This window comes from Paralichthys olivaceus, chromosome 14, assembly GCF_024713975.1.
Source record: "Paralichthys olivaceus isolate ysfri-2021 chromosome 14, ASM2471397v2, whole genome shotgun sequence".
Classification (NCBI taxonomy): Eukaryota; Metazoa; Chordata; class Actinopteri; order Pleuronectiformes; family Paralichthyidae; genus Paralichthys; species Paralichthys olivaceus.
In genome coordinates this window covers 9,805,408-9,948,095 of record NC_091106.1, presented here as the reverse complement: position 1 = coordinate 9,948,095, position 142,688 = coordinate 9,805,408, and the positions used below count along the sequence as shown (strand labels likewise).

The 142,688-nt window shown below is 42.1% G+C and overlaps 8 protein-coding genes across 32 annotated transcripts; 2 read left to right on the top strand and 6 right to left on the bottom strand.

Annotated features, from left to right (window-relative positions):
* Positions 1 to 44,649: 44,649 nt before the first annotated feature.
* ly6pge (lymphocyte antigen 6 family member pge) lies at positions 44,650 to 49,192 on the bottom strand. Of its 2 annotated transcripts, none has more exons than XM_069538807.1 (3): positions 48,636 to 49,192; positions 46,598 to 46,732; positions 44,650 to 46,113 (listed from the first exon to the last, which is right to left on the bottom strand). In XM_069538807.1, exons 1-3 carry the CDS (start codon positions 48,694 to 48,696, stop codon positions 45,920 to 45,922), a joined length of 390 nt encoding a protein of 129 aa, XP_069394908.1. In that variant the 5' UTR covers positions 48,697 to 49,192; the 3' UTR covers positions 44,650 to 45,919. The 2 variants fall into 2 exon arrangements, with proteins under 2 accessions (XP_069394908.1, XP_019946877.1); XM_020091318.2 differs by having other exon boundaries at positions 46,616 to 46,732; positions 48,636 to 48,946.
* Positions 49,193 to 49,846: 654 nt separating this feature from the next.
* Positions 49,847 to 99,578, bottom strand: tacc2 (transforming, acidic coiled-coil containing protein 2). Of its 17 annotated transcripts, XM_069538785.1 has the most exons (25): positions 98,087 to 98,237; positions 95,781 to 95,883; positions 94,995 to 95,063; positions 90,417 to 90,655; positions 89,093 to 89,194; positions 81,546 to 87,656; positions 79,724 to 80,299; positions 75,373 to 75,660; positions 64,044 to 64,150; positions 62,154 to 63,576; positions 60,917 to 60,958; positions 60,664 to 60,721; positions 60,379 to 60,583; positions 59,847 to 59,896; positions 59,652 to 59,761; positions 59,181 to 59,334; positions 58,680 to 58,826; positions 58,314 to 58,406; positions 54,905 to 55,048; positions 54,739 to 54,815; positions 53,745 to 53,788; positions 51,734 to 51,894; positions 51,520 to 51,626; positions 51,168 to 51,288; positions 49,847 to 50,778 (listed from the first exon to the last, which is right to left on the bottom strand). In XM_069538785.1, the coding sequence occupies exons 2-25, from the start codon at positions 95,811 to 95,813 to the stop codon at positions 50,713 to 50,715; spliced, it is 10,527 nt and encodes a 3,508-aa protein (XP_069394886.1). In that variant the 5' UTR covers positions 95,814 to 95,883; positions 98,087 to 98,237; the 3' UTR covers positions 49,847 to 50,712. The 17 variants fall into 17 exon arrangements, with proteins under 17 accessions (XP_069394886.1, XP_069394890.1, XP_069394883.1 ...); XM_069538789.1 differs by lacking the exon at positions 94,995 to 95,063; XM_069538782.1 differs by lacking the exons at positions 94,995 to 95,063; positions 95,781 to 95,883; positions 98,087 to 98,237 and adding an exon at positions 99,226 to 99,577 and having other exon boundaries at positions 62,154 to 63,573.
* Positions 53,906 to 132,808, top strand: mrpl14 (mitochondrial ribosomal protein L14). 3 transcript variants are annotated; one of them, XM_069538806.1, is made up of 3 exons: positions 53,906 to 53,910; positions 131,676 to 131,776; positions 132,301 to 132,808. In XM_069538806.1, exons 2-3 carry the CDS (start codon positions 131,697 to 131,699, stop codon positions 132,665 to 132,667), a joined length of 447 nt encoding a protein of 148 aa, XP_069394907.1. In that variant the 5' UTR covers positions 53,906 to 53,910; positions 131,676 to 131,696; the 3' UTR covers positions 132,668 to 132,808. The 3 variants fall into 3 exon arrangements, with proteins under 3 accessions (XP_069394907.1, XP_019947122.1, XP_019947129.1); XM_020091563.2 differs by lacking the exon at positions 53,906 to 53,910 and adding an exon at positions 131,304 to 131,460 and having other exon boundaries at positions 131,677 to 131,776; XM_020091570.2 differs by lacking the exon at positions 53,906 to 53,910 and adding an exon at positions 131,467 to 131,486 and having other exon boundaries at positions 131,677 to 131,776.
* Positions 100,831 to 105,324, bottom strand: nsmce4a (NSE4 homolog A, SMC5-SMC6 complex component). Of its 2 annotated transcripts, none has more exons than XM_020087991.2 (11): positions 105,246 to 105,324; positions 104,222 to 104,532; positions 104,057 to 104,137; positions 103,110 to 103,240; positions 102,366 to 102,514; positions 101,901 to 102,000; positions 101,696 to 101,786; positions 101,518 to 101,612; positions 101,380 to 101,425; positions 101,200 to 101,285; positions 100,831 to 101,109 (listed from the first exon to the last, which is right to left on the bottom strand). In XM_020087991.2, exons 2-11 carry the CDS (start codon positions 104,430 to 104,432, stop codon positions 101,050 to 101,052), a joined length of 1,050 nt encoding a protein of 349 aa, XP_019943550.2. In that variant the 5' UTR covers positions 104,433 to 104,532; positions 105,246 to 105,324; the 3' UTR covers positions 100,831 to 101,049. The 2 variants fall into 2 exon arrangements, with proteins under 2 accessions (XP_019943550.2, XP_019943558.2); XM_020087999.2 differs by having other exon boundaries at positions 104,222 to 104,550; positions 105,246 to 105,314.
* On the top strand, positions 105,228 to 109,087 carry LOC109631805 (coiled-coil domain-containing protein 177-like). Of its 2 annotated transcripts, none has more exons than XM_069538804.1 (2): positions 105,228 to 105,333; positions 106,439 to 109,087. In XM_069538804.1, exon 2 carries the CDS (start codon positions 106,572 to 106,574, stop codon positions 108,258 to 108,260), a length of 1,689 nt encoding a protein of 562 aa, XP_069394905.1. In that variant the 5' UTR covers positions 105,228 to 105,333; positions 106,439 to 106,571; the 3' UTR covers positions 108,261 to 109,087. The 2 variants fall into 2 exon arrangements, with proteins under 2 accessions (XP_069394905.1, XP_019946352.2); XM_020090793.2 differs by lacking the exon at positions 105,228 to 105,333 and adding an exon at positions 105,492 to 106,138.
* LOC109631257 (zinc transporter ZIP9) lies at positions 109,265 to 112,440 on the bottom strand. Its single transcript, XM_020089890.2, has 7 exons — positions 112,175 to 112,440; positions 111,909 to 112,014; positions 111,513 to 111,674; positions 111,358 to 111,426; positions 110,562 to 110,647; positions 110,338 to 110,472; positions 109,265 to 110,244 (listed from the first exon to the last, which is right to left on the bottom strand). Exons 1-7 carry the CDS (start codon positions 112,268 to 112,270, stop codon positions 109,975 to 109,977), a joined length of 924 nt encoding a protein of 307 aa, XP_019945449.1. The 5' UTR covers positions 112,271 to 112,440; the 3' UTR covers positions 109,265 to 109,974.
* On the bottom strand, positions 113,093 to 131,170 carry LOC109632298 (CSC1-like protein 2). 4 transcript variants are annotated; one of them, XM_069538800.1, is made up of 25 exons: positions 130,727 to 131,168; positions 125,550 to 125,768; positions 125,168 to 125,247; positions 123,628 to 123,669; positions 123,283 to 123,345; positions 122,414 to 122,504; positions 122,268 to 122,305; positions 122,002 to 122,144; positions 121,496 to 121,547; positions 121,292 to 121,400; positions 121,138 to 121,208; positions 120,490 to 120,570; positions 120,271 to 120,394; positions 119,540 to 119,673; positions 119,294 to 119,431; positions 118,392 to 118,545; positions 118,090 to 118,196; positions 117,889 to 117,975; positions 117,707 to 117,772; positions 116,891 to 117,053; positions 116,227 to 116,332; positions 115,892 to 116,059; positions 115,654 to 115,769; positions 115,469 to 115,540; positions 113,093 to 114,937 (listed from the first exon to the last, which is right to left on the bottom strand). In XM_069538800.1, the coding sequence occupies exons 2-25, from the start codon at positions 125,718 to 125,720 to the stop codon at positions 114,758 to 114,760; spliced, it is 2,556 nt and encodes an 851-aa protein (XP_069394901.1). In that variant the 5' UTR covers positions 125,721 to 125,768; positions 130,727 to 131,168; the 3' UTR covers positions 113,093 to 114,757. The 4 variants fall into 4 exon arrangements, with proteins under 4 accessions (XP_069394901.1, XP_019947074.1, XP_069394902.1 ...); XM_020091515.2 differs by lacking the exon at positions 123,283 to 123,345 and having other exon boundaries at positions 130,727 to 131,170; XM_069538801.1 differs by lacking the exon at positions 123,628 to 123,669.
* A 198-nt stretch (positions 132,809 to 133,006) lies between the features above and the next one.
* capn1a (calpain 1, (mu/I) large subunit a) lies at positions 133,007 to 142,460 on the bottom strand. The gene is made up of 22 exons (XM_020091540.2): positions 142,304 to 142,460; positions 139,929 to 140,175; positions 139,378 to 139,447; positions 139,178 to 139,296; positions 138,317 to 138,450; positions 138,028 to 138,196; positions 137,491 to 137,574; positions 137,316 to 137,401; positions 137,143 to 137,217; positions 136,543 to 136,703; positions 136,201 to 136,370; positions 136,090 to 136,101; positions 135,683 to 135,894; positions 135,544 to 135,583; positions 135,373 to 135,438; positions 135,056 to 135,113; positions 134,816 to 134,880; positions 134,615 to 134,683; positions 134,454 to 134,532; positions 134,235 to 134,348; positions 134,051 to 134,109; positions 133,007 to 133,970 (listed from the first exon to the last, which is right to left on the bottom strand). The coding sequence occupies exons 2-22, from the start codon at positions 140,172 to 140,174 to the stop codon at positions 133,944 to 133,946; spliced, it is 2,115 nt and encodes a 704-aa protein (XP_019947099.2). The 5' UTR covers position 140,175; positions 142,304 to 142,460; the 3' UTR covers positions 133,007 to 133,943.
* Positions 142,461 to 142,688: the final 228 nt, after the last annotated feature.

The following is a 142,688-nucleotide window of genomic DNA, read 5'->3' as shown; positions in this document are numbered from 1 at the left end:
ATTTATTTACTTTTAAGAGACAAGACCAAAACAATACACCCACTAATTCCACTTCACAGTTTAATGTAGCTTAATTCTCTGTGCTATTTATCTGTATTTTTGTTTTGTCCAAAAATATATCATCACATCATTTTGACTCCACTCAATCATAAACTACCCTGCTGCTGTGAATACTTACTAGTGTTTTAATCCATGGCAGAAAATAATCCCCCCCAAAATGGACCATTTACTCCTGTTTGACTAACAAAAAACAAAACCACAGCACCCAGCTGTTTTCAGAAATTACAAAGCCTTTTATTTATATACAGTATTTAATTTTTTTTTAAAGTTTAGGTCTCAGTAGGAACGAATCAACTCGGGGGCTGAGACTCACAGAAGTCGTAAAATTTTGAGAAAACCAACAACGCTGGATGGGTTTTCATTTTCAAATGGAAACAGCAAGAGAATTGAACTGCTGCTGTCTCAGAGAAATGTATTCTGCCTTCAGGTGTCGTAAATTATTTTAATCACTGTTAAACATTTAAAGGTAACAAACTGCAGGTCTGACTGAATTATGTCAATAAAATGAAACAAAGAGCTGGTTGAGTTTTACAGAATCACTCATGGGTTAGAGATGAAACTGATGACAGCCCCAAGCCTCCTTCCAGAAGGAGAGAGAGACAGTGGCAGAAGTGCGAATTGGCTCAGTGACTTGCAGCCTTCCATAGGCAGAGAAAGAATAGAACTGCCAAGTGACAAGTCCAGGGAAGTACAGAGGTACAAACAAAGCGCACCTGTTCTGCATAGAGAGCACAAATGAGACTTCACAATCATAAATCATGCACCAATAGCAGACAGGTACCTGCTCATATTCAGGCTCTGGGGGCAGACGCAGGCGTGGAATCATGGGAAGACTGCTGTTTGTGGAATAAGCCTCCATACGTTGGTAACAGACTGAAACTCACAACATGCCTCTGACAATTAAGATAGAAAAGAAATAAATGAAACACTGAACAGCAAAGAGAAGCAGAGTAGCCTTTGAGGCTGGCACCCGGCCCTAAGAGCAGCTTGAAACCTCCTTGAAGTAGTGTCATACTGCATCATACCCTGCAATATTAAACCACTCTTCAAGAACCATAGGATCCAGTCTTTCAGGGATCGAACCAACCTCACACACTGCACCTCAAAAATACCAATGGCGTTTGGATCTTTTAAATTAAAAGACGTGTGATGTCTTCCTGGTTTTCGCGGAACCACTTTTTAATTTATTTAGCTCTGTGCAACGTGGCGTTTTCATCTTGGTATATGAGAGCATCAGCAGGGAACAGCATTTGCACCACAGGGTGCACTTGGTTCTGTAAAATAGCTTCATATTCAGTGGCTGTTATGCAATCATGCAGAGCAATCATCAGACCTAATGATCCCCAGTAGATGGCGGTCCCTGCTATTACAGCTCTGCTGCCATGTTTAACAGTCGGCAACAGACATTGTGGGTTGAAAGCATCGTTTATCTTTCCTCAGGATTTAAAGAGGGTGAAAGATGACTCATTAGATGATATTGCTTCTAGCTATAGCACAGGGTCCAAGTTACAGCAGGTTATGTACAGTGTTGGGAGGATGACTTTTAAAATGTATTTCAACACAGATAACAGATCCACTTAAAAGGAGACGTATATTGCTTATTCAGTTTGTCTTTCCTCCAGTGTGTTATACAGTGTTTGATGAGCGTCCCCCTAACAAAGCCAGGTGAGGCGGGAGCAGAGGCCAACATTTTCACAATATATGGAAGGGGTTGGTCCATTACAACAGAGAGGGCCAACTGACCAATCAGAGCAGACTGGGCTGAATCAGGATGGGGTCTGAAACCAAGTGTAGACTGAACCCAGGGGTCAATCTGATGGTGATGTTTATTGTTTAGTGCAGTGGTGTCAAACTCAATCACAGAGAGCGCCAAGATTAAAAACTGGGACTACGCCGAGGGCCAAACAGGGACAACATTTATTTAACAGGATAGACAGGATATTGGATAAAGTGCAAAAAGAAAACATATTTAGGTCAACTACATTTTTCTTTTATCTCCGTGTACCAGAGCCAGATGTCTGGCATCCTTTCTTCGCTCAGTTCATTAATGTTTGGGGTTAGGTTTTTTGCTGTGGAAACTCTCAAGATGGAGTGAAGGTGTGCATCAGTGAGGCGACTCCTGTGTGGGTTTTTGTTCATCTTCATCACAGAGAAAAGCGTGTGAGTGAACTTGAAGGGGCAGGCACTGGGATCTCTGGAACACTGGGAAAATAAATTAATAACACCAAATACTCAGCAGGTGAGGAGGGGCTCTCGTTCAGTGTGTGTCTAGCGGGGCATTGCGCACCGTGGCTCGGCCTATAGAGCCTGTGCATGCCGCCTGGCTCCCACTCGGGAATTGGAGAATAAGGCTTGCTCACTCCGTGTGCTTCTAGCCGGGCACTGCGCACCAGCGCGCCAGTTGGGATAGACACATGATATTTTGACGCGGGCCAGATATAATTGTACCACTGGCAAGAAGTGGCCTGCAGGCCTTGAGTTTGACATCTCTGGTTTAGTGTGTCAAAAGGATGAAGACACAATTTTTCCATGACTATTTATTTTTCAGAAAAGAGACATGATGAAATACAAAATTAACAGCTCCATATAAAAGATTGTTTTCACAGAGAGGGAAGTTTTTAACTTCTCTTTTTCTCCACAGCCTCAAATGAGTGAAAAGATTTTAAATAACTATGACAGTTTTATTAGCGTTTAGGAAGTATGTGTGAGCAATTTGTGGGCCTAATCTCAAATTGTTGTAAACTGTCCGTTGTTTTACATCAGTGCTCCAAATACAGATTTTTTTTCACCTCTCTAGTTGTATTCTATAATTCATTTTTCAACTTTTGTGAACCTGAACCAGCTGAATCTCACTATAGCATCTGGTTTTGTATTTTTTCCTGATACACTCGAAAGAGCTGAAGTACCGTATATTCACTCCTCCTCACATGCAGTGTGGTAGTGCCTGAAAGGATGATGGTCACTTTAATCATCTTGTGTGTTTGCTTGAGGTGCACGGTGTTGCAGTGGTTAGCGCTGTTGCCTCACAATAAGAAGGCTCTGAGTTTGGACCACCCGGGGCCTGTCTATATGGAGTTTGCCTGTTGCTGTGTGGAGTCCGTGTCAGCGTGGGTTCACTCTGAGTGCTCCAGCTTCCTCCCACAGTCCAAAAACATGCAGTTTAGGTTAATTGGAGACTCTAAATTGTTTGTCTCTGTATGTTGGCCCTATGCTGGCAACCTGTTCAATGTCAACCGGTCTCGGCTCAAGCTCCCCCGCCACTCTGAAAGGATAAAAAGTATAGACAATGAAGGGATGGATGTATGGATAACCTGCACCTCCCTAAAAATGGAATTACACATCGCAATGATGCAGACTGCAACTGTGATGTGTCCGCTTGGTAGCATGTCTCATCCATGTCTCTCAGTGGCCAGACAAGCACACAAAATTCACCCTCCTTCTGCCTCAGTCGCTTCACTGGTCATACACATCATGTCCTCTGATGTGTGGCAGTAAATTCAGTACTCGTAGATCAACAATAACTAGCTCCAACTCCAACCTGATTCACTCAGTTTCCGTCATCATTGTTTGAGGAACACACACAGTGATATAGAAACTTCAATACAAATAAGTAGTATTTAATAAGTATTAATGCTCACATGGGTGTAGGCTACTTGCACAAATCATAAACCAGGTTTAGGTGTTGATGATCAGTGTTCTGTCTGGTTTTACATCTGAATGTCCTTGGGGTTAGCCTATTTAATCCCTACCAATGTAACTGTGCATGTTTTTTGTGAAAGGGTGGTGCATGACCAGAGGAAGAACCCACTGAATCTTGGTACTGATCAGGATCAGGGGGCACTTCAAGGAAATGTTTTCACTGTCTTTAACATTGTAGATGTTAAATCCTTGATTTCTCTGAGAGTAATACATGGATCTTGATGAAAAATGTAAATCTAGAATGAATCTAAATGAGGTTTCATGAGGGGACTGTTAGGCATTAGCAGTCATTCTACTGTGTTTGTTTTTTGGTTTGTTTGTTAGCAGGATCACTACACCAACTACTGGACAGATTTCCACGTCACTAATCCAGGAATCTATTTTCATTTTCTTTCAAAGTTACAAGAGAGGTTTTGAACATTTTCACTATTGTCCCAGGGAATAATTCATGGGTCTTGATGAAAATAATCTGACATATTTAGGGAGTGTGTGAAATTTGGTGGAGCTTGATTGGATTTAAGGGGACTGTCGAGCCTTGGTGGAGGTATGTGCTCGAGTGACTGCCATAGTTATTAAAATGAAATGAAAGGTTTTGGATTTTTTTTTAATTTCCTCCACCCCCTTCCCCCCTCAAGGCTCCCACTGCAAGGATCACTCTATTTTACTAAACATTTAGTTGTGAAGTGAATTCACGTTCTCCTCTTCAAACCATAGAATTATAACATGCAGGAGGCTGAAGCCTACTATGGTGTGAAAACTCATGTAGACATTATATCAGTCTGCCCTGCCTGGACACTGTTGAGTCACTGAAAGAAGCAGTGTCAAAATAATTTGACAATCAAAAGTGAAACATGACGAAAGAGAAGATCGTAACAAATACACTCACACACTTTACGCTACATCGCCAGTTACACTGCTAGAGGCTGACAGCTGTCAGTGAACACTGACACACATTGTGTCTCTGGCCAGTCCAGTTAGTCTCAGTGAGGTTGTCTCAACATGCTGTCAAGCTTCACATCACTCCTCAGACACACAGAATTGTTAAAAGTCCATCCATCTGCACAGCCTGTGTGACGCTTCCCCCACGGCTCAATATGAATCACTGAGGAAGATGAGGGAGACAGGCACAGAGGTACACTGCAAAAATGTAACATACAATTATGTATATCAATGGATTACTTTTTCTTGTTATGGCTCAATGCGTAGCAATGTAGGTTGGAAGTCATTTTCATTTTTAATGGATATTTTAGTTTCTTATTTCTGTGTGCTCCTATTTGATAGTATTTATTTTTTAATTAATGTGCTGACAATAAATTATTAAGTCTGCTTTCAGATTTGTTATTGCATTCAGTTTAAATCCATTATTTTGAACGTTTGCCGTTCCACATGCCAAATCTACGATAGCATAAGATGAAGTATTAATTTCTTGGTTTAGACATCTGTCAGGTGGATTATTGATTTGTCAGATGGTCTTGAAATGAAATGCTGTGACACTTTTTTAGCTCTTGCAAATAGATTTTATGAGTCACTTAGCCTAACCTGTCACGGCAAGTTGATCTGTAGCTTGTTTTAATTAAGGTACTGTTTTATTCACTTTGCTCTCACAGCTAAAAGGAAGCAGCTGCCATATTAGGGGGGTTGTAAGAACAAACATATAAATTAGTTTGCTGGACTGAAAGTAGAAATTCTTTTTGAGGAGTATTTTAATACAACAGGGACCAGAGAGAAGAGAGTGAGTAAGAGTGATTGAAAAAGAGAAAGTTGGAGAAAAGCAAGATTGGACAGCTAATTATTTAATCTTTTTTGTTTGTGACAAATGAGAATTAAAAATAGTGCACAATAATTACAAATTCATAGACATGGGAGCAAACAAACTGTATTAACACGGCAGTATATATCTTGTAATCAACAATTAACAGCTCAACAAACCACTCTTTGCTTATCACTTAATTCATGTGTGCACAAACTTTGCAGGCAGATGAAAAGAACACACACTTCATAGCCTTACGAATTAGGACTTAATGAAAATGTTGTGACTCTTTTGGTGTTCAAGTAATTGTTAAAGCTTGTTAATTCTTAATTTACTCTGGACAACTCAAAAGATGTATTTCCTCTACAGAATGCTCAATCTTGTGAGGCCTTGGTTTTTTTGGTAGTGTAGCATACAAAGGCAGAAGGCAGGGATGGATGATATGTGTAGGAACATTAATCATATGCATGTGTTTGCAAAATGTTCCTCTCTTGTTTGTGCCGCCGGGCTGCTATGCCTGCTTTACTTTTGCCTCTTAGTCACAGACAAGTGGCGACGAAACAAGGGCAGTGTCGTACAAAGTCAGCAACTTGCTGCCCAACAGAACATTCACATAGTGGCACATCTCCAAAATGGAATGAACACAATAAAATAGAAATGTTTCAAAGTGATACAAGAGGATAGATCAATAGATTGATGGATCGATGGATAGATGGATAGATGATAGATGGAAAAATATATGACCTGGGTTAACTTTGATGTCTGCATGGTACACACACCCCAGGAGACCATCATTGTGGCTTCTAACTGATGCATCTGGCATGACAGTACTGTTGCCTCTCAGCAAGAAAGACACATGATCAATACCTCAATGATATCTTGCTGGTTTCTCAGCTCTGCTTCTCAGGCCCAAGACACGCAAGTAGACTATGTCAGAAGTGTCAGAAGGAGAGTCTGCTGTTATCTTTTTTAACCTTGTGATGGTCTGACCATCGGTGTTGACTTCCATTTGGACTGCTATCATATTAGTTCACTGACTGTGAACAAAGATGGACGACACCTCTTCACTTCCTCCCATTGTACAAAAATGAAGCTAAAATGTTCCAGATATGGGTGATTCCATTCTGACATTATTTTGAGCTGTAGCCTGCAGAGTAGTAATCATTGTGTGGAGCCGTGGTATCGAGGTCCCTGAGATACAGGTGCTCAATCAACCATGATGATTCAACCTGTTTTTATAGCATCAAATTACTAATTAAAACAGAACGTACTGGGAAAAGATCATTTGAATATTCAACATAGTGATATGAACTTCCTAAAATGACATAAACCAACTTTGAGGAAAATTAATTTGACAGGTGCTTTGAGTTCTTACTTTGGTCCCTTCCATGAACATGGAGGAGGCATATACCATATTTAGGCATATATACCCTGCTATGCTGCCAGCCAGCAGATAGCCATCAAGATGATTTGGCTTCACTTTTGAGGAGCAGTCACGATGTAAAACTTAGATGTTCCACACAATGCTAGCTTTAGTTGTCTCTATTTTATGTGCCCATCTGTGGTAATGGAAAAAGACCAAATTCTTAAAACCCACCACAACAGGATGTCCTTTAATATTAGCATACCTCTCAAAAACGTCTGCAGGTTGAGGCATCAGCAATGCGGGAGACAGGCTACTACATGGGTAAACGTGATTGGTTGTAACTGGCAATCACCACTACACAAATAATTTCTAATGTCGAAAAAATAATATCATAATTTCAGTTCCACCATTTTAGTTTGAGGAAAGGAATAAGATGAATTAATATATTACATTTTTGAATATACCATGACAAACCCCTGCATTTTAGAATTCAAGTATTGGAGTCCCTGGTAATGGTGATCAGAGTTACATAAAATGGGATCGGGTCACCTCACAGGCTCATCCTCCCTTCATCTTTCTTCTCTTCTAAATTATTCAGTACTCATCCCTCCATCTTCTTCACTATATGTCAGTCCCAGAGGAGTGATGGTTAAAGCTCACTTCTCATGAACACCACCTCATTCCCCCACAGGTGATTTCTCGGAGGGGAGAAAAAGAGACTGGACAGCTGTTGGCCCCGGGGGAATAAAAAGAAAAAAGAGACAGATAAAAACGAGAAAGAGATGAGTAAAAGAGCAACATGGAAGGACTTTATCATCCCTCCTCCTCCTCCTCATCCTTATCATCATCATCATCAGAGTTCCATCAGCTACTCAACTAATGGGCGAGTAAGCAAACATAAAGTTAAGCTCTTCAGTGCTGAAAGTGAAATATGCTGCCGACGATTAGTTCTCTCTCTGGTTTCAAATGCTGTTTGTGCAACTCTGTTTGTGAAGGAGGGAGACGAGTATGTTGAGGGTGTTGGGGTGTGAAGGCTGTGTGAGATGATTTGCCAGTTATCAGTCTTCCATGTCTTTCTGGCTCCCTTTTCCCCCCAATATGACTGGAGCAAAGTGTGTATCTCTTCAGTATAGTTCAGGGGTTTAAACATTAGAAAAGTTTCTGAAACATTTCTGAGTTATTACCACCATTTTGCCATAAATGTACTGTACTAACTCAGATGCCCGTCAGCATGAGGTATACTTTTACTTTTGTTGTGTTTTGTCTAAAGCAAGAAGTACAAAATGCTATTTTGGGCCAGCTCTGCAATCAGGTGAGCTGGAGAAAAGTGCGAATGCTGCTGCAGAGTGGAACAGGCTCGGTGCACTGTCCCCACGCCGCCTGCTTGCCTGCCTGCCTGCCTGCTCCCAAGGGCCCACGGAAGAATAATCAGTCATTAACTGGTGCAGGCCCAGCTTCAGCTCCAGAGTGCCGTGTCCCTGGGAGGATCAATAGGCCAGGGTAATTAAAGAGCTGGCCGGGGACAGAGGGGGGCATGTTGCCAGTAAATCCACCGCAGCGACAGGATGCCTGTAGCCAGAATGACTACAACACTGACACTGAGAACGCCACTAAGGGAAAGTGACTGACCATATACACAAGAAACCGACACCTGAGTATATCACACTCTGGTAGGAACTTCAAACTGCCTCAAACACCAGCTTATGCACTTTAGATATAAAAAAAAAACACTGAAGACGTGTGCATAATGGGTCTGGTGTGTTGATACTAGTTACAATTTTTTTTAGATTTCTACAGTCATGTGGTGTAAATTGGTTAGATGATAGTAATTACTGTGATTTAGAGTTCTATGCTGCGCCCAAACATTAGAGGATTAATCGTGTCGTCTTGTGTATCTGAGTGAAGACGAAATCTATTGAGCTGTCAGGACACATGGTGATTTAATTTCTCTAAGCTGCTTTTAGCGTGAGTAATGTTTTATTGTGGAAAAGGTAGCGGCAAGGTAAGCTGCATGAGCAAGAGATGGGATTTTTTTGCTCTCCACATCCAAAACACTGCAGATGGATTTGCTTTTTATACCACGAATGGAGTTACTCAGATGTGAAAGTCCAATAAAGAGATGAAAGAATTACTAGAGAAAATCCACCGGGTAAGACTGATGTGAATGATGTTGTTTGGCTGTTTGTTTGCAGAGGCATAATGTGTTTTTGCAGAGCAAAGTTCAGCGTTTGCCCTAAATCCCAGAGCATTGGCAGGCTCCACTGCTTTCTTTAATCTGATGCATTAACAATCCTTAATTCATTCTAATAAGGACACAGAGGTCTTGTGTTGTTGTCAACCCTCTCATAAGACGTCTTTTAAGACTTTTTAAATCCAGCCCTTTACATTATGGCACCTCTGCTCACTTAATGTTATGCAATCAGCAATACACAGTGCAAAACAAGCCAGCAGATAAGTGGTGTACACACTCTGGAGAGGTGGCTAGCTTCCAAGAGACGTGCACTGCACTAAGTGTGTACTGATTAATAAGTTGCACATCTGTTGACATATTATTTTCCATTTTGAGACAATTATTACAAATATAATAAAAAGATAAGAACAAAGATAATACGTAACTTCAGCCACTAGGGGGTTCTAAATTAAAAAAAAGACAAGAACTAGTTTGATGACATTGTGAAGCAGCGTGGGATCATCAGTGAAAATCCACTCAGGCACAATTCATGTTCACTGATGTTTACGTTATGCAGTAAACAGCAATGAATAATTGTGATCCATTACAAACAATGGACTGAAAATCAGCTGACTGGCTAACTGGCTAGCTGTGCCATTGCCTTCAACATATGTTGTTTGCCCTGAAAGTTATGGCAAAGATGGGCAAAGCCACAGGTAAATTATTTTCATTCTTTTGGGTGTTAAGCCCATTGGGCATTTCCAGGTATATTCAGTGTTCCGTGTTGTAGATAAAAATGATCCTAATCTTATTTCAAATGACATGAAAACCCCATAAATGCAAAATATAGATTTGACGCATGTGAAAAAAGGCCAACCCTTATTTGTCACCCAGGTACAACTATTTACAAACAGCAGAATTTTGTTTTTATAAGTTTAAAATGTAGTCACAGCAGATAATCATGCACATTGATCTGCCTTCCTGCAGCAAATCTACAACCACTGACCCAGAAATGTCACCACTGAAATCACTTGGTGCTTCTGCTGCCTGGTGGTGTGTGGGCTCTACAGCAAGTTTGGCAGACTGCAAACTAAACTTCCTGGCAGCATAAGCCTGAGAGCCTGAGCTCAGGGTAAAGGAAAATATTGAATGTGAAGGACAGACTGATTATTAGAATGGGGATCCAAAATTTATTTTTACAAGTCCAGGGTTCAATCTGAAAGTCCAGATCAACAAATCAATATCCAAACAAGAGAGCAAGAACAGATGAGGACAGACGGGGCAGAGAAGGCAGAACTCAGCAGCCTGAGTGTAGAGATATTACAGGGATGGTTTGGTGGTCCTGAGCAGAGACAAAAAGCATTTTAGCGAGTAGCAGTCATTAGTGTCTAACCACAAGGGTTGGTTGAGCTGGTCCTTCAATACAGGAAGCAAATCTGGAGTGGATTACATGAACAGGATTAGGGACGCAGGCAGTTTTGGGGGGAAGCAGAGAATCTCAGTGCCACACCCAACCAAACCAGGAACACACGCAAAAGAGAGACGTTCACACAGGCTTCTGGGTTTATCATCAATTCCTAACACCAACATTATAATAAGGGCTGCCAGGATGGGAAATGTTGTATAAGTAAAGAAAAGGCAGAAATTATCTTCTATAAGTTATATCTAAGAAAACTACTGCAATAAATGAATTGTTAATGAAAAAACAATACTTTCATAAAACACAGCCAGTGTGTATTGATTTTTTGACACCAGCTACAAATTTAGCCACATTAAAAAACTTAAATGTCAATAATGTAAACAGAGTAAATAAACTGGGGTTAACTTAGAGAGAAAGTTCAAGCTCCACCTCTGAATCGCTGTCTGCAGTCTCTTATGTCCTCCGCCGGTGTGCCAAGCATGATTGGCTGGAGACTTCAAATAGCAAAGTTAATAAAAAAAACAGATAAGTGGTCCATATTCACCCTCACAACAGTCAACACAGGTGCAGGATCCATATTTTATAACTCTTTAATACTGAATTTTGGCTTTATTATTATTATTAATAAATTGTAATTATTTGTTAATTATCATTTAACCAATAAAAACTCAACAACATTCCACAGGACTTGCAGCTGCTGAATCCAAGAGGAAAAATATTGTTCATGTCAACAATCAAAAGCTGTGCAAAGATGAAATGATTAGTTTCCGCTGCTGTTTGATTATTTATTGATGTGTCAGACCTGCCATCTGGGTTTCCTCGCCCTCGTCGCTACGTAACAAGCAGCGCAGCCTGATGGAGCACAGCCGGAGACAAAGAGCAGGACAGCCTGCAGACAGAGGACCATCACAGTAAGTGAACTGAGAATCTTTAAAGTCTGTTTTATTGCATATGGAAATGGCCTCAATATTGATCACTTTAATGAGGACCATTCAGCAGACAGCATCCTGTGTATTTGGTTTGCAATTGATCCTGGTATTATATCCATGATTTAGTTGTGCGGCCTGAAGAGGAAGGTGTTGACAACATAATTAATAGAATTAAAAACACACTAGTGTTTTTTCATTGTTTTTGTTTTGTCCGCAATTTCAACATTTTCAACCAGCTCAGTGACTCCTGACCTTATTTCCTTGAAACTTCCTGTGAATTTTCATGAACCCAAGATGTTAATTCTTGATGTTTGTGGACCCTTTCTCTGGCTTCTCTATCTGTCCACTAGGAGCAGTAACATTAACATTTAATTAATACATTGACAAAGATTACTGAACTCCTTTATGACACCTAAGAGGAAGAACCCTTTTTTTTAACCATTCAAAAAGATACAACCTTACACGAAACTTTGCGTAATGAACACTGCAGCCTGTAGTTTGCTTCAGACCTTACACAGTAGGTTTGTGAGACCTTTTTTTGATCTGTGTTCGCCCCAGTTTCCAGAATCCTTTTGATAGCCGCAGCACTCGAGGATACTTCATGTTTGTAAGACAATACTTTCTTTCCTCAGAGCAAAAATAGCTTTTTCTTTCCTTTGCTTTCCCCAGCTGTCACTGGCCCCCTGTGATGACTGCTGAGTGTTCCACCAAAGACGTTTAATGTGTGGACCTATTGATTGGGACGCTTTCAGTTCCTAATGGGGCTCTTTATTAAAGGTAGTTACACTGGAAAGGTCACCTAATCCTTTGTGTTAAAAACACAGACAGCGGGTGCATCCATTTGTTTTCCACAGGTGCCTGATTGTGTCCAAATGATCCAATAAGATCTATAATAATACATATGCTTAAATTTAGTACTTTTACTGAATTTAATCCTTCTGTAATCCTACAGATGATTGTTTTCTAGGTTTCAGGTTTTTGCATTAGATTTCAGAAGAAAGTAAATTCAGGTTGGTGTTATAGTTTATAAACTTACATAATTAACCTATTGTTTTTCCTGTGCATCACATATGTTGCTTTACTGGTGCGTTATTAACCGTATGTACAGTCCGTTGGAAAACTTTCAAACTCTTTCCAGATATTGTTCAAAAACAATTGACTGTGACCCTCTGCAGGCGTTCCACAGTGTTTGAAACATGCATTGCTGTAAGGCAAGGAAAGTTTATTTGTGCGACACATTCACAAGGCAATTCAAAGTGTTTTACATAAAATAAAAAGTAAAATCAGAACAAATAAAACAGTGCAAATAACAGTGCAGTGTAAGAAAGGAGTCATTATTTGATTTAAATAATACAGATCTGTTTCTGCCAGGCCACAGGGAAGAGCAGAGTTCACACCACCTCTGCCCATCTATGCTTGATAACACTTTTTTGTAGGTCATCACATTCCTCTCTGCCTCAAAGCCTCTCTGGCACTGTACTGAACTAACTTTGTGTTTTTTTGTGTGATTCTGTTGTTTCACCATAATGCATGACTCATTTATTGTTGACATTAACACAGGTTGATGGATCATCTGTTAGGGACTTAATTTGAAGTTTATATGAAAGTAGGCAGCGTGGGGATTTTAATGTCTGTCTTTGGAATATAAATTATTAAATAAATAAATAATAATCCAAACTCTAATATTATATGTATATATTCTTGATGATCTTTGATGACCTGCCATTCTGAGAAAACTGAACCACTGTCTTCTGGGCTGCGCGTCCCTGGGACTCTACTCTGCCTGCTCCCCTGAGCCCATTGATTATTTGATTCATTGATCCAACCAATGTTCTTTCCATTAGCAGGTACAGGAAAACTTTGTCCACTCTTGTAAGGAGATATTAAATGGTAGAAGGAGGGGTTGCAGGAGAGGCCTATTGATTTTGTGGACAGTGACTCTGATCACTTTAAACAGCCAGGGATCGACAACCCGTCCCCAGGCAGAGCTAAGCCTTGATTGTGCGAAGAGGAAAGCAGCCGATGGGCGTGTCCATCAGCAACAAACATTCCACAACTTGACAAAAACAGGAGAGGGTATTAACTGTGATGACCATCGATCGTTCCGCACTGCACACAAGCTGGCCCATTCGATTTGTCTGGAGACAGAGACAGAGCCGGTGTGATTGTAAGGAACTGCAAGCAGCAAAGCAGTGGGGGTCAACAGGACATCTTCAGCTGGAGTACATTTCTGTAGCAGGTTGCAGATGGACATCGACAAGGAAACAGGTGAAGGAGAGAGGAAAAGGAAGAGGAACACAGAATGGCAGAGCGAAAGAGGAAAATAGAGAGCTCCACAGGGGACTGATTTAAGCAGTGTCATTAACAGTCAAGGCAAAGATTCTCTCCTGGCTTTACTGCCCACTGCGCACCAAGGGTCATTCCTACCAGACAGATCTGCAAGCAGGAGAGAGATTTATTAAGAGCTTAGAGCCAGCATTATTCTGTCGTGTTTGGTAGAATCTCACAGGTGGGGGGTCAGTATAAACAACACAAGTTCGGAGCTGCTAGACTGTCCTTTTCTTCCTGAGGCTTGACACCAAGCTGAGTGGGTGTACAACACAAATTTAAACCTGCGAAAGCCACAAGTTCACGCTATAGATTTTCAGTATGTACACCACACAGTGAAATAACTATTCAGAGAGCAAGTTCCTGTGTTGGACTTTTTATACCCTGCTCCCAAATATCCAGATTCCTAATAAAATAATTTTGCATTTGAAGAGAGCAGCCTTTGTCAACCATCCATATATGGATTTATGTGACACCATGTAGGGCTGACACAAATTAAAGACAGCATTTAGCTCCAGCAGTTTTTAATAAATGTTAATGTTGAAAGAAGGATGATAACAAAGAGATAACGAAGTGAAAAGGTATAAACACCTAAATAGAAACACAGCATAACTCCTTGCCACATGGTGCTTTCATCATTTAATACTGTCAAGTGAAGAAACTATAATTTATTTATTTTCATTAGAAAACCTGTAAATTAAAATTTAAAAAAAAGATCATCACACTGTTTCTCATTATTCATTTTTTTAAACATTCAATATGTAACTTCGGCGGCTGAGGGTCTCCCAATCAAAACTATAACAAAATACCTAGTTTGCTGATGCTGTGAAGCAGTGTGGGATCATGGGAGTTGTTGTTTTCACCATCATTGTCGATGAAAATCTACCTGATGTGACTCAGGTAATTCATTAAAGCTTCATTCATATTTTTCTAGTTGGTTTAAGACATTTAAATGAAGAATTATTTCATATTATATCTTGAAAGTTCAGTTTAAATGCTAACGTGTTTAAAGAAATGACTGCTTTTGGACTGAGAGGGAGAACGCACATTCAGATGAGCAGGCTGAACTGTATTGAAAGAATAACAAAGATGGAACAAGCTGAGGTGAGGATAAATGTAGTGAAGTATAGCGGGGTGGTGAATCCAAAGGGAGGAGATAGTGGACCAAACATGTTGAGCAGGAGGCAGACAGACAGGATGGTTTTGATCCTAGACCACAGGAGATTTAGAAAATTCAAAGAAGTAAAGACTAGTGAAAACATGAGGCTTACTCACCAAATACACGGGTAGAGTGAAGAACTGTGGTTTAAGTTCTGCAGGGCTGATCTGATGAGTGGTTGTGTTGAGTGGAGTGGAAAAGGTGAGGAACATGTGTAGATCGATTAAACAGTGTAGATCGATTCTGGGAAAATGTGTGTGTCTTAGTGGAAAAATCACTTGGGCCTTTGCATGTGTGCTCCTGTTCTAGTTCACCTTGAATTAAATGATTGATTAATCGGGTCCACATGAACGATGTCAGCACCCACATTTTTGTGAAATGTTTGGGTGAGCCTAATGACATAGAGTCGATCTAGAGAGTGGACATGAAAGGTGATTGAAATGCATTGCTTCTGAATGGCTGTAATTTGGTCAGAATATGCCAATCGCCACGAGCACTGGGCATTTTCTGAATCTGCAATTAAATAGGGAGCACATAAATTACAGGGAGGAGGAAATGATAGATAGGGACTCTCTTTGCAGACAGAATAATCGATTTTTTATTAAAATTACAGACGTGAGTGGCAGATGACGCTCTGTACTTTCAAAAGACATAATCATTAACGAGACACAGGGTTTTCTTTACTCTATGTGTTTCCAATGTATGTCTTTCTGCATATCATATTTCACAAAGCTTTAATGAAATGAGAGAAGAGAGAATTAGCCCAACAACTGCTCATCTGTCAATCTCCATCAATAACAATGACCTGTCTTCATAAAGTGGTGTCTTCATTTAAGTGGTGTCGTTAAAATAACTTTATTGGCTGAAAGATTGCTTTTGTGTTTGTATATGATAATCAATGGCAATGATGTGTACATGCAGTGGTGCAGGAAGGACTCAATCATTTTACATAAGTAAAAGTACTAATAAATAGACTTAAATGTACTCAAGTAAAATTAGGTAAGTACTTATTTTCAAATATACTCTAAGTATTAAAAGCAAAAGTAAGTGTGGCCTAATTATCTTAACAGCTGACTACATCGTTATGTCTGTGGCCCCTCCTGAATCAATGATTGGTGTTTGTTCTTCATCAAGCAACTTCCTCTAAAACGATGTTATAGTAGATTATACATGTCTAAATAATGCGATGGAGAGTCAGAATACTTCACACATTTTAATTTGATTATAACTTATTTTGAATATGACCTTATCCAGGTTGGGTTAATCAGAAAATACTGTTAACATGGCAGTGTCTTTTTTAAGACTATTGTCATAGTCAGGTCAACATCAAACAATATTGGTGTCCATATAAATATGTCTAAAGTAGCTGTGTTTCAGATATTTCCAATGAGAATGGATACAAAAATATGTAGAAGTTTTACTTATTGTGCTACTACATTTTTTTCTTTTCTTTTCTTTTAATAAATCCATGATTTATTTCTATGAATACAACACACCGAGGATAAACTCTCCCACATGCTCTTTCTGTGTCCTCATTTTCAAACACTGAAACAACAACACACACACAGACACACACACACACACACACACACACACACACACACACACACACACACACACACACACACACACACACACACACACACACACACACACACACACACACACACACACACACACACACACACACACACAGGTAGCAGACAGTGCCTCTAACTCCCAGTGCACAAAGCCATTATTCCTGGTGTAATTTAAGACAGCCCTTTGTAACATGCTAATTATGGCAGATGGGAAGAATTTCACATTACAGTAATCTGGAATTGCTGACGGGTCGCTGGATGTCTACAGTGAGAGAGAAGAGGTCTGTGAACAGATTAACAGAGCAGTCTTTAATGTTTTATCTCAGAGACGCATGCCGAGAGAGGAGGTGGTCAGTTTGCTTTTAAATCACAGGAGTCAATTACCTCATCCATATGGGACAGTGGTGATTTGGATATTAAAGACAGGCGGAGTTGAGAGTGAAGGGGCCGTATCAAAGGGGTCTCCCCGAGCTATCTTGTGTCCCTTAAGGCTATACTTATGAACACCTGACTGACTCTGATTCAGGGCTGCGCTGGTTGTGATAGCTTTGTCAGTGTATAGCTGGTGGAAATGAGATGGAAGATGGAGCACCTGGTCCAGGAAGAACTGTCAACATCTCCAGGGATTCTCATAATTAGCATTGGATTCACATTATAACACCTCGGAAAACACAGTTTTGTCTGGCAGCAGAATAACACCTACGCTCAGTGTTTTAAAATAACAACTCACTTGCTGCAGCGCTAAAGAAACATGGTGGTTAAGAGTATGTTACAGGGTCTTCTTAGGTATACAAGAAAATATGACATAAAAGAACACTGTATATTTTTATTTAAATATAAATATCCATTGTTGAAAAAAGGCTCTGGATTCACTGAATGTATATCCTCAATATTTAAGTGTAATTCTGTAATAAACTGATAAACCAATTAAAGGCTTTTCCCTCATTTATGCCTCTTGTTGAAAAAAACATTATGTTTGGTCACACACTGAGTGCAATTAATCTAAATATGGTAGAGTTAATTAAAAAATTATAAGACATTTTCTCTTCAATAGATCTCAGATTATTATATCTTTCTGTGGTTGTGTATGTGTTCAAATAAAATGTATTTGATAAATTACATTACATCAACTGGAGCCAAGTGATAAGGTAGACATATTATTCCTCCAATAAAAAAAGAATGGGCAGATTTCAAGTTAATTGATTCAGTTACATGAAGCTTAATGGCTGACAAATACGTCACTGAGAATGACCTTTAACTTTGTTTTTATATAATGGTCTATCTTCTCAGCTGCTCTGACAGAGTTCACACAGCAGGTTTTTCTTTCTTGTGTGATCGGACTGGATTATCTGACAAGTGTCACAACTTCATCTGAGGCATAAGAGACGCACAAAAACTGGGAGCTGTCCATTTAACCAGAAAGAGCTAAAACTTTCTAATTGTCATAATACATAAATTACTGATGGTAAGGCTCAGAGACTTAGCCAATATAAAATCTAAATACTCAAGAAAACTTTTTATGACGCTTGTAATGTGTGTAATGGTCTTTTCTCAGCACCTTGACGCAGACTGGCGGGTCATAATGATCCAGTGAAGTCTCAGACAGCGGTGAGTGGATAATCCAAGTGATCAAAGGCTCTTAATGCAATATGAAGGTTTTTTAAAGGTCAGCTGCAGATCTGCCATTTCTTATAAGTCCTGTGCTCTCCTCTGGCCTGCCAGCCATTAAAGGTCACATCATGCTCCTCTCCTGCAGACAAAAAGATGGCAAAGGGCTCCGTGTGGAGGGGGCCATTCTTCATCTAACAAGGGCCACAAGAGCAGACACTTCTATTATACTACATGCTGTCATACCGAATTCACAGCAAGCTCTCTCAACACTGACTTCTGCAGATATAAAGGTTTGTCCAACAGACACTGAAAAGATTAAAGTCACCACAGCTCGAACAGCAGCTCTGACTTCCTGTGTAGTGTCTCACCAAATGGTCACAAAAAGTAGTAATACCTTTGAATCTTCTCAAAGTAAAATAAATGACATCAGATAAAATCAATAATGAATACCTGTCAAATACAAGATGATGCAGGTACACCATTTTATACTGTATGTTTAGAGCTACTGTTCCACAACGTGATAGTAGTTTCTGATTTTAGTTCATGTTTTTCAGTTGGTCTTTCCTTTTTTCATTAGTAAGTGACAATAAATCTTTTAAGTTAACAGCCAAAAAAGACAAAATCCCAGCTTAAACAGCAAACCCCTTTTCTAAATCTTTATTGACATTTCTTCTTTAAGGGCTCCACAAAAATACGAAACACTGATGATTCAGGAAGTTGCTATATCCATCTGTCAGTATTTGAGTAGAAGGTTCATGAAAGTTTGTTTTAGTACACACTTGATCATCTATATAAGTTTAAATCTGCAATGTAACATGCTGAAAAAATGTCCATAGTTGGAATATGTGGAAGTACTTTTATCCTTGTTTTTTGTTGTTGAATACAATGTATGTGTTTGTTTACTTTCAGTGCTAATATGGTTTATATGTAAAGGAGACAAATCAACATGATGTTAATGAAATCACATTTGCCTGAAATATGTGTGAGGCAGAGCTGCATCAGATGAATCCGCTTTCATTTTCGACACTTGCATATCAGAGCAATGAGAAAAATTGAGCTAATTAAGAAATGAAATTAATTTAATTAATCTTTTGTGGCTTGTGAGAACCCAGCAGTATTGTGAGGGCTCAGTCAACCATTCAAAGCCTACAGTACGCATGCAGCGATGCATTTGTATGTTTTAACAATAAAAATGCTGTAAATTACCTATGGTATTCACGTCTTGATGTTTTTCCTTTCTTTACTGTGTTGCTAAAAGATAAGCTAAATCTCTATAAGTCCTAATAAAAAGGAGTTTGCAGTAGTTGCAAAATGGGCTTAAAGAGGAAGCTGGTTCTATATACAATCCTTTCTATCAATTCCTTAAAAGTCCTTTATAAAAGGAGAGATTTCATCGGCTTATTTGGTCTAGGTGCTATATTAATACTGTAAAAGTATCAGAAAGCTCAGTCCACGAAGGAAATACACAAAGATGGTGTTTGAAAACTTTACCAACAAGCTGTAAGAGCTTACATAACTTTGTGATGTCATAAAATATTCTTCTTTCAATCATTGTATTGATTCTTACTCAATGGCTCAAGTTTCCTGTTTTATCAGTTTTGCTGTTTTACGTGTTGAATTAGACTGAAAGGTATCTATGACAATGTTCATGTGTGTGGACTTAAAAATGTATTTACTCAGAGTTACTGCCAGGAAGTCAACACCTCTGAAAAAATGTTTTTTTGATAAGCTAGCTTTGTCTCCATAGCTGCTGCCCAGGGAAACAATATTTCCTGTATGTAGTCCTCCACTCTTGCTTTCCCAGTTGCCCAATCACCCAACTCCATCAAGTCTCTAATGGTCACAACCATACTCCCACTACTCCATCCAGATGGTGTTTCAGCCAAGGACAGTGAGCTGGAGGCAAGGACAGTGGGCTCTGCCATTCCTGCACTGAACCTATACGCTGAAACACTCCTCACCACAATGCCACAAGATTATCTAGGAGTTTGCAGTGGGACAAAGCCGAAGGCCTTGGTGTATACCTTCACAACAAATCCAGCCAGAGCATTTTAGACTGAATCTTAGCAGCTGTTTGGATTTCAGCTCTAACTAACCAGTTGCATTTAGCGGTGAGTTTTACCAATACACAGTAGGGTCCATTACCTGTGGTTTTCTTGCCCATATGGCACTTGTAAAACTGTAGGCCAGTCAGAAGAAATGCTCAAACTAAATGTCCTGTTCTTATTCAACATCTCAAGAGAAGTGTGAGAAAAACCATTGCGATGGTTCTTGGTACCTTAAACTACAAATATAGATTCTCATGTATATCAAGACTTCAAATAAAAAATACAAGAAAAGAAAAGAAGATTAAAAAAATCCAAAGTTAGCTAACTAATATGTTCTGAGTTAACTGACTTGCAAACGTGAAAAAATAACCAGTCATATTTAGTCAGAGGGTGTCATCGCTGTGCAGACACACATTCCTACGAAAGCATGAATCCCCTTGAGAAAATGTGAATGTACCTGTTAACAGCTATTAAACAGCTCCAGATATGCATCTTGTTAAACCGCAGCATCTTATCTATTTCCACGTGTTAAATATATGTTAGAACCTAAAAAAGCATTATAGTTTGTTGTTTATTAAGTAAATGTTGCTCACACTCCTTCATTCTCTGTTCAAATGTTTCGTTTTTGTGCATCTCATGTCTTGTCTTTGTTTCACCATGCCTGTTATATCAGAAGCATGGAGATTTCAGGCTCACTTTTAGCTAATGATTCAAGTAGAAGGCAATTAGTAAGTCATTGACAGTTGCAGCAGGACATTTGTCATGGGTGAAAAGGAGTGCCATTAATAAATAATGTTGGCTTAATCTGCGGAGCCTTAAACATACCCATGGTGATACCAAACAGTGTGATTTCAAAACTTTAAATGGTTTTGTTGGAAAATCTGTTAAAGATATTCTGCCAAGGAAAGATTAACTTTACCCTTATGCTTCCCCAGCGCTGTGGCTTCAGTTTCCTGTTTGTCACTGCAGCCCAACTACGCCTAACGTCCACATATGGCAGCTTGACCAGCCGGGTCTGGCCCAACACAGACGCAGATCCCAGTTGGCTGCAGCATCACACTGCTAAGAGCATTTCCCTGTTAACACAGAATAACAGTGACACTCAGGATTAAATCTGTCTGTGGTCTATACACACATGGTCTGGTAAACACAAACAACAATAGATCTTCAATTTTGTCACTTCTTTGCTCGTATCCACCTTCTCTCAGAACATCCATCTGCAATTGATGTCTGGATACTCGCTTTTCCCCCCCAAATTCCATCCCTAATAAAAACTAAAGCCCCTTTTCCATTGGTCAAAAACCCACTAACACTCCTGATGGAAGTGATGGAAACGAGACACCCCGGTGAACGCACTAATTTGGCAAGACAGCTAGGTGAGAGAGCCTCCGTTGTCATTGCATTTATGAAATCTAACTAAAAAACAGAAAGGGAAACTCCTCTGTTGGCAATGGGAAAATAATCACTTTAAGCGGGTGTCTAAGGAACCTGAATATACCCATTCATTTTGGTGTAAAAAGTCAATTTTTTTCTGGATCTTGGATTTATTTGTTGAGGATGGAAGGAAGGCGGAGGAGAACAAATGCAGAAAGACCTCCTCCAAGGTCACACCCTCTCCATTCATCACCGATGTTTGTCACAGCAGTCCCCATGTCCTGAAGCGAGCTACGGTCATGAATGTGCATCTTACCCCTGTGCTCTGGGATAAATTTCTCCTTTAGTGTGACAGCCACAGTGAATGTGTGTTGATTACCCGCCACATGCACTCACCGCCAGCGAGGACATTATTCAGGTACAAATCAGGAGCGGAGGAGAAAGATAATGTTTCCTGAAAAACCACTTGTGTATTGATAACTGACACCTTAAGTCATGCATATTGATTAAGTCCTGGAGGCATAAGCAAAATCAGTTGAATCTGCAGTATGGAGAGGTGGCGTACACGTGTCTGCAACAGGGAGTGAAAGACATTTAAAGACATCTGAATACAAAGAGCTGTGCTGTGGTGATAGGAGATGTAAATAAACCAGCGTTCAGGATGCATTAGCTTCAGACTGAGTGGCTATTCTACATCACCCTGATTGACTGGGCTTGTTAAATGAGAAAGACTGCAAGCAGGTGAATGTGACAATTTTTTTTAAGTCGCGCCCTCACAAGATGGCCTCCTTGTCCTCTGTGAAACATTTCCCCACTTATTTATGGGGACGTTTTTATGCACTTCATTGGCTTTATTTTTGAAAATTACCCTTCAAAAAAAAGGGCTAGACCTCCACTTGTCTTGATGTCAGTATCTTTCCAATTATCAATATTATGATGAGGTGTGGCCAACTGCATTATGCCCTTTTTTAAATATAAGTCTGCGATGGTTATGAAGACCATAATCTGTAATAATGGAACAAAAGCGCATTCGACAAAGAGCTGCAGCTGTCCAGGTGTTCTAGGACCTGATCAATGTTTGTGCAGAAGTCAAAGGGACAGTGTTCACAGTAACGCATCTTTCCTGGAAACTGTCTCCGGCTTCCCAGCATCTACCTCTGCGGTGAGGACAGCCACACCTCTTCGGGTTTCCTGCTGAAATCCAATGTGGCATCTTCAGTTTCCATAGAGGCGTGTTATGGCTTTTCAGTCATGATTATGAGGTAACCACCAGCGCTAACACCACATGAAATAAAACACCAAAGTGAATGAACATGAAAAGGCAAAGCACATAAAAGCTGCTCCTGCAAGAAAGGCATGCACAAGCTTGGACCACACTGGTGAGCAAATATACCACTCACACAAACATGTTCATGTGCTAAAAAGCCTCACAGACACGTACCAATCACAGCTCCTCTGAGCTCAGTGGCATTTATTATTAATAGAGGAAATCATAGGAGGCTTTTAATTGGAGATGCTCTAGTGGGTGTCTCAGAGGTAAGCGGGGTGCTGTCACTGTCGATCTGCAAACTTCCTCAGCTCCGAGAAAAACGGCGGGACGTCGCACTTTCATGTGCACCTCCTGTTGACTGTGAAGGATGTAATTTGAAGCCGTCCTTCTTCTCTCACCACAGCTTCTGATTAGCAGCCCCAGATCCCAAGCTGGAGCATACTAATTCAGGAGCGGCAGTCTGGGAATCACCACCATTAGGGGCAGGTATAGAGAGTAAACGACGTAATATGCAAATGTAAGGAAGGCATCACCTTGGCTGTCAATCACCAAAATGAAATCAAAATTCTGTACAGCTGCTAATAATATCTCACCAGAGGGAGGGATCGGAGGAATGCAGATGAGAGACAGGGTATAGGGAAGTATGGAGAGAATAAATGAAAGCAGTGTGGAATCAAAGCCGGCTGCCCTGTGCCCATGTGAGGCTGTGATCATGGCAGGCACTCAGGCAGTCTGTGTGAAATGAGCCCGGACACTGACAGGAGTTAATGACAGGCAGGGCAGGGGTTCCAGGACATCATCAGAGGTGCGTCAGTGTCTCCTGTCACCCGTTTGCCTCTTCAGGGCAGAGTAGTGACTTCCTGTGTGCTTCCAAAATGACAAGCTGCACTTGAACATCATTACACAACGCAGTTCACAAAGGAATAGACAAAGAACTGTTCTTTTTTCATCAGGACGCTCACACTGTCTTTCTTTTGAACAGCAGCACAACAGAGGCATTCAGCAGGGGTGTTAATATCATACCTTTCATAGGAAGAGGGGACAATATCTCATTACAGCCTAAAACTACTTGATGTTCTGTGGGTTTCTGGGTGTGTGAACCCAGCCCCAGTGTGCCACAGAGCCTTTGGTTGATCACACTATGCTGGCTGGCATGATGATCTGAAAGTCCCTCTTGTTTGTCAAATATTGACCCACTTCTCCTGACATCTTAAAAATCACAGCCATTCTTGCTATGCTCTCCTTAAATGTTTACTCCAAAACATGTTTACTGGACCATTCCTGGAACATTGTTGTCATGGTGATCAACGGTCTTTACAATACACATATATAGTTTAATCTTTAATGGCTCTGCTCCATACCCTGTTGCAAACCGCTAGTTCCTCAATCCAACAGAACTATTCCTCTTTTTCAAACAGATTTAGTAGTGTTGGGCAATCTCACAGAAGCAGAGCATGTCCCGTACACAGAGTAACAGAAAAACAGGAACATTTAACTAATTTAACCTCATCTAATAAACCTTACAATCATTACTTTTAAGAATTAACTTCTGGTTACATTTCATTCATTTTACCAGAGGCTTTTACTTTAATCACTCATGATTCACTCATTAGTTACAGTAGATAATACAACGGGTTATAGGAAATCAGCATGCTATATACCAGAATTATGATTTCACTTGCCAAACTCGTGAGATCCCTTTTTTGACAACTCCTCCTAGAGATCGAACCTTGTGTCTGTTAGTCCTGATCAAACAGGGACTCTATTCTGCAAAAAGGAAGAGGACATCCTCCTCAAATTCTAAGTCCTTTATTCGTTGTGGCGGATTTGGCGCAGCCTCAGTCAGCAGTCCCCATCTTTTCCATACGAGGAATAGGTGCTTCATTTTTGTCATACACCATGTACCTCCTCAGAAAATATTAGGCTCTCCAAGTACCACTGTTATGACCAATATTAAAATAAAGTAGGCCTAACCTATTCAGCTACAGACAGTTCATGCAAGAGATTGATTTATTCCTAATAAGAAAATGATTTATTGTTGACCGTTGTCAGCCACAGCCATGCTGTACAAAGGTGTAGAGCTAGAACAGGCACTTCTACACACACTGGTGTATAGATATAGACCCTGCTAAACTCGCTCCACCTCCTCCAACTAAACTCTACTGTGGAAACTTCTAGTGATCATGTTTCTCCTGAGTTAATTTCATCATTATGAGCAGTTGATTATATAAAGGAATTGTGAAGCTTATTAATGATCCCAGAACCTGAGGGAAATGTAAGAGCACACAGACACACACAGTATCCGTGTGTGTGTGTGTCTCTCTCTCCCAGCTGAAGTCTCATGACTCGTTACAGTTTAAAAGTTTATTTGTTTGTCACCACAATATCAACACCGATCATCACATAATGATCGATACTTTAATTAATGAGTTAAATCTTTATTCAGAGCAGAGCCTTCATCAGCCGTCAGGCTCGCTCTCTTCCCCTCTCTCTCTCTCTATGTCTCTCTTCCACACACACAAACAGTGTGATGGGACACGTGTATAAACTTAGTAAATGTATTCAGAGCTGGAGGAGATGGCGGCGTGCTCTGTTTGGTTAGACGCCGTTGGCACAGCACACAGCGTGAATGACAGAGACACAAGAGACGATGTAAATTACTGACAGAGCTCCTAAAAAATATTTTTCACGGTCCAAACATTAATGAAAAGACCCCACATTAACACTGTAAGTGGACAGGGTGGAGCTGTGCATGGCTCCCTGGTGTCTGCCCAACTTGGTGGTGCTGCGGCCGGGCTGCGTGCCTTCTCCTGGCTGTGGAGCTGTCTGTGATCTCTGTGTCTGTAGCCAGGGACTGTAGGGACATATCGCATGTTTTCCTAATATCGTGCAGCCCTAATGCGATGGTTTCATGGATTAATTGCTGAGAACATTGCCACACACCACACACTGAGCCCTGGGCTCTTCCTCCGTCCCGCTCGAACTGAATCCAAATTGGAGGTAACTCGCTTCATATCTCCTTACGTTTTGCGCCGTTTGACGTAACGTAGCTACTAGCATTTGCTCGTTTTACTGTCGGCGGCTATTTCACTTTCAACACTTTTATCTTTTTAATATTTACCTTTTTAATTGTTATATTAGATTTGAATCAGTGCTGTATGCTTTGCGCTTACTAAATCATTGCAAAACATGTACAATTAAAGACAATTAGAGAAGTTGCCTGAGACTCTGATCCTTTAAATGGAGAGCTGGTCAGAAACTCCTGATCAGGGGTACACTGGGATCTATCACAGTCCATGTGCTCCTTGTGTGTGTGTGTGTGTGTGTGTGTTTACTCACCCTCCAGCACTACCTCCCCACATGAAGCTCCCCAAGAGGCTTCCAGGGCCTAACCTCATTTGCGCACATCACAGCAACTTGGGACTGGGCTGACAGGCTCATTTTCCCCACTCTGCATGGAGCAGCGCAGCAGCACTGCCGAGGAGCAACCAGGCACCCGGAGTGGTTTTGTAATTAGCTGCTTGCTCTCTGCCACTAATGTACAGGGAGCAAGAGCCTCCTTGTGAGTGTGTACGGTTGCCAAGCACTCAGCATGTGCAAGTCACAGCTGATGATAATATGTAGGTGTACAGTATATATGTTGACTGAGGTCGCAGGTGACAGGCTGGAGCAAGGTGAGAGAGGAAGGCGGGCGGAGTTGCAATCGTGTGTAAGATAGCGCTTGCTGTCTCACCACTCAGCAGGTGCGAATTGCGCCCAAGGCCAGTGGTTGATTGCTTTGATGTCAAATGATTTCGTTTTAAGTGGCTCCGGGGTGCATGGAGCACAGGCACCTCCCTGGTCTCGTTGTCACATGGTCAGCTGGGCTTATAGGTTAGCCAGTGTCACACCACACTGCCCCCCCCCCCAAGGATGCAGAGGGCTGGTGGCTGATGTAGCTCTTGGTACATAACATGGTTTATAGGGAGTGAGAACACAGCTGCTGGTTGCATCTCCAGGTAATAGGGCCTGTTCCTGGCAAGGAGGTGAAAATGAAACAGAGAGGAATGGTGTCCCTGGGAAAGGTTAGCAAGGGCACATCCTCATAAAGAAATGTCCCTTTAATGTCAGATAATAAAGTAAAAGTATAACTGTTTAGACGCATTACATAAGATTAAGATCTGCAAGAAAGAGTGATCAGTGCAATCACCATAACCTGCTGTTTTAAACAATACTATATACATACAAGCCTTCTGTTGCAAGCTGTTCAACATCACATCCATTATTACATTTATAAAAACAAGCTCATTCTTGTACGGGCAGATTCAGAGCATTTTCAGGTGGGGGAGCGCAGGAGGTAACAACAGTTAAACTGGGAGGGGGGGCACCCAAAAGTGACAAAAATGAAGGTCGACACCGGCGTCTCTCTTCAATATTTGGTCTACTAAATGGAAACAATTACTTTTCCTATATTGTACACTTAAAATGTATTTATGTCTTCATCTTGCTCATTCACCTTGTAATGAAGGTACATAATATATGAACTTTAATTTTCCACTGTCAACATAAAAATTCCGATGGGCATTTCCCATGTTTACAATATTCTCATCAACTTCTGGTTTATGTGTAATTAAGTAGCTTATTTAGTTTGGCAGAGCCGCAGAACCACTTCCTGTATCTATTTAAAAATAAAATGTAGTATCTAATGTAGTATAGGGCTGGGCTGTGCACAACCTTGCATCTGTTTAATCATACAATGGTAAAACAGTATGAAGACCTGTCCCTGCATATAAGTGAGTTCTGGCTGTTACGAGGCCATGCAGGATTACCATGTACACAGTGTCTAATCTCATTCCGTCCTGTCTATCTACCACTGCTGCGCTCCGCTGTCCTGTCTCCATAGGACAGACAGCATCTGTTGTTCAGCGACGCTTGTACAGTGCAGAGAAAATCCACAGAGTGTAGAGGTGGAAATGGAGCGATCAATTAGATTTTAACAAATGACTTTCTGTGTATTACCCAGCAGCTGTTAAATCGGTCAACCTTAGCATTCGCACCCCCGCCTCCCTTCAGAGGGGACGGAGGAGAGGAGAAGCAGGGCTTGTCGGCTCCACGTGCTACATTGTGGCAAACTGCAGAGAAAGTCAGCTGTGGCCCGGGGCAGGAGTGTGTTGTGCGAATATAGCGGGGCTGTGAGATGGAGGGACGGAGGAAGGAGGTGGGTCAGTTGGACCCCAGAGGGCCAGGAGATGGGCATGATGTGCATGGAAGTCCAGAGTTACCTTAGAAGGCAAAGGCTGACCAGACCATTTATTCACTTCCTCTGCTATTAAATATACAAATACAACACATCCCACTGTCTCTTACACATTGGCACACTCACAATCATACACACACAGTGCATATATATACATAAATGCAGAAACAAGTGTGCATGCACAGGAACAAATTTACTTCAGAAAGGATAGACCTACTTTTAGTCTAGAACCTCAGTCTTTAAGGGTACAAGCACAACTCAGCAAGTTGGCTCCCTAAATGATGTAGTTTTATGGTAAAGTGCTACTAATGGCTCAGAAGAACAATCTGAAAGGCCACTTAAAAGCTCACAAGCCCATAAACTGCGTGACACACAGCAGTGGGGTCTGACCACACAATCTTCATTTGAGTGATTGAATGCATCGTGCATGTGAGTGTGTCAGAGGTATGGAGGGTGAGAGAAACACAAAGACAGCCTGTCTATATTCTCCAATTGCTACCAGATTGGAAATAGGTGACAGCGCTTGGATGTGTGATGATGCAGTAGGAAGTTATTCTCACCTAGATTCATATAACATAACACTTGTATGTTTTCATCACAGGTCTGAGGGCTGTACTACCAGAAAGAAACACAGCACTTTTTTAAAAAAACATCCTTTTTCTGTTGCAATTTAAAACCATAGACAATAGTTAAATCAGTAGAAAAGAACTACATCTTTTCAATTGCACATCACCGCACACAGGCACTGTAATCACCGAGCACAATAGAGCAAAAAAGCCTCTACTTATGGAAAGTACTGTATAATGGCAGAGAGGTTGGCGAAGTCTACCATTAAGTTTTGATAAGATGGTTGCCATGCTAACCCGACTGGAGAAGGAATAAAATAAAAAAATCTGGCACAAGTAGGTAGGTCTTTTTAAAAGTAATACAAAAATATTGACTGCAAGGCTATGAAGGACAAAATAGATGAATAAATACAAATATAGATAATTTAAGTTTACTTGTGTATCTATACATTTATTTATTTGTGTGTCCATATGTTAACTAGGTAGGCAGGCTAAACTCAGTGTCAAGCCGGGTTGGTTATAGCGGTGTGATAATCGGGTCTACCACTTTGATGGATCCTTCATTGCCCAGGAATGGAAGGATGCATTTGTCAGCCACATTTGGGACGGCTGAGTCGCAACACTATGACGCAATCCGTCTCCGAAGGATACTGCCCCTGAATTGAGACATAAATACAATTACATTGTAATATAAACAATATCACATATTCATAACAGGTCAGTGATTTGATTCCTACATTTTTTTATCCATCCATCTATTTTCTACACCACTAATCCTCACAGAGGTACTGGAGCCAATCCCAGCTGACATTGGGTGAGAGGTTGAGTTCACCCTGGACAGATTGCCAGTACATCACAGGGTTAACATATAGAGAAAAACCTTCCCACTCACAGCTATGGGGGAACTTTGAGTCCCTCATTAACCTAAGCTGCATGCTACAGGATGAAGCTGGAGAAACTCATGCAGACTTTCAATCATATAAACTCCACAGAGAAAGACCCTGCATCGGCCGGCAGATCCGAAACCAGAACCTTCTCGCTGTGAGGCAACATTGCTAACCACTGTGCCACGCTCTTACATTTGTGTCTCTTGTTTTTACCACTTGTAAACATGAGATTTTTACTTTAAGTTTGTTTGCTTTTCTGTGTTTTTAATTAAATGTGGCTGACTGAGTTAGTGCGATGAGTTTTTCATCCAGGCCTTTCAAAACATCCAAATTAATAATGAGCTTTTGAACAGATTAGATTCTGTCTGAGAGTCTCTCTGCACACAGCGAGAGGATATTCACACAACAAAAACTGCTGCTCTGACTCATCCTGATAAGGCAAAATGTAATTTTGTTTATGATGAGAATTACTCTCTAAATTAATTTCCACAGCAATTAATCCTGATGTCTCACCTATAAGATGCATTCTGCTCTTTGGGAGAGGTGATAAAATGCAAAATAATTGGATTGATTATTTTATATATTTTTATAATGACCAAGCAATAATCGTTTTCTCTTTTAATGGAGTTTTTTCCATTATGTGCGGCCTATGATGTCAGTGATGTTCAATAGCCTGTGGGCTCTCAAATATTTAATAAATATCCCTTTATTGTGCTTCATTCCATAGGTGAAGCTCAAGTATTGTCTCTCGTGTCCAAAGTGCTGTTCATATCCCCCTCCCCCATCTGTCACCAACCCCCAAACCTAATAAAGCCATTGTGGGGCATTTCTTAATTAAACCTTTATTTATCTACTTGATTGTTATATAGGGAGGGACAGGGTTAAGTCTGCGATTTTCTATCTCATATTGGGAGTTGACTGGTTTCAGCCCTGGGGGAATATAATCTGAACATCAGGCCCACTGAGCGCTATAGTTTGCATAGGCGTTTAAGCTAAAGGCTTAATAATGAGAAGGTGAGACAGCCAGTCATCCTTCAGAGGGATGGAAACTAATGAGATGAGGATATGAAACAGAGGAGGGAGAAGGGCTGAGGTACAAAAGGTTGAATGAAAATAATAAACAAAACAGAACAATCCAGGCCTTAAAAAATGTATTAATATTTTTGGATGAAATGATGCAAAAATGCATAAGTCTGCAGGCGGAATCACAGTAACTTCTCACTAGCACAATACGGAAGAAAAGAACCGAGCCTTATTACCTTGGACATTTTGTTTCAGTGGCTGGGGGGAGAAAGCAATTACATTAACAGCAGTGAAGAACAAATCTTTTGAAGGTGAACAAGTCTGAATTTCAATATTGTAATTTTTTCAGCACTCAGGAGTCTGGGTATGATGCATTTTCTTCATTTAAGTCTGTTACCTTTATTATGAAATATGCAAACCTCAGAAGTTGCTTCTCAGGATTTGTTGTTGATTTTGTGCACAAAATTATGCAGACTGTGCACATTTCTGTTCTTTGGTTTGCCAAATTTCACCCCCGTTTGTTTTAGTTTGACTATCATGCATGTCCCACATATACCATACTGGACCATTTTACACAGAAGCTGAATGAAATGTTGAGAGAACAAACAAAAGCAGCAGGGAGACTGGGATATTCAGAATATTATATCAGTGGTAGAACAGTTAGAAAACATTGAAATACTAATGGTATTGGCAGACATTTGCCTGTTTTCACATCCAGCAGTCATAAACCATTATCATTTATATGAAGTATATAAAGTAAATCACAATTTAAAATCCAGTATACAGTGGCCTATACTCTCCTTTTAGTTACATTTTGGTCTCCACCATTTCTTGGGGGCTTATTAGCTGTGGTGTACTTCACAGTGTCTTACTCTCATAACTCATACAAAATACATAGATCCTAATCGTCTTTAAATAGCTCTTCTTTACTTTTTTCCCTTCCAGAGTTATGCACGTTTTATGGCTCCACATTGGATTAGCCAACAGTTGCATGGCAACCAATTTTTCCATACACCCTTTGAGCTGTCAGAGTTGCCAATGACATTCACGGTCTCACTTTGCATGTGAGCAAGAGAAATGTGTATCTCGTATGTTCACAGCAGCCTAAACCTGTAAGAGGTAATTTCATGTTGTAGCTGGATTTACAAATCCCTTTGTTAAAAACATTTCTTTCAGTAATTCACATTGATTAAAAAAACGGGAAAAACATAACATAACAGTAGGTTTAAACAAAATATGCAGTAATGCTACACTTAAAAAAGAAAATTGTTCTACCAACTTAAAAAATATACTAGTTATTTAACACATATGAATTGAGTTTTTTCAACTTAAAGTTGACAAGATATAGTAATACAATAAGATTCTTTATTTTTTAAGAATATAATTCATTTTTAAATTATGAATTGAAGTATGTGTTTATCTTTTTTTACTCCATGTACTTGGTTATAGTTTAAATGTTTTAATAGGTCACATCAACATGAAGATTGATTATATTTCGGAAAGGCAAACTTCACCACTGTTGATGTGCTGACATTTGATTTACAAACTAACATTTTATGAAATATGTTTCGTGGGTAAAACAGAGGAGGGAGGACACAACATATAAATTCCGCTACAAATATCATGTTTTTGTTGACAGAATTTTGTTTGCTGACATTGGGCCTGACATCAAAAATTCATTTTAAAAATGAGCTGGCAGGAAAATTTACAGTAAATGTTTGGAGCAAGTGACTCTGATATTTATATCGATATTCTCACATACAGTCCCTCTGGAACATTTCAGGAAAATATCCCTTGTGGTCTGTGATGCATCTCTAATAGATTGAATGTAATTAATTCATCAATCTGATGTTGTCTCACTTATACTTGTCCAGTTCACAGAAAATTACAGTTGATAAACAACTGGTGTTTAAAATAAACTGTTGTAATCAGTTTATTAAAAGACTTGCCAGTGAACATGAGTATGGTTGCATGCTCCATTCTCTTTTGTCTCAAGCTTTTGTTCACAACTTGTAAGGAAGTGACAGAAGGGTCATGGAAAAAAGTTCTGTATTCATGGAATACGCTATTTATTTCTTATCTTTGACTTGCACTAGCACTACATTCTAGATGACATTGAACTAGAAAACTTTTAACTGTATCCTACTAAACCTGTGGTGTATTTGTTCAGATGACTTGTACATTATTGAATACTGAATTGAGGATTGAGGATCCTACACGTGTCTTCTGAGCCCCTGGTGGCCAACATGTGGAATTCTATTACACCTAAAAATAAATGCCAAGTAAGTCCTTATTAAACATTCCTCTGCTCCTCACTCCCCCTCCTCGTCCACCTACCCCAACTACCCTCCTCACCCCCAGCCGAGAACAGCTTAGGTCATTACAGTCTGCTGTCAAAACTTGTGACCACTCCGCATTGGAGCCACAAGGATTAAGGGCTGTGAAAACAAGAACAAGGAGGGAAAAGAGGTGAGGGCTGACAGAGGGAGCAAGGCCTTAAATATTTTCTCTTTCTTCTCGTCTTTTTTCCCCTGCCACAGTTGACCACGTGCTGATTCTTGCAGCTACTTTGCGGCGGACTGCACTAATGTGAAGGGATATGGAGTTACATGAAAAACACGGAGAGGGAGTCTGTTGCCCTGAAAGTGAGGAGCAAACCTCTCCTGACTACTGAGTCATAGGTATCAGGACTCATTACTGTATCCTCTCCTTACAGCAAACACAAGTAAATGACTGTTAAAGAAGGTTAACTTTGCAGAATTAGCTGTTAAATGACCTAAACCTCATCAGGTTTCAAGAAAAATTGTCATTTTAGCTGCAACTAAGTCAGAATATGTTGGTTAGAATACTCTAATCTCCTCTCCATTGTTGTACTTCCCTAGTATAATAAGAGTTTGATTGGTTGACTGATTGATTGAATCCAGGGTAAAATGAAGCTGCATGCTGAGATGTATAGTGCTTTATTCACATTCAGAAATTATAATGGTTGACAACAGCAACATTTTCATTCTTATTCAGACACTTTAAGATTGAAGGTTTGAGGCATCTTCCTCACATCACTTCCTGTGTCGTGATCTATTTAAGTGAATAAAAAGTCTCCGACTTTTGAACCCCACTGTATATATATGTGTGATGTTATCTGAAAAGAGATGCCATGCAGGTGTCAGCAGCTGCACAGAAGATATTTGACTTTATCTCAACCGTTTACTTCTATGTTGACCCTATCAGGACTTTCCAATTTCAGCCCCAACAAAAGATCATTCTCTGCCTTCCCTGTCTGAGGAGAGTACAATATTTCCTCTTTTTTTTTTTAAAAGCACAGCCCTAACAGGATGCGTTCCCTCCATCTCTGCATATCGTATCCAGCAAATTGGACGGCATAGAACTGAACCGTTACTCCATTATCCAGTGACATTGATTTGAAATGAGTGTGAAATCATTTGTCTGTTTGGACTTGCTCTCCTGTGGAGTGGGCCTGTTTGGTGTTTTATTTACCGTCACCTCCATGCCCAGAACTCTGTTAATCCTCTGTTTGTGTTCAAACACCTTAGCTGGTTGCTGTGCGTCAGTCTGTCTCCACACTGGCTGCTGTGAGCAGTCTGTCTAGCTGGCTGCCAGTGGAGCTGATCTGGCAGGCAGCCTGCTGTTGGGGACGATGCCTGATTCCAGAGATGTGTGACAGCAGATAGTGGATCGGTGTTGTCTGTCTTCTGTGCCGCCTGCCTCTCTGTCTGTCTCTCTGTTTGTAATGTGCATATCTTCCTTTCTGTCGCTCCACCTGTCTGTCTGCTTGCTGTTATCGGAATTGCCAAAAATGTGTTAAGCATATTGATAAAAGCATCACCAGTTTGGGAAGCACTTGTCCTGATTTATTCATAACAAAAAATATTCATCATCAATCCAAAATTCATCTCCTGAAGAGTTCTTAAGACTGTTTTTTGGAAGCCTGATGTTTACGAAAAAGTTATCTAAATTGCTCTAAGTCTGATGCACCAACTGTGAAAGCTTCAACACGACTTTCACTTTTCCATAACTCTGCTTTCAACCTGTCGCCCCCTGCAGGCTGCACATTAGCAATGACCCCGTTCCATGGACCCTTTAGGGTCATCAGCAAACCCTGTGTTCTGGCTCGGGTCCTTCCCCTCACCCTGTTCCTGAATGGTACCCCTGATTATCTCATAGTTTTGCTGGCTATTCCCTCATCTCCCCTTTAAAAGGACTGCATTACTTCCAGCTCCGCAGACTTGTCAAAACCAATTAGCTTTCCTATTATTCCCTCAACTGATTTCACCATGACCCCTCCTCGCAGCCCTCCCTCCACAAATCCTCGACCCTCCGCTTCCCTAAATCGAAACTTCCAACACGACCTGTGCAACCCTAAACTCCCTCCACCCCCCATTCTGTGTGGAGTCCTGTGATTTTTTTTCTTCTGTACCATTCTTAGGTTGCTAAACACTGCGGCAAGTTTCCTTTTATTTCAAACCTTCAGAGGGAACACAGACAAACAGCAGCGAGTGAGCTTGTCATATACACACCAACAGGCGTTTGTGCAAACGGAAGTAGACAGTGAGTCACTGACTGGTAAATAAAACCTGTCTAATAAAGATCAACGAGGCTCAACATTTTTTGTTTGCCAGCACAGGCGGCACTTCCACCATCATATCCTGCACAGCACGTCAACCCCCCCACCCTCTGCCTGCCCCCACCCTTCTCTCGTCAATTAGCGCCTCACCAGTGACAACACAGAGGATCTTCATTAGTGGAGAATGCTCAATTATATCAGTTGATATTCCTTTCCAAAACTAATTATCCCAGTTGCATGGTACAGCTGACTGAGCCTGCCCTCACCCCGGGGCACAGCAGTTACTGATGTGATTTGGTTTTGGCTCCGAGGTCTGTTTTCCTCCCCTCGCTTTTGTCCTCCTCCTTTCCCTCTGCACTAATTCAACACAGTCAACCCTCAACAGCCTTTCTACACTTCACTTGTATTATATTGTTTTTACCTTTTGTGTATGTAATTGTTCCTCACATGATCCACAGTAAGAGCCCCTTCATATACAAGAGACGCAGATCTGGTACCTCGATCAGAACTGTGGCAAGGAGCTCATCATACGAGCCATCCCTCCATGTAATCCTGCTCCTTTGTTCATCCTTTGGGAGATCACAAAAATAGACAGGCAGTACCACAGCTATAGCTGTAACAGAAATGGTGCAAACTCTGTCTTCTCAAGAGAACAGGATATGGAGCAAGAGGTGAAAACCTCAGAGAACATATGGTGCAATCGCTTGATGCTGTATATTGACTCAAAGTTAACTTTGGCTTTATCCCCAGAAGAATAATCACAACATCTGAAGTATGTTGTTTATGAGGAAAATTGCTCATCTGTTTGCAGAACAGTGTTCTATAATGCCACTGCTTTTATCTCAATAAAAGTTGATGATAATCAATTATCATCAACTTTGTAGGCATAAAAACTAAGTGGATCAGCATGTGCAGAAAATTTATTACAGCAGTAACCTACGGCAACTTTCACTGAAAGAAAATTGTATTTTTACTTCACCTCCAGCACATTACATGCATGCTAATCAATTGGTTTTACATCTCTTGGAAACGGTTTATAAGAGGAAATATCCAAATGTCTAAACATGCTGTACACTTTAGTTTATTCACTGTGTTTCCTCACAGGTTCAGGTTCCCTCAGTAGGCTTCTCGCTGCCCTCAAGCCAGGGACCGGCCTCACAGAAGGTGGGCCATTTAGTCACATTTCAAAGTAGCTCAGGCAGGGGAACACACTCATTACACATAATTCTTCTCCTCCTCTCTCCCCCCGGCTCCCTCTGTAGTTGCCCCACTCTCCCCCTCTTGCTCTCTGTATCTCTCCTCTTCCCAGTTCCAAAGACCAAAAGCCCACATGGTCCTCCGTCCGGAGGTAGATCACTTTAATTCTGCTTCACAGATCTTTTTCAAAAAGACCCAAGACCTGGAGACCTCAGAACCAGTGACCGTTGAGTGAACCCGGGCCGACCAGCCAGGACCTGGATGCTTGTAAACATAGCCATCGTCTCACACGCTCTCATTCCCCCCAAGTGGTTTTGTTCCCTCCTCACAATGGCACAAGCAATGGATGTTGAGCAGCATGTGATCTTTTAGCTCAGATGTGTTTGTTTGCTCTTGCATCCAATGGTCAGCATGTTCATCGGAGTCAGTGAAATTGGCTGACACTGAGAGCAGCTGATCAATGATTTAAAGGTGACTGCTTGCCTTGACACACAAATCATTAATGGTCTCACATTCTGCACTTTTCTGCTGCTTTATATTAAGTTGTAACATTCATAGAAAAGAATATTTGTTGGGTTTAGATACAAAGAACCATCTCAGTGTAGTTTTACATCTCCACTCTTGCGTCTCAGTGGAGCTCTAGCAAGAACAGCTCGGGCAGCTATTCTTCTGATTGGACGTGATGCACAGCCAGACCAAACACAGGTACAAGATTGTAGCCTAAGGTCCCTGTCACAAACAGGCATATGTATTATGGCAAATCTTTGCCACCCTTTCACTTTCAATCTTTGTGAGCGAGGAGGGGAAAAACATTTGCTTACTGTGACGAAGCAAATCTGGAGTGTGGCTTTGCATGGAATTCAGCTTTGGTGAACTTTGACCCACAATATTCACTTCACATTCACGAATGTGTGACCAGGCCATTATACTATGGCTTGGTAAAACTCACTGGTAGGTGCACAAGTGAGCCAGCCATGTGGTCACACTTGGTGGCTTTTACTTCAAATTGACTGGAACTAAAGATAATCGATCATTGGCAACTTTATGGCAAATGGACGGATGGAACATCTGCCAGCGGTCATATATGCTTTGCCTTGGCAGCAGCAAGGGGACAAATCCATGAAGCAGCCTGTCCTTTCAGGACTTCTGAGTCCTTAAATGTAAGTAAGTCTGCAGTCCATACACACAGCAAATATCCATTTATCCAGTTTAACTAAAAATGCATGAAATAAATGGGAAACTCAAAACTCAAAATAACAATAAAAAAATATACTCAGGGAAATTAACTCTTACATGTATAGACATTGGGTTCAAGTGGGCAGTAATGGAGGCATGGTGGTGACTGTCGTGTTGTGACATCACACAATTACAGAAATCGTAATGGCCAATTTTGTGACACCTTCTTTGAATACTGGCTATGTGCATTGATTTAGCATTTAAACCGAAGACAAGCTTTATAATCAAAGACTTTCCAAATCTGTCTTTCTACAATATGGGGCCTTCATGTTTCACTGGTGGTTATTTTTGAGGGACTGTCTCCAAAGCTCAGTTTAGCCAAAACAGTCCGACCCGTCCTGGGACAACTGAGAACTGCTCTTCCTCACGGGAGGCCACTGTCCTAGATGAACAGGTTTGCTTATGTAGGCCAGGTCTAGAACTAGAACTAGATGATCATGAACCTGGAGGGATAGCTTGGGGCTTATGTCCTGCTTCTATCCATAGTTGTGTCTTGTTTGGTCTTGGCGTCAGGAGGAGCTGAGGTCTGAGGATGAATTTGGGCCAAAGCACAAAGAAAAAGAAAAAAAGTCACTTCTATTGATGTGTGGTCACTGTGGGCAAGATTGCTTCAAACTATCATCAAGTTATTTAGTGTTATTGCTTGATGTAATTGTCTTACAGTTTGGGTGCCTCTGTTACGGACTGTGTGCAATGGTTGCTAGTATAGAATATGAGTCTGCTAGTTACAGTGCTTTGTGCTAAATTATTTGTAGACATTGTTGCTGGTCAGAAATGGTGAGTATTCAAGGAGGAGTCCAATGGGAGACACATAGACTTTAATGACTGTAGAAGTTGATGCCTTTTCACAGGTATTGCTCACTGGTATTCTGCAATTGTTTTTCCAGCGCTTCTTAGCACTAAATAAAAATATTGCTTATGGCATAGGGTGGAAGATAAACAAGCACAAAACAAACTCCAAATGGAATAATAATATAGTAACCATAGTATTTTGAGGAGTTACTCATTTACCTCATTGTAAAAGTAAATGTAGGCTGGAACATAATGTTTCAACATTTTTATTCAAAACTGTCTCCGTTTCAAAAGAAATTATCAGCTTTATTGAAACAGATGAATCATTGAGGAAACCTTATGTTAAATGTTCACTACATACCATGGGAACAAGGTGACTGGCTCATTAATATGCCGCCATGGTTTTCTCACTACACTAACATTCACTATCGGTCCAACAGTTTTTCACTCCTGATCATTTTAACAATATCTTCTTGTAAAAAAACTCAGGAACATGGAGATTTTACTGGGCAAAGTCATCAGCCACGTCCTGGAGCCACTTCTGATGCAATCAGAGCAACACTATCTACCTGACGTCTTCAACCTAATTTATCTAGAAATGATTTTAGCACTTGCAAAAAATTGATCATGACGAAGCACAATTACCATCCTGAGAATTAAAGTTTCTTCTTGACTCTTATATTGATTAGTCTAATCAGTTCTCCTACAGCCTGCTGTCATTACAAACAGGCTGTGCAATCAATATATATATATAATCATTATACCAGGCATAATATCATAAGAAAGAAATGCAATTAAGCCCTGAACAGAAAATCTCACAGCAAAAATATGTCAGCTTGATTGTTTGTGATGGCAAGTGAGTTTCTCAGAAAGTCAATCTTTCCAGGGCACCGCCAGATATAAACACGGTGATAAACCCTCACTGATAACAGCAAAACACACACACACAATCCCACACACACAAAAAATAATAACGGATATGCGGACGTGTGGGATATTCAGTGGCATTCTGGAGGAGTGAAACCTGTCTGGTTCACTTTAGAAACCACTGTAGATGTGAGTGTTTTCACAGCCTTGTTAGTTTCGTGCAGCCTTCCTTAAAGGGCAGCCGCCTCATTTCTTTGCTGACTGACAGTGGGATTTGCGGTGATAATGTCTTCGGGTGCCAGAGGATTGGGATTAAACATACTCCAATTTAAACAGCAAAGTTGCTATGGCGATAACCTTCAGTTTTAGCTCAGTTGGTACACATGAGGAATACAGTGACTGGTGTTATTGTCCGGAGACGCTCAACACTTCGGCGGGGGCTTTGGCCATGATTGCACTTTCAAATCCTCCATCAAATTATAAACTCTGTCCCTACAATATGTCTGCTAGTGAAAAGTGCAGGTGACATTTCACACAGCAGTCGAAGGGAAAATTGCACCGCGCACAAATTTTCCCACTTGAGTGACTCATGACTGTAACACTGTTGAACAGTTGAAATTGAACGACTGTTTGAGCCCAAAAGACAAACTTTAGACGCCCCCACCTACACCTCAGCGGCACATTGACCTATTGACCCTCCCATAAACCCTTTAAGTTCAGGCAAACCTTCCCCTCCCATCCTAATTAAAGTGAAAGAGGCCTTTCAGAAAAGTAGCTGATGAGGGCTGACGTGGGGCCACCCTCTTGGCTGTCTGTGGACCCAAGCATCCAGAAAAAGCTTGGGCTGCACAGGCCAGGAGACTCACGGTTTGGGGTCAGTGTATATCCCCCTCAGGGGCAGTCCGTTCACACTCTCACACCTGCCTGTCAAAGGAGAGATCAGCAGGACGTCACCACAGAGAGCGAAAGAGTCAGAGCAAAAAGCAGAGGGAGAGGGTTTTCACGTTTTTTAAATAAAGCACAAACCCCAGCAGGCAGCATTAAAACAGTACAATTATTATCACTATTGACTCGAGCCAATCTCAGCCGGACCCATGAGGCGTGGTTGGTCAATATGAATTGAAACAGCCTCATAGAGTTGTGTGTATCTGATAAGGTCAAGGGTGTGGCTACACTGCCTCGTGGTGGAGGCTGTGTGAACTGCAAGCAGACACACAGGAGTAAACGATGCTGTCGTATTAGACACACTCAGATGAGTCCAAAGAGCTGATAGCTAGTCATGTTAACATTTACTTACACAATGGGCAATATTCCATGTGTTTCTATTAGACAATGCAAGGAAGTTTTACTCATGTAAAGCACATTTGATAGATTAAAAACCACACAGAGACAAAATTAAAAGAAATCTATTTAAAAAAGAAAGCACACATTTTAGATCAAAAATAAAAGAACATATAGATGAGTAAAATTTTAAATGAAAATTAGATCAAATAAAATAAAGGTGTGACTTTGTAAAATAGATTAGTCAAAGCTGCTTGTGAATAAAAATGTGGTTTTAAAAACTGTAATGGATGTGGCATTTCTTAGACTGTGGTGACTATTATTTGGAAATATGTTTTGAGTCACATATTAATATCTATCACAACACCTTTATACCTGCTCAATTATGTGTACGACATAACTCTTTAGTCAGCAGTGAGCGTCATCAGTCCAGCAGATGTTAGTCTTATATCTTCTCTAAGTGTGAATATAACAGGTTGACATGGTTCAGCTTGTGAGCAGCTGTTTAATCCAGCTGTTTGAAAATACATTTGCTAATGTGCACATAAAACATATTCACCAGAGGGATGCACATAGCTGTAAACACAACCTGTGTTTTAACAAGATTGACTTAATCTTGTTTCAGTGCAAACACATTTTAACACAGAGCTTCTCGTTTGTACTTCATGTTATTTCCTCTGCCGCAGCCAGTGTGACGTCCCTGAAGCCTGGACCTGGGTGATGTTTTTCCCTCTCAGGCTGATTGTTTAAGCCTCACAAATTCATAACCTGATCTTTTAAAACAAATCAGCTCTTATTATTTTGTTATCTTATGTATTGATGTTTATCTTAATATTTATAGAAACAGCTTAGGGAGTGACAAAATGTCATAGAGTATAATCACCTGCTGCACAAGAGAGTCGTGCAGTGTCAGGGAGTCAAGTTGAAGGGAGAAGAGAAGAAGCAGAGAGAGAGGAGGAGTAGAATGGGACGAAAAAGAGAGAAAGCGACATTACAAATGAAGAGCTATGAAATACATTTGATCAACTCATGCTTTTGCACTTTTAAACTGAAGAGGTACCAAGGCTTTTTTGTTATTGACAAATATTTCAAATATTATATTTTTAACAACATGTTTTTATCTGTGTTTGTAAACAAACAAGTGTAGTGATACGCCTCTGAGAAGAAACGATTAAGTTTTGGTATTCTGATCAGGAATAATTTATTCACTTTGGTTCACCTAAAGTTTGGGTTTTCAATCAACCTTTTTGTTGATTTAAGAACTGCAGATGAATCTTGATGAGAAAATACATTCACAGGGTTGGTATTAAGTATGTGCGATTTCTGGATAACCAAAAAAGGTATCTGGTTAAAAGTGGTTTCATACAGTTGTAGGCTTTTTTCATGGTAACAAACAGGACTAGAAACTTGGAACAACCACCGATTGGTAGATGAGAAATGTAATGTGACCTTAGCTTTAAGGCTGGTTTTATTTTAAGGAGACTGTTGGGCCTCTGCGGAGGTATGAGCTCTACTGAGTGCAATTGTAGTTTATTATGTTGGCTTCATTATTTGGAAGTTATATTTCCTCTCCTGATACTCAACATCAAAATCCCAGGGCAGGGGAATTATGGAGCCGTATCACATGACTTCATCTTGAAATAGTGTAACAGTATAAACTTAACGAGCACTTTGGTTTAAAGTAATGAAGCATCGCGTTAGTTCAGCTGTCATAAGCTGTGGGCTACCACTCATGCTCTGCTGCCGGCAACCTGCCTCCATCACCCCAGCCTCCACCTTTTAGCACTGAGTCCAAACATGGTTGTGGTAAATGGTATTCATCTTGAACAATGTATCTTGCCTGCTATGCCCACTGGGGTTTTTTGCATGTGTTCCCTGTTTGATAGCATGCTGCTTGGCCAATCCACGGAACCTCCAAAGACTGGAGCCATCCACACCAAGCAAAACTGTATTCCCATTTGTGCAATAAATGGTTAAATCGTGCCGAAGTGGTCCTGACTGAACAATAATCAACAAAGGTAGATTTTAGTTTGATTCCTAACTTCTGTAAGCACCATATGAAAAACCTTTGAACTTGGGACAAAAACATTCTTGAAAATCTTCTTTAAGTCTTTAATTGATTTGCTAAATCCATAAATAGATGCTAATTTTGCTCCAAAGCATCACTGATTCATTAGGATACAAGCTAACAAGAAGCTTGCAGGTCAAATTATTCAACCTTTAACTGCAGCATCAGGATTTGTAATTGTAATAAATGAAAAAAGAGGTCCCTCCTCCTACTGCGGTGCCTTTTTCAACCAAAAAAAAGGAACTTTGAGGCTGAATTTCTCAAAAATGATAGAGTCAATATGCTTGATACTGAGTGAGTCAACAGTCAGGATGGTCCTGAGGACAACTGCATCAGCCTTTGTTAGAAATTATGGATCAAAGAGATTTTACAGTAGAGTAAATATTGCGCATAATGCCTTTTTAAATTCAAAATAATGAACTTTGAGGCAGAATTTCTCCAAAATGATACAGTAAATATGCTTGATACTGAAAGATTAAACAGTCAGGATGGTCCTGAGTTCAAGTGTATCAACCTTTGTCAGAAATTATGGATCAAAGGGATTTTACAGTGGCGTAATAGGTTTGCTCGCTCCGTATCATGGACTACATGCATTTGCCATACATTCTGTATTACGGGCGCACTTGAAATCAGGAAAAGACGAACGTCTGCTCACTTGACCACAGTCTCCTCCTCACTGATCCCAGCTCAGTTACACTAGCACTCACGCCCTGCTGCCAGCAACACGTGAAGCACGGTTATGATCATTTGGCTCGTCACTGTACTCACCTATCCACACTCATCATGCCTCATCTCGGGACAGACGAAGGATCCCTCATCGAAGAAGACTGCATCTTCGAACTCAGCATGACGAGGAAGGATCGGGAGGAAAGACCAGAAGAGAGTTGCGATGTCCCCCGTAGTTCTCGTCTGGCAGCCAAAAATCCTCTATTAAAAACTGGCCAGGGAGTAAGTTACTCAAGAGCCTCTAAAGCCGCAATATGTCCGTCCCTCTTGGGACCAGTCACGGAGAACCTCTCCAGTTGCTGTCACACACTTTGAAGAAGAACATCAGGCTGATAATCCCTGTCACCCCTTCCTCTGCCCCTGAGAAATTTACTTCGATGAAGCAGTACAGCGGCGGAGATTCCTCTAACGCAGGATGAAGACCCGGTCCGAACCGTGCTGATCAACACCCAGTCCTCCCTCAGCGAGACGGACGCCCGCCTCCATGTCCGGGACAAACGAGACAACTCCCCAAAACACCTGTTTTCGCCGTGAGCACGGCAGGTAGCGCGCTGCCAATTGGCGTCACGCCGCACAGAACTCTGGGAACTGCAGTTCCTACAACTGTACCGTGAGTCCGATTCTTCCCACTACCACCGCTGCTGCCCTGGTCCCTGAATCCACAGTGAAAGCCTTGGGTAGTTGGTCTTCAACAGCCTACGAGTGTTAAGTTCACTAGGGCTTAGACAACATTATCTCAGCTTGAAAGACCAGTGGATTGCTGGGTGTATTGATCTGCTTCGTAAATAATTTGAGGTCTGCAGAATGCTTGTTGATACACAAATATTTCACATAACAGTAGCATGACTTCTCGCAGAATGCATGCTTGCATTCTTTAGTCAATAATTACCTCCCACAGAATGCATGCCCAGATTGTTTAGCCTATAATTTTAGAGGTCAGCAGCATGCTTGCTGCTAAACATAGATATTTCACATAACAGAAGCATGTCCTCTTGCAGAGTGCATGCCCACATCCTTTATATAATTTTAGAGGTCAGCAGCATGCTCGCTGCTACACAGATATTTCACATAACAGTAGAATTACTTCTCGCAGAATGCATGCCTGCATTCTTTAGTAATAATTGTAGAGGTCTGCAGCATGCTTGCTGCTACACAGATATTTCACATAACAGTAGTATGCCCTCTCACAGGATGCAAGCTAACAATAAGCATGCAGGTCAAGGTATCCAATCTTAAACTGCAGCAGAAGGATTTATAATTGTAATAGATGACAAATTGTTATAAATGACAGACAATAATAATAATAATAATACTAGTAGTACTAATAATAATAACAATAACTGTGCGTATTCTATATACATCTAGTATATGGATAAAATGCAGGTTAAATTAAATTAGAAGTGAAAGAAGGACATTCGCAGAAATGCAGTTACAAAAGGTATTTTATATTGTTTGCATTTACATTGAATTAAAAACAATTAGTCTGCACATCCTAAATTGGCTCCATTGTGTCATTCAGTAGAATACATTTCCTTACAATTTCATATATACAAGTGAAAAATATGGACATCTAGTTTCTTTTAGTTCAAATTACATTAAAATGTTAAATTTAATCCATGAGGAGAAATACAGATAAAACAAGGAACAGAATGCACACGATTAGAGTGTGCAGTTTATGCTATATTATTACGATACAGATACTGTAACTTCTGCAGGTTATAGATTTAATATATATCATAAAATAACTGCCCAACAAATGACTGCCCAAAAAAACCCCTCAGCAAACAGTGTGGATTGTCGTGTTGTTGTTTTCATTCACGGACATTTTCTATACAATATGTACAGTGGACTCAACTTATAGAGTACAGGCCTCAACCTGTGGTGAGGTCTGCTCACCCTCACTCTGTTTATAAACTCAGTAATTCTTTTCAAACACAGTGGATTAACCTCATGAGTGTAACGTGCTTGGCCATGTAAAAGGCTTATGTGGATTTGCGGCGTGTGAGAAGTGTTTCCTCGCCACCTCCCAAGTTATCCTGCACTGCTCGTCAGATGCTTGATTGACAGGTGGAGGGGCTGATGATGTAACGACACCCTGACTGAACTCTTGGTGCCATATTTAGTCATAGTGGCATCTCCTGCAGCACAAGCTCTGCTGGAATAACTTTGGCATGTGGGTACGTAGGTAAGAAAAGAGACAACAGACTCGGCAGAAATGTGACTTGAAAAGTGAAAAGTCAATGAGATTCTCGAGCCTATTGGTTCAACTGTTCATTAAGCAAATGAACTAAAAGAACTAGAACAGTATCTCTCCCCTCTTTAATGTAAGAGGCAAATAATAAATTAGCTCTGCCTGTTATTTCAGCACTTCCCTCAGGATCCTCTACTTATTGGCTTAGCGAAATCCACTGAAAGTCGCATCTACTTGAGCACCGCTTAATGGATTCAATCCAACACGGTGCGTATAATCCACACAGTCACACCTAGCACCTCAAGCTCTTCAGCAACTCCAGGATGTCAGTGTTTACGTTGAGTGGAGTGAAGTGGTGGAAAGTAGGACGAGAAGTGTAGCATCAAATTGCACAGCGTTATTCGGCTTTTTGGGGGGGGGGGGGGCTGACTGAGAACAACAGTGGTCGGCGTCGAGACTTTCAGGTGGATACTTGTAGGCACGATGAAGTTGTGCCGAAACATCTACTTGAAAAAGCAGAGGAACAACAGAGGCAGGAGCAGCAGCAGGTAGTTGAGTCCTGGCAGCGGAGAGGCGAAGCTTGTCACATTGCAGTCGTTGCTGTAGCAGCAGTGGACTCTGACGCCTGGTGCCCTGTAGCCCTGGCTGTTGGCCTGACTGCAAAAAGACTTGTAGGAGCATGACTTCATCACCCCACCTGACAAACACACAGGAATAGAAGTCAGGTACACTGGTTTAGGATCCGTCTCACACAGGACATATACAGTATATATAGATATAGATGTATAGATATATATGAGTTATATGGGCTATGACACTTTATGTGAGGAAACTAGTGCATCTACGTAATGTATGTGTCCATGCAAATGATGGTTGCTGCCGTTGCCATACTTTTTCAATATTGTATGTAAAACTTCTGTGTTGTGCAGGTTTAAATTAGGAAAAAGCTTAATTTAATGAGGAGGAATTGAACACATGGTGTCCTAAAAAAACAAAGCTCTTCATTCTCTTAAAAGCCTCAGACCCCCTGCTGACTGGGACTTGTCTCCAGACAGCAGCAGCCTGTCTTCCATTAAATTAAACACACACACACACACACACATGCTGATACAAATACAGTTTTAACAGTTATAATTGTTGGTATAGAAAAGACAAACTAGTAAAAGAAAAGGCTACTACACTGTCAAGGTTGGACTCACTGTCATGGCCCACCACCACAGCACAGGCGTCAGAGTAGCTGGGACACGATTTGGAGCCTTGTCGGTTGCAGTCCTCGTTGTTGGAGCCCATACAGGTAAAACATTGCAAAGCCTCACCTGACAAACACAGAGGAGAGATGTTTGCTAATGCACACACAGATGCATGATACACAAAGAAGAGTAGAACAACAACTCAGAGATCTCTTGAATATAGTTTGGTCCTGGTGGAGTGGAGATGTATGGCTCTATCTTTTTCTTTATCAGAAGTCTGCTTTTAAATGGGCATAGGGAATAATGGTGTTATATGGAGCTATATCATTTTTATTTCAAAAAAATATATTATTCAACATTCATTTTGAAAAGTTTCAGCGCATTTTAATAATACAGCGATTATACTGATAAATGTCACCATAATCGTGTGACAGCATTTTCAAACTGTTTCATCTCTGCTCTCATACTGACTTAATCATATTGCTTCAATTGATGGGATTGTTTGTGATCCTTTATGATGCAGTATTTTCCTCTGAATATTTCACAGACAGAATAAGAAATTTCTGGTATTTGATGTCTTGACTTATTCTTTCAGTTTCTGCTGCTACATTTGTCCTTTAAGACGCTATATTTAGACTCTGGTAAATCTTGAGACAGCTACCTACAGCTGCTCTAGTGTGGTAAAGACTGCATTACACTGTGGCACACTTAAACTAACTCAGTCCCATTTATCATCAATTCAGGGCCTGGGATTTATGCCCTTTAAAAACACCACAGTTGTTGTAAATCACACCTTACAATGACAGTAAAGTGAAGACAAAGCATTAATTACTCCCTTTTGTTTTCTCAAAAAAAGCAAATAGTTAAACGGTCACCCTCAGATTTAAAAACACATGTTCCTAACCTTCAGCTAAAGCTTGAGGAGTCCACTTTAGCACATAAAACACTTAAATGTCTCTGTAAAGCTCTTCAGAGGAAGGAGTGGTTGTTCGAGGACAAGCTGACCTTTTAAATATCACTTTAACGCTTCCTTTTGAAAACCTCTTTCGCTCTCCTAAATTCTAAAATGGCCCTTCAGAAACTGCCTTCAATGCAGAGTCCTAAGAGGATCGAACAGAGCTGGACTTAGAGGAATCACAGAAAGACTCAAACATTCTTTTGCAGCAGCACATCTTTTGTTTAGTTGAATCAAAATAACCTCCTTCGATCCTGACTGTGCCCTTTTATCATTCAGTTGTGATGGCGGGAGGACGAGAAAGTTGCACAAAGTGTTGTTTCCTTACAGTTACAGACCAGAGAGTTGACATTTTCCAAAATTTTAAAAAGTGTAGAAATGTCAGCCTTTTAACTGACAAAAACACACACAACTTAAGAAGTAAAACAATGACAATGACAGCAAACCACAATTTCTTGCTTGAATTTGAATAGCTGGTCTATTTTTGTCACTGGTCGTGTGCTCCTCTGTGTGTTGACATGCCATATAAATATCCCCTGCTGTTTGTTGTTGACCCCAATCTATCCCCACAGCACAGCCGCTCCATACACATGCTTTAAGTATTAGCCGGCAGGCCTATTAAGAGATTAACTGCTGGGGGATTGCATGCTTGCTACAGGAGAGGATGACAGTTGGGAGGGCGGCAAAAAGCTGGATAATTATCATGGAAATTAACAACAATTAGCAGACTTGGCATGAATAAAGAGTCATCATAAGGTCTTACGCTGGTATCTACTTATTAGGTTGAGAAAACATGTCAGGGATGTTCGGCGTAATAAAGAAATGCAGTGTTGTTGTGTCATCTCTTGTTCTGATGTCTGAAAGCACAGTCTTTGTGGACAGTTAGCAGGTTCGTGCCTCTTACAGAAAACAATTAGTAAAAACTATTCTTGGAAGTTCCACAGAGACAAATGAGAAAATTGTCTGAAGTGAGACACCAACCAATCTCAAATCAAAGGTTGACAGATGATCCAATAGGAGGAAAGGATAGTTAGAAGAAATAGAATGCTGGGAAATAGAAAATAAAGTCCTTACTGTTGGTTAATAGCAGGACCAGGGTAAGCAGGAGCAGCGGACAGTACTGGACAGCTCTCATGGTGCCGGTGGTCCTTGGTCCTTCTGTGAAAAGAAGCTTGTTTGCTCCTAAAGCCCCCTGAGCTTAATCCGGGCTATCTAATGAGCCAATATCCCCAAATGCACTGACCAGCAGACAAGCAGCCCCTCCACTGGGGCCCACAACTCCTGTGTACACAGTGTCAGTGGTGGCTTCTTCAGTCATAGACGTGCACTGGAACACATCCTGCACCTTTCACCTCACTTATCTTCACTTGATGTGGCCACACCCATCCAGAATGTGGATCTTCCCTTTCCTGTCCCTGTTTCTACCTGCAGCCCAGCCCTAACACTCCATTCCCCTGATCATCAGGTGTAGATTTGTCCTCTGTTGTACATTTGTTTGTGTGAGATCTGTATTCAAGAACATTTTGCTGCTGCTTACGTAGATTTGACGTTTTTTACATATAGGGATGGAGTCCATGTAAATGTTGTAGCTACTTCAGTTGGACCTTTGGAAAGAGGAACTCTGTATTTAGAGTAAGAGGTTATAATACAAATCTGCGGTTGCAAGAATTGCAGTGAATAATTATAAGTTGGGTGTCATCTGTCCAAATGACATTGATTGTCTATATATTTTAGAGTAGTAGCTGTCAGGATACAACACTGCTGTATTTGTCAAAAGGTTTATTTATATTGCAATAATCTAAAGCTGTTTCCAACTGTTTCTTGTCTTCATTGCGGAGCACTAATGCTCTAAATATGGTAATATGGTTCAACATATGTTATTTCTAACTTATTTTGAACACTATTACTATTAATAGATATTATATTAAAGTAGAAATCCTGTCAGTATTTTTTTTCATCAAGATTCAAACAAAAAACTCAAAAAGGAAAATTTATGATGCATCAGTGCATCATTTACACATCAGCAAGATCACCTGTGCTTGTGTTTATTTTGTCCTCTGACACTGACAGGAAGCAGCACATCCTCAAATAATTATACTCACATCTAAACCCTGATTTATAAATGGTTGTGCCAGATCAACTAAACTAATTTCCACCAGATTTCCAGCTAAACACAAATGCAGGAAAACAAATTGAGCCACTGAGTGTGATTTTCTACATGCAGACCCATTTGAAGTTAGTGAGAAAACATGCTGTGCAGGTAAAGCAGTAGAGTGAACCCAGTGTGCTGTATTGCCATCTTTTATTGCACTTTGTAAGCAGACGCTGTACAGTAGCTGTGCAGAGAAGTTATTCCTCAGTGTGACACAACGACCATAGCAGGATGAGGACATATCCATCCAAAATTAAATTACTCCTTGTCACAACTGAATACAGTCATGATTATTTTGCCTCATATCAAAATAAAATCAAAAAATAAAGTCCCAACGATTTCGTCGAGAAAGCTATGACAAGTATGACAAATATCTACAAGGTTACATGAGGAAAAGCGCACTGAGGATAACTATCAAAAATGCAGATACTTGGAATTTCCTATGGTATATACAAACATTAACATTTCTCTCTCACATGCAGGAAGCTACTGTGATAGTTTGAGTTCTCTTCAGGGTTTATCAACATGTTATGAATGAATCTAACTCTCTGATACTCTTTTTCAAAGTCTATCTTTGAGACGACAACAGGAGCGGGTAAACAGTCTTCTCCCTCAATGGCTGTCATGGCAACAAAATTAAAGATAATTTCACCCACAAACAATGCTCTCACTCTCTCATCCACACACACACACACACACACACACACACACACTCATTAGTGATATGGTACATTTTCTAAATCTTTAAACCAGACCTCTGTTACAGTACGATACGCTGACACATCAAAACAATGTACAGAGTGATTTAGAGGAAGCCATTCCTGTGGATCCTGTGTAGACAAAGTCAGTAGGTAATAAAATCGGCAAAACCACTCAGGGCTAATCTCTGCATTAGTCCTTGGTGGAGTGATAAATAAAACTGATCTGCTTCCTTTCTAAGTAGTTTTTACACAGCATCTTGTCTTCTCTTTGAGACTTGGACCGGGTGTGACGCAGCTGCTAACTCTTCCCCATCTTAGCGATGAGCTCGTCACAAATCTTTGTCAGCTCCTCGATCTCTTTGTTCTGAAAAACAAGAGTCAATATTACAGTGTATATACTTAAGCCCCTTTTCCACTGGTCAACTAACACATGCCAACATTTGGCTTTTTTCTGAAATGGGAATGGATTTAATCTGCATTCACTTCCAGGTCAAATGACTGCAGTAGACACAGGTTTTTATTGGCTCTGATTGACCTGACACGTGATGAAAACGCTAATTTGGCAAGACAGCAAGGTGAGGGAACGTCTCAGTTTTCAGGGCATTTGTGAAGTTGAACGTGACACACGGATAAAAAACAAAAAACAGAAAGGTTAAGTCCTCCACTGGCGATGGGAAAGCAGTCAATCTCCCTTTTTTTGTTTACTCACATTTAAATAACTCATTTCCTTTTTTACTGCATCTCACCACTGACCTTTTGCTCTAAAGTGCGCTCCAGAGAGTCCACTTTCATCTGCTCCTTCCTCAGACTGGCCTGGTGGGCGGCCTGCTCCTGCTTGGACTTGGCTCGCACATGAGCTATGTCTGAATTGGCCCTGGAAACACACAAGTCACACAATGAGAATCAAGTCACCTCTGCGTAGCTCCCATAAGCTTGGGAAGTCTTGTGAAAGCACAGCCAGCTAATTACATTGGCCTGTATCCCAGCATATTTCAATTGGACAGTGAGTTACTGTGTAATTAGTGTATTGTGGTGATATCCCTTTGGGGGAAAATGCAGTCATAGAAGAGAGAACATCAAATAATGAGAGTATGCTTAAGCTCACTTGTCTAGTTTCTCCTCTGCATGAATCTTCAGGGCCTGATAGCGCTGTTCCTCCTTACGGACTCTGGACAGATACTCCTGAGCGCACTTCTTCAGAACCTCTTCATTCTGAAATGGAGTGAGAAGTAGTTGCTTTTAATCTCTAGTCATAATGAAAAACTTTAGATGACAAATGCCTGCGTTTAGTGAATGATTAATTAGTCAGTATAAGTCACCTTGCGGAAGCCCTCCAGCACATCTTTCATCTTTTCGTAACGACGGAAGAGGTCAGCCAGGGACTTTTCCACGGAGTTGAGGTCAGCCAGGGCCTGGTCCTTCTCCACGATCAGTTGCTGGATGGTGTGGTGGGAGAGAGACTTCTCTTTCTGGTCATCCTCTGATGGATACACACAAACATACTGTACATCAGATCATGAGTCTGCAGTATGTGCTGAACAGTCTTCTGTACTAGTGGGCATGTGGAGGGTTTAAAGACCCCCAGCAACACACATTTGTACAAGCAAATGTTTTAAAAGACTATAGCTGTGTCTGAATTCAAGCTTCATCCTTCAGAGGCTGCATTTGAAGCCTCATTGCTCGAGAGCAGCATGACTAGGCTGTCCCACTTCAAAGGCTCCTTCACACTCACCTGACAAATACGTCCTTCCATCCTTGAGAAACAAAGAATTTAACATGTGGATCCTTCCTAGGCTGATCTCGGGATTCTTTGTGCTTTAGTGATAAAACCTTTTATGAAGAGGTAATGGGTGGAGTTGAGGCACCAGTAAGCAACGAGATGTCCCAAAAAAACCAAGGGGCATTAAAACTTTCTCATGTCCAACTTCAGCTCTGTTGCTAGGCAACAGCAATAAAGGCAGGACAAGCTGGTGACAGAAATCCTCTGTGGACCAGACTGTCTCATTTCAGTTCTGCCTTATCAGTCCACACAACCCACGAAGGAGGCAGTCTTTGAGGGCTGGGTAGCCTGCGATCTCTGAAGGATGCATGCCCTGACACAGACACAGTCTATATATTAGAATGGATTTGTATTCGTATGAGTTAATATCACTATATACTACACTACATGTGTATTTCTGATAAACCAGTGTAGCATGCAAACAAAAACACATAACAATGGAAAAAATAAAGAGACTTGGAAACCATAGAGGAACCATAGCGGCCTCTGGTTTGCTTTTCTTTGAGTTCAGTATAATGTGACAAAGCTTCAACAGTATCTTGACCCCATCCAAGCATTCCCTATCCTTTCCTCTTACAAACTTATTTTACCAGCCTGCTTAACTCACTAATTCTATGAATGACGCAACCCTCCATATCACAGAAACAAGGTGCAGATGTGCACGTAAAGGTTTCCAGTAGGTACGATGTTGCACTGAATATCAACAATTAAAAATCCCATTAAAGGCAGCTGAATAGAAACTGACAAACAATTCTGTCCTTGTTCAATATACAATGTCTCAAAATACAGGATGAAACACAACAACATGGACAAACAGTTGCCATTGGATGTAATGAAAAAGTGAGCACATCTGCGCCCCTTCTTTGACGGACGGATGGAGAGACGTGAGCTGACACAAAAAGAAGTGAAGGACGAGTCCTTATTACTCACCTGGCATGCCTGTCAGTGTTATCAAACAGTAAGGGGCAAAGATGGGAGCAGAACAGAAAAGAAGGGACTGTGTTAAGTCAAGCTGGGAGGGCAAGACACGTGAAAGAGCCGAGTGTTAGACACAGGCAGAGACAGGTTGTTCCTTTTTTGTGCTTTAATGAGAATAAGAAATAAAATTATACAGCAGCGAAAAAGCAAAATCTCTAAAAATGTCCAGGGGTGGTGGAGAGGATGTAGGTGAGGGCAGTAATGATGCAGAGACTCGGCCCGAGGTGGAATTTACTGCGTCCAGAGAAGCTGGACACGAGTGAGCAAAGGTGAGAGCATGGCCGAGACCAAAGCTACAGGGTTCAGATCATATCCATCAAACATGAGAAAGCAGGCACATAGCAAAGATAGATTGTTTCAGCGCATTTAACTCTGCGCTCTGAAGTCAGTGTATTCGGAAACCTAAAGTCCTTCTTTGTTTTTGCTCGGTTTGCAAATCAAACATGTGCAGCACAAAGTGGTGGCAGAGGCTGGGGACCAAAAGTAATTAATTGAAAATAAAAGTCAGAGGGAACAGCAACCATGTGACCAGAACTTTGTTCATGTAAACCTGTATTTAGAAATGAACTCACCAATCATCTGTGCAATTGTCTTCTCATACTCTGCAACAATTCTCCTATGGATGAGAAAATTTAGATCATCAGAATATGGATAGATTTAGATCAGTATAAATATACATGTCTCTAAAACAACCTTAGAGTGTGGAATTTATATATTTGCCTGCACCAGTGAACACAGACATTTGTTTATAGAGCTTCCTTTCAGCCCTTACCAAGATTATCAAATGAAAACACGTGGCTGGGATTGGGTGGACAGTTTTACCAGTTTCCACCTGAATCTAACTGTTGGAAGCTTCCCTGCCCTCCGAGTGGAGCAGCAGGGCCCAGTGAGAAGCCTTGTTTTGGTAAAAGCAGGTTACCAGAGGTAAGAGGATTGATTAGCTATGCCTTGCCCTTAGGCATTTAGCTCCTCCTTATCCTGAGCCCAATAAGTCAAATGAAGTAAGCTCTCTCTTATCCACACTAACTGATCTGTGGCCAGCTGGACCCACACCCACCACCTGCTGGCAGAGAACATGGTGTCAGTGCCACATATATCTCCATCTCTACGGGCCCCTATTAGCAGCCATTTGTCCGATATAGATTGATCGTTTATGGATGTAAACACGATTCAGGTTAATCCCAGTTTTGCGCTGCTGTCAATCAATCACTTGTAAATAATCCAAATGACAGTCACTTAAAGCCCCTTCATTTCCTTTTTAATGGAGATCTAACTTTTTAACCCAGGATATCAACCACATAAATGTTTCTCTTCTCCAGCACTATCACGAATGCAGATAATAAGGTAAAGTTCTTTGAAGAGCTCGCCACTCTGCTGTTAACCATGGCTTGGTCTGTCAGTTTAAGCATGATAAACCAATTGACTTGTTAAAGGCAGAGAATGGATAAAGACACTAAACATCATGACACTGCTGTAGAACAGAAGGTGTTAAACCCACACCCTGCAGTGTATGGGTGGGACCTGGCCGTGATTTAAGTGACGACAACCCGACGTGCTGCGTCTTACCTCATCTCCACCACTTCCTGTCGGCTGTCTTCATACTTTCTCTGCCACTCCAGCACTTCTTTCTCCTTCGTCACAATCTGAGGAGGAAAAGTGAATCATGAAGTACAGAGTGTTATATTAAATCTATAAACAGACTTCTAGGATAAAAGAAATAGTTTTGTGGCACCTCTTCTCGTGCAATTCCCAACGAGTGGTCCAGATCCCGGGGCAGGTGGGGACTCTCCCCTTCGATGTAGTTGGTAGTGGCAGTCCTAGAGTACAGCGAGTTCTTCGACACAGCACTCTCCACTGGAGACGACGTGTCTCTGTGCTGCTTCCAGGAACCAAGGGAGAGGATGGAGAGGAAAGGAAACATAACCATTAACAAACCAGACGGAGCTACAGACAGGGCATCCTCACCCTCAGGGCCGACACGCACATTCTCAACTAGATTACTGGACCAAACCGCAAGGCAGTATCAAACGATATTAAAATGTACCACGCAGCAAAAAAAATTAATATGTAAATGAGGCAGGGTAGTGATGCTCCTGAAGACTTGGTCAGCTGCCACATGATTGGATGAGACAGTCTTCATAGCCACAGTATTAGCCAAGTGATTGGCTGATGCTGCCCTCCGCCGAGCAGTCATGATCTCCTGCTCGTTGCGGGAGCTGGAATGTGACTGGGGGGGTCGAGGCAAGGCTGAGGGGAAGGAAGGTAGCAGCTGATACAGCAAGGACTGCATCATATAGAGGAGGGAAGTGGGGTAGAAAACTGGGCAGCATGGGAAATAGATGTTAGTCTCATGTTAAAGCATTCAGCACCATGCTACACTGTTCTTACCTGTTGGCAGATAGATTGTGGTGTGAGCTGAACTAGAAAATTCCCAGGATTTACCCTTAAAAATCAATTTCAACATAGCTTTAAATTGCATTGAAAGTCGCAACAAACCAAAGTATATATGTACATTTTGATGTGACCATCGCAACTTAGGACAATACTCTCCCGACAACAGCTCCAATCAAACAAAACACTGAGCCAAAAACACAATCCTAATTCTAAAGTCATTTCTGGCCCTTGAAACTCTGTTTGCTGCTCTGAAAGAGATTTAGTCATCCTTGGGAGAGCCGGATTACGGAAGGATTTGATTAAATGGTCGAGGCTCACGGGGGACAAGGAGACCGAGACTAATTCGTAGAAAAGAGAGTGAAGTGTTTGGTCTGGCTGCAGCAATAATTCCTTTATTCCACCGGAGGTAAAAGCTGGTCAAGTTCAGGTAACCATGGACCTCTTTTTGCTTTTAGTGAGGTATTAGGCTTATTCTCCCAGTTCAGTGAGGTTTTAAAAAGAAAATTCAAGTTGCATTAAATTGCTGTCCTACAGAGACAATCCCCAAGAAGTATCTGGGGCAAAGTGAGCAATTGTGCTTTGGTGGTGCCATTAAGTAATTGCCACACAACTTAACAGTATTCGGCCCCCAGGGCAGTTGCCCACTTTGCCTAATTGGTAGATCAGCCTTGTACAAAAAGCACCCATCATTTCCACATCACCCTAAATCATCATGTCTAATAAACTGCCAACATTTATCTTCGCTTTGGGAATGATACAGACAAAAAAAATCACTTAAGATGACTTAAAGTAAATCTACTTGCTATGAACCAAACGTGTAAATTTAAGACACAAGTTGGAGCAACATTAGGTTATCCAGCAAAGTTTCAGGAGCTGGACCACACCTCAACCACACATCTTCCACCATTTTATAAATGCCTTCCTAACACCCTCCCCCTCTTCCCTTCTCGCAGTCTGCACGCCTCCCCTCAAATCTATTCTCTCCAGGTTTCCTTTCTCCACTCTGTAGGATCCTTAGGGGGGTCGTTTTGTCGTACCCAAGTGGTACAGCAGATTCCCACTCAGAAGCTTCCCCACAACGCAACGAAGACCCGTGAATCCTTCAACCTCTCATCATCACATTGTTAATGGTGCTGTAATAGAATGAGGAAGACTACAAGGATGAATTTGCTGACGGACAAATTACAGCTATGGTAGAAGGTAAATGAAGGGAGACCTTAAGAAAGGTCTTTCTATATCTTCTGGGGTCTACAGGGGCTACAGTATACAGTGCAGTCTTTAGGAGTCTGGATGGTTGTTTTGGCTCTGGAATCCAGCAGAAGGATGGTAAAGTGCTGAATTTCAGTTCTAATATTAGGACATTTATATCTGTATAAGAGTTGTAGCCCTATCATTTGCATACACATCAACATACCTCTTTATAATTTATGTTAGACACTGTTTTCAATTTTAAAAAAAGTAAACACAATACATATATTAATGTATAAAACATTGTTATTTTGTTGATGTTGCTCTGTTACACAAGACATCTATTACACTTCTGTCTCTCCTGCGAGAGGGGTTGAGGGACAGAGCATGTAACACCTATGAAGCCAATCGGGATTAGTGAATATGGACTATACAAATAAAATATGAGTGATTGATTTATTGATTAAGGGCTGTGATCCCTGCTGTCAACACTTCACATCCAGTGTTCTTGTGCACTGAGCCAGACACAACTAAATCTAAGGACTGCACTGAACGTAGACAGATCACAGGGGAGTGATGTCACTCTTACTTTCAATAAAGGTGAACCGTTGATATTCCATCGCCGCGTGCTGGGTTTCTTGAGACGAGACTGTAAAATGTGTGGGACAAGAGCATGAGACAAGGAGGGAAAGAGGGCCGCGCCTGACCTGCTCCAACTGTATTGAGAGTTGTTCCACTGACTAGATGTTGCAGATTTACCACTGATCATTAAGCACAGAAGGAAAAAATAATATTTTCCTATGTCTAGACCTGTGCTTTTCAACCTAAACCAAATTACCCTCGTTGGCACCTACCCAGTGTTTGTTAGTGCTGTTAGTCTGGGAAAAAGAACCAAATCACAAAACAAGAATGTGACTGGGATTCAAGGTGATGATGATAGTAAAGCATCAAGAACTACATCTGTATGAGTCCATATACTTCCTCAGCTGCTGACATTAAGTCCAGGGTGAGACGTTCCCAGTCACGTTCATGCTCATGTAAGCCTGAACAGACAACATGGATGTTGCCCAGCATGCATAGTAAAGGCAAGGGACTGTCAAGGCACAGCACTCTGGTTTCCAAAGGAGTCAACCTGGAAGAGCTAGCTGCTAGTCGGGGATGGGAGTGGGACGCATTAAGCCATGTTAATAAGAGACTTTATATGTGGGGATTGAAGAGGTGGCAGGACTGCGGATGTGGTGGTGCAGCCGCCATGTTGATAAGGCCATGGGTTCAGTCACACTCAGAATGGTGTGTTTAGGGAGAGGGGTAGGCAGGCTGAGACACACTCATGCACACTCACACACACACACACACACACACACACACACACACACACACACACACACACACACACACACACACACACACAGCAGATGCTCAGGTGTGTGCCTCTTCACACACCTGCTGTTATGCAATCGCTCATTCAGGATGCAACTTTGCTCTGGCACAAACGCACTCACACATGTACACTCACACATACGGACATAGAGCAGGTGCAGGCTGACTCAGCGCAGTACCTGGGGGGTTACAGTGGAGAGGGAGGGGCTCTGAGAGATGTTTTTGGCTACCTGCAGAGCCTCTATCCTCAGGGCAGCAAGTACCAGCTCCTCCTGGGCCGCACTCAAGGGGGGGTTGGGAGGGGGTTGATGAAGTTCAAGGGTAAGGGAGGCAGAGGGTTGCGGCCCAAGGATGAGAGAGCAAAAGGGAAAACATATTGAAAGTTGAGCACACACACTTCCTGCTGTCTACACCATCGATCTTAAGCCAAAGTAAGGAGGAAAAAATGGGAAAAAGAATATGCAGGATGTGATAATGTGACACAATGGGAATAACAAAAACATACATCAGGGCCACGAGAGGTCATGTGTGGGCTGTCAACACACCTGTAGCTTTTGGGCGAATGCTGTGGGGTTGGTCTCGGCCAGGTCAGGCTCCAGGTACTGCAGGGGGTCGTCACACTCAGACAGCCTGTCTAACAGGGGCATGGCCGGGACAGGAGCAGGGGCCTCCATGGGGCCCTGGCTAGGGGACTAAAAAGGGCACCAGGAGGAGTGGGCAGAGGGCAGGGAGGAGGGCAGGGGTCAGCATGGCAAAGCAAAGCACTGAGTTTTTGTTTGAGTGGCAGCATTGGGGACTCAGTCACTGAGTTCAAGCTTGAAACTTTGTGTAGTGAAGTGGCATCAGTGACTCGGCTTTAATGAGAATCATTACGACTGGCGGAGGGCCAAGTCACGGCCTGCGATAAAGCATACTGTGGCTCTCTTAGTTGTGACTAAACAATGACATGGTGCGAATGTTATGAAATCAACATTGACAGATTCTCCTCACGTGATGGTGACGAGACACAGAAATTGCATATGTGACGATAAAGGTGTTTGACTCACCTGCTCATCCCTCTCTGTGCTCTGAGTTCGGCTGAGAGACTCGCTCTCTCTCTTCCTGCCTTTATCTACGGCAGAGCCCTCGGGTCCGGGCCGGGAGCTCAGTACCGGTGTCTTTATACCTGCTGATATCTGGGCCTCCATCTCCTCAAAGCTCCTGCACAGAATGAGAGGAAGAGAGAGCAGAGAAGAGAGAGGCTCATGACATGTAATGTACTGGGTTTGATGGATGAGAGTGTTAATTAAAAACATCATGAAGCTGTATGCATCATTGTGCAACCCAAATCATTGTGGTCAGACTAAAACTGCCCAGTACACCCTCCCGCACAGTGAACATACAACTTGTTGGATTGACAACCCGAAAACATAATGCTTCCGGCCCTTGGCTGTCATCAAGGCAAAAGCATGGAAACTACTAGTAGTACTTGTAGTAGTAGTAGTATGGGAAGTAGTAGTAGAAGTAGTAGAATGTACCCTGTGCAGGGGGAGCTGGGCTCAGATCCATGTGCACCCATGTTCTTGGTTAAGTTGTCAGATACTGAATCCAGATTCAGGTACAAAGATGGCTTCTTCACTGAGGGTGGCTACGAGACACACAATTCATTAAAACATTAACAAGCCAAACTCACACATTGCAAACAAAATCTCTGAAATATACCAAATACTCACAGGTGAAGAGGAGCCAATCTTCTCCATGTACTCAATTTCATAGTCTTGCACTGCCACAGAAAGACAAAACCAAATTTCAGATGCAGAGGAAGAAATGTAGAGACATGTTAGCCAGTGTTCAGCTGTGGACTGACAGGCTCAGAGGCTGAGGCAGCGTTCTCTGTTCTCACTTTCATCCGTGACCCAGCTGGGTGGAGTCACACAGCCTCTGGGAAGAGGTGGATCATCTAGAGGTCAGAGGGTAGCTGAGAACTGGGCCAGCAAGCATTTTGCAATTGTACAAGAAAAATCAATAATGTTGCCAGATGAATGAAGAGTAAATTGTCTGATTGTCGTACACAAGGGTTTATTCAAACATAAGCTCTAAATTTCTTGTCAGCCAAGCCTGTCTGTGGCATATTGTGATAGCTGATAGCGTTTGTTGGGACGCAGGTGGCTGAAGGTACAAACAGGGATCAAAGTCTGAGTGAACAGATCTCAGGACAGATGTTAATACCGGATCTTAACAGGGTAGAGGACAGCAATGGCTCACCTAGACTCTGATGAGGAAGCCTGTTCTCATTAACAAAGGATGTGAGGTCACACGGCTGAGGAAAGTCTTTGTCAGAGTTCAGTTCTGCATCCATGTCATGCAGGGTGGCCCACTTGTGATTGGTGGAGGAGGCCAGTTTCTCCTCATCAGTGGCGTGGTCGTCCTGTGGGTGGAGGGAGGAGGGCTCATCTGTGGACGTAAGATCCTGCAACACAAAAACAATGATATCCTCAGACGGAGGAGTAAATACGGTCAATATGTTTCAGGTCAGCATTAAGTACACACCTCTGATGTGTCAGACAGTGGTGATTTCTTTGGCGACCTCTTCACTCTGAAAGTATTACTGAGAAAAAGAAAATTGATTAAGATATACATTCGCTTAGTGTCTGCAGTCCACAGCTTTTGACTGATCTATATATTCTATGAATAATAATAATAATAATAAGTGTGACTCAAACATGTAAAGCCATAAACACTATCATCTATAAATAACATTTATGCTAAGAGCAGCTTTAACATGTGTAATAGAGCTACTTACTGTAGTGTATGTGAGGCTGAAATGACAGTGGCTGTGCACATACTGCCATATAGCACAGATACCAGATAGGAATGCATTTAGGGATGTAATAGGTTAGTTCGGACATAATGCAAACATAATGTATTACAATGGATTAACAGTTAGAGGTAGGTATTTAATGTGAACAGGAATTATCAATAACTGGTTGTATATCTTGGGATGACCTTGGATCCAGTTTTGTATTGTGAATTTATAAAAAAAATAATTTAAAAAATAGATCTGTATCTATACAGTTTTAGTTCTTTTAGCCAACAATAGCCAACAATGAACACAAGAGGGAGCACAAGCACCTCCTTTGTTACATTCTGGCATGTCACTAAAATATATCTATCACAAATCTGACAAAGGTATATAAAATAGATCTTTTTATTGGAACACTTTGTCATATAACAGAATCTTTGATCTTGAAAAAAAGTTTTTTTTATTCAGTTTAAAAATGGCAGCAACATAAAAACACAAATGGAATTGCACTAAGGCCCAACAGTCCCCTTAAGAAACCATATTTACATATTGGTTACATATATTGGTTGAGTAATTTTTGCATAATCTTGCGAACTAACAAATGAACACAAACATGAAAACATAAACTCCTTGGTGAAGTTAATAACACATCTCCTTGTGTTTTGTTTGCCACCATTAATTCTTCATCATTTAACACAACCTCATTAAGGACAGCTACACTGATCTCTATTGGTAGAAGGTTTTAAGTCCTTCAAGTTGCAGACCACACTGAAATGATGTGTATATACTGTATATAATACAGAATAAGTGAAGACATCTGTTCTGCAATTAAAATGGGTAGCCTTTACATTTTTGTAAATGGGATTGTTTAATAGTAGTTAATAATAATAATGGATTTTGATGTTTCTGTTAATACGAGGAGGGACACCTGGGCAACATGCAGACTTAGAATAAGTCACATGGGATTAAGGCTCAAAAATGCTGGATGGTTGTGTTGCCCCTGTACTTACAACAGACAACATAGAGAGGACACACCCCTGGACTTCCTATGACGTACAAGATACACAGACACAGGTGACAGAGAGACAGACAGAGGACACTACAAGCCATAGTAGACAAGTAGACCACAAACACACAGAGTAACTTCAAAAAACAAACGCACGGCGATGCAGATGTCCCTACATGAATGTCTGTAATGTGATGTTGTGTATGTCTGTATGGAGCTACATGAACTTACGATTTGAGTGGAGTTTTCTTCTTCTTGGCAGGTTTGTTCTGGTTTTGGTCCTCCAGTTCCCCAATGTTGTCATTGTCATTGTCATTGTCATAGTCATTGGATGACAGCTCAAAAGAGGCAGAGGCCTTCGGAGGGGAGTTGGCCATCTTATTGGAGGATTTGAAGGGGTCTATTGAGTCGTCTAAGTTACTGGGGTCAAAGCTGTAAGACTGCCTACACAATTTAGGGGTGTTGCTGATTCCTGTCTTGGAGGTGAATGGATTGAAATTTGGATTGTCCCACTTGTCCGTTTCCAAACTGTATGACTCTTTAGGAGCAGAGATTTCATCGTCGTTGCCATTGTGTGTTGCCGGAGAGTTGTTGTCCAGCTGCTCCGTCTGTGCTGGAGGAGCCTTCTTCGTCCCCAGCTTTGGTTTCCTCAGAGGCATCTTGGCACCGGGTTTCTTGCCCACTTTCTTAGGTGGGGGTGAGGCCTGGTGTGACACCTCACTGCTCTCCTCAGAGTAGTCAAACTCCAGCCTTACCGCCTGACGCTTGGGGATGATCGGTTGCTCTTCAGGGTTGGTGATTGGCTCCTGAAGAGGAGCTGGAGGGCTGTATTGATGTAGGTCTGCAGCAGGGACTGGGGTACTCTCTACAAGCGTAGCAATAGAGGCGCACACTGGACCTTTACGTCCTAGTTCTGGTGAGTTGGCAATTTTACTACCTCCTGTCTTGAAAGGGTCGATGTTCTCAAAGTTATCTGGATCCCATTTATAGGAGGTACTAGGGGGGATGGGGGATTCTTCTCTGTCTGTTACACTACCAGGGAGAGGTGTCTCCTCGTGGCACAAGGGTAAGGCAGGGATGACAACGGTCTCTTCTTGGCTGATGTGATTGGTCTCTTCTGGGAGAGGGGGTGGAGTTTCAACGCAGCTCTTCCTGGTTCTGCGGAGGGTTCCTCCAGGGCTCTGTGTTGCAGATACTGCTTCTGCTTCCTCCTGAGCCTGGAGAGGGCTGGCAGTTCGAGGCTTTGCCCGTTTCTTGACCTCTGGGGTGCTGCTGGATGAGGCAGGCCTTGGACTTTCTGGGTTGGAGTTCTGTCTAAGAAGAGGCTTTTTCTTCAAAGAACCAGGACGGACCTTCTTGGGCCTGTGGAGTGTACCTGGGGCACTCTCAGTGCATACGCTGAAGGACTCTGAATGTGGTCGGAATCCTCCAGTTGTGGATCCGTCCAACAGGCCGCAGCTGTCTAGCTCTCCTCCCTGGAGGCTGAGGGATCGAGTGAGTGTGTGACTAGCTGAATCAGTAGCAATATACTCAATGTTGTATGTGCCACTGGCTGCGATAGGCTTGTTTTCATCAAAAACAATAGATGGAGAATGGCATCGTGCATCAATTGAAGTCAAGTCAGAGGCAGGCTCACTGACTGAGGTCTCTGCTACTGCAAAAGATGAAGAATCACATGACATATTAAGAGGTTTTATCGAGACATTAAAAATGCTAAATCAAAGCTAAATATAGCTTTAGAAATGTAATTATGATGATGATATTATTAATCTGTTGAGTTTGGGTGTGAAAAAGAAATCGTGCATGTAGCTAAAAGCTGTATTTGCTCAGATGCAATGATAAAAATGAACAGGCTATAAACAATTCAGTGAATCTGGACGGAAAAAATAATCTTGTAAAAGAGGAGGATACAATTTATTGGTCAAGCTTGCCTAGATACTCTAAAGGCATCAGTTTGAGCAGTGGAGAGTCTTGTCTTCACACAGCCAGATGTGGAATACTGCTTTTTTCCACTAGATGGTGCAACATGACTTAGCTTTACCTGGTATTTTTTCAGCATACTGTAACAGAGTATTTTACTCAGCTAAGCAAGGACAGTACAATATCTACTCCTTACTGTACCTTTGTCATCAGATGTCAGTAGCAGGGTCTGGGGGTCAACAGGAGAAACAGCCTTGACTGGAGTCGTAGATTCAGGGGTCTCAAACGCTCCATCAGAATCTGAGCTCCTTTAACAAAAGACAAGGACAAACTAAGTCAAGGATGCTGGGAATCAGACTTGAACAACAATGACTCTGAATCAGGATCATTGGCATCAATATCACAAGAGGCAGAGCTAAACTTGTCTCCACTTGAAAGATGATTATCATTTGTTAAGGTAATATATTGAGTTATTATGTCACAGAGATTAAATAGTTTGCTATGTACTGTCCATGAACTAGGAATAACACCAAGATCTATTTTTCATTTTTTATTTAATTGCTAATGGACTTCAATGGTGAAAGACACAAAATCCCCTTCCCGGCGAACACTTGCACATCTCGACATACACACAGACAGGAGACCATCTTAACATCCAAAGATGTCACAGCAATACAATAGACAGGGAAACGTGTTTCTTTACTGTGCATATGACAATAAAGCTTTGAATTGAATAGACAGGAAGTCGAGGAGAACATCAAGACCCAAATGGAGAAATGACTGATGATTCATGACAAAAGGCAAATTATAACCACAATGTTATCGTCCAAAGCAGAACACTGCATTGATTTTTCCTCTGCATTACACACACACATTCATATGGTAGCAAAGCTGAGCACACAACCTGAATACCAATCTCCATGCTCCAATGTTGTCATTATTAATTTCATCTGTGGCCCATCATCCCATCCTGTCTCTCACCTCTGTCTGACTGGCCCCCTGGCAGCCTTGATCATGCCATCATGGCGTGAGCCCCAGGAGAGTCGCCGGAGGAGCCCCAGAGCAGGATCCGAGTCTGGGCTGTCCCCGTCTTCTGCCCCTCCCAGCAGTGTGTCCCAGCCCCAGCGAGCCCACTGCAGTGGAGACAGAGCCTGCCACGCACTAACTGCCATGGCTGCCGGCTGGCTACCCCTCTCCGCACCACAATCCTCCTGCCTGACACACAGGTAGACGCCCAATGCCTCGTCCTCAGATGATGACTAAGACCACCGGATTGAACGCAGCCTCTTTATTCTATCTACCTTTCTCTATAGTCTAATTAGCAGCTCTCTTTGTTCCCAATCCTTTCCCTATACTATTCTTTATGTCTCCATATCAGCCCGTCTCCACTCCTCCCCAGTAGGAGATGAGACTAAATGAGACTCTCTACAGAAGCCTGTGCCTGCATACAACTCTCCCTGCCTCACTCTCTCTTTCTCTCTCTATCCAAATCATTCACTCCCTCCCTCTACCTCTCTCTCTTCCTCTCTCGCCTCTGAGCCACTCTGCTGTATCCATACAGGGAAGGCAGTACGCTGCCCACCAGCTCGCCCACTTTCACATATAATATTATGTCCTGTCTCATTATTTACACTTTAGTCAAATTTTCAGATAGTTAAGAAAACTGACACATTTCTTAGTCCAGGGGTCAAACTTTACATGAACATGTTGATCGGCAGGCAGATAATTACTTGTATGCTTTCATTTCAAAGTATTTCTTTAGCATTTCAAACATTATAGCTAAATTATGATATTGAGAATTGAATTTAATCTGTATCTTGCAACCCCTAGTTTGGGAACCACTGCCTTAGTCAACGCAGAAGACAAACTCAGATTGTGACTCACATTTTCATCATGAAAATGAAGAAACATATCTTTTGATAACAGCTCATACCTAAAAAGATATAACTGTGTGCAGGTGCAGAAGATGGCTTCTCCCACATATTCTTGGACAGCACCATGAAATGAGTCCCTCGAGGTAATGCTGCCATTATTGTAGGCATCCACAGTTAAATGACAACTCATGTGACCACAATGTATTGATTCAATCTATAGAGGCTATCCTGAAGGCATTGCTGAGGCCAGTCAGCATCTCTTTCATGCACACACACCATATGCACAAAATATTGTTCAAATAAAAGCTAGTAAAGTGTGAGAGACATGGGGGCCTGAAACATTAGCTCAATACAGCTGATGCAACACAATTCCAGAGCTGAGACTTTAATGTTTATAGAGAATGCTGGCAATAAATGTTTTTGCTGTAATGGTCAATATGTCCTCTATCCCTGGGGCCATATCACAGCAGAGAGGGTGGTTCTTTTACGCCAACAATATGGCAGGAGTAACAAAGTCTCCTTGCACAGCAACATGCTCCACTGTTAACTCATCAGGCTACACAGAAACCTTGGACAGCATGTTAGGGCTCTGGCAGGGGCTAATATAATAAATTGTACCTGTTTATTTCATTTTTAATGTTAAGTCTGATGTTTCCTCAGACAATGCTTTGACACACACAGTATTTCCATGGTGCTGTGATGTGTGATGAAACAGCACATGGCTAAGAAGGGAGCCAGAGCTATAATCTCTGCGAGGGCCAGGTGTGTCCCAGCAGGATGAGAGGAGTCTGTCTGGGGATCCAACTGGATCAGTCACTGGGAACCAAGATCATATACTGTCAGATGATTTAAGACAGGCAGTGAAGCAGACTACTCAGAAGACAGGACCCGAATGCTGTATCCAACAAACAAAAAAGCTTCCAGCACACAAATATGGGTGGGAATAATATGCTGTTATGGATAAATATTAGCAGTTTTGTTGAGAACAGATGAGTAGTAAACTGAAAACTGAAAAAATTATTAAAACATGCTCAGTTTGTCTCCATGCAGAGGCCATTTTTCATGCAACTGCAAACACTGTGTTGCTATGGCAACTGGAGGCTGTCTCTGCCATATGTTCCACGTTGGCAGGAAAAACAAGAGCAGAGTGGCTGGATGCACACGGTCCAACATTTACACGGAAGGATCTGCACACTGCACATTTATGACGCTGCTGCATCAGTATCATTCTGCTCACATCACAAGAGCCGGTTTCTTCTAATCCTCCCAGAATCAATCATCTTAATTGAGATTTAAAACAACGAAAATCATAAATTTAATGGAATATTGTGGATAAAAGTATACAAATTAATAAGAAGCAAAAAAATGAGCATGCCGCCTGTGTTAACACAGTCTTCTGCAGCTCTTATGTTACCAAACAGCAGACAAAACACAGAAAGAGGAAAAGCCACGTGTGGGTGAGCAGTCGGGGTATGAGGTTAGAAACAAAGAGAGAAGCAGTAGGCAATCGGAGCCTCTCAGATGCCGAGACGACTGCCTGGAGACAGAGTCTGTGCAGCAGGAGGCAGGGGAGACGCTGCATTTCAGAAACCCAGACGTGTCTCTGCCTCCAAATCCAACTCCACCTGTCTCAACAGCTTTCACAGAGCTGGAGGGAGAGCCACCGCCAAGCCCCAGGGAAGTGGGAGAAACTGGGCTGTACTGACACGTAAACCCCACACCACCTGTCTGTCAATTTAAAGCGTCCATACTCTTCCAAAACAGAAGATGCTGTGATTACAAATGAGCATTTGATGTCAGCACAAAGGGAAGATGGGGGAGGAGGAGGCAACTGATGGTGAACGAAAGAAAAAGAGGAAGAAGCGATGGATAAATGGCGGCTGGCTCCTGGTCTCCAAGCAGCTGTGTGATTAGCCTCAATGGATTATCTGCCGCACACAGCTCCCTCCACCGTCTCTTGCCTGTCAAACACCTTTAAACACCCTTCTCTGTCTGGACACCGACGTTCATCTATCTCTTTCTATTCCTCCCTTCCTCCACCTTTATATCCCTCACTTTCTCCATCACCTCCTGCCTTATCCCCACAAATCATCAACATCTTTTTTAATCTTCTCTTGATGCAGCAATCCTGTCTACCACGACTGCTTTGGGGATCAGGTTGATTTGTGATTTACTGTTTGCAATTTTGGGAATCAAAGAACCAGGGAAAGGTTTTCTTCAGCATGAAGTGTCACAAGCTTACCATTATTAAATTATCTGTATTGTGAAAAGAAGGTAAAACTTTGTTTGTTCTTCATTATACTGTGCAGTCTATGGTATAAGGTTGAGGTGAAGAGACCAACAGGGGGAGCTCCTGTGCTGTTATCCTCTGATGAATGAGTGTCTGGTTATGAAGTATTACATCATAACCACTGTACAGGCTGTGAAGCTCCACATCAGCCTACTATCTTTTTACAAGAGCCTCCCCAGTTTCTACACAGATGTGGTGCAGTGAGCTGGGAGCAATCTGCAGAGGCTGTTTTTAATGGGACACAGAGCACAAAGCAGCTCTGTCTGATTCTTCAATCTCAGGAAATGAAATCTTATGGAGAATCACTCTGTACTTTTTTCAGGTCATAAAGAGAGCCTGGTACAAAAACAAAGTGTTTTGATCATCCCCTCAGGAGTCTGGTAGTCTAAGAAATCCACTCATCCAGCTCCAAAACAAAGAAACCACTGACACAGCCTGAGATAATCTCCAAGAGTAATACCTCATCGAGCCTAATCTGAGACTTTGACTGCAAGCAGATGGCACATTAAACAACAACAGGTCAGGTCTGTGAGTCAGAGCCGAATGGGAGTGGGGGTTAAAGGTCCAGTGGGATTTAGTGGCATATTTCATATAATTATTACGTATTACAACCAACTGCACCCTCGCCTCACCCTCCCCTTACAAGGATGTAGGACAGTGGTATTTAAATTCAATTGTGCAGATCAAGAAGATGTCCTCAAAGAAAAGGTCCTGAACATTATGTGTAGTGTTATGATTCAGTGTAATATATATTGAAATATTTTATTATTATTATTTGATTAATGTCTGTGTGTTGCTGATAAATCAAAGAATCTATAATACAATCATATTTTTACTGTCGGTTTTCATTTTTCAGGTCGAGAGATAATAATAATATAATAATAAGTAAAAAATAAATGATCTTTTTCAAAAAAAGAATCAAGTACATTAAAGGATTTTTTTTTAAATGAGCATCTGAAGCTGCTAAACGTGTTTTAATTTTAGAAATAATACAATAAATTAAGAAAGTGATAATCAGTTTTCACTTTTTCTTCTTTTTGTTAACTCACATCAACAGTCAAAAGTTTTCTAATAGTTTCAACACACGACTGAACAGCTTTAACATGTACTTTTCGTACACAGAATTTTGGCCTATTACTTAAATCCCAAAAGTTTCACATCAGAGCCCTGCAGTGCTTCAATGTGGGAATCCTTTACACATGAGTAGTGCTGACAGTGTGACACAACTGAGGGGGAGAACTCAGTAAAAGCCTGATTAGTAATGGTTGGGATGGCGGGAACTATTCTGCTCACCTGAGGGAGAAAAGCTACAAAATCAACATCCCTGCTGCACTTTCGGTTCACTGAGATCTAGTCGAGCTCTGACAGGAAAATATAAATCATTCATTTCTGCTTTACACACAGCACACACTCATTTATCCCATTCCCCTCATCCCTCTCTTGTCCTCCTCCCCTGGTCCTTCTTCCCCCGTGCAGCAGTGTGTCTGGGATATAAATAAAACACAGCAAAGTGGAGCGCTCTTGCTCCATCTCCTTCCCTCTCTAACGTTCTCTCGTTCTGTCTTCCACTGATATTCCTGACTTATCTTTCTGCCCCCACACAGCGTGATCTATTTCAACACTGTTGCCAGCTCCTGCTCCCAGCGCACCAGCCACTTCCTGCTTCACACAGAACAAAACATCACCCCACCAGCCTCCCAGTGGCACCTACTGTACTCATTGCCTCATTCTCGTTCCCACGGGCTCCACGATGCTCTGTTACATCTCATCCCTACGTGTTGTCCCTGTAGTCGAGATGGACTGATGCATATTAGCCTGCACACGTGCTCCGATTCTCTCCTCCTTATTTACATCACAAAGGAAAACAACAACACGATGACGCGCTCAGTCGCTCACAATGGAATTTCAGAGTGTGATTGGGTTTTCTGATATTTTGCAGAAACAAAGCCAACATGGATCTAAAACTGAAAGAAGGTAGCAGAACATAATGTCTCAGAGACAGAAATGTGTGTCAGGCTTTATTCGGCACGTGAGTACATGATGCATAATAAAACACTCCGTACCCACAAGTAACATTTATGTTGCATGGGAAGTCAATGTAAAGCCATGAGTAAATAAATCATAACATGCAAGAGCAACACAGCAGCAGCTGGAGCAGCTCCCCAGAGCTTTAGCTTTTAATTAAGTCATTTTTCTGTTTCTTAATTTGCTTGATCGCCTCAGTCTGCACACTTCTGGACAGAATACTGAGCATGAATGCAATTGAAGTCAACTCACATGTGTTCCTGAGAGGGATAGGGGGTCTGTCCATGCTCCATGGACTCGTTGGCTCCCATCCTTAGCTAGCTCTGCCCCCCCTGTCCCCCCTGCCTGCTCCAGCTTTCCGGCCACCCTCCACATTCACCTGCTCCCCCTCTACCCTCGCCTCTCACTCCGATCCTTGCAGAGGAGGCAGCCTGTGCAAGAGGAGGAGAGCCCTGGCCGAGCTGACTGTGCTGCAGTGCAGAGGATGAGCTCGCATCAGGAGGAGAGCAGTGGATGATGGAGGGCTCGTCACTTCACACGTAGCATCCCCCAAACCTCTGCTCCTCTACACACCAGGAATATTCCTGCGTCTCATCTGAAGGTTCAAATGATGCAGCACCAGGAAGAAACAAAACCTCCAAGAGCAAAATGTCGAGAGGGGAATCATCCACAGCAGATGGGGCAAAAAGATAATCCTGTTTTCTCTGTGTCCTGTGAGTGTGTGAGGTGCTCTGTGTTTGGTCTCTAATATCGCTGAGCTGTGTTGCTCTCTCTGCCTCCTCCCCCTCTCTCCTCCACTCTCTCCCCTGACAGCAGCCTCCTGTGCCTTTAAAAAGACAAGCAGCTTTTTTTTCCTTGACTACCTCGATTATGCAGGGGAGCCAAACAATAGCAGACCCCCAATACTACATAACAAGGGCTTTCTCTTTCACTCTGTCAGTCCTCCTTCTTCCTCTCTTCCACAGTAACCCTACCTCTCGACATCGCCTTTGTCCTCCCAGGATCCCTCTCTCTTACCCTGCATGTTGTATTGAGAAAATATCATCTTTTTTTGCCTCCTTTTCCCACAATGGGAGCCTCCACGACTCAGCGTAGCCAACCAGAGTTTTGCCTGAGGTAAACAATAGACTCTGGGAAACTAGTATGTATGTGCATTATTCAACTCTGACCCCATTATATTAGGTTTCAGTCAAGCCGCTCCAGCAGTGACTCAGAATCAACATAAACTGAAAAGCCAATACAGGACAAATTAAAAGAAAGATTACATATTTCAATAAGAAATCAAAAAAACATTTACAAACTATCATCAGAGGAAAAAGGCAGGGACATGTTGTCACCGCTATATGAGCTTTTACATTTCTAAATAAAAAAGTGTCTCCGTGTCAAATCCCTGGGCAGAAGAAATCTATTTTACAGGCACTTTCACCAAACCTTAAGCTTCATCAAATATCTGAAGAGCAATAATGATATTCTGTCTCACTGTGTCGTCCAATTTTGTTTTTTTATCTGTTATCTGTGTGTCATACACAGAGAACGTGTCCCGTGGGATGGAAATAGGAGCAGGAACAGGTTCTACAAATTTCCCATTGATTGTCCAGCAGCAGTGGGAAAACGACTCGCTGCATGGTGGAAATATGAGAGCTATAAATCTATTGTTCGCTTATGGGAATGTGAGGAAACGAGGGCTCACAACAATAGAAACTCCAACCTGCAGCAGTTGCAGTCACACACTTGCTGCTCACAGGGTTTAGGTGTCACACTGAAAAGACAATGATATGTAGTTCCACTGCACAACATAATACACACTAACTAACCTAACACCACATTTAAAAGGGGCCACTGTTTGCATGTAAACATGAAGTCCATTAACAGATGTTCACAAAGAATATCGATGTATCTCTAGTCTCAGATGAGACTGTTGTTCGACATTTCATGGCCCGGGGGGACAAGTAAAAAATGCTGCCCACTCCCAGCTCCCAACACAGACCCCTGCTAAAGCACAGATATTGATTACTGCTGCCGTGCAGACCCCAAACCGGTTCACAGACGTATGTAGGGCAGCAAAGCTTGTTCAGTGTGTGTCGATCACAAGTTCCTATTGTATTGAATGAGCAGCATAAACATCCTCTCTTTGCTGCCGTTTTCAGTCTGGCCTCACCGTGCAGTTTCAACTGCAGCCTGAAGAACATGAAGAAATAAAAAATTCAGCAAACTCAGGCACTGGAAATTATGGCTGTGGCTGTGGTTGTCTGAAAGATTCATAATGGCACTCAAGAAGAATCAGTGTCACTACCGTCCTCCAGAATGTAGCCTGCAAGACTCCTATATACTTATTCTTTAGAAGACAACCTATAATATCGTTGTGTCTGTTTAATGTGTTTTAGCTGCGCTGAAAAAATTAAAACATGGAGTTGAGAGTTCACACAGAGCTGCTGTTAGTTACAGATTTATCAAGCCTTACTTTCAAATACTGACAGAAGATGTTGGCGGATTATCACCAAAAGCATCTTTGGAAGTGCTGTGGTGAAATTTGGGTTGTAATTATCAAAGCAGTTATGGTGAAAGTGCGCACCTTCATCACTGGTACAAGCTCATATTCATTTTTGTTTAAAATGATAATAAATAGAAAACAGACTTTGTGGTAAACCATGAAATCGCTCTTCCCACATGAGTGATCACACATTTACAACAAAGTGGGAGCCTAATGCCAAATGTGTAAGACAGATTGTTGCTGCTGAGTGTAAAAATGCTGTGCTATAGTACAGACTGTAAATACTACACAATAAGCAGAATATAGAAAACAAATTAAAGCAGCTCTGCAATTCATAAAAACAAGTTTTGGGGAATCCTAGTTTTAGTTATTGTATCTGTGCTGATCTGCTCCTCTGATCATTCTGCTGAACAGCTGCTGATCAGGCAGGTTAAGAACTTGAAGCTTAGATAAAGCTCCATAAACAATACATCCATCCATTTTCTATACCTCTAACCCTTTGAGGGTCACTGGGGGGATGGAGCAGCTGACATAGGGCAGTAGGTGGGGGTACACCCTGGACAGTACTGCAGTTCCAACATACACAAACAAACCACCACTCACATTTACAGATATGGTCAATTTAGAGTCTCCTATTAACCCATCTGCAATGCATGTGTGTGGACTGTGAGAAGTCAGTAAACAAGCTGGGATTCAAACCAGGAACCCTCTTGCTGGGATGCAACAGTGCCTCTGTAACACCACACCACCATAAACAATCATGTCTACAAATTTAAGACGAATTCCTTCTCTTTGTATCATTGAAGAAAATGACCACAATCAGTCAGAGGAGGGATCATGGCACTTCAGTGTGACATCTCAAAAATAAAGAGCCAATGAAACAAAAGCTCAGACATCCATCCACCCACTTGCTTGCAGACGAGCACTGTGATAAGATAAGACAATGCTGAAAACGCCTATCACGATTACGGGTCAAATAATTGCAGCTTCTAAAATGCAGTGCTCTATATCTGGCTCACATAAAGGAATACGTGTACTCATAAGATAATCACAAATTACCAAATGGGGAGGGGCTGTCTTTCGAGCTGTCAGGGATTGTCTTTAAAACAAAAAGCATATGCAAAAAAAGGTGTGTTACTGACAACTCTTAAAAAATCCCTCAGGAAAAAGCACATACAGAATATTTAGTTTTTGAATCGACTTAATTGATGAAGAAGGCTGTGTTTCAATAACAGGAGCCAGATTCAAGAGCAAGATAAGAAATGTCTGACAGCAGAGAGAGAGGTTTAGTCTTATATGGGCTGATACATCATCACTTAATTATCAGTAAATATCAGTTTTCTTTCCATTATGACTTTCATACTCAAACTAATGCACTTTACTGGAAGTATAGCTTTTACCTGCACGTACGTCGGTGTTGTTGCACCTCTGTGTTTCTGCAGGCAAACAATCTGTGCCATCCAATCAGAACATTCTGCCCATGTTACTATGCTGGTACCCGTTCTCTCCACTGCTGCCCTCTCAGATGTTATAAATAATATAACAACACTACTCTGTCCAAGCCCTCTTTGGGTTCTGGTCTTCTCTGAGCACAGGAGGAGGTTATAAGCCAAACAGCATTAAGTAAATAGCTAATATTATATATATAATTTTAAATAGAAAACAATTCAGTCTTTTCCGATATAATACTGATGTATAGATACATGAGAGGTCTGTCTTCCAGTGTTCATTCATTTATAAACACCAGGTTACTGCAGCATTCAGACCACACAGTGCAGACACAGGCCAGCACTAAAACATGAGCACTGGACTCTGCGCCCTCTGCTGGTTGTACATAACACTGAACTGTAAAAGTGGCTGAGTCATACCCTCCTACAAAATCAAGTCTGTGAAAATAAATAACTGCGAGGACCAAACGCCCTGCAGAGGAATGTTTAGTATTTAATGTACTGATAGCAAAATAATGACAAGCATTTAAATATAATCAGCATGAAAGTTATGAATGAAATGGAGCTGTGTGCCATTACTAGAGTGATACACAACTAGTCATAATACGCCAAGTGGTTATGATAGAAAAAACATGGTGTTGAAGTGCTCCACAAAAATCATTTGTTTCTTGTGAAAGCCATAATTATACATTACTTTAGAAATTCCATGACCACTAAGTTCATACATTGGCAAATCCTATTTCCTTTGAGATCATGTGGTAGACACATAGAGCAAGGCTATGGTGTAATTTTGTGACTGGGGTAATAAATCTGGATTTCACTGCTGCTCAGCTGCTTTCTAGGAATAATTCAACATTTAAAGAAATACGCACCTTTCTGTAGTTGAGAGCTACATGAGATTACTGATACCACTGAAACAGGAAGGGTGCAGATACATAGATCTTTATTATCTTTGGACGGAGTAAGGCTAACTCTTTCCCCGCTCTTAATGCAAAGCCAAGTTAACCACCTGCCCACCGCAGCTTCATATTTACCATGTAGATGTGGGAGTGGTATCAGTTTTCTCATATAAGCACTGGTAAGAATATATGCACATTTCCCCCAAATGTCTGGCGCTCTAAGAATAAACACGTAAATCAGTGAACCAGATGTCGACATAATGCGTTAATTTGACTTGAACTGGACTTGAAGGGATAAAGCCATGGCTACTTCTTGTAAAGGAGGCTAAAAGGACTAGTGTCAGCCCAGGACAAATCTTTACTGGACTTACCACTAAAGCAAAGCAGAGGTACACAAGAAAACACTCACACGGTCACATCACCTTTTTTAACATGACACGAATTATGAAGAATTCAGAACAGGTCCAGAACCAGAGACAGGTAGGCAGAGCTCATGTGCTTACCTTAATTGTTGGTGGCGGGGTGCAGGAGCAGGGCAGGGGTCCTCAGAGTGAGCAGGAGGTGCAGGAGGGGATGCAGGGGCTGCAGGAGGAGGGAGAGGAGGAGGAAGGCTGGGGGATGCAGGTGGGGTTACTTCAGGTGTGTGTCTCTCCGGGGGTGTGGGAGGAGGAGTGGGGAACTCTGCGCTGTCGTGGAGGTGAGGAGAGGGCTCAGGCAGGAAGGGGGGAGTAGGAGGCAGGGGAGAGGCAGGGGGACAGCCACTTCTCTGTGCCTGCTCAGCGAGGGTGGGCCTGCAGGGGATGGAGCGCAAACACATCAACACACAGACTGAAATAAGGCGGCCGAGTACAGCGATTTGAAAAGAGCTTGGTTTACAAACTCTTGTTTCCCATGAAGGAAACTTACCTGAGATAAGAGAAAGACAGAACACTCTGCTCTGTGACTTGGAAAGAGAAAGCTCACTTCAACAATTCTAAGGAAGCTTTGTCGTTTAAATGACATGAAACTGAACGTGTAACTCCACTGATGCCCTCTACATGACAGCCCATGTTTCCCTTCTTTGCTCCACTCATCCTCAGCATAGAAGCAGCCTGTCTGTAGGTAGCAGTGTCCGTCATCATTGCTGGAGTGGATTTGGCACAGATCTAGGCTGGTCTTATCAGGAGGGGTAGTCTAATCTGACAGGCAATGCGGTGGACGCCCCGTGCAGCTGTTACCCACTTGGGGCATGCCTTCTGTTTAGCTCTAAAAATACCCCCCAGCAGCCTTTTCTGCAGAACAGAGCTTCAACAATAAGCTCTGGAAAAAAACTAAACCACATTCACATTGATAGAGCATCAACTGTCTGCTGAGCTGCACTTTCCAACCAGACTGAAACTGAAACTCTGTTGTTCTCAAGAAAAGTCACAGTTTAATAACCTTTAACGAGGGCGTGTGCTTTTCTACAGGGCGTCACAAGTTAGAGTTTAAAGCGGGTCTGGTTCCTATCATCCCATTATAAGAGTACAGATTTTTTAATTGATGCAGGATGGTTGCATGAAGAGGAAACATGCTATAATAACATATATGTTTTAAAGTGTGTGTTTTCCCCTGCAGTTTTAGAGCTACATGTCATAAGCATCTGTGGCTAACTTTGCACATGCAGCCTGGAAATAGAAACAAGTCAAAACATAGACCGAGACTCACGCTGCCGCCAAAGCGGAACAGAAGCAAGCAGCAGAGGGTAGACGGTAATATCCCCCTGGACACGAGGACGTGTGGAGTACTTACTGATTCGGTTATGATGTGTATGAACTAGAGGAGGTTTTTATTACCATTAAGGAATGAGTGCAACAATTCAGAGGGTGCACATGTGCTCTTGTTCAGCAACACATCTCTTCATGTCAGCAGAGCTCCACTATCAGAATCAACGCCTGCAGGCTGCCCAATTCACTCATTCCATATTGATAACTGAGCAGTGTGAAGGGTAACTCATGAGCACTTCTTGAAAAAAGCTAATCAGGATTTTACAGGACAGGATGCACATATATCGTTATAAAGTCAAGATAACAAAACCTGATTCTCCAACTTTCACTTTAATGACTGAGCGTTAAGCAAACAAAAGTGTCCTGAACTGTGCTCAAGCCAAACACATGCACACTTAGTGAAATCTACAGGAAACAGCTGGATGTGAGAAAGACAGAACGTCCAGTCATGGTGTTTAATGATAAATAAAGCTGTAAACAAAACTAGCTGAAGGTCCTGAGCAAAGTGTTTTTTCTGTAAATGCTGTAATGATGGGAGGACCACGTCTGTAATGCAGCCAGCAGCTTGCTCATACTGTTCCTACACACACTGTGCTGCACACTCAGGGACACACTGACTGTATATATTACAAACACAGACATCATAAATAAGCCACTAATTTGTTTCCACCGTCCACTCCTCTGATCTAATCATCATTTAAAGACCAGTCTTGTGTGGTTGAATGAATGACATGAAATCTGCTTCACTCAAAAACAGCAAAACATATGAAACTACAATCGCCATGGCAACTGGTCTATCTACAGTGCAATGTGGGCTAAAGCACATCCTACTTCATTTATTACTCCAACAACACGCATGAGAAATATCCTGCATACCAAGCTCAAGAGTCACGATCATTCTCGAACGTTTCATGAGAAACAAAAATAAGTTTGCAAAATGAAGGTTTGTTTTGTATCAAGTGTAAGATTTCCAGAAAGTTTCATGGCATGTTTATACCATACGTCATACATCAAACCAGTCAGTGGCTTAGTTCCTGCTATTGGCCTAAAATCATCTTTTTATTACCCCTGATTCCTGAAAACCTCTGAGACAGTAGATTTTCTTTTACTACTGAGGGGAGATCTCACAAACCTTCAATCATGGAGGGGAGGGGAGCCCAACATGCTATAACCTGTTACATTTTTTAAACGTACACCAATTATTTCGCAACTTTGTTCTTTCTTTTCCGCCTTCTGTCCCCTCGTATTTCTATTGGTCTCTCGCCTCTGCCCATCTGGTGAGGTCAGCGCAGGCAGAATGTTATTAGCACTAGTTACCTACAGACCATCTGCTGCATCCACCTGGAGGGACTTAACCACAAACAACTACTGTAGACACACACACCCACGCACAGAGGGAAAATGAGGGCAGCTACTTCTTGCCAACTCACCCAGATTCCTGCCATAGAGGAATCCATCACACGACTTCAGTAGGTAACTTCAACAAGTGATGAAAATGACTCCGATCCAAAACACCAGGGCTGATAACTGTGCGTCCAAGTCCTCCTGCCCTCTGTCTGTGACTCCTCACAGACTCTGTCATTAACACACACTCACGCCGCAGCACATGCTCCAGTCTTCCTCTGAACTCTGGCTTTTGTTCCACTCTGTCTGCTCTGTGCAAATGACTTCAGTGGGGCTGAGTGCCTGCCCAAATTCCTCCCACTACAGGCTTCAGTTCACAAAGCCGCACAGACTGAGCAGGACTGACAGCTAGGACGGCCTCTGGGGGGGCGGGGAAAATAACATACATACACACACACACACAATTCATTGACCATGCAGTCACATTTCTGTCTCTGCCACACAGATGCAAGTGTAACTTTATCCATTGATGAAACCTATAGTGAAAATAGCACCGTCACTCCTCTGAACAAACCTTGTCCCAACAGCAGTGATGGGACAAATGTTGTGACTGACAGGCGGCAAGTGCTACTCTGGCATGTGGGGATGGGGCCTGCAACAAACAGCATGAGAGACTCACTGTACTTTCATGAGCACATCCTTATACACAATGAACAATGTCAAAGGTTTTCAGTAAAACAGTGACATACATGGAAAGAGAGTCCAGCTAGAGCTGTTAAAAAGCTTTCTATAAATACTGAATCCCCACATGTCGGGCCGAACCGCTTTACTATGTGTATTTAACCAAGTCAGGAGTTTTAATAACATAAAGGGTTCACTGCCATCGTATCGACTAATACATATGTGTGCGACGCCTTCTCATTCGTCCAGTCTGACACTGTTAAACCACCGCAGACAACAACAGCCAACCAGACACCCCCGAGGAGTCTGAAAGGCAAACAAAGCCACATGGACTCTTTGCACATGGAAATCCATTTATGTGCATTCAGGCAGGGCAATGTGTGATATGCCCACACACAACGCATAAGTTAGCTGCAATAAAATGTCTCTGTTTGGATCAGTGTAGTAGAAATGTTAGGAAATCTACAAATCATTTTAATGTCTGGTTGCAGGCTGGAAAACCACTCAACCACAAATGACCAGTCTCCGTGTGAACGTGTTCATGTTTAAACCTCCGATTTTGGTCAGCTGAGAAGTAAAAGGGCTTTTTCTTTTTATCCTGACTCTGACTGAGCTCTGAGACCCTTGGTAGTTGCCTTATTGGCAAATATACACTGGACACTGTAGATATTATTTCATTACTTTGACTGCAGGAAACAGCAATAACTACAATGTCACTCTGTAGTGCGCATACCCCTGCACCAAACTGCACACACTTATAGATCAGGGCTGGGCAATTAACCGAAAATGTATCGAAACCGACATTTATAACCTCTAACTGACTTAATGTTGCTCATGTCGGTTCATTTGGTTCATATTTTCCCCAATGCATGCATTCACGAACTGTCAGGTGTCCCCTAAGTTTATTTCACAGCTGCGGCCCATGTACCTTAGGGCATAAAAAAAACGTTCTTCAATTGCAATTCGAGGTAAAACACAGCAACACAACTCCTTTCAAAGATCCTGATCATGGTTACCAGACGTAAAGATGAAACAGTCTCAGTGAAAACACTTAAAAATGTTCTGGTTTTACAGAGACACTCACCTGCTGTCCTGATGATCCTCAGCAGGATCCTGGACTGCGTCTGTCTCAGCCTCAGCTGGTTCTTTCAGTGGCCCCTCTGGTGGGGTCTCCACACGTTCTTCCACTGACAGCTCAGTGATCAGCTTCTCCTCAGGTGCTCGGGGCTCTGTTGTCACCTTTGTTGGTTCCTGTTCCTCATTCTCCGTTAATTCTGGCAGCTCTTCTGTGCTTTGTGCTTGTTCTAGGAGCTCCGCTGTCCCCTCAACAATTTCTGAAGAAATTACCGGCTCTGCTTTGGCTTCTGGTTCTTCAGGAGGCTCCTCTTGTCTCTTGGTTGGTTCTGAGGGTTCTTCTGTTGTGCTTTGTGTTGGTTCGGAAAACTTGACTGTCAGCTTTGTTGGTTCTGGGAGATCTACTGACTTCTTTAAAGGTTCAGGAAAATCCACAGGCTTTTTCACGCGAATCAGAGGTGGGATCTCTGTCGACTTCTCTGCTGACGAGTCTGGTGGTTGAACCTCCTCCTGTTTCAGAGGAGCAGCTACCTCCTCGGTCGGAGTTAGAAACTCTAGTTGAGGAGACTCCAGAGACGGGAGGGCTCTGAAAGAAAGATTCCAGAGAGGAGGGGGTTGTTGTTTTAGTTTACAACATATGCACAAGGAATGACTGACAATTGACAAATGTGTGTGTTTGTGTGGCTGTGGGGGTTTGTGCCCATGTGTTTGTGTTGTTGTTGTTGAGCAGTGTGTTTTGTGTAGAAAAATAAGGCTCATTCTTGCCCTGGAGAGCAGGGACGGTGTCACAGCTGATGTCATCGTTTGAATATAAAGGGCTGCATTACGTTCATAAGACCTCAACAGGCACAGTCATCTGACCCGAGCTGGAGTCAATACAAAGTGCAGCTCTGTGTTTACCTCCTCATTCATATTCATTGTCACACTGCTCTCTGTATATCCAACAAGTCCAGGGTGAAAAAAACTTTAGAACTCTGAATACGAAATGACTGGTGAATAGCCGAACACAGCAGATTTACAGCAACATGGAAATATGATTGAGAATAAAGATATTGATTTCCTGAAGTCAGAAATTCTCCATCACGGTTCTGACATGTGGCTCAAAGACAAAAATACAAAACGGACTACGCAAGGGCCTTTGATATACATGAGCAGATGATATGTGACAGACAGCTAACATGCTGCGTGAAAGCATAAAGGGGGGTGCATAATGACCTCCACTGACCTTTTTAGACACATATGCAAGGCATGAACTTTCCATTAATATAGTTACAGTGAAGTGTCATGTGCCACTGGGGATCTCTCCGTTCTAAATCACTCACTAATCACGATGTAGTCCACTATATAGTGAGATTCTCTATATGTCAAAAGTGTAAAAAGTGTAAAAAAAAGTGCAGTGCATCACAGCACAAACTGAGTTTATTTGTACATTTAAAGATGATCATTCGCCATTTTTTTCACCTAAAAAGTGTCAAATAAATATTTAAAATGCATCCATCCTATGTCGTCATAGTCCTGCAACTGATGTAATAACTGGCGCAGAGAAAATTGACGACTCCTGTCCCTAAACATTTTTCTTTTGCTGTTGAGCTCTCTATATTGTCCTTTACACAGAAGACCCTATATAGTAAAGTAGGAGTGAGTGAATAAGTGGTTGATACACTACTAATACCACTAAAACTTTTGATTTCCTGAGTTTGAATATCGTTTTGAACAATGTAAGTGCACAAGTCAACCTATATAACATAGGTCTAGTTGTTGTTTGGCATTTTAATGAAGAATTGCTACACATTGTATGTTTAATAACTTTGCACACATACTGTTGTGTTTACCTTGAGGTCTCCACTGAGTTAACTCTCTGGTGACTCTGAGAACAGGCTGCAGCCTCTTTTAGAGCTTTTATCCAGTCAGTATCTGGTTCGTGGGCTGTTAGTCCAGGACTCTCTGATACATCAGCAGCCTCTACATCCACAGACGGTTGTTTATTAGGAGTAGTGCAGGCAGAAGATTCATCAAGTGATTTCCCTTCGCTTTGGGAAGCAGTGACAGTGTGGTTCACCACAGTGTCATGTTTGACATCTTTGGGTTTTGATAGGGACACCTGATCGTGCAGCTTCTCTAATTGGGTAGAGGTTGCAAGATGGAGCGATGCAGAATCTTCTGGACACTTTGACACAAAGAGAGCAATGCTCCCCTCTGAATGACAAACAGTAGTGTCTGTGCTGCCGTCTGACAACCCACTTTCACAGAGCTCTGAAGCTTTAACTGATTCGTAGTGACTCTGAGGTTGATTTACAACCCCTTGTTTTTCCCTGGCTTCAGTGTTTACTGCTTTTCTATCACTTTGTCCGTTCCCCTGGCTGCTAGCTTTCTCTCCGTCCAAAGCTGCTTTATCTTCCCTTGTGAGCTCCTTTACATCAGGGCCTTTTATGGCTGTTTGTACAATTGGGCTGCTCTGTGTGGCTGAGGTTTTATTGGGGCTTTGCAGCTCAAGAGATCTGCACACTGTATCCAGCACTTCACACTCCTCAGTCTCCCTACTGTTGCTTTTCACTGCTACTGCAGCACTAAGATCATTTTCCACAGTTTCTGGTTGCTCAGAATCAGGCAGAACACTGAATGTTTCTGTACGAATTTCCTGCGCCTGTTTTGCACTTGGAAGAACAGTTGTATGAAAGTCATGACTATCTGTGCTGACCTTTGATGAAACCGGTATCCTGAAAGGTGAAGTCTCATGTTCCTGTGATGCAGACTCAACAGGAACAGCAGTGTTCGTTGAGGTCTCATGTTGGTCTTGACATGCAGCTGACAGATTGCCTTTTTGCTGACCTTTACCATCCATATCACTCACAGACTCAGGGCTGTGCATTAAATCTGCATCTGAACTAACTACCACTAACCCAGGGGTTTTATTCCCATCGACCACCTGTACTGTCTCACCTACACCAGAGCAAGTTGTTCCTATCACTATGTCAGTCGGTGCATGTCTCTCAGCAGCCCCTCCACTCTCATTTGCATCACTGCTGGTGTGAGATGGCACATAAACCCTGTCAACTCCTTTTACAGCTTGTGATCCCTCTCCTTCTCTGTTCTCTGGACCTGACACTTGTTCATAGCCTCTGCTGTCATCACATATCAACTCCTTCCTGCTTCCTGACTGACACAAACTCTCGACAGTGCCGTCGATTCCTTCTTCTGCCTCTTTTCTCACTGGAACAAGTGCTTCAGCCTTTTCGTTTTTTTCTCCCCCCTCTAGGCAACCACCTGATACTTCCTCTATGGGGTGTCTGAATCCCTGACACTGCTGTTGCTGTTTCTCCTGTTGCTGAGCAAAACAGGTTGGATCTGGTGATTGGCCAAGAGCTGCACTCAAACCTGGTACCGGCTCCCTGTCGGTGCAGCATTCCAGTGTTGCTGTCGCAGTTTGGCACAAACTCTGAGCAGAAACAGTCTGTGGTTCCCTAACAGACTCGATGTTGAGCATGTATTTAGACGACCCTGCAGGTCTGTCTGGGGAAAAGGAAGAAGTCTCCTCTCCTTCCTCCCTTATTGGTGACTCAGTGTTTTCTACTTTATGTTTATGTGGTGGCTGCAGGTCTCCAGTTTCCCCTGCAGCCTCTTTATCTGGTCCATTACTCTGTTGTGGTTTTCCTTTTAGCAGCTCGCTACTGCTCTCCTTTTCCTTTTGATTATCCATTGTTGCTTCTCCAACTTCTGTCCTGTCTCCCTCAAACAGCACGGAAGATGGATGACCTCCCATATTGTCTTTTTTCACATCATCAGAGGCCTTGTTGGTGGGCGGGTCAGAGCCGAGTGGGCCGATATCATCGATGAGGTCATTCCTAATGGAAGCTTCACAGATAACAGGTTTATTTGCAATAGAGTCAGGTTCTGTTTGAGATAAAGAAATTAAATTATCAGAATCATCTTTTGCAAGAGCCCCCACTGAACCAAGAGGCTGAAACAGATTTTCCTCTTGTGAAAATGTAATATTTGCTTCATTTATCACATTATGTTTTATCTCAGCCTCTATGCCATAATAACTGTCCTGCAGTTTTGTCTCATCTGCTTCAGCACTGACATCAGTGTGCTCCAGATCCCACGCTAAAGACATGTGTGTCATTTCCCCGCTCTTGCTGTCTTCCACCTCTCCGGAGACTTTGGTGCCGTCACCATCAGCACTGCGCTTCGCTGTATCCTCAGGAAGACAGATACCACAGTCATTAATGAACTCCCAGTGACTCAACATTGGGCCAGGGGGCCGCAGCACAAAAGCAGGATTACTGGCGCATTGCTCGATGGCAGGAATTGACTGGTCAGAGATTGTCACTTCTGAAATCCCTGATTCATTCTCACCCTGCTGATCAGTCAAAGGATCTATCGTAGCTTCTCCACAAGGAAGAGTTTGATCTAACGGGGTAGGCAACTGATAACCAGGGTCACTGGGTTTTGTCTGAAAAGAGGCAGTGCACGTTATGGTGACAGTTTCAGGTTCTGAAATAGGGTCGAAGTCAGTGAAGATCGTCCCAACAGGTACCTCAGCAGAGATGTCACTTAAAGGATCACAGGTAATATTTTCAGCTGGACACACAGAACGTGAAGAGAGGGGAGGTTGGTTACCTTCTTTTTCTTCATGAATGACAGCGGCATCATTTAGCGAAGGAGACTCTTCAGGCTTGACTGAAATATGTGAGTCAACATGGGACTTATTCGCCTCGTTCTCCTTTGACAAACCCAGATTTAAATTTGCCTCTTCTTTTTTGATCATCTTTGTCGTCACCTGTCCAGATGTTCCACGGTCAGGGTTAGTGATGGCACTTCCTGCTGTTTGTAAAAGGTCAAAACATTCGTCATTACCAGTCTGACCCGTCTCTGTATGACATGGAAGCTGTTTTGTGCAGGCCTCTGTCACTGATTCGAAATCCACAGTGTTAGTCACTGAGTTGATATTACCTGACAGATCTATTGCAACATCCTCCTTGATTTCTTTGGTAGCCAAATCTCCTTTATCCAACTCGAGCTCTTTCGGAAAGTCTGCTGAACTCTGTGTTGCTGATTCATCCTTGGTAGGAACTGCATTCGTGGAGATTTCTGGCCTCTTCAAGCTGAGGAAATCCGGGAAGATGTAGCTGGCCTCAACCACGGGGTGATGTAAACTCTCATGTACAGTCAGGGGAGGCAAAGAGGCGCAGTCCATCGCCAGCACTGATCTGTTCCTGAGATCCACAGAGGAACTGCCCTCTTCTTTCACTGTGTCTGCAAAGCGAACTCTGTGGTTACCTCCACACACATACACAGCCACTCCAGACATAGCAGGGTTACCAGTATTGCTATGGGCTTGAACTTGGAACTCAGCTGCACACTCTTTGGTCCGGACCTCTGTTGTGCTGCTCTCAGGCTGTACCTGTTGATCGTTGCTTGATTGCCGCTGGACTGGGGCTTGTTGTGAAGAAGTCAGAGGCTGAGGCAAGAATTGGCTGTCGTTTCTCTCTGTCTCTGTGATGGCTGGCTCCTCACAATTGTCTCCCAAAGACACTGCTCCGCCTGGAATCAAATTCTGTTCGAGATCAGCCCTCACCCTTTTGTTTGCATTGCTGGAGCTCTGCTCAGGATGAGTGGGGAGAGGCGAGGAGTTACAGTCTGGTTCGGTGTAGATGCTCTCAGCGACGGCAGCAATCGGCTCCCTCCAGCTCTGTGACTTCAGCTGTGACTCTGCAACATCAGTGGGCGGACACTTCTCAGTCTCAGCTGATGACACCCCACTAGCATAGCCTTCTGGCTGGCTGAATGAACTGTGCTCTGTAGCCAGCCCTCCTTTCTCTTCCACCTCCTTTCTTCCTCCTCCTCCCCCCTCTCCTGCACCCTCCAATCCCACAGCACCGTGAGCCTGACGATCAGGACCAGTAAGTATCCCAAGGGGAGAATTATTGATGTACGCTTCTAACAGGAGCGTCTCCTTCTCTCTGTCTCCCTCTTCAACTGGTGAGCTTTCTGCATCTGCGCCGTGAACGGTGGTCTCTCGCGGTCCCTTCCTTTCCGTTTCAGCCGAGTTGTGTGGCATTTTGCCGCTGCAGCTTTTCTCAGACACGGACTGTCCGTCATTGGCTGAGAATGCAAGTGAGCATTTTCCCTGTGAACAGATTAATGGGAGCTGAGGAGGGCTGTCCAGGGACCCTTCTCTCTCTCCGTCTGCAGAGCTGAGGCACTTTTCTCTTTCTCCCAATCCCTCCTCTGCGCCTGCTTTCTCACTCTCTGCAAATGCTGTAGCTACTCTCTCCTGTGAATTACAACTCACGCTCTCTCCCTCTCCGTTGCTTTTTATCACTTCTGGCATCGTGGGTGTTGTCAGTGGCAACGCAGCTACCACCACTATAGCCTGTTCAAGGGCACTCTCCATGCAACTCTCTCCCACACAAGTTTGACTGTTGGTGAGTGGGCTCAGTTTCTCCTGTGTGAGTATCACTGCTTCTGTGGTAACTATAGCCTCCTGTGTTTGTGCATCCGATCGCTTATCACCAGAAGCACAGGGATTGATAACTGTAGTTTGGACATGTGTCACGGGTGTATTTTGGTTGTCGACAACACCTCCGGTTGCATGTAACCTCCACTGCTGGTTGTTGTCTGAGCTCGCGCCACATGGGGCATCTGTAGGGCGGAGGTTATCTGACGGATGAGGCCTCTGAGAAAGGCCCCGGCTGGACGCAGGTGAACAGTCAGTAAGACGATCCTGTCTGCTCTGTGAGGGTGATGGCGGGGGGCTGGGCTGTCCTGCAGGACTCAGCTGTTGCTTGTAATCAAACCCATTATCAGGCTGTTCCCCACAAATCACAGTCAGAGTGTCTGCCCCTGATACTGATTGTGGATTTGCCTCTGAATCCGCTTGAATGAATGACTCAGCCTGCAAATCATTGTCAGATTGTACTCCTGCCTTTGCTTTCTGTTCAGTCTCTGCATTCTTCCTTTTCTTCTTCCTTTGTTTCTTCTTGTCTTTCTTTTTTGTCCCTTTGTCCTGCCCGGCCTGTCTGTCACTCGCTGAATTCATCTGTTTGTCTGTTTTTGACTGATTTTCCTCAAAGTCTGTTCCTGTCTGTGCTTCTGGCTTCAACTCAGAAAATGAATCATTATCATTAAAATGAAGACTCTTGCCTCCCAATATTTCATTAACTGACTCCTCTTTCTTCTCAGATTCAGCTATACAAACACTAATACTGCAGTCATCACTGTAATTTTCTTTCTTTATGTCTGCAGTCTCTGTTATTACCTCTGGGCCTTTGTCCCTAATCACTGTATTACAATCTAATCTGCCATTTTCCTCAGTGGCTGCATTAGAATCAACACTCTCCTCTATTAGATTGTCTCTCTGCTGAGGGGACACAACGTCCTTTGGGGTTTCTTTAAATGAATCTGGCTTTGATGAGGGTGTTTTCCTCTGCTCATCTACCTCTCGTTCTCTTTCCGACATAATCTCTGCACATCCATCTGTGCTCTGTGTCACTTCTATTTCACTTTGTGTCTCTGCTGCTCCGGCACTATCCTCAGTGCCCATTATATAATTCCTGAAACTAAACACAAGTATGTCCTTCTGAGTGTTTGCTGCCTCACTGTTTCCATGTGTGTTCTTGTTTCCATGGCCTCCGCTGCTTTGTCCTGGCTGGACTATGATTGGAGACAGTGACGATGACTCACTGGACTTATTAACTATCACGCCTCCAGTTTTCTTTCCTTCATTATGAACAGTCTCCTGTGGGATGCCGGGCTGCTCTGTGGGAGTAAGTATGCCCAGCGAGGCCATTTGCTCTTCACATTCCTGGAAGGCCTCTTGCAGCTCCCTGTCTATGAGCGCAGACGAGGAAGGGGTCAGGGGTCGGACACCCTGGTGAGGTGTGGCAGCAGGCTGAGGTGGAGGCTGGGCACCTGTGGAAACTGGGTCGCTGTCATGAGGCCTGAGACAAGGGTAGGGTGACAGAGCGAAGGAGTTAGGACCATCAGGCAGGCAGCTGCTCATTCCACGATGCCACAGAGCACTGCAATTGAAGCCCATGCTCACTGCACACACAACAGTGTTCAGGATGCCTATTCTGACATGTGCATTCCTCTGCAAGACATAATACCAGCTGTTTTCTATGCATATGGCAATGAACATGCACGTATGTTCATACACACCAAAACACATGTCTTAGGATACACACAGAAGTACAGAAGCACATTGGCAGCTTTCAAGGGCAGTTGTGTGCCCTACACAATTGTCATTGCTGTTAAATAATGTAATCAGTCATTCTTGGAAGCCTCCTCTGAGTTTAGAGCTCCAGGTGATAGCCTGCTTTGCAACACCCCTGAATGGGGTGTGAGATGAACTGTATGAATGTGTATATGATTGGGTGAATGGCAGAGTAAACCTTAAACCTTGCCTAGATGCTCATATAAGATTAGTATCTTATAAGTTAGATGTCAGAGCAGAGGCATTGCCCTGTATAACACTTCCCAATGTAGACAGTTAGCATTAAGAAGTTAAAGAGCAGGGTAGCTATTTCTCTTTCAGCTGTAATTGCTGAGTCACTGCTAAGCCACTGTCTTACAGGAAAATGGTGTGGGGTCATCTTCATCTCTAAGTCCCATAATGAGTATGTACAGATACATTATTATATAGGTAACATATAAAACATGATCTACACTTCTACTTGAGTCATTAATCATGTCCAGATATAAGACAATAAATAAAGTTGTAAATACTATAATTTTATAAGTGTATGTGATTGGTAATACATGGCCTCATATGACTCCTCAGCTCTGTCATTTCCTTGGAAGAACAACTACTACCTACACCTGACTAGCCTGACACACAGGCCTGAATCTTAGCCACCTGGCACTCACCCTGCTAAAGGGTGGAGCAGCACGATATGTCAACTGTTATCATATGACTAGTTTTACCAGAATATTTGTTTCTTGCACTTTGGCATTTTATGACACATTTGTTGTGGTAATTTGCAGGAATTATGTCCATTTTTTATTTATCATTTCTTAGAGTTTAATCTGTCCTGCAAATTAATTAAGAATTCAAGGTGTTACACAAGGAACAATATTATTTGCACTTCTGCTGTAAGGGGCGTCCCACAGAACTCATTCAGGCTATCAAAATATTAGTGCAATTAATCTCAGCACTGAGACAAAAGCAGAACAACAGGTGACACTTGAGTCAGTCCGCAGATAATTCACCCGAGCATAAAACAAAGGAGGTGACCACACCTGAAGCCAAGACCTCACCCGACTGTGATCCATCACACTCAAGTATAAGTTAGAAATACTTGAACACTCCAAGCACCCTGGTTTTAATCTTTACACAGTAAATCATCATCATCCTCATGCTGAGTCTCTGAGGTACCTTGTGTCTAGAACCACCTGCGGTCCACTCACTTCCACGTGATGCTGCAGGTCCGGCAGCAAAGGGTTCACCTGCTCACATTTCCCTGAGCTCGCCTGAGCTCTGCAGACATTCACACAAGTGACGGATCAATATCACATTAACATTCACCTTGACTGCGTAATTCATAAATATCGGTTCCCTTGCAGCCGTAAATCAAACAGAATTAATACGTAATATGCCATAATACAGTGATTATAATATGATGGTGACCCTGCATCTTCCTGAGTATCTCATTACAACACTATCATTTTTTATGATAAAGCTTAAGTATGAGCTTAAGTATGATAAAGTCCTTATGTGAAAAGTACAAAAATGTGTGTTGTCAAAGCAAAGTTAGACTTTTGAAAGCCATTTAAAACTAAAACTAAAATCACACTGTAACTATCTGTCTATGTGTCTCTCATCATTTTAACTTCCTCCCTGTGTTTGGCCGAGCTTTCTGGAGCACATGGCCAGTCTTCTCTTTATATACACCAACACATTGGTGGCCTGTCCAGGGATGTCATGTAACTCAGAGCCTGTAGATTCAAATTTTGAGGATTTCAATAAAAAATGTTTTCTTTTTTAATGAATAGACATCAAATTTAATACTCAATCGAAAAATATCCTGACATTCTCCAGAGGGGCTGTGTATATGAGAACATAAATGTTAGAGTGAGAGGCACTAGAGTTCCTCCTCCATGTGACCCCATGTGAGAATACAGCAGGAAAATGCCTAGAGAATTCATGGCGAGTGAGTGGGAATGTCATTGACATTTTTAACGCACAACGGACGCAAAACTGAAAAAACTGAAGAAAAACAGAATATCTCAGGATTAAAGAGCTGTGTCATAAAAATAGCACACACAGGCGCAGATGTCAGAAGAGCTTTTGGGGATAAGTCGATGTGCTGTAAACAAAAACAAGTAATCTCCGCAGTGGAACTTATTTGTTATGTCCTGCTTTAGGCAAGCCTCGCCTGAAAGTTCTGGAGATTTCTTTATTGTTGTGAATGTGTCTAGCAGAAAATCTCCTGCTGCGTTCTTCATATGTGCGGACATTCCCTGGAGTGTGTGTCTAAAAACAGCCATAGTGACAGCAGGTTTTTTTATACGTCTTACATAGAAAATACACGAACACTCTGGTTTGACTCCCTGCTGTTTATTTACATGAACCACACTTCCTGTCACTGGAACAGCCATCAAAAACCAAGTTCTTTTTTCTGTGATACCAAGTCCTGGTTTTATCTTTCATGCACAGTTGTGTGTGCAACTGTATGTGTGTGTATGACCCCTAAACTTACCCCAGCGATGACCCCCAGATGTTGAACTCACTGCTGAAGTCTAGACTGGGCAGCAGGTCGTGTGGAAACTCCAGCTCGTCCTTGTCCTCCTGGTCTGCGGCTGCACCTCCGCTCTCCTCCACTCCGGTGATTACCGGGACGTCGGAGAACACCGGCTGAAGAGGCAGACTCTGCAGGCTCGTTGAGGCCTCGGTCAGCAGCGTCCTGTCATCCCTCTGAGTCAAACTCTCAGCTTCAGTCTGTGGATCAGAGAAACGTGACTGAGGCGACACACACTTCATGCTGGAGTCTGTTGGATTATGCATGATGGAGTGTATATTTAAACAAGTGTGAGCATGTTGCACGCAAACATGGGAACGGCATCAGAATTTAGGCTTAAAGCCAAACACCATGAATAAATAACTCCACCCATGTTTTAAACGATTAACTAAGGGGTTATTTGTATACCACATAAATCATATAGACCGAAGATGTCCTTTAAAACCACTTCTTTCAAATGTCGTCTTTGTTTCGCAACTTGTTTTTAATTTAGCTGTTACTGAAATGAAAGGATTATTTTCAGGCTTACAGCATGGGACTAATTTCTGCAGCATTGTTTGTATTCTACTGTTGAGCAATGCATGATTAATATTCTAAAAAGTAAAAAACTGTTGATTAATTAATATAATTCATTTAACGTATCTTAGTTTCTTGATTGGCTGTGTGGTGTTTTCCACCACAGAATCACTTTTTAAGGACGTCAGCTGCTGCACAATGTTTCTTCCCAGGGTGTCAAAACATTTTTTACCCTGCAAGTATGAATAATCATTACAGACAAACCAGTTCTGCTGCCTGTGACAAGCATAATCACACATTGTTTCAACATTTTCCAGAGTGTGTCATTTTCTAATCCTTCCCACTATTTCAAGTTGATAGAGACGTTCCTTGATCTCTGCCAGTCACTTTCCTAAAAAAAACATTGAAACAGTGACCTGATCCATTTTGAAATCCACTGTGTTTGTCTTTCTGTCTGTCTCCCACACCACAGCCACACACCGCAACACTTGGCTGTGGCATCATGTTGCAGCAACACTGGCCTCCACAACACACAACATTGAGCTGTGGACTCATGTGATGGAATTTCTCCTGCATGTGAAGCCGCGGTTTGCAGAGGTGGAAATTTTTTACCTCATGTCACCGTCACTGACTCAGATCTGTGCGAAGGTGCGCAGGTAATGTGGCTGTACACTGAGGATGTGCTGAGATTCAGAATCTAATCCATTCATTAATTATGTATGAAGTAGACAACATGGCTGCACACACACAGAGGTGACTGTCAGGATGTGTGAATTAGATCAATTCTTTCAATTCTTTTTGGAGACAAATACACAGAACATACATTTATCTTTTACTTGTTATACATTTTTATTAAATTTTTTGTAGTGTTTTTGAGCCTGACAGATGTGGACTTTGGAGGGCTGGAGCAGATACCAATGTTGGGGAATTATAAAAATGTCCAATACCAATATGTTGGTCAATACATATATATAAAACATTTTAAAAATTTCATTATACGTATATATATATATATATATATATATATATATATATATATATATACTGATTCGAATAAGAAGATAATTAAATGTTGTGCTACAAGATGGACTAACGTGTGTGTGTGTGTGTGTGTGTGTGTGTGTGTGTGTGTGTGTCTCTGACTCACTGTCCTCACCTGTGTCACTGCTACAAAGAGCTTCTTTGTGTGACACTCGCAGCACAGTTGGAGGATCTCTTTATTTTATTTTCACATACTGCTCACACGAACACAAGAACAATAAAACACTTCAAAACTCTGCCAAGACTGATTCTACATAATTGTTGGCCGACTACATGTTACCTCTCTCATCTCATCTATATATAGAAAAAGATATTTTTAAAGGCGCTATATTGGACCACTTTGTTGTGAAAAAAGAAAACATGGCCCCACATTTAATTTCAATGCTGCGTGATTAGTGTCACTCTGAATACCTGCGGCTACCTTCTCTGTTGATGTTACATAATCAGATACAAATAAAACCCTCCGCACCTTCACAGTCATGCATGCAGAGATGAACACAGTTTTATCATAAGATGGCTGTATGCTGTTGACGTGTCTTGGGTTTCCTGTTTCCTGACCTTGTCAGAGTGGAAACTAGTCTTGTGTGTAACCTCTTCACTGACACAGAAACAACACCAGAAAAGAAGATGAAGCCCAAATTTACACTTCACACCCCTTCACCATGTTACTGGCCATTTAAAAGGTCATGATGGGGTCAGCGTGTAACCATGTGGACGCCCGGTGAGGCCTCGTCTCAGTTAGTTTGACCCCTTACACACACAGAAAGAGCTGTCTGTTATTAATTAACCCACACACAAACAAAACAGAAAGCCAACTGAGGCTGCCTGGAAACTGTAACTCCTCTGACAGTCATTCATGAGTGAACGTGTCAGTGTCCATGTGCAAAACTTCAAGACTTCATACATGTAAACAGAGAGGAAGGCAGGAGCAGGGCCTCACATTACACACACACACACACACACACACACACACACACACACACACACACACACACACACACACACTCTCCATCCTGTGTAGAATAACACACATCTACACCGTCACTTCAACTTTCATCCCACCAGCATCACCTCTGTGTCGCACTCACCCAGCAGTGCTCTCCTCTCTCCTCCTCTCTCAGTGCAGCTCCCCTGCTGCTCCTCTACTGGACAGGCAGCCTCTGTGTTTTGATGAGGGGGGGCAGACTACGACACAGACATGCTGTAACACATGACGCTCCCTCTCCTCTGGACTGACTCAGCTAACTTCCTCCTCCTCCTCCTCCTCCTCCTCTCCTGTCCTCTGTTGCAGCCGCTCCCCTGTTAAATTTCCATGAGCCTCCTCAGTGTTTTTGCAGTATGTGTGTGTGTGTGTGTGTTAGTGTGTGTGGAGTGTAGAAACACTACACTGGCAAACACAGTCCCTGCTGCTGAGACTTGACTGGGCTGGCCTACGCTGACAATTCTCCTCCCTCCCCCTCTCTACTGTAAACTCTTTCCACTCAGCTCTCTCTCTATCCCCTCCTCCTACTCCTGTATGTCCCTTCCCTCTTTTTCTTTCTTCCCCTATCCACCTCTGCTCCTGCCTCCTCCTCCTCCTCCCTCCCTCCTTCCCCTGCTGCTCATGCCTGCTTGGTTGCACTGGCTGCTTGACAGTGCCTCTGCAGGTGAATGCTGGGAATTAGGCCAAGGGTCGGACCTGCAGTGACCCTCTGGGAGAGGATCAGGTTACATGCACTCACACAGAGACGCACAACATCCTGCTGCATCCCAACAACAACTGTCTCATCCTGCTCTGACCTCTCTGCGTGTTTCGGTCTGACATCATCACCGTGTTCATCAGTGCACGTGGACATTTAAGCCAATTTTATACTTAAGTGACTCTCAACAAACACGAACATGATGTAAAAATACTAAATGCATTCAGCAGGATGTTAAACTGTCCAGGATAAAAGCATTTCCATCTTTGTCACTTTCTTATTTTTATCCTCAAACACCAGGTGCCAAGATGCAAAATACACACGCAGGTGATAAAACCAGACAAAGACGTTGCTGCTTTTATCAACTGGCCTTCACTGGTCACCTGTGAGTTTCTCAATTGAATTTAAGTTTTTACTTTTGTTTTACAGCCTTGAACGGTAAGAATCAGAATCAGAATCAGAATCAGAATTCTTTTATTTGCCAAGTATGTTTGCACATACAGGAAATTGCCTTGGTGTCATTGGTGCACTACTTATGTACATAAAACAACAATATAAAAAACAACAATATGTAAGAAATTGAATAAAATAAAATAAAATAGAATAGAATAAAATAAAATAAAATAAAATAAGACTCCTGCTTCTATCTGCTATAACCCCTACGAGCCTGATCACCGCCTGAAACACTCCAGCAGGGCCATTTACTAACTGTTCCTTAAATCACAACTTGTCAGACTTTCGTTGTTAAAGCTCAGCTGTGGATCTGGAGATGTCTAACAGGCAGTCAGTATTTGTTCATATCTTTCTAATGGTATGATGTATTCTTAACTACGGGTATAGTTGAAGATAGTTTGAGTTTTGTCCACTTGTGACATCTGTTTTAATCGAAAGCACTGAACTTTGTTTTGAAAGATGCTTGAAGTTATTATTTTTATAAGTGTTGCATTTACAGAGAATCACAAACCTCAAAGATGTTTGACGTCCAAGGGGACAGAAATAAATCAATTCAGTCTGACTCATCGCAGCGAGTACAGTCAGAGATATGTGTCCTTAGAAGGGATAATGATACAAATAGAAAATTATGGGAGGTTTGAAATCTACTCACTTTGACTAGGAGAATTAGGATTCTGTGTTATTTTTAATTACCACTGACTTAATATTGCTAGAATACACATACTCCTAAAATTAATAACTCTCTCTCTCTCTCTCTCACACACACACACACACACACACACACACACACACACACACACACACACACACACACACACACACACACACACACACACATAGAGAGTTGTACCTGAAAGCAGTCATTTTGAGTTTCCTGTGGTGGAAACAGAAGAACATTCTCTGGAGCGCCCTCCTCTGGCTGTAATGGGGAATGGAAGAGTTCAATAAGAGATCTCTAAGAAGAAAATCTATAGGAAGCTATAAAGTTGTAGTGGTATGTACTAATGCAATGAAAATAAATCCCCCTTGTTTTTGAGGATTTTGTTTAAAACCAACTCTAGAATCACATCCAGTGAGCTCCAGTGTGCATGGTTTCTAGAGACTATGGCCCATGAGACAAATGTTTATGTTAATCCTATTAGAATAATCCTGAATTCCACTGCTGGAGACCTCATGTCACATGTTTTTCTATCGGTGTAAATTTTCCAATTGCTGTTACAGGAAAAAACATTTTTTTTAAAAACAAGTTAATTGCAACAATATCCCTGGATGCAAAAAGGAAGCCTTCTACCCGTCATAAAGGAATGAATTCAAATAAACTGAAGAAGCCAGAAAGCAAGTTTAGTAGTATCAGAGTCTAAGAGTTAACAGAGTCTAAGAGTCTATCACCTAACATACAGACAGGTTATCCACATGATACAACAAAGCATGTTGTCTGAATGCTTATTAAAAACAAGCCTCAATTAAGCACAGGAATGTACACACAGTCTGCCGCTCTGTAGACTTCTCATGTGAAGCCAACAGTTTGTAATCATGCGGGTTAGTTTTGTTAGTCGTCTGTGCACGAAAGAGTTGAAGGTATGCACAGTGCAGCATTAGCAGACCCAGCCATCCACTGCCAGAAACTCGTTCTTACCAACGCCTCGGTTGTGCTGCTCTCGTTCCCCATGACTCAACCAGCTGCAGGGCCACAACTGCCCAAACCAACGGCGCCCCTCACATCGGCTGGCTGAAAGACACTGGCACAGAAGAACCATCAGCATCCAGCCAGGTTCAACAAAGAGAGACTGGGACAGAGGGAACAAGGGGGCTGTGGTCCCACATATTCATGCTCTGTGGGATTAAATGTCTTTGGTATGAGCTTGAAGTAGCAGGGAGAGAGAATGTGTAAGTGCATGTGTTCTTTTAGAGATTAAGGGGCCTGTGATGCAAAACTGCCCCCCAGTACCAAAGTGCAGGCTTTACCTTCAATGATTTGAGCTTCAAGGCAGGAAAAACAGCATCCTAACTTCTGGATGTAGAATGGCACTAAGTGGAGCTCATAGACCGCCATGGCCCAACAGTCCCCAAATGAAACCACATTTAAAAATTGATTTATATTTAGACCTGCACCTTATTTCAAACACACATAAATGAGGAAAATGAACGATGTTGAATAAAGAGTAAAATATTCCTGGATCCGCCCCCACATCTACACAAAATATTATAGAAATCGTTCAAGTAGTTTTTTAGTAATCCTGGAAACAAACAATCGCAGACAAAACCTCATCCTCCTTGGTGGAGGTAATAACTATCATTCAAAAAAGTGGATTTTCCTTATTACTCTATTGTATAAATTATAAACAGCCGGCCCCCTTAGGTCTGGAAGAACACCCACACATGCGGTGTGTCACTTTGTGCATGTGATGTGACTGCAGCATACTGCCACAGTGACTGAGGCTGGGTAATCGCAATAAACAATCCTAACTGGGTAAATGACAGCTCACTTGGCTCCGAGCAGTGTGCACTCTTCTGATTGAACATCAGGATGGAGACAATTCAAAATATCCAGGAGCGTCTCTGATCAAATGAATCATCTCTATATGAACAACTAAAACTACATTTATAAATAAACTGGGACATTTAACTTATTCAAAGAAAAGCTCTACATTGAATTTGAGCAGAGCCACTGTCGTAACCCTGCTTCAGAGGGCATCTTTCTTCCTCTCGCATGAACATATCTTTGTTGTTGCTGAGCAGTAAACACGCAGAGGCCGTTCATGCTTTCCTCAGATGACTGTAGGGAGTGTGTTTAGTCAGAAAGCACTGACCTGGATATGTAAGACTATATAAATAGAAATCTACGCTGTCCACTGCTGTTTGTCTTTATTGCAGTCTTGTGCACAATTTTGTCCTCACACTTCATTCCCAAACACATGTAGAGGCAATGAACCGATGTGTTGGTGGGGTTTTTGTGTGTGTACGTTTTTTGGGGGGTTATGCCACAGTGTTATGTTTCTCTTTTGGCAGAGATGTTATTCTCTGTTTCCTGCCCAGCGACTACAGATTACAGAAAATTAAGTTTGAGCCAAGTCTGGTACTGTCCCTGTCAAATGAACAAAAGAATAAATAAACCAGTCATTCAATTTCTGACTTGTTAGTTATTATATATTGTGATGACTGTCTGTTTCCTCTTTATATTCTGCAGCGTGGTAACCTCTCTCCATGCAGTGCCTGCCTGCTGGCTATTTGTGTGAATGGGGTGTAATTTCAGCCTGCACTCGTGTGTGTGTGTGTGTGTGTGTGTGTGTGTGTGTGTGTGTGTGTGTGTGTGTGTGTGTGTGTGTGTTTGGGCTTTTTCTGGTGGCATCAACAGGTAACGGGAGGAAATCATATGATCAGACTGTTGCCAGGTCTCTCGTCACCTCATCATCTGACCATCCATCAGTCAACGTGAGCCATCCTTTAAGCTCTTGGGGTTTTGAATGAGCACCGCATGTCTTTGCTGAGACACCGAGAGTGTGAGGTTACCATGTTTCCTGACCCGTACCTGACCCCCCCTCCGCTGGCACAAAGACCCAGCAGCAGCACAGCCTCCAAACTAAACCAAATACTGTTTTTCTAATGTTTTAATAGCAACATAGAATCCAGTCGGTCTCAGATGATAAAAAATAACACAGTTCAGCAAGGTGGGGGAACAAGAAGAACAGGTGAACACACCGTGCAGGGGATGAAGTTGTAGTTTAAACCATTTTTTTCAACCTGGCCGATGGCAACTATCGTAAATATATTGAAGTAATCACTCTAGACTGCAAAACACTGTCATGCAAATTCCACAGCATGCATTAACCGATCTCACCCTTCACCCCTCCGTCGTCCATTTTCATATTTTGACTCTTTCATCAACTATAAACCAGATAAATCATTTAAAATCAACGCTTTAACACACAGTAAACTACTCACCACTGCAAACAAGAGACTTCTCCTGACACAGTGTCTGCCTCTTGACAAACCCCCTTCACTGTGTTTACTGTCAGACTCAAGGCCAGTGTTTGTTTCGGGCCCCCCCGGTCTGAGGAGTCTGTTGCTATATTTACGAATTACACGTTGAGTGGGAGGAGAGGACGAAGGGTGGACACAGGACAGGGCAGAGGGGAGGAGACCGAATCAGAGCAGGGGTGGCCATGTCTGGGAGTAATGCTGGTGGACTGTGGGTGGAAGGGGAGCACGGGAGGGGTGTCACCTGTTCTGACAGGCTCAGGAGGCCTGTCAGTCAGCTGGGGGGGAACTAGGGCAACGCTGTAAACAAACAGGCACGCTATAGACAGCAGGTCAAGGTGTGGGGCCTCCTGGTCCCTTGACTGATCATTTGAAAGACTGCAGAAGCTTTTCTGATTTTCATCTCACCTGTACTTTTGCTCCACAGGTTTTACATTCATGCAACATCTCATCTTCAGCTTGGGGAACACAGTGTCTCTCTGAGATTTTGCAGTGACTGACATGTACGGACATCAGTTGAAACAAACACACTGCTGCAACTACAAACCTGCTGCAGCACGGATTTACAAAGCAACCGTGCAAACAGGAGCAACAATTACAAATGTAAGTTGGATCTGGTATTATCTGCCATCATCACAGGCCGCCCTGAGCTCAGTGTTTGGAGAGAACAGGCTTATCATCCCTATAAATAACACTGATTTGATCAGCTCTGTCTCTGACAGATCACAGCAGCGTAAACATCCCTTTTGCTTTGCAGGATTCTTCTTTCTCAACCGCTATTCTCAAAACATGTGCATCATCTGTTCTCTTCAGGTTTTGTCAACCTGCCTTCCACTTTCCTCCACTTCAAACAGCATCCCCCTCACACTCCTGCCTTCCTCACCCCCTGCTCTCCACAGCTCCTTTTCCCAGCTGACATCGCCCCTCCTCCACCACTGGAGAGCACCGAGTCTCCCTCTCAGCATCTTCCCTGGGAGAAGAAGCTTCAGCTCCTGACCAGTGGAAATCTGTCCTGCCTGCTCTCACACACACACACGCACGGTGATGCGACGCTGCAGTCAGCCTCAGTTCAGCACACACTCCTTCTCCTCTCCTCTGTTTACCTGGCTGTGTGAGATTCCGATGCAGCTCCCCATCCTGTATTCCATGTCCTCCTCTGGTGAAGTGACCCTGGCACTACATGGCTGGCAGAGCACCTTCCTGCAGAACTGCATTGTTATCAGTCAGATTCAGCATTGCCAATGCAGCCAGGTCTCTGCTGACAGAGTGTGTGTGTGCACGCCTCTGTGTCTGTAAGAGTGTGTGCCTCAGTGACTAATAAATGCTCTGCACTGCATTGCCCGTGGTGCAGCTGTGACATATATTCTCAAGCCATTGCTATATAAAAAAAATCTACATTACATAAGGAATCCAACCTGAGCAAAGTGTGTGTGCGAAAAAGGGAGCTACTCATATGCAGCTCAGGCTCAGACCACTGCATACATGGGTGAGCAGAGCTTTGGAGGGAGGAAAAAGCTCAGAGAGGGAGAGATGGGATGCAGCATAAAGCGGTGCCTGTGCCTTTAAAAGAGCCAGGAGATGAGGATGGAGAGACATCGTCACGATGAGAGCGCACCAAGACACCACTGTGTTCATCCAGATAAATCTGATCATAGAGATCACTCAGCTGAAATAGAGCAGGAGGGAAATTAGTTCAGTGAAAAAATATGAAATGAAAATGTCCCTATCTGCAAATTCCCTGTCATGTGGGTAAATTTGGCACATTTTTACAGCATCTCGCACAAATTAGAGGCTTAATATTGCAGTTTGTTCAGTTACTAGGGTAAAGATATAACCCCCACGTCATATTATTAATTATCCTCAAATTAACCTAAAGTATTTCCTCATTGTTGCTGTTAGTTTCAGATCTTTTAAGCTTGTGACACCATTGAATCATCACTTATCTCTGACACCAGTCGCATGTCTTTGGATTATTAAAGGTCAACCACCCCGCTTTATTCCAGTAATTATAGAGATCTGAGGAAGCAAATCATTGTGTAAAATCATAAGAAAACATACTCTAGGTACATTTAAAAATAGTAAAATACATATTTACCTTCTCCAAAGAGTCTATGTTTCTACCCCTGTCTGTTTGTTAGTTGGGGTCCAGGAATCTTTCTTCTTTATTGACATTGCGAGATGAAAAATCTGTCATGTTGAGGGGAGTGAACTGGATTTTGTACATGTGGTTGTGTAAATTGACTGTTGGGCCTTGTTCGAGCTACACTCTCTACTGAATGCCCTACTGGTTTGTTTCTGTCTCACAACACTTCTTACTGCTGTAATACTTAGATTTCAATTTTAACATGATGAATCGTGAACAATTCAATATTATATGTAGTATATCCCTCAAATCTAAAAGTGGTTGTCCATTACTTATGGTCAGATTAGGAAAAAATCTGTTAAATCATTGAATCAGAGTAAAAAGTAGTAGTAGAGTAACATTGTACCTGGAAGTGAGTCGTGACCTTTAAACACACACAGATGCTTTTCATTCTTTACCCTCTGCTGGAACTGTCCATCACTTTTAAAGACAAAGTCCAATACCAATAACAGCATAAACTCATTTCCTAACAGAAAATACTGTAAGAAAACTGGACCAGTGTATCAGAGTAATGTTCAACACCTGCTATTTAAACGTGCTCACAATAAATGAAAACAGTACCAGCTTTCTATTCTTTGTCTTTTATTACTTAAACTTCTAAAAACAGTAAAACAAACATTAAAATAAAATGTGCAATTGAGTTATTATGAACTCAAAATGTGTTCTACATATCTCTCAGAAAATTTCTAAGAATTTGTCTGGATTATGTAGAAATCTAAAAAAAAAAAACACACACCTAAAAACAATTTCAGTTTCAGGTTTCAAGAAAAAGTGGCGCGGCCCCTCACTCTGCCTGCGTGCTAGGAATCATCGTGCGTGTGATGTCGAAGACGCCTATGAGCTCCTGTGAAAACAAGTTATAATAAGAAAATTATGACCAATAATAGAAAAAAAAATCTTTTAGATCTTTTATTGTTGCTAAATTATGTCCAACCTTCCACATCTTTGGACTTATTGAGATGATGCACTGTTTAGGGCTGACTGATCCTCCAGCTTCTGCCTCCTCCTCCTCTACAGGTGCTGAAACACAAAAAACACACAACAATGTAGCAGGACACATTTTCTTTCCTGTTCCCCAGCCTGAATAATACAACTTAATGTCCCATCCTCTCACCTATGCAAGGCATTTTGTCATGCAGATGCATCCGTGCCAAACCGTCCTGAAACACACAGACAATGTTGTCATGTCTACTAACAGCCACTAGAGGACAGAGAAGCTCAATTTAAATAGACCTCAGCACAGGCAGCTCACCCGGATCAGAAAAGACGTGTGGAAAATGTTCTCTACTGTCCGAGAAAACGAGTTGGGGTCAATGACAAACTCATAGAATGATATTGGCGACGTTGCTAAAAAAGAAACAGAGACATGTGAGTAAATAATAATAAAACATAGATGCAACGTTAATGTCTAAGATCAACTTTAAACTCACGATCGTCTTTGTAATAACCCTTCAGGTATCCTAGGATCCTTTCAACCTCTTCCTCCGTCGCTTCTTCATGGGACTTATCTATTTTCTTCAGCTGAGGCAGAGAGTAGTACGTGTATATTAGTTCAGATGATACTCATACCTGGATCTGTTTGCAAAGTCACAATCGTACAGGTACCTGGAGCCATGGAAGTGAAACTTGGGTTACCTGAGTGGGCATTATCCTTGTGGTATCCTTCGTAGTCGCTTTACTTTGCCGCATTATCTTTTGCTTTGGAGGAGGCGGCTCTGCATGGAAAGAGCCCATCCTGATGAAAGGAAAAAGGGTTTAATAAAGGAAATACTGGGGGAAATGGTAACAAACCATGCACTAAATAAAGTATTAATAGAGTCATAACAAACTTGTTACATGTGTATTTATTATTTTTTTATTAATCTCTTGTTTTAAGGTTTATTTGTTAGGAGGAGACACCACAGGAAGCATTTTCTGTCTTCTGTTTGAAGAATTGAGCCCCAGTTACTTCAATTGGTTTAGATTTGGCTGCAACACTGTTTAGCCGTAAAAATGTGTTTCATGGACTCAATCACTCCACCCGCCCCTCCATCAGCCTAAAATTCAGCTTATTGAATTTCAGAGTTTTTTTAATTTGTGCATCACATTTAGTCGTCTCACATGTAATGGAAGGAGGGTGCGGTCCTGAAACAGCACTCTGCTCTCCTGGCCACTCTCTGCCAGGCATCCTGGGGCAGGTAACCCTCAACTGTGCCCCCGTTCTGCTCGTCCTCTCCGTCTTCTAGTCGGTTCAGTCCCATGAAGGACAACTGTCGGAGAAGCAGACACATCTCCACATGACTACTGCAATGTGTGATCCCATAGTGCTTGCATTAAAAACAACAGCAGATCTGGGTTGTTGTTATTTTAACATTGTATTATATTATATTTGTATCATGTTGCTGCTTTATTTGTTTTGACCAATCTGTTTACATAAACCAATGACAATGAAAACTAAAGAAATACTATGAAACAAAGCTAAACTGAAAGATGTATTGGACCCAGCGGCCTTTCTAGCTACTGTAACAGCTTTGTCCTAAAGGATGTGTTATATTTATGTTATATATTTACATAGCAGGTATTACTGCTATAATGTGCTGTTGTTCACTTAAAGGAATAGAAAATATCTCCACTATATGTACCATGTAGATAAAACAATGGGTAAATATAGGAACAGAAACAAACAAAGCACTATAATAAGAATAAAGACTATTTTTATGACTCTTCTTTCAGCTGGTTTGACCTTCTTGTCTTTTCTCACACTTAGTAGTCAGGACTCTGTGACTGCATGGTTTTGTCAGTTAAAGGACACTTCCCTCAGTTGTAGATGTGGACATATTGAGTATACACAATAAATGTACTCACAAGGTTCTCAGCAAAGGCGGTGGGGTCGAAAGCGGTGCCTTCAGCAAACATCTGACTGGCTTTCTCCTTCCCCAGGTCTGTGGCCATGACAAGGAGCTGTGAGTCCAGAGCCGCTTCCCTCGCCTGTCGAACTGAAAAAGATCACAGAGAATTCAAAGAGCTGCAGCGCTGCATGGTGCTGATGTGAATCATAAAAGAATTGTTACTCTGCAAAATTACATTACATGTAAAAGAGCAAGTGAAACAGGTAATTTAAAGTCGTCAATTAACCAAACCCAAATGTCTTTGGACTGTGGTTGTGGCTGAAGGGTAGAGTGGTAGCTCGTCATGGTAACTTGAGGCGTCACCTCCAGCTGTTAACAGTCTTCTAGGACTTTTCTTACAACCAGTTTAAATCACTGACTGTAGCCAGTAGCTTTTAGTTATTTATAGTCCCATTGCATATTGTCACTACCACCCTATAGCCAGACCTGATCCTCTGTTCTAACATGTCGTCTACCTCTAAGGATTGACAGTGCTCTGGGCGGATGCTGTTGATGGAGCGGATGAGAGGAAGAGGATGTGTTATGCAGAGCAGTGGAAATGCCATCTGAGGCAGAACAAGGACGATTGAAAGCAATAGTCCACCCAGTTGAGGTCGGCTGTGGGGGTGTTATCGCCACATACGCCATCATGTTGCCATCAGCCTGTGGTGGGCCTGCCTTATTAGGTGGATGTCTGCTGATTAAAAGTCTGAAAGACCTAATTACGCTCAGGTACAACTGAAGATATGTCCCTAAAAGATGCTGGTGCTTGGCAAACGATCAAACTTGTGCAGAAGACCCTGACCATTTAATCCTATATTTGAAAAAAGTATATATTCTTTTTTCTTTCTCTTTTAAGTCTCAAGTCAACTGTGGTTGTTATAAACGCTCAATATCAATGAACCTTGATTTTTCTTGACATACCATCTTCAAAGAGCTTGTTGGCCTCCTCTAAAACTTCTGTGAGCTTGTTGTTGGAGGGGTTCAGCATGTCCTCTCTGCTCTCTGGAAAACAAAAACACGTGCATCAGATCGTGTCAACAAATAAACAACACGAGCCTCCTCCCTGTCTGTCCCGTCTGTACTCACGTTGCACGGTGTTGATCAGGTCTCGGTACCTGCTCCGGATCTCCCTCCGGAGGGCCGGGTCATTGTTGCCGTTGTCCTGCAGGTCGCCAGGACCGTAGCCGGGGTCGCTCTCGTTCCCGTTGCTCTGCGATCGCTCGGCTTTCTTGCGGCGGCCTGCGGTGCCGTTCTCCCGGGGAGGGTCGTCCTCAGAGCCGCCCCTGGCTCTCTTCATGTTCGGTCAGTGAGGAGCCGAGTGTGTCGGTGAACCACACTCTGTTACAGCGAATGAACCGGACCGAGACTCCGACAACAACAACGAGGCGGATCTGAAGCTGGAGGAAGTTTTCAAACTGCTCAACGTTGTTTTGAGGAGAATCACAACAAACAGGAGACTTCTTCAGTTCAACCAAAGACGTCATAAAAGTCAAGATGTACACCCCTTTACTTTAGCTCATTCACAAGATGGACGAGTGCTGAATGTCTCTGGAGTCATAACAGAAGAGAAGAAACCAGATGTGAATAACACATCAGACTCATCGGTGCTGTGCTGCTGAAGTTATTGATGAGACTTCACCACAGCTACTGCCACATACTGTGGACGATGCTTTTACTTTGAGTTAGCTAATGTTGGCTGTTTGACTAACAAATACATCAAATCCTTTAAATATAAACCAAACACCGACACAACAATGACTCGCTTGCGGTTAACAAACATTCAAAAGCAGCAAAAAGATCAAAACAATAGAAATGAAACCAGAATCAGAAGCAAATATCTGCTGGACCTGCCGCGACCGGACAAAACGGAAGTGGTGAACAGTGTACCATTTCGTTTCTGTTGCCCGTATCTTTGGATGGTTCCAACGTTAGCCGTGGTTAGCTTCCAAAATGAGTCATTGTTTTCAATCACTTATTGTTAGAAACTCAGCCGAGCGTTAAGACCATCGAGGCTCTTGTCTCAGCGAGGACACGTTTAAAAAGGCCACCGTGAGTTTCTGCTGCTGTTCTACTGAGTCTGAAAGAGACGATTCAGAAAACTTCCACCAACCTGCGCAGCACTGACAGGGCGCCAGTCTCCATGCGGAACATGAAGCTAGTTCTGTGTTGGTACTTTCTTTACAAACAGGAAATGACAGGTGGCAATTCAACTAAAACAATATAATAATAGTAATCATAATAATAATAATAATAATAATATCGTTTAACAAATTACTTCAGCCTCACATAAATGCATTATTCCAAGGAAATGCATACATCAAACTGGATTATAATTAATTTTTTTAAGTATGACAGCAATAGAATCAGAGAGTAATTCACAATAACGGAAGGAAAGCAACTCCTGGGACTACAAAATGTCCCATTTCACGAGAAAAACAAATAAATAATACAAATACAAATAATAGATCCAACAACTGAAACACAGATTACACAAAGACAAACATGGCCTGTGAGTGAGAAGTTGTAATACACACTTGTGTGTATCTAACATCACCGCGTGCATTGTTGTCACATTTATTCATTAAGCTTCGGGTCGATTCTCTCGGAGCTTCACGTTGATGAAAGTCTGGTGGAGGTGGAACTAACGTCAGTGATGGTGGACAGTCGTTACAGTAGAGGGCGCTGTAACCACTCGTCTGATTGTTTGTACAGCCGCTCTTGACTGTGGAGTCGTTGTTTCGTCGTCATGGTAACTTGAGGCGTCACCCCCAGCTGTTACCAGTCTTCCAGGACTTTTCTTACAACCAGTTTAAATCACTGACTGTACACAGGGTTAAAGTGATCACTGACTGTGCACAGGGTTAAAGTGATCACTGACTGTGCACAGGGTTAAAGTGATCACTGACTGTACACAGGGTTAAAGTGATCACTGACTGTGCACAGGGTTAAAGTGATCACTGACGGGGTCTGTTGACTTTTTTTGTTTTCTTTTTTGTAATCAAAGTAAGTTTAAGAACATTACGTAAAGATGCCAGTCTCCTCATATTGGCCTTACTTTGATTTGTAATCATTTCAGATGCATAAAGGTGAAGTTTTAATGATTAAACGATTAGTGTGGGAAAACATCTCCCTTGTTCTGGAGTCTTTCTGGATGTTTGCTGTTGGTTTTGTGCTTCCTGTTTATTTACCACGAGGTCAACTACTTCTCTATATTATTCTGTAACTAAACGTTTCATCAGGGTTGTGCAAACTTTAATATTTACAGATAACATTTCTAATCTTCCTGCCTGTGGTTTCTTACAGCCGAGCAGGACACGCAGCTCTAATCCCTCCATGACCTCCCTGCGTCGAGAGGACGAGAGAATGAGCTGGAACAAGGGAGCGGAGGAGACGTGAAGCAGCTGAACGTCACTTCCAGACTGGTTCTATCTGAGGCATGGGGGAGCAGAGGACCACCTTCCCTGTGCTTCGTCTGGACTTGGACAACTTTGACTTGGCGGAGGCAGAGAGGAGCCGCTATGTCTTAACCAGCCCCCGCTCTCTGGAGTCCTGTTCGCGCCTCGGCATCAAACCCGTGGAACTTCTGATCAAATCACTGAACGAGCTGATCGCTGAACAGAGAGATGTCCCCCTGCAGGCGGTGCGAGTTATGCACGAATCCTACGAAAAGGAGAGAATGAAGCTTTTGCAAATGTGCCGAGAGGAGCGGGAGAGGATTATCCAGGGGAGAGCAGGGGACAGGTGGCCAGGCCTGGAGGAGGTGCCTGTCGCCAAACTGAAGGATCAGTCGACACAGAGACACTCCATCCCATATGCAGACTTGTGCCTGAAAGGGAAACCAGCCAGCAGGTCCTCCTGCACTGCTGCTGGTCCCAGAGAGCCAGACAGGAGCACGGCCTGCAGCTACAGGCTGGGAGACCTCAGACACTCCCCGTCTACTGAGAGGAAGCTGCAGAGGCTCACAGAGGACATCAGGAGGGAGATGTGTGTCACAGTGTCAGAGACAGACCGCAAGATTGCAGCTCTCATGCTGGTGAAGCACGAGGAGGAGAAGGCTCGTCTGGAGCACTGTCAGCAGGAGAAGCAGGAGCGAGAGGAGGCCCAGAGGCAGATGGAAGCTCAGTGGGCTCAGGTGGAGAAGAAGAGGAGGAAGAAACTGAGGCAGAGTGTGCGTCACTGGCATGAGGATCTGGAGGCTCGCAGGAGGCTGAGGGAGCGTCAAGAGAAAGAGAAAGTAGTGCAACTCAAGCTGGAGGCACTTCTGCAGGAGGACCGCTGGAGGAGGCTGAAGGAGGAGGTGGAGGCACAACGTAGAGAAAAGATGGAGGCTGCACAGAAAGAGGCGAAGGGACGCAAACGCTACCAGGAGAAGCTTCTGAGGGAGAAGCAAGAGGTGGAGAAGAGGGAGCAGGAGAAGGAGAGACAGGTGGCAGTGGAGAAGGAGCAGAAGGCCAGGAGGAGCAGGGAGCTGCAGGAGAAGAAGGAGAGGAAGAGGTTGCAGGAGGAAAACCACAAGGAGCTCCTTCGACACATCCTCCTGAAACAAGAGATAGAGCAGCGGATGGAGGAAGAGGAGGCACAGATGAGGAGCACCCTGGAGAAGAAGCTGCAGCACTCCTGTGAGAAACGTGCCCAGGCCGTGGAGGCCCGGCTGAAGGAGCTGCAGGGGCGGGCAGCCCGGGAGGAGGAGCAGGTTCAGAGGGCACAGCTGAGGTCCAGGTTGCAGAGCGTCCAGCAGCTCACACACAAGCAGATCTTGGTCCAACTGAACCAGCGCCGCATGGAGCGGGCCGCCCGGTACACCTCTGCCCAGCACAGGGACAAAGCACAGCAGACGCAGCAGCGCAACAAACACAGGCAGCTCTGCCACCAGAGGCTCTGGGAGAGGCTGCAGAGAGAGGAGGAGGCCATGAGGAGGGTCAAGGAGAGCTACATCTGCATGAAGGAGTGGAGGAGAGAGAGGCTGCGGAGACAGCGAGAGCAGATACAGGAGGAGGCACAGACACTGGCTCGGGCCTCCTTTCACTTTAGAGACAGGGCGAGGCAGCTGACACATAGACAGACCTTCGATCAGATGGCTCTGCAGGCTGAGCTGACGGCCTCCATGAGCCACATGAAACTATGAAACTACTGCAGCAACAATCTGAAAATACAGCAAGGACACATCATACATGTGGATGAATGGGTTGTAACCGGGCTGCAGCTGAAGCTTCAAATAAATGTTGGGGCCCCGAGCTGCACAGAGGGCCCTTAAACACACCATGGACCATTATCATGTCAGAGTTTTGTTGGATGGGCTCAAAATAGCTCAATGAGGGATGTGCAGAATTGAATTTGTGTAATGACACACAAAGTCACAGTGCGATTAGACATCCAACTTAAAGGATTGTGCCATATAAAGTTTTTAAATGTATTAAAGGTAAGAATGAACCTGGAGTTATAGGTCTGACCATGTGGTGACCTTCCGTCAGGACAAACTGACTGCAGACTGGTTTGTATTGATTGATCCAGCAGGACACAGTTTAGTATTACACATATTCTTACTGGTTTAATAAACAGGAGGCTACAGGTTGTTTGCTTTTTCAGCCTGTGTAGAGTTGAGACGTGTGGGTAAGTGAAATCTGCAGAGCTGAGTGGGAGGGGTTAACCTGCCTCTGGTGCTACATGAAGGATGACATCAGTGTTTTGAATTTGATATAAGCAGCCATTCACAGCCAGTGGAGCTCAGAGAAACTTTTTTTATATACATTTATGTGAATTAAGCAGATTAACGCAGAACCAAAGAAATATATGAATGTACAATAGAAACAGTTTATTGAAGTGATGATGTATTGCATGAACAATATGTGTTTTGTATGTTTCTCATGTTTTTATAGTATTTGGATATGTTTTATTATCTTTATTGTCCACTTTTATTTATCTTTAGTATTAAATAAAAGCAAAACGTCTTAATTGTGTCATTGTGTTTAACACTAGCCTGATTGTTCTATGTCCAGGTCTCAGAGGCAATTGATGAAAGGGGTGCAAACTGACACTTGGAGGATTAAATAATGAATTAGCATCAGATTGTTTACGTCTGCGTAAACAAAAGTGCACTGGACTAATACAAAAAAATGACATGAAGCATCATTATAACACAAGCAGACATATTTTTATTTCAAATAAACTTCTGCACTAAAAAAACTAGAAGTAACGTGTGATTTGAACCATTGACTCATTTATCATGTAACAGACCCACAGGCGTCTTACGTATTATTACACATGTTCCGACACACACAAGAGGCTTTGTCAGTTAAAACTCTTAAGTCAAAAACTATATCTCCTATTTAATCACACAAAATGTTCACGCCCTTTCTCATGGTCATGTGTAGACTATAATTGCACATTAATAAACTGAAAGACTGTGCTCCAGACTAAACAACACAAACAAGGAAGAAATAAAAAAAATAGTCTGGCCCAGATCTCTTATCTTTGGTGTAACAGATGGTATCATATGACCTGGTCGTTCCTGTAAATCTATCAATTTACTGGGATTTCACCACTGAACAGGCCTTGTCCTTAGCTTTGGCAACAACTGTAGCCTATTCTGTTTTCTTGGAATGAAAACTCGGTCAACAAAGGATGATATATTTGCTATCAGAGTCTTTATACTGCCTGCAAAGGTCTTTTCTTAAACCAACAATAGCGGGAGTCATAGGGCAGTTTCACTGAGACACACCAAAGTAAACTCCGGTTCAAGTCATGCTGTACCGCCTCTCGAGTTCACACACTATGCTAAACAGGTGCTCACAGTTTTTCCCCTCAGGTGCGGTGGCACTGTGCCCTTTCTTTTCTTCTTCTCAGTCATCATGCAGCCCGAGAGCCAGCACCATGGGGAGCCCGACCCCGAAAATGAGCGTGAGGCTCTCCATGAGCCCCATGTAGCGCCGCTGGTGAGTCTCTGCTCCGGTGTTGTGCTGCTGGGGGTCGGAGGAGGGTTGGCCCGGGTCTGCTCTGCTGCTGCTGATCTCCGGGAGAACGTGCACCGTGGCCACGTAAAGGAAAGTCCCAGCTGAGAAGAGCATTCCCACGCCTGTGGAGCTGAGCTGGCTCTGAGGCGAGCTGCCAGACTGCGCACACAAACACATGAAATCACATGAATAACAAACCCACTGACTGGGACTGTGCAACACTGAGATATGGTCTTAAGGCTGTGTTCTCACTGCATGTAATATGAAGTAAGAGGTGATGGCAACTATTGGCGACGCAGCTGAAAAGGCCAGCAAATGTCCCTGGATGTATTTCTTCTCAAGGCCTGAGTGCATCAGAAACGAGACCAGACCAAAAGCTGTGGGCGCCTGGGAGATAAGAGATGCAGCTGTGTTACAACTTGTTCATGATCAGTACTAGTGAACGTCACTCGTCTTTTTCTCTCTGAGAACCTCACCTTGTGTAGAATCACTGCAAAAAATATTATGACTTGCACTGTCACTTGACCCGTGGCCACAGCAGCTCCGAGAGCAAATCCATCAGCTGGACACAGAAGAAAAATGATGTTAATAACAAGCTGCATCAGAGGATGTTTGTGCTTCTCTATAGTGTGGCATTACACTGATGGAGTTTTTTCCATTTTCTATTTGACTGTTATGAAAAATTACCCTCATTTTATTTGCCATGTTAGGTTTTCTACTTTATTTTTTCATTCTTTTTATATATAATCTATTTGAGGCATGATACTTTTCCCCACTTCTTTTAGGACAGAAACTGTCAAGTTATGTTGTTGTTTTATTTCTACTACTTGTGTAGTTTGTGTAGAAATTTAACTAAACTAAAAATACTGAACTGAAATATTAATTTCATTGGCCGATATGTATGCTATACTTTTTGTTACCAGTCTATAGAGGGTTCCGAGAGATTCCGCTTCTGTAAGATTGTTTTCATTGTTTATATGGGCCGTGAAAACCTCCCAGAAAAGAACATATTTTAAAAAGCTACTTGCTTTTAGATTTGAAATGAGCTAAAGCTTCCAAGTTATGGTTTAAACTCAGGAAAATGTCTTTCAACATAAAAGACTCAGACAGAATCACATGCTGAGTCACATGAGGCTTTGAACAGCTCTAAAGCTTTGTTGGGAATCGTCCTTGCTTCTGGCCAACATGGAATTCCTTCAAACATCTTGTTGACTTTAGGCATAAACACAAGTCAGAAAGAAAAGTGCAGTAAATATTTAACAGTACAAGTACCTGCAGCGTGAATTACCAGCCCCAACGTGGTTGTGACACCGATGCTTTTGTGCAACTGAGTTGTTCGGTCTGAAATGAGACAGTGCACATGTTGTGGTGATGAATAAAGACAGTGGTGGACATTAAGTGACGCTGCGAGAGGTCAGCCAACTTGCCCCGCGTGGAGATGTAACTTGCAATCTGATCCACTGCGAACATGAAGGTGAATCCCAGAGTTAAAGCCACTCCGATGAAGAAGCGAGGCGGACGGCCTCTCTCTGTGGAGGTTGTGTTTTTGTTGCTGCCATTCAGAGAGGACGGCACATCAGAGGAGGGTGCTGAAGAGAGAAGATGAGGACATGGAGAGCTTTTGATCACATACAAAGACAAGGTGGACATGCATACAATTACTGAACCACTTCAATCCCTATGTGCTTCATCACTTGTCATCAAAGGGCCACAATCAAACATTCACTTCATCATGTCTGATGAGCTGTGCAGATAAATACTGCAGGTTTCCCTCCTTCAGCTCAGTTTGTCTATGGGGCCGGTGGGTGCAGGGCCCTGCTCACCACTCCATGACTCCTCCAGTAAGCCCACTCCCTCTGGGATGGTGATGGCCAGTGCGGTGCCACACAGGAGTCCAGCCCCCAGGACAGTGACCAGCTGCAGGCTTTTCTGAAAGAGTGGACACACGATGTCAGCTGATCCAGTGTCATGACACACAGAACAGATTCAGTCATAACAACACTTAACATCATCAGCACGACTCTCACTGCAGGCTGAGACCAAGTGTGATGTGTTCACAGTCTCCCGGGACTTCAGGAGCGACACTCACCTCAGACAGTCTGAACAGCAGCGGGATGAATCCAAGTAGAAAACAACCGACAAACATCGCCACCGATATCAAAGTGATAATCAATCCACCCTCCATGACGACGTCGACGCGTTATAGACAAACACGTGGCGGCTCGGTGTGCCGCTGTGTTACATTGTGGTGCTGAGTGTGTCCTGGTGGGTCAGTGACTGGATGTCACCGACCTCAGAGACGGTCTGACTGTTCCACGTCTCACCGCGGCACCTCCCTCCCTCTCTGCCGAGCAGCAGCACCCAGTGTCGGACATCGAGAACTGCAACCTCCCGCCCCCGCCAACATCTGCACCAATCATCTACCCCCATTCTTCTACTGTGGCAGTGATCCATGAGTTTATTTTAAATGGTAGACCCAGGGTAGGTGTTGTTTTATTCCAGACACAAAGTGTGCCCCCCCCCCAAAGTACAGGAGCGCTCCTACCATTAAATCAAGATGGAGCAACATTATTGTGCTTCCATTTAAACCATAGACTGTAATAAAAATGGACGATGTGAGGGAACTCGAAAAGTGAAGCCAAAGTGTCTTGATCACCGACTGGTGGCTGGCTGCATGTAGGTCATAAACAACTTCTCCTCCGTGTTAGAGGATGGGACATGAACCAAAACTTGTAAATCAAAGTACACTACAGACAAACCCCAGACAAAAAATTGGAAATTACGTATATTGGGGATGGTGGGGAATTTTTATACTAGACATGTCTGTAAGTGGGAAAAACAAGCAATAACAGTGCATGACGAGGTAACAGACTCAGTATGGCTTACATTGATTGCATCAGACTTGGGATGTTTTGCTCCATAATGCGACTTTTCATATGTTAGAGCAAAAAGGCAACAGAAGTTACATGTTCTCATTGTTAAAAAGAAACTCTGATTGTCCACAAACTTGATTAAATACAGATTTATTGTTCAAAGAGCCTAGTGGGAAAGTAAATATATACAGTATATAAATCTGTTGTACTTAACGGCCCTTTGGAAAGAACGACAGTCAATTGTTGATATTTGTCATCTTTCTAACAAGAATGTAAATCTAAAAAAAGACAAAGCGCACAGAAACATTCTAGTTTTGCAGTTTGAAGGTGCAGCGACATTTTACTGTTGCGTTATGGATACAAGGTGAGAACTTCTATTAGACTGTTTGAATGTTAACAAAAAACGTGTATGCATATCCAGTGAGTCCCACCATCTAAACAGATCTTATGAAAATAATAAAAAATAAAACCATCCATGATAAAGATAACAGTGAATACAACAGATAAGAGAACTAGTCACAATGAGCCCATTCAGACCTGGTATCAGCATCTGTCCTCAGTGATCCCACCACAAGTGGTCAGCACCAATTAGAGAACTAAACACACCCAAACACACACAGCCCTAAACTCAGGCTAAAATCAACGCAATTTGGTCTTTGCGAACACAAGAGACGTACATGACCACAAATTACATCCATGATTTTTTGCATATAGAGTCAGGAAGTGAGATCAGATCTCAAGTGGTCACAGGGGACACAATGAGGAACGCATTTCAATGCCAGATGTGAACAGATGAAGTTAGGGCTGTCCACTTGTGAGTGGACGCTAATACCAGGTCTTAATGAGGCCAAAGGGTATCATCTGCAGCTGACCCCAAAAAAAACCCACACATGGCCTCTCTCTCCATCCCTGAGCAAAAGGATCAGCAGGATCTTGACCTTCAGTCCTCCTGCAGCAGCAATGCAAGGATTGTCCCCTACAGGGGCAGCATCAGTAGCAGCAGTAGTCCAATAGCAGTACCAACAGAGGCTCAGGGATGGGAAGGGCAAAACATAATTACCAGTGTAGTGATGTATCAATCTTGATGGCATTTAAAATCCCATTCACACAAATAAAATAGCTTAACAAATGTAGAGTTGTACAGTGTCAAAGAGACTGTTAGTAGCACTGATGAAAGCTTGGAATTGGACATGATTAGTTAATGGAAGAATTTATTTTGAGACCTCAACTTTCTGCACAGACCAAGCTTTATGCCTGTGTGAAAATGTTTCTTGCTCTCCTCTCTCCGCTTCTTTTGGGGAAGAACCTGGTGCAGTCATTGAGAGATATTTGCAAGGACTATGGGAGAGTCCCTCCAGGCATGCCGTACTACGGTTGTTGGTGTAACTTGCTCACATAGGACAGTCCCTCTCTTTGAAGTGCAATATTGTTAAGGAAATACAGACAGAATATTACACCCCTTACAGGACAAGGCAAAACATTCTTCATTTGTGCATTAGTTTCTTTCTTTCACGGGTCTATGTGCAGTGTTTCAGGGTGGGCCTCAGCTTAATCAGCCGTACACTGTCAGTGTACATTCCCACAGAAACTGTCGCTTGGTGAGACCCAATGGAGGACGTGTCCTTGAGCAGCAATCCATTTACTGCTCAGTAGACAATGTGCTTACGTTAGTGTAAAGTCCCTCGATGGAGGTTGAGATGCTTTGGAGAACTGTTGGTCCAGTTCCTAGTTTAGTTCATGAGATCAGTGCACTCCTCAAGTTAACTCAGGTGGTTTTTCAATTCCTGTTTTAGGCAGTGTCACTGCCGCACTTCATTATCGATGAGGCTGTCCTCACCAGACTGGAAGTCCTCATTCAAGCCATTTTCCACATTGATTATTTCCTCGTCCTGCGAGGATCCCTGGCCGTCGTCCTCGCCACTTCCTGAACCAGCCTCCTCTGAATTTGGGTCCTGAAGTACCTGAGCAATGTACATTTGCTGTGGGGGAGAAAATAAAAAAATGAAAATGTTGAATATCACAGAATAAGTTCTCCTTGACAGCAAAGTGTTTTTTTTTTACATTGGTTTAAACACATCCTGCACGTTTTCCTGTTGTACTGATAAAAAACTGATAAAAAACTGAATTAATAAGAAACCAAAGCAATACAAATTGTATTTTCCCTACAACATATGCTGAATTTCATTTCATATTCAAAACAATAAACACAATTATGTGTTTACAGCAGCTGACTGGCTAACTGGCAAGCAGTGTGTTTTTCCTTCATCATCTGTCGTTTGCCCCAGAAGTTATATCAGTCGGGCCAAGCCACAGGCAAAGCGGATATGATACAATTAAAAGGCAACCAAAATGAAATGTCCTGTGACCTTGATAAATTTGGGGATATCTTGAACATTTTGGATAATTTAAACATACAAGTCAACAAAATATATAACATAGGTTTCTTTTAGTTTCTTTTTGTTTGCATGGATAGCCTCTACAATCCTTAGTATATCTGACTGAGTACATACCCCTGCCTTGCTGGTGGCAGAGGTGCACACTGGACGCCCATTCTCCAATCCATCAACATCCTGGGTGTCAATCTGGGATAAAAAACACATTTAACATCAGCAGCTGTATATAAAGCTGGTTTCACATACTGGGATGAAGAATTAAATAAACAGTAATATCAAATACATGCAATTATATTTTTTACCTTATAGTTGTGAGCACTGAGATATTTAAAATGTCCAAAGCAGACATGAGAGAGGCAGATGATGATTGTGATGATCAAAACTATGAATGTGAACATGGACGTTGCAGCTGAGAACCCTGTGGGGGAATAATAGTAGAGGGAAACTTGTTTAATATGTTTTTTTACTACAGATAAAAAGTAAACAAATCTGTGCATGTGTTGTGACATGAGTGGCCAGTAGATGGGGTCCTCCTCTTACCCGAGCGGACAGTGGAGAAGAAGAGAAGCCAAAATAGACAGAGAATAGGAGCAGCCACCACTTGGTTGACAGCTCCAGAATGGATCTTCTTGTCCAGTTTGGATGGCAGATAGGCGTAGTACATGTTGTACCTGTCTGCTAAGTGTTTAAGCAGCATGTACATCAGCCCTGCACCAGGAGGAGAGACAAGACATTCAGCAGAGGTAATCCAATTAGGCCTGCTGATAAGCCTGAGTATAAAGAACAGAGCCACTGTACACCGCCTGTCCTCTGTATGTTTCTTCTGTAATAATTTAATGAGCACACCGTCAGGGTTAATAAATGGTAACACTCACCAAAAGGGACGATGATTGGACAGGTGATGCTGTAGGCCATAACCACAGTGAAGATACACATCATCCAGGCATAAGCTGCCCCAAACTGGAACTCATAGGCTTGGTGCTGCAGAGACACAATGACAGGATATTTAAGAAAATTCTAATCCTAATATCAATATCTACATTGACAGTTAACACTTAATCAACATTATCAAAACATCTTCCACTTAAAACAACTGTTTTTTATTATTATTTTATTATAAATTTTATGACATTAAAGTCCTGGGTCTCTGATTTCAAGCCCCTTAAAGGTTCAGTGTGTAAGATTTAGCTGAAAGGGATCCATTGGCAGAGGTTTTCACTCATGTATAATCATCTAAATTGTACAAATGTTTGTTTTCTGAACCCTTACTGCTTATAAGAAGCATCATCAACCCCCCCACTTGCTTGAGGTGATCCAGTGTACAGTGTATACAGTGGATTTCTACAGATTTTATACAAGGAGGTCAGGCAGATCAAGTTGGCAGAAACTGTGACATTTGTGACAGACATTTGTGTTCACACATGCACCTCCTCCAGAGAAAATACGGAGGAACTGCGGAGTCCAGTGCATTTCTGAAAGCAGCTTATTTCACATGGACCCATAAATGGTTTAAGCTTGGTCACCAGGGAAGGAACGAACCCTTTTGACGTTCCGTCGCTCAGCTGCAGAGCGGGCCAAGCAGAGCCGGATCATGTACATGAGCAGACCAGGGATCCTCAGCAGGTCCATGGCGTTTCCAATGAAAGCGGACGCAATGACATAGTTCACAAAAAAGGCTCCATTGTCAGGAAGGAACACACACCTACAGAGTAAAGAGGGAAGTATCATTTAAGAGTGAAAAGAGGCTCATGCTTAGGTTTAAAAACACATTAGTGCATAGCAGAATTTAAAATCAAGGTAATTCTATAAACTATATGAGAGTTGACCTTATTTCTAAATGACTGAATTACATATTGAACAAAAAAGGCACTCAGTAGAGTACATAACTCCACCAAGGCCCAACAAGCCCCTTAAATTCAATCAAGCAGCACCAAATCTCATACACTAATAGATATCAGACTCCTAAATGTGTCTCATCTACATTCATGATTCATTCAATGGAATACCAATGACAATGTAATAAAAAGTGAAAAAAATTCCAGGATCTGCCCCTTTAACCAAATCCACTCTAAAATTGTATAGGTTCTTCCCTGACCCATACCACATCCTTCAACCAAGTTTCGTAAAAATCCTTTCAGTTGTTTTATGTAATCAAACAGACATACATACAAACCAACCAACCAACCAACAAGTGGACAGGGGTACAAAACATGACTTACCTGAAGGAAATAATAATGATTTTTCAAAAATAGATTAATTATGCTAGTTATAGTGACAAATAAACTGTTAACAATATTTCATCCTGTTCTTCTTTGTCTGTTTAAATTCAAACAGCCCTAAAATGATTCTACTTACTCAAATCTCACTGCAGCATCTGCCAAGAAACTTTTGTCAAAAAGCCAGCGGAAGAAAACATCCAAACTGAAAAGATACAAGGAAAGAAAGGAATCAACTGAAACTATTAGGCTGACAAATTAATTAATGTGCAACTTCAAAGGTCATTGAACTGCAGGAAATAAATCAAAAACATGCTATACCTGCTGAGTCCTAGGGAGGGCAGCAACAGGACCATGAAGATCAAGAAAGAGTAGCATTTATGCATCGTTGTCCTGTTCTCTCCTGAGCTACAAGGCCAAATGAAACATTTAGACATAAAAAAAAACACACAAAGACAACTAAAAAGTTTAAATGGAAACAATTACAATATAACTATTGACTGCAGAAGGTGTGACTCATACCGGGTCCAATGTGCTTCAAAGAAGGCAGAGTAGTAGACAATAGTAGGAAGTAAGGCAGAGAAGGACCACAGGAGGAGGGTGGGGAAGAACTGGGTGATGATTGGATTCTGGAGGACAGATCAGAAAGAAACAGGCATGTTATGTGAAGAAAAAGACTCCTGAATTTCTGTGCATCTGTAACAGCATGCAGACTCGGATTGCTCTGATTTTAAATGTAAGAGCCATTTTTCCAATTCAGTTTCTCTTGTAATTATTCTTCTGTTTGAGTATGGTGATGACTACGATGGTCGAACTGAGCTCACATTTAGGTACTCCACTGGTTTGGTCACATTGAACTTGTCCATCGTGGAGATGATGATGGCTGGGGTGGTGAGGAAGAACAGGAGGAGGAAGAGGACACAGTTGATGATGAAGAAGCGGATCCACCAGGGGAATCCTCCCAATGACAGATGCTCCCTGTGGGATAAAGGTTATTTGGTGGTTAGACCGACGCTGGGTGGTGACCTGCCGTTATGGACACAGCTGGCCTGTAAACTGATACTGCAGCTAAAAAAACGCTTTTTCATCTGGCGAGAGAAAGTCTTTTCACAGTAGAATGAAGTTCAATCATAGTAAGAGCAAAGTAAAGAATAAAAGGATGAAATGTTTAATTGTCATTCAATTCATGTTTGATTAGGGAGCTTTGGAAAAACTAAACTAAAGCATAAAACACAGTTAGCAAAAGTCTTCCGGATGCAGTATGCAATGTGGGTTTGTTTTGCAGTGACAGCTCTCAAGAGAATTTTCAGCCTAAAGATAATAAACTTTTGACAGGCAACCAGCAATCTAAAGCAGCGGCAGCTATGGACAACTGATTTTCCAGTTCTGGACTCTGCGTACTGAGTCGAGCTTCACCAAACTTTGAATAAACAGGTGAAGCTATTTGTGCAGCAGCAATGGCACAGCTTCAGGGTTCTGTGGACTGAGTCCAGCTGCTGTGACTCAATTATACTTCACTTTACGCTTTCAGAAAGAAAACTGCAATCGGTATCCCCACAGGCCAAGCAGGCAGGTTTAGAACAGGCACTACACTAGTAATTAGTAATGAAATAACATCAGTGTGTATCAGGAGCATTTTGAACATTTTAACAATACTGTGATAATGGTCACTACAATTATGATATATGGATAAATGAAAGAATATGAGACTTGAAAGTGTTCTTACCAGTAGACATTCTGTGGGTCGGGGGCATAGCCGACAGTCCAGTTGTGTGTGTGCAGCTTGGCACTGAACTGAGAGCTCTTGGGCTCCTGACGACAGTGACAGCCCTGACACTTGCAAGCATTAAAGTCCTTCAAAATTCTGAGAACACAGATATCAAGGAGGATGAAGAGCCATGTAATGTGTCAATTAAAAAACAATCTCCAGAGGTGCACATTCCATTATTTCAACATGTGCAAATGTACTTACATGGCAGTTATGGACTCATTCTGAAAAGTGACAAAGGCCATTCCTAAAGGTTTCCTGTTGACCTTCTCTCTCTCCTTCCTGTAGTCTTCTTTTAGTTGTCCCTCCAGCTTGGTGTAGTAACCAACTGCCTCTTCCTGTCAAGGACACAAGAATACAGTCAAGAGTCTGATGTTTTTTTCTTACTTTAATTCTAGTTGCCAGTGCAGAAACAATGAATATCAGTTAATACACAGGAAACGTGATGACTATTAATATAACAATAAATAGTATAAGTCAACCAATAAGTTGCCTTCCGACTGCAGTGCAACTTTTAATGGTTGGTTTTGGCTTTCATAATGTCACCTGCTACCACGCTTGCGTAAGCACTGCTGTGGGATGACGCAGGGAGAAAGTGGGCGCGACCAAGTATTCTATAGGGATTACTAAACAGGGGGGAGTGACAAAAGAAATTCTCTTCTGCGCTAAATTGAAGTCAAATCGAGAAAACCAACCAATTTATCATGTCTTAAAATTAATATATTTCACTCAGGTTTATGTATGACTATGGGGGGAGGGGTGCATAGGATGGCTTTGATTATTGAGGTGTTACAATCAATACCAGGTTACATCACACTGCTTATTCACAAGTCTAAGATAAGATAAAGGTTTTTCTTATCTTTCTATGAAACATGTTGTAAACAAGTTTAAGGAGTGTGTTATTTTGAGATAAACCTGCAACATGTTAGCCTGACCTGCTCACAGCCTTTGATGATGCAACAGCAAAGGTGTCCACAGGGCTTTGGGTTGACCATGGTTGTTATGTGCTCCTTGTCCTGCAGGTCGATGAAAAACTTCTTGTTGCGCTCAGCCTTCTTCCTGTATGCACAAAATATTTTAATATGTCAGAGCAAATAAGACAACACTTAAAACAAGATAAAAAACACTCGCAGTAATGGTTAAAAATATTTTACCGATCAGAGTTGAGATTCATCAGTCTGGCAACATCGTAACAGATTCGAGCTTCCAATACAACACAATTTTCATATGCATTTCTATGAAAGACAGAAGGAGAGAAAGTGGAGACATTTACAGATTCACAAATGTACAGTATGCATTATTTACACATTCCTAACAACAAGATCTGTGTATTTACCATACATGACATCTCTCATGTGACATCAAGTTAGAACATCGTCACAAATAGTAAAAGGCTCTCACTACAAAGTGTTAGGAAGGGTGAGGGGGTGTTCGATGGTGTGTGTGTTAAAAAATTGTGGAGGAGTGCAGGAGCAAAGATACAATTTTTGTTAATACTATTTGGCTGAGTAGGAGTTAAGCCACACACCCCCTCCTGTCTTGACACATGACTTGCATAAACCTGCTCATCTGGCTTCTATTATGGACAATTACACATATAGGCCAGTCATTGTCTGATCCTGGCCATAAGGATGAGGAAAAAACAGCTGGTCTTAACAGGGAAAGGCATGGCTCTCATACATCCTATTACAGTTACTGCACAGCTTTAACCCATGATGACAGCGCAATGGAACATTTTGTTATAGTGGTATATTATCTGTGGAAGCAGGACAGCAGTGAGAGAGGTCCTGAGGTGAGCTTACTCAAAGTGCTGCTTTATCTCACTCTCCTCTGCATATTTGGAGATTCGATTGACAAATAAGGTGCGTTTCACCTACATGGAAATAAAGGAAAGTAATTAGCAACATTCAGACGTATGTGACCAAAGAGAGGATTTACAGGAAGTATGCCACTGACCAGGTCGTCCTCCTTGTAGTGCATCTTGGAGGTGTGCCGTCTCATGCTGTACACTGTCAGTAACAGGTAGAGGAATGCAAAGGTGGTGTGCAGCCACAGTAGTGCATTACTGGGGAAAATAGATTTAGTGACAGGTTTAAAAACAGCAGGGAAACATAAAATAGGGTATATGCTAAATTGAGTGAAGGTATAAGAACAACTCACTTGGCATTCAAATTTGCTATAGTTGTTCGCCCAAAACTATAGGCGTTATTTTCTGTAAAAACAACATTAAATATATTATTCACAGTATTGTATTACACTGCATTTAATACAGAAAAGAATGTGAGAAGTAGAACAACATTTGGTAGAATTAAGTTTCCAATGACTTCACAAAAGAAAAATTATAATTAAATATCAATGCAAACTGGTGAAACAAGATTAAAAGAAAAGACTAACATTTTTAGCAAGTAAGTTGAAAAAGAAGTAACAAGAGTTTGGATTATAGCTACAAGAAGGTACAGTACCCACAAAGAAAATGTTGAAAAATCCAATGTTGAAGAAAGTGAGGAGAAATTCCTAATCTGCATCCAAATTTAATTGGTGTGGGTAAAATTTGACCAGCTAAAACAAATGGTCATGACGCAGCATCACCTACTCAAATTGAGAAAATATCTAGTTATTCTCTAAAAGTACAAGGATCCTCTGGTAGTAACTTTCAATAAACTCACCCAGTAGATTTCCAGAGAAGTTAACGGGCAAGATGATGCCCACAGAAAGCACGCCCACCACAACCAGCAGGCCAATGATGTGGCGCTGAAAGGACAAATAATACACTGCATCCTCCCCACACTTTTCCCGTATCTCCTCATCCCTACAGGGAGAGCACATCAACAAAATCAGCAACCGAACACCAATTCAAAGCAGACAATCCATTTTAAATATGGGTTACTCCAATGTTTCTTATTTCCCATTTGCTGTGACTAGGTTGACTCACTTGATGCGGAAGATAGCAGTTAGCCAGGAGCAGAAACCCTAAGAGAGAAGACAGCAGAGAACTGAAGGTGTTGTACAAGCTCTTTCATGCAACATTGTGTTTTTATGATTGAACACATTTTATTTTATAAGAAATGGCATATGTACTGTGTCTTTCTGATCAATGTCCACAGAGCTGGAAACTGATGTGAGGCGTTCATAGCGTTCAGTTGTGTCTGATGTCATTGTAGAGGCCATACTGTAAACAGAAAACACAACAAACAGTATTTGTATAATGTTACACAATTACCCAACATCAGCATGAACTACAAGGGGATGTTAGTTGTTCACACCTTTGGGACAGTGGGATTACCATCAGTATGGAAAAGTTGACAGAACAAATAATACACCCACACACGCCCTGAAATGGACTGAGGAGAGTCATCCCTGTGGGATCCACACAGGATTTGGTTTGGTAAAACCAGTGAACCACAGGGAGAGTCTCTGCAGCCACATTTCATGCAGTATTAAGAGCCTACTATAAGTTGAATACACCATTACTGCAAGAGGACATGTTGCAATTAAAAAGAAGACAAAGCTCTACACAAAAGAGGATTCACCAAGAAAACAACACAGTGATTATGAAGAGGCAGATGTCTGGAGTTTCTCCAGCAGAGCCACAGCTTCTCTTTGACAGAACACATCAATACCTTATTTACTGTATAACATATTGATAACACTCCCTAAGGAAGGTCATGTCAGTTCAATTTATGCATAAGTGGAAAATATGAAGAGGCGCAAGGCTCTGCTGGAATTCCAGCACTGGTTCAGTGTTGAGTACAACATGTAAGGATGACATCACACAGATCTATAAAGAAAAGGAGAGAGAGCCTGCGGCTCTAATCCACCGCCAATTCTCCCCGCCCATATTTCTGAGAAGAAGGAATGGCTCCTCTGAGCTCTACAAGACAGGATGTACTGTAGGTGCACCATGTTAGGGCCTGTCTATGAACAACCACAGATCAGGGAAGAATTACCTCTCCGTGTAAGCATCCTGTCTGTGCGGCTCATGCAATGTGCTCACACAGAAGTAGTCCATGCTTCATAAAGAGGTCAATACACAGATTAGCAAACAAGATCTGATTAGAATGGTGAGAGAGGACAGGGACACATGACAACAGAAGAACAAGAATGACAAGGAGAGGGAGAATGATTAGGAGCCAGGCACTGAAAGACACCTGAAGAAGGAAGGAAAAAGCGAAACCATTAAGAGTGACAAACAGATTGAAACCCACAGCGGCCTGGACAGTATGAGGGTTATAAGGTTATCTAGAGAGAGAGGAAAGGAGAGAGGACGTCTACTGTATGGACAAATAACATACTATTCCCGATCATCCAGGCGACTGTACCGCTGATCCATTCGTCTAAAATGAGAAGCAACACAAAGCCATTCAGTTCAGTTAAGGCATAATGGCCCTTTCAGCCAGTACGGAAATAAATATCACACCAGTGGTATATCAATAAAGGTCCATCCTGGTATACAGAGATCCAAAGTCTTGGCCTGTAATTTGATAATATACCTTTTATTCTTTCACGAAGCTTGAACCACAAACATGTTTTATATCCAATCTTCCCGATGATTGCCCACATTTCCACATTAGGCATCTTTCACTTTTTTTTTTTATAAAAAATGTATTAGCCAGACAATGACCTCAAGTCAGCACAGTCATGAGACAATAAACTGCATTTCCTGTCAAGTTACAAAAGTGTCTCATGCTGCCACCCCCCTCCCATCCTCCCACCATGCTGCAACCCCATTCTCTGCTCACATGCAGCTGAAAAAATAGTGTATCTGCAACATCACACAAACACAACAGGGGGAAGGAGGTGATGGAGCACTGTGTCATGCACTTTCCAGCATTCACAGTCAAATGGGCTTGTAGTGAAATCTGATCTCCCTCTCTCACAATTTTCATCAGTCCTTGTGTTTCACCTCATTATATAGTGGTTTAAAAGAATCAGCCCATGTTGATGGGTCCGGATTGGATACATTGGATGCTTCCACAGCTATGCTCCATTTTCAATCACTGTGCAGACATGACATCAAACTCTTATTATCCTCAGTGTCAGGATGTCATCAATTTATAGAGGGGAACTTCTGTCCATGTGGCTAAGATGCAAACAGTGGTCTCAAGGGGATTTTTTTTTAAATTGTTAATATTTACTAATCATGTGTTTCTTCTTACATTTCAGGCTTGTTCAAACAGCTGTCTGTTAAACAAGTAGCAAAGCATGAAAATTGCCAACAATTTTGACATTAAAAGGAAAACTGCTGACGCCAACTTCCTGTCTGGTGTACCATCCTTGTGATGTCTGCTTCTGTCAGTGAACTCCACACTCAGAAAAGGAATACACAATTATTAACTTACATACTAGTGCCAAATATTTAGCAGACAATTCATACATCCTTGTACCAAAGGCAAATTACATCACTGTCTAACAGTGGCTCTGTTTAGACATGCTGCCTTTTACATTTGCTCTTTAAAAAGTGCTGCCAAACCTGTGACAAAGGTTTTTTTCTCCTGCAACTTTGTAACTAGTCTTAACAGGTCATACTAAGATTCATTTTTTGCACTATTGCAACTTCTGGTGTAAAGTTAGGGTGAATTGTATAGTTCATCATTTGTGAAACTGATTATTCTAGTTGCAAAAATTATTTTAGGCTAGCATATTTTGAGTGCCAATATTGTATCAAATATTGACCATCAACCACCGCAGTGTATTCGACACATTTAATTACATTGTGTATTCACATTTGAAATTTAAAACATAGTACATATATCAGTGCATGTTGGCCATAATATCATTGCTTTCAGTGCATGATGCTGAAACTTGAAGTGTGGACTTGTAAACTCTGTTTACCTTTCGGTGTCGGTCACCAAAGCGAGGCGCCCATAATCCCATGCTACTTTTCTCAAGAAGGAGAACACAAACAGCAGCACCTACAAGAACAAAATGAACAGTGGCTTTTAGTACCTCTAGTTCCTTTTTAAGAGACATGACTGCTTCAAGGTTAAGATAGTTTGAAAAAAAGTAGAAGTTAGAGCCTGACTGATATGGATTTTGGGGGGGGTCAATGATTGCTAAGATGTTGATATCAAACCCTTATGACACACATGAGACCGAAATGTCGGTGAAAGGCTCATATCGACCAAATTTTGTCGGCAAACCAACATATTGGACAGGCTCTATTGGAAAGCTACACTTGTGTGTTGTAACTGGGCACTTCATTTGAGGGACTCACCAAGAAGCACATAAAATCAAGAGCGAGGACAGTTGGTACCCCTCCGAAAGGCAAGCCCTGGAGTACTGTGCTGGGAATTCGGGCTGAGTAACAGTAGGCCCTGGTGGAATTGGGCTGAGGCGTTGGGCAGCCCTCTGGATTGGAGCATCCTTGAGCCCCCCAGATGGCCATTATCAATATCAACACTGGGTAAATCACTCACTGCAGCATGTTGGCAACCTGGAAAGAGGTAAAAGTGTTAGATCACCAAGCAAGCTGACTGTTACTATTACACTCATCTTCTGTATGGGTCTATCATGGACAATCTCTGAACTGCACCATTCTTCAAGACATGGACAAAAATGCAGAGAAGAGGTAAATAACTTGAGACTTAAAGTTTACAATACATTTTTGTCAAGTCATTAGTCACATGCTCTGCTGCTGCATTCGACCACATGCTTGACCACTGTAGTTAACTTTGCTCTGATTTCAAAGGAAAGCAGATAATGCATTACCAGCTTAAAAATGCACCGTGGATGCCGAGTTGCACAAATTGTTAAAAGAATCAAGCTGTGGTTTTGGTTTCTGACTGCCGTTTCAGACTAAGTATTGATAACTAGTATTTTACATATTATTGAGATTTCTTATTTAATGAATATACAAAATATAAAAAGAGGTTTATTATTTATTAGAAAAAAAGAAACAGATGGTTGTTCCGGTGGAGGAGTTATGTAATTGGTATGTGCCTGAACATCATGTAACAACAATATCTCTACTGGCAGCAACCCTGATGACCAAAGCAATAAGCTAAAAGTTGCAGGGCTGCTAAAAACTTGGAGAACCCATTTCACATTACATTGAGTCATTTAATGCCTTATACAGGTTGAGGAGTAGGGTGTCTAATACAGAAAGATCTAATCTAAACAGATGTGGCCTGATGGGATAATCCTCCTACCTTCATAATTCAATAAGAAACAACAAACAGCAGACCTGACTATCTACCTAAAGCTTAATGGATGACACTGTCAAAATATGAATAGTGTATGAGGGATAATGAGTCATTTGATCTTTACCATCCTGGTTAAGGCTAGACAGTCGTTTCTGCTGCCCAAGCAAACATCAAAAGGGAAGTGTGACATTATGGCAAGTCCTCGTGACAGCAAGATCAGTGTTCATCCATACAATAACAAAGATGGGGCAGGGCACAAGTTGTTAGATAAAAACAGTAGCCATCCAATCAAAACCTATCAACACTAGGAGGTTCAAAACATGAGAGACACTATACAACACTCAGAAGATCACATATCGGTGCCATTTCCTTACAGTCCTATTAAATTAAATTAAATTAAATTTGTAGTTTTTTTTCATATTGAGCCATTAATTATCTTCTCTGAAATTGTGTCAATGTCAAAATACGCCCTATCTCGCATTGTAAAAGAAAGCGAAAAAAAATCCTGGATTCACCCCCTGATCTGCATCAATGCTGAAATCTACTGGGTTCTTCCCTGACCCATAATGCATCGCTCCACTAAGTTTCATGGTAATCCGACAAGTAGTTTTTGCGTTATCCTGCTAACTAACAAACACTGATCAAACACATAACTGCCTTGAATTGAACTGACTGAGCCAAAGAAATATTGGTTCGAGATGTTGAGGAAAAAAACCTCTGAAAACTAAAGTACTCTCTTCATCTCATAAAAAATGGATGCATGCTGATCGACAAGGGGTTTGGACAGGGTGTGTAGCTGTTACAGAGAGGGCTGGAGTGTGTTTGCAGTTGCATTGCTATACTTGTGCCCTTTGACCCACTAATAGCAGCAGCATTCACAATGCTGCTCATCTGCCCCAACACTAACTCATTTATCTGCTCCCTGGAATGCTGTGACATCAGTGGAGAGGGACGCAGCCAGCGCTGAACAATAAGCCGATAGAGACCACAGGGTTCAAATGGACCGGTCTCAACCCAAGGAGGACGCAACTCACACTTGCACTTCAGCTACACTGCGGCACATCCTGGACCCATTGTCACAGTTCCAGCTATTTAGGATTCATACCAACATCTTAAGAGGGACTTTAGCACACTTCAATTCAAGAACAACTTAATATTACATGTGAGTTATAGATGTTATTTAAGGAATAGTGAGGTCAATAACTGAATATCACGATTACTTAAAATGTGTAGGACATGTATCTATACAGTAATTTGTTTTTATTGTGATCTACAGGGGTTGGATTCAACCGCACAACCTAATATTATAATGCAACAGCACTACAATACAAACTCTTCATCTCTGCATGTTTTTAAGGATTATAATAATATTGATTTTGTTTTCCTCCCCATTTGTGTCAGTTTAAAGTGCCATGTAACAAAGTGACGTTGACATTTACTCTTCGTAACAAACACATCCATACACCAAAAATATTTGAAATCATTTGTTCACATCAGTGTTTGCATGCAGTCTTCTACTCCTTTGTAGCCTTTAATTGCACATACATGAGGGCCTGCGTAGCATGTATTTGTACACACGCATGATCCAAATAACAGGACGCTGTGTTGTCCCTTCAAATATATTATCAAAAGTCTGAATAGTTTTTAGTTAAGAAAAACAACACCAGAGCGAAACATCTACGAGGGCAAACAAATTGAAAAAAGTCAGACAAACAGTGCATCATTCAGTTTCCCTCAGGCAGCTGCATGTTTAATTTATACTGCTAATACATTTGTGTTAATGTGCATTTCAAATTTGTTTTCCATCCGTATGTGAGTCATTATTTGTTTCTTTATCGACAAAGTTCAATATTTAAACAGGTTATGTCTTATATTAACAGAGGGTTCTGAATTAGGTTGGCAGCAGTCAAGATACACCAACTGTCGATTCATCCAATTGCTTGCTCGACTACATAAAACCAGAATTTAACAAGGGAGGGACACGCTATATGGAGCCAAGAGTAAATTCAATTTCTATTGCTCAACTCTTTTCTCTAAGGATGTTCACTTGTACTTCCTGCATGACAATCCATAATTCAAAACCAGACAAAACCAGCACCTGGTCAGGTTTCTCTCATAGATTCTATTTACAAGTCATTCACACATCTACAGTACAAGATAAAACATATAACCTTAATAAAATACTCTCAATTAATGTGTCATCATGATCATGTCTCCAGCATCGTGCTTTTAAGGGTTGGAGTTAAAGAATAAGCACACAGTAAGTATATATGAGTGAGTGAGTGAGTGAGTGAGTGAGTGAGTGAGTGTGTGTGTGTGTGTGTGTGTGTGTGTGTGTGTGTGTGTGTGTGTGTGTGTGTGTGTGTGTGTGTGTGTGTGTTGCTTCACATAAACATTTGATTTGGCATGAATGCTGTTGCAATGCTGATGGCTGATAACTCTGATTTGACATATTAGCCTTGTTGGTATTAGTCTGTATATCATTGACAGCCTCCCAGTGGATGACTTTACTCTATCACAGATTATGATGATGTCAGAGTTCAGTTTCATAATCATATCACAACATGCATGTCAATTTAAGATGACTCGTAATACAAAAACAAGGAATTGAAAGAAAAAATATAAATGTTGGAGTTACAACATCATTAATCATTTAATTTTTGGGGATTCCCATTAACAACTTCCAGGGTAGGTGAGCGTATTTTAATAATAATAATGCTAAGTTAGTAAGTAAAATATTGTTCACACGGAAAGCTCACACATTAAATAATTTCGAATACAGGAATTATCCTACAAATATTATGATTAAAATTTGAAAAATTCCAATTTTAATTTTCTATATGCCAACACCTTATTACACTGAATAGAGGAAGACAGCCAATAACATAGAAACATTAAACTATTATTGTGTAAAAAATGCAATGAATGACATTACCTCTTTCACAGATCTCACTACTGTATTTGAATTATACCTTGAAAAGGCTAAAGTGTGTTCCATCCCATCTTTTCATTTTCAAGGAAAGCCTGAAATGATTTGAGTCAACCACAATCACTTGCAGTTATAGGTAATAATAAGTAATAATAAGATGGCATGCACTGTGTGGCTACAGTCATATGGACGTGAGGCTTAGTTTAATGTGGAGAGCTAATCTCTATTATCCTTGTCACCGTTTCAAATTCTAGATTAACACAGGTGGTCAAACTAATCAGGTAATAATAGGGTGTCCCTTTACATTTAACTGGGGATGGGCATTAATCATCTTTTTACACAGTTACAGATGCAATGATGGATCGATGCCACACAAATAAGTACCCATTGCTTTCAGCATAGAGAAACAAATAACAGTTTTCAGGGAGGAGTCCAGTTTTAATCTGGTATGGAATCAGTATGAGCAAAGGTATATCAGTCTGACAATTCTCCTAGAAAGGTTTTCCATCTATTTATATCTAATGCAAAACAATAAATAAAGATTAAGTGTGCTGGCTCATGTTTATCCCTTTAAAGGCCGGTCACAGGCCGTGACTAGTGCCCGGTGGAAACCCACGTCAGTGAATGCAGCACCGTTTAACCTGTTACAGTCTAGAGATTTTCCAAACACAGCATTGCTCAACCACTAGCGTTACTTAGATAGCTGTGATATGTGAGGAATTACTGATCCTCCACTGGTTATGTAAAGTAGAGACTGCTGTACTGAGCCTGACAGAGGGATGGGCAGACTTTAATACTACAGCTGAATTGTCTGATATCGTTCCTAGCATCTTATCCCATCCACAGAGAGCCAGGTATTATGGCGGTCCAGGGAGTTTTCGAAATCATTCATTGATTATGGATTGTTATTCTCATACTGAACAAAAGAATATGATCAGTCGAAAACCAACAGAACATCCCCGGATGAGGACAGACGAACTTGATCAGGAGCTTGAGGCTCGAGGGTGGAAAATAATAAATGATTCATGAATGACGCAGTCATCTACTTTAATGTAAAGCTACAGTCATCACAAACGACGAGCACATCTTACTTTACTGGGTCTAACTTGTGTCATTACTGCTGTTGACCTCAGTGGGGCTCAGATAGCTTGGCGCTAATGCTAACGGGATGTGTTTACTGATTGTTCTGACAGCTTAGGTAAATAGGTAGAGCCCCGTTGTTTTGCATTAGCTCCCACGAGTGTAGGGAAACAACCAAAAACGTCTGTAGCGGAAACCAACGACAACGACGGCGTCCATGTAAGTGAGTAAACAACTTACCTTGCTATGATACGCAGCAGCACAAACTGTGACAAATAGCTAATGTGAGCTAGCAGTCAGCAGTTGCGTTGAAGTTAGCTAAGTTAGCCCCTCGACGTAGCAACACGGGTGGCAAAGTAACAGGTGGAGGTTGTCTAACGCCGGGCGGCCGATTCCCGCTTCAAACCAGCATCTGTGAAACACAATACTGGGTCCAAGCGAACGGGGCGAGTCGGTGAGGCCGTGTAACAGTTGGTGATGACGGGCAATCCTCCGCTGTCTCGGCTGCGTCTGTCAGCCGGTTCGACAACTCTGCGCTAACCCGACGAGTCTGCGAGCGGAGGGTTATCAGCGTGGCGTACCTAGAAGCGGACCACATAGAGAGGCGACACGTCCTTCTGGGACATGAACAGGATCTTCGTAGAGTCTTCGTCATGCAGCTTCTATGTTTTTCTATGTCTATGTGTTCCCTCGGCGCGTTCGGATGACGTGAACAAAACTAACACATCAGCTAGCTGACGCCGGTAGCCACCTTTGTGCTTTTCTTGTGGTGCTCTTGTTTGCACGAGCACACATTGTCATGATTCAAGAATAATCATCAAAATAAAGCGACTCCCACTGTTTCTATTGTGAAATATTCATATATATCTATCTAGCTAATGAATATTGCGTCTATCAGCTAGATCGGCTAAAGCTAGGCGGTCGCATTTCCCCGACGTCACACTTTTGACATTGGCATGGAGCGTGATCACAGGGTAAAGCTAACGTGACACACATTAACGTAAACTTAACTGTTTTCCTATAGAAATATTCTTGCACTTGTATTATTATCTTTAGGAGTAAATTCGCTAAACCATAATTATTCGGATCTGTCGTTAGAATCCGTGGGTTTTGGAATCTAATGCTCGCGATATCGTTAGCAAAGCCTTTAGCTTATTAGCAGCTAACTGTTGTATGTTTTCTCTCTCCAGCTGACACAGTGCTCGTAGTTATGGCTCTCCCCCAGCTTTCAAGGTCCCTGACTGGCCTCCTCGTGGGTGCATCGTCCATAATTCACCAGAGGACCTTTAGGTAAGAGATCTGTCCCTCAGGTGTGGAGCCAAGTATTAGTAATATTTACATTTTCTGTTGTTTTCAGTTATTAAATAAGTGTGGGGATCATCACAGCTTTTAAAATTTTAGAAACATGCTGTTAAAATTTGCTGAGGAACAGAATGTACAAGGCCAAGGTTCAACAGTTCCCTAAAATAAGGCCACACCAGATTGCACACACGCCCAGATATTATTCCCTAAATATGTCTGAATCATTTCATCAAGATTCACACATAACCCTTTGAGAAATCAACTGAAATGCTGCACTGTGATAAAGGTGATAAAAACAATCCTTGATTATGCCCCTGTTCCAGATCAGCACCAAAATTTAATACGTTCTTCTGTGATATACACCACATCCTTCCACCAAGTCTCGTGGTAATCTGACCAGTCTATTTTGATTAATGCTAACATATTACAGATTAACAAACTTGGAAGAAAATTACCTCCTACCTGCTGCTCCTATCAGTTGAAGATGAACTTTTGTCTATTTTTCTTGCCAGCGTGTCTGCTGTTGCAGCAGCCATTCAGAAAATGACGAGAGTCCGGGTGGTGGACAACAGCTCTCTTGGAAATACGCCATATCACCGTCCGCCAAGAGTGATCCATGTCTACACCAAGAATGGCATAGGAAAAGTTGGTGACAGAGTGCTGCTTGCCATCAAGGGACAGAAGAAGAAAGCACTGATCGTTGGACATAAAATGCCTGGAGATCGCATGAGTCCACGCTTTGATTCGAACAATGTTGTTCTGATTGAGGAAAACGGGAACCCTACAGGGACGAGGATTAAAGTTCCTATACCAACACATCTGCGGAAACTGGAGGGAGACTACTCTAAAGTGTTGGCAATTGCTGGTGCATTTGTTTGATAACTGTATCAGTCAGCTGTTATTTTTGAAATCCATATAATCTGTATATTTTCCCATCTGCTGGGGGATAAAAGAACATTTAGTACTTGTATTTTTTCCCTTCAGTAAAACTTAAAAGGAGCAAACACTGAGTCACACAAATTGCCTCTGTATGGTTTTCCTTTTGTTACTTAATGCATGAAGTAGATTCAAGTCTTTGTCAACATGTTTGACTTTTTCTGAGGCATCTCTATGCTTACTGTAAATATAACCTTTACTGTCAATGCATAGGAGTTTTTAGGAGCGGCCAAATTTGGGGCAAGATTAAGTTGTCATGAACACAATGAACAGATAGAGAAATCATAACCACGAGGGCAATATTTATTGAAGGCACAACATACATTCACAACACAAAACACATGACTGGCACATTTTTAATAGCTGTTAACAACATCATGGTGTCGTGTATAAGGCATTCAGTATCATGTGATCCCTGCAAATGTCAATTGTGAACTAATTCAACTTCACTAACCGCTTACTAAAATCCAAGTGCAAAACAAAACACAACCAAATTTACCTGCTTGACTTTTAACATCAACTGAAGAAGAAGACTGGTGTAATATATAAACAGGCTAAACTTCCGTGTCAATGCTAAAAACAATTATTAAAACAAAACTTCAATGACATCAGATCAGGCCTATATTGCCACCTACTGGTACAAGATTGGAACTACCAACTCTTCACTGAGGTGAGAATTTCCTGTTAAAAATATTTCAGTGCTTAAAAAATCTGGTCAAAATGAGAATGTCAAGTATTCTCGTTCTGACCAGCAAAACTATAAGGCTTCCCTTTTTAAAGCCCTACAGTGACAGACTTTAACATCTGGAAATAATATGAGTAAAATATTTTTTAACCTGCTGTAGTGGATCAAATGTTAGTATGTCAGTTTATTTATACAGGCAGCAAAACTAAAATGTAGCACTGGAAAATCAACTGCTACAATGCACATCACAGCTAGTGATTTTTGTCATGCACAAACTCATGCCGTTTTCATAATGACAGTTTATGTAGCACATTGACTGCTTAATACTGTAGGTTTGCATAGTTTCTTAAATTCAGCCGGGAGACGCGTCTTGGTTTGACTTTGGTTATTTGTTATACAGCATTTTTTTGCTACTTTATGTGCTGAGGTGGGATGTGTTAAAGGATCAGCAGGTCACTAAGGCTGAGGGGTCTTCAGGGTCCCGGTTCGTGGTAGTCTGTACCTTTACTCTATTCTTTCGGTAACGTCTCTTCCTCATCCACACATTGTGAGGTAAAGCCACTGGTAACATGAGACATAAAGTTAGCATATCAGAAAAGAATGGAAAAACTGTCAGGGCTTTCTTTTAAAACAGAAATTACCTCTGTGATGTTCAACTCAGCCACTCCTGATCCCTCCTTGTCAAACTGCTGGTAAGATCCTGTTAAACAATTACACATTTTCATTATTTGTCAAAATATTGTAATTCCAGCTGTATTCATACTTAATAATATGATGTAAAATATTGGTTTATATATTTCTGTCATCTACATCATTATTACTCACTAAACATAGCTTCAAGTTTGACCAAGCAGCAGATGAAGTTGTCAAAGTCAACCATTTCATTCTCTGCGTACCGGGCGACCAAGACCTGGTTCAGTCTGTTATTCAATTTAAAACCTACAAAAGAAAACAACAACAAAATAGAGAAAGAGCTGCAGTTCTCATCTGTGAGTGAGTGTACATGTACAAATGAGGACATGATACCCAGGAATTATATTGTACCTGCTGCCTCCACAGCAAGACGCATCTCATATGAGCTCATGGCCCCCGACTTGTCGAGGTCGAACTGTCTAAAAATCACCTGGGAGACAGTGGCAGAAATGTAAGTAGAAATACAGAGTTGAAGTGTTACTTAACCCTGCAAATATGTTATTTATACTTACCAGCCATTTACGGATCTTGTTCCAGAGGATCTGAAACTCCACCAGTCCCAAACGGGCACTGCCATCTTTCTGACAACCATGGTGTCAAGGCAAGAAACTACACACAGAAAATCACTAAATGCTAAATAGTTATTTTGTTTCCAAGAAAAATCACTTCATAAAATGTTTTACAGTTCACGCCTGATAATTTAAAGAGGATACATCCATTAGATTGACCATGGTCCTGCATGAGTCAATACTGAAGCCATCAGTCTTCAGGTCCTTGTCTGAAATAACAAAAACACTTGTCTTTAACAGGCCAATCCACAATGACTCAGTTACAGGAGCATTATGGGAAATAGACTCCACTCTGTATTGGAATCTAATACAGTAATGGTAGATGTATGACTAATATGTAAACTTTCCAGCACCTCAGAATTGTTGGCTAAAAATAAAACTCACGCCGGGTGATGACTCTGTTCAGAATGGTCCGAAGCTCGTGAATGGAAATCTCCATATCCTGGAAAACACCGCGGACGAGAAAAGAGAATTCGCACATTTCCAGTTGAAGTAAAAGCAGGATTTTTAACTTTATTTATTACATAACAATGGTGATACCATTTTGGATCTAAGATATTAATTCAAAACACCACTAAAAATACCGCACTAAAATATAATTACTGTTTTCACTATTTTATTTGTATATAAAAAATTATTCAAGCAGTGTTAGTGAATACAAATGAGATTCAAAACAGTGAGACAAGTGTTTCATAACATACCTCCCCTGCTAGCTGAGCAAACATAGACTTAAAGGAGTCATCAATGCTGTCTTCAGTTATTTCCTCCTGTAGGAAAATAAAGACAAAGCAGTGACATATACTGAGGATCCTATTTCTTCATGATATTAATAATAGATGATGTTTTCTTGATCATGAGTCACTTATTCGTACATCATCTTCTAAATCAGCAGAGATTTCATCATCCAGTTCTCTGCAATGGACAAAAACATATATACATTTATGTGATTTTTACTTTCACACATCACAAATACATTAAATGACATAAACATCACATACGAAAGACACATACTCAGTTTCAGATTGCTTCTCAGTGAAGACCCTGAGGACAAAGTCGGCCTCTTTGCCTGGTTCATAGGTGGAGGGGACGATGAGGTACTCTCCAGGGGGCAGACGCAGTCGTGTGCTCACCTCTCTCAGGTTAATGAAGGTCTCTGAGCGTGCACACGACGACTTGCTCAAAAAGAAGTTTTTCTTCAAGTGGACATTCTGGCAGCCTCTGTACTGAGGGCAGGAGGGAATAACACATGGGATGGATGAATCTGTTTGGTTCACCTTAGATAATGTGAATGTAATACATGATCAGCAGCACAATAAAATAAATATTGTTTGTATGCGGCTGTAAATCAAGATTTGAATCTTATATATAAGCCTTTATTAATGAACAGTAGTATTTTTTTTTTTTAATGCTGAACCTACCTCTTCTGGAATCTGAAAAAAAGATAAAGGAAGAAATGAAGATGTATAATATTAGGTGAGTAAACCATGAGATTGACAAGGAGAGTTTTTCTGATTTGTCAGCGTTCTCACCTCATAGAGAGCAAAGCCAATGGTGTGCATGTCCTGACCTTGGCGCCGGTGTCTGCGGCGGTCCTTCTGCATGAGCGCTACTAGAAAACTGCACGCCACCTCATCATCCTCGGGGTCATCATCTTCCTCCAGCAGCGTGATCTTATACTGAGGGTTGATCCAAAACGTGTCTACAGAGACAGTGCATTTGTGTTAGCCTGTTTCACAGTAACACGAGAGGACCTGATTGTTTTGCTGTTTGAAATATCACCACTTAACAACTTTATCAGTAATATTATCTATGTCAGATATACACTTGTGCATGAAAGGGATTTTTCCTGTGACCACACAGTTGGGACTCACTGGGGTTGTTCCTGCAGCCTCCAGCGGTGCTGCCTCTTCTCCAGGTGCCGTGGAACTTGATGGTGTTCCAGTAGCTGAGACTGTCCTCGCTCAGAGCATCAGGAGTCAGGTTACAGATCTCAAGGCGAGAAAACTGCCTCGTGAAATCACTGAAGGACATCCTGAAAGATTAAAATTAGCTTTGAGTCAAAAATCCTGAGTGCAACTTTTGCATATTTCAACACTGTGTCCATTCGGTTCTTGTTCAAAGTTCAATTCACGTATATGTCTTTGAATCATGAAGCTGGAGCCAGGAGGGTGATAATAAATTCATGTTCATACAAAGTGTAAAAACAACAAGTTGGTGTTAATGTGAATGTAATGTGCAATGTAAACTGATGGGGCAACTGCTAATTTCCAGAATAAGTGGCTTTGTCGCACATTCATAAACATAGTGCCCAGGTTGAAATATTCTGGCATTACCCTTTGATATTTAGACTAGAGTACAAGTGTGAGAGCTGAATCAATCTGCTAATCTTACAAAAAGGCCCAAACAAACCTAACCATTCCTTAAAAATGACAACATTAAATTAATCAAATCTCCATACTGCGACATCCTACCAAAACTCTCCGTCTTCCATCTTAAGATGTAGGTCCTCTCGTTCAGAAGAGTCGATCTCATCCCATTCAGGTGAACTACCAAAGACACAGGAGTAAAGAGAATTAACACTTGAGAGAGAGGATATTAAGAAAAAGAAACTAGGGATGAAAGTACATCAGAGACATTTACTCACTTATCACTCCAGGCACCAGTCCACTCCACCTGGCCCCAAGGGTTACGCACTCGGATTAGGCGCGTCATGTTACCACGGAAATCGACCTACATAACACCAGGGAGATGGGAAATGATTAACTCTTTCTGTTATTAATAATGACAACTTATTAATGAGAGCAGAGTCATGCACAGACCTCCTTCAGTGCAGTGACTGAGTAGGCGTGGCCCTTCACCAGTTTCTTGAATGTAACAGCCTCCATGTCGAAGGCACTGGTGATCTGCAGCAACATAAAAACATGACAACTGCAACTGAGTGTGAATAGTCTAACACAATGGATGTCAAACTCGGTGTCAGGACCCCTTGGGGGGATCGGAATAGTATTTTCAGAAATCAGAATCAACTTAAAACAAATTCAATTTTAAGATAAAACCGAATGTGAATTAAATATAGTTATGGGCCCCAATGTCAGTTGCAGCAGGTTAATATATAGCACCAATATGTGCACAAAGAAGATTTTTTTTAAGAAACTAGCTCAATATCAATCAAAATCAATATCCTCTGGGATATTGTGGGTCCAACGTCTCTGGCATCATTATTTTGGAGGGCAGGAGCTGAAAGGTTTGGGAATCCTTGAAATAAATACAAGAGCTTTTAAGATTATTGGACTTCTAAAGATGGTGCAATCTTGATCTGCGTATCTTGGTGCTGTGCCAGCGTGTTCAGCACTTACATCGATAGAGCAGCCCAGCAGAGAGCCTCTCTCCAGCGCTTTGCCAATGATCCTGTACAGATCTCTGGGAGCCTTGCTGAGCTCGTACATCTCGGACACGCCACCCGTGAAGTCCTCAAAGCCCTCAGTGGTGCTTCCTCCGGACAGAGCCTCATAGGAGCCATTCAGCCTGATGCCACATTAAAAAAACATCCCATCACTTTGATTGTAATCCTCAACAGCACTTCATAATGTACTTTACAGCTTCTTACGTTAAATAATTCAGCTGCTGGCTGCTTTCAATACCTACTTAGCATAAGCCTTCTCCAAGAGTGCACTCCAGAATTCATTGCCCTCCGCAGAGTGCACAAACATAAGCTCGCCGTCTTTGACAGGCAGCCTGTCATCAATCACGATGTCCACCCATTCGCCGAACTGCCAGAACTGCAACACAGAGCAACATCTGACGACTCGGGACTTATTGATTTCACGTGCAGACTTTTTTCTCTACTCCTGGATTTTATCGCACAAAATTCCCCAGCCAAAAGAACACCAGGTGTAATGATGATGGATGAAATTGTCCCATTCTCGTTTTGGTTACTTTTGCTGTCGGTAATGTTCCTATAAATTACAGTGAGGGAAACAGAGCAGTGTCTGTTTTGTTTTTGTAGTTTCTTCTAACAACAGTGTTCTCATAACATACAAATTGAATTGAGATCCTTGATTTTTGCTGCTTCATGTTAACCAGCGATCTGCTGGAGTCCTGCTACATGAGGGTGTTGTTTTTACTTCAAACAGATCGATTGGAAACTGAAGGGATGAATTTATTGCCTGTACAGGACTCATAGACATAAAGCTAACACATCCACAACAAGGGCAAGACATAATCATTTGTTTACACTGCAGCTGGTTCTATTGGTTGTGGAATTTAAAAACAAAAAATCCAAGCAAAGACGAAAAAAAAGTCCATTATCAGAGGAGAAATATGAGAGCAGATGTCATACTCCTACACAGAGGCTTGAGGACAGGAAATCTGAGCACAAGCAGGGTATAATTGAGTGTGAGTGCAGGGTTTTGAGTGGAAGCATTACAGAATTGAAATGTGAAATCCTGCTCTCAAGCTGTCAGACCACAATCCTGAAAAGAAATTCAAGACCAGAAGGCGAAGTACCTGAAAGTGGAAGATTCCAGCGTAGTCATCTTGGAACGACTGTCCATGAGGGACAACCCGGTGAAGAAGCCTCTCATTGAGGGTGAGTGAGGCAATGGCTGCCAAGAGCCAGCAGTCACCTGCGGGCGAGAGGAAGCCTCCATCCAGTTATGTCTTCCTACTCATGATCATTTCAACATTAATAACCAACAAGGACTTACCGAGTGCTCCCTGACAGATGTCTGTCCTGGTGGCACCACCCACAATGAACTGAGGGTCCTCCATCAGTTCCTATGGAGAAATTAAATACAATTCAATCAATTACATCAACACATATTGGGATCTCCTTTAACTTGACACATCTTTCAAAGCACTGCTATTCTTTCCATCTATACATCAACGCTGTGTGTTTTAATGAGGCACTGTAAACAAATGTCCCAGCAGGGAGTGGTCAGAGAGACACATGCGATGCCGACAGCTGCAGACGGTGGTCCAAGAGGCTCCTGTCCGTACTTGTCCTATTCTGTCTGAGATTGCAGACTGGAAATAAGATAGTGTCACTGATATGTTTGCTTACATATATAATAATCTGTTGAGTCCAAGGAAATTGCTCTTGTGAAAGAGGTTTTCCCTCAAAATAATGAGAGGGGTATTTACAGATATTCCAAGTTTTTCCACATCTGTAAAAATCTGTGTGTAAATATATAAAAAAAGAATATTAAAAAAATCTCTAAAAACGCTAATAATAAACTCTTTCACTCAGTTTACTCACCGTAGGTCTCGTCCACTCCACATCTCTAGTTTTGGAGGTATAGGGGGCGAGCTCCTTGAAGCCCAGGGATGGAGGCTCGGCGGGGAAGCAGGGGTCCTCAAACAGGGAGCCCGACTCCACACACTGCTGCTTCAGCGCCTCATAGTCCTGGTTGTTGAAGTGCACCGCCTGGTCTTTGGAGCCCATGCCTTCTGCTCGGAGCCTGTTGGCGTATATCGTAGCAGATATCCCTCCAGCTGGATTCATTCTGGTGCAAGATATAAATAATGGCAGTGGTGGGTGGGTACTCACGGAGTCTTCTATAAATAGCAGAAAGCTCATCAGTGGCACGCTCTTGTATAAAGAGTTTCAGAACCATTCAGGTGTAAGAGGGTTTGTATAAAAACAATGTTTATATGAGTGATTAAAGAGGATTTGATTGCTACTGATTAATTAGCTGATTAGAGTGGATTCTAGTCTGAAGCTGAAATTATAACAAGAGACCACTGAAGAAACTGAGGTCAGGTCTTTGGTATCACATTCATGTAGTAAATGTTCAGGTTTAGCAGCCTGGTAGGATTTTATATTCAAAAATTTTAAATATAAACTTAATGAGGAGTTGTAGAAGGTGATTCATCAGATTTTTCTGACCAGTTTAAGGACAACAAAATAAAGTATATTTGATGAAGACACATTTTTTTGATCCCCAACACTTTTCCAAAGTTTGGTGAGGATTTGCCTGAAAAGTAATTATTAAGCAGTTAATAAAAATGTAAAAAGTCCAACTAAATAGAAAGATTTAGAGTATCGGGGGTTTGTTGGTTAGACTCATGACCTCAGCATTTCCAAAGTCCAGGCAGCAGCTCTGCAAAAGTGCATTAGCAATAATATGGGCCTCTTCCTGACAATACTGGTGAGTGGAGGATGGTAATGGTAAGTGGTGACATAAACAAAAATCAAAGTAAATGAAGCTTCAGTGAGAAACTACAGAGAATTAACAGAAATACAGAGAGCTTGTTTAGATGTAAAGTGACGACAGGAATGCGAGACATGAGCAGCAGAGCACCACCTTAAACACAGCAAACACAGGGATAACAAAGTGAGTTAGAAACGTGATACCTTGACTGTATAGGCGGCCAGAGGGGAGCAATGAAACAAAAAAGGAGAGAAAATGTCAAATCCTGATGTTTTAACACAGTGTGAAAACAAAAGTGTTACTCTTTCAAATAATTGTGATTGTAAGTAGTTGGTGAGGCAGGAAAAACAGGTCCTAATGGAAACTTTAAAACTCAGTGGGGATCTTTTTCTCTTCCCTGAATGCTTTAAAATGTTAGAGAAGTTCACAGCTGTCAGTGAAGTCTCCAGAGAGGATATAATAGCTTCGTGAGAAAAAGAGAATCCAATGCATCAACAAGCTGCTTGTTGGATTGAAAATTTTCACTTGGCTGGAACTGTCTGAATCAGAACACTGGGACACGGGGTAGTCTTCTATGCCCCTCTGATCTACCGCAGAGGAATAATAATGAGCCGAGTTCATTAAAGAGACCAGGCATTCATTGTTGGACGGGAAAACTTGGATGAAGCTGCGGATGTGAAGGAGCCAGAGAGAGATAGGAGACAAATGATGGCGTTAGAATAAAGAAATCAGATATGTTGCTGTGCAAAACAGTTCATTATTAGAGAAACTATTCTGCAGGCAGGGAGAGTGTTTATAGGGCTGGCCCCCAACAACCCTGAGGGCCCCCACATGCCTGTAGAGTCGTCAGGAATGTCCCTGTGCTCTGACAAACAGCTAGAGAGAGGCTGTCAAATTACCAAAAGGATCTCTCTCCTGTATTTTCACTCCGGATGGACAAAGAAAAGCTGATCCATGCAGTCCTGCGGTGGTGATGTCATCCATGGGACTTCAACCCCAACAATAACATAAAACCAACGCAATACCCTCTAAATGTAAACCTGGCCTGCGCGTAAAAGCCAGAATAACCCTGCGCATGTTTTGCCAAATTTATGAATTGATGATGATGATGATGATAAGCTCTTCACTATTTAAAATAGTCACAGTATGTCAGGTATTTAATACAGGCTCCTATTTTGATTCTGAGCAGCACCTGCTCAGTAGTATAAGTAGGCCTGTGTTTACATGGTGTGCGCACTGGGCTGCAGCCACAGATTTCTCCTCTGAACCAGTACCTGCGGGTCACACAGGAACCACATCTGTCACATTCAGTCTGACGGCTGTATCCGTGCAGACTGTAACGCCACAACATGCAGTGGAGCGCACCAGCCAACACAGAGGCCTACACACTACAATAAAATCACGAGGCACCGTTAACCTTAAGCCGGTTAACACAGCGCACTGATTCTAAATAAAGAGAAAGGAGAGGAGCTGCACTCACCAGCGCTTCAAAAGACAATTTAAAGCTCTGCAAGAACAGTCGTGGGGGGACAGTCGTGCAAATCTGTGACAGGGACTGAGATCCGGTGAACAGGAGCGCAGGTCCACCCCTTTCCACTGCACGCGCGCACACACACTGCAGGAGACACCCCAACAGGAAGAAGAGGAGGAGCCACTGGCTCACACCCAGCAGTACCACGCACTGCCACAAGAGTTGCTGAGGACAGTGAGGTTAAAGTACAGCTCAATTATATAAATGATATCATATTATAGATATTATTACTTACAGATATTATTTTTTATAATAGTGCAGCATAGTGTAGTAGTATAGTGCTATCCTTCAGTCTGGTGCCACAAATACACAATTAGTTCAACAAAGTGAGGGA

Coding starts and splice junctions, on each gene's coding strand:
- tacc2 (XM_069538781.1), bottom strand. CDS start 99,336: ATGCAGTTCTGCAGGAAGGTGCTCTGCCAGCCATGTAGTGCCAGGGTC. Junction 64,151..75,372: donor CCCCGCCACCAACAATTAAG/GTAAGCACATGA, acceptor CTTTTGTTAAAG/GAGCTCAGATTCTGATGGAG. Junction 60,959..62,153: donor AAGAAAACTCCACTCAAATC/GTAAGTTCATGT, acceptor GCTATATGGCAG/TATGTGCACAGCCACTGTCA.
- LOC109631257 (XM_020089890.2), bottom strand. CDS start 112,270: ATGGAGGGTGGATTGATTATCACTTTGATATCGGTGGCGATGTTTGTC. Junction 112,015..112,174: donor TGCTGTTCAGACTGTCTGAG/GTGAGTGTCGCT, acceptor CCACTCTTTCAG/AAAAGCCTGCAGCTGGTCAC. Junction 110,648..111,357: donor GCTGGTAATTCACGCTGCAG/GTACTTGTACTG, acceptor TTCTGTGTCCAG/CTGATGGATTTGCTCTCGGA.
- LOC109631805 (XM_069538804.1), top strand. CDS start 106,572: ATGGGGGAGCAGAGGACCACCTTCCCTGTGCTTCGTCTGGACTTGGAC.
- capn1a (XM_020091540.2), bottom strand. CDS start 140,174: ATGAATCCAGCTGGAGGGATATCTGCTACGATATACGCCAACAGGCTC. Junction 138,451..139,177: donor CTGGAATCTTCCACTTTCAG/GTACTTCGCCTT, acceptor TCTGTGTTGCAG/TTCTGGCAGTTCGGCGAATG. Junction 133,971..134,050: donor CTGAGTTGAACATCACAGAG/GTAATTTCTGTT, acceptor TCATGTTACCAG/TGGCTTTACCTCACAATGTG.
- mrpl14 (XM_069538806.1), top strand. CDS start 131,697: ATGGCTCTCCCCCAGCTTTCAAGGTCCCTGACTGGCCTCCTCGTGGGT. Junction 131,777..132,300: donor ATTCACCAGAGGACCTTTAG/GTAAGAGATCTG, acceptor TTTTCTTGCCAG/CGTGTCTGCTGTTGCAGCAG.
- nsmce4a (XM_020087991.2), bottom strand. CDS start 104,432: ATGAAGAGAGCCAGGGGCGGCTCTGAGGACGACCCTCCCCGGGAGAAC. Junction 102,515..103,109: donor CCGCCTTTGCTGAGAACCTT/GTGAGTACATTT, acceptor CTTCTCCGACAG/TTGTCCTTCATGGGACTGAA. Junction 102,001..102,365: donor GCACCCTCCTTCCATTACAT/GTGAGACGACTA, acceptor TCCTTTCATCAG/GATGGGCTCTTTCCATGCAG.
- LOC109632298 (XM_069538800.1), bottom strand. CDS start 125,720: ATGGCCATCTGGGGGGCTCAAGGATGCTCCAATCCAGAGGGCTGCCCA. Junction 122,306..122,413: donor ACATTGATCAGAAAGACACA/GTACATATGCCA, acceptor CTTCTCTCTTAG/GGTTTCTGCTCCTGGCTAAC. Junction 118,197..118,391: donor AACCAGTGGAGTACCTAAAT/GTGAGCTCAGTT, acceptor TCTGTCCTCCAG/AATCCAATCATCACCCAGTT.
- ly6pge (XM_069538807.1), bottom strand. CDS start 48,696: ATGAGAGCTGTCCAGTACTGTCCGCTGCTCCTGCTTACCCTGGTCCTG. Junction 46,733..48,635: donor GGTCCTGCTATTAACCAACA/GTAAGGACTTTA, acceptor TGTGTTTGTCAG/GTGAGGCTTTGCAATGTTTT. Junction 46,114..46,597: donor CAGTGAGTCCAACCTTGACA/GTGTAGTAGCCT, acceptor TGTGTTTGTCAG/GTGGGGTGATGAAGTCATGC.